We start from the raw sequence: 113,150 nt of genomic DNA, 5'->3' as shown, positions 1-113,150 counted from the left end.
TGGTTTTTATAAAGCTTTAGGTCTTTTAATAAAATAACATTTCTAAGTCTGAAAAAATGCTATTAGAGAGCTACAGATTTTTTGGTTGATTGTGTAGAAACAACACAGGAAGACTTGGTTAACTGACACCGTTGGGTTCCTAAATACAAGCCGGTTGCCAAGTGCCTGAATTTTGGATCCTTTGACCAGGGTGGTGTGGTGATGGTCATAAGTGTGTGAATAAGTTACTTTTTCTAGTATTGTAACTTTCAATGGTCACTAAATGAATGATTGTAAGTCAAGGACTCCCAGAGTGCCATTTTTCAAACAAATGGCTGTCCAATCTCTTCTTTAAAACTTCCAGTGGCAAGTTGTTCCACTTGTTAATTGTTCTCAGTATCAGGAAATTTCTTATTTCTAGGTTGCTTTTCAGGCACTTTGAAGAATAGCTTGACTCCCTCTTCTTTGGGGCAGCCCCTTAGATACTGGAAGATTGCTATCATGTCTCCCCTAGTCCTTCTTTTCATTAAACTAGACATACCCAGTTCCTGCAACTGTTCTTGGTATGTTTTAGCCTTCCAGTCCCCTAATCCTCTTTGTTGCTCTTCTCTGCACTCTTTCCAGAGTCTCAATATCTTTTTTACATCGTGGAGACCAAAACTGGATGCAGGATTCCAAGTGTGGCCTTACCAAGGCCTCATAAAGTGGTATTAACCTTTCACGTGTTCTTGATTCTATCCCTCTGTTTATGCAGCCTCAGAACTGTGTTGACTTTTTTGGCAGCTGCTGCACATGGCTGGCTTTTATTTAAATGGCTGTCCACTAGGACTTCCAAGATCCCTCTCACAGTTACTACTATTGAGCGAGGTACCACCTATCCTGTACCTGTATATTTTGGGGTTTTTTTTGCCTATATGTAAAATCTTGCTTTTTTCACCCTTGAATTTCATTTTGTTAGATAGCGCCCATTGTTCCAGTCTGTCAAGATCCTTCTGTATTTTAAGCCTATCTTCCGGAGCGTTGGCTATTCCTGCCGGTTTGGTGTCATCTGCAAATCTGATGAGTTCCCCATCTATCCCAATCTATGTTGTTGCTGTAGGCAGAAAAAAAATGACTATTCACACAGGCAGGTGTCATAAATTAATGGCTATATTCAGTACAAAACGTAGAAAACCAGGAATGTAGAAAATATGCAGGCTGGTGACTTCTCTCTAATCTATTGATGAAGCCTGATGTGATCCAAAGTTGAGCCCATTGTCGTCTTTCAAATATTCGACATTAAACGTACTTCCTCCGTCGAAAATGTGCAGCTCTTAAAAGAAGACTCCATAGGTATGGAAGCTCTGGCGTTTGTTAAGGCTCTGCAGAATCCGTGTCTTTCATTGGGACGGTTGCATAGAACAGGGGTCTCCAACCTTGGCAACTTTAAGCCTGGAGGACTTCAACTCCCAGCAAAGCTGGCTGGGGAATTCTGGGAGTTGAAGTCCTCCAGGCTTAAAGTTGCCAAGGTTGGAGACCCCTGGCATAGAAGATTGCCATGATGCTCTTGGAAAAAGGCACAGAGCCCTTATGTGCTTTGGGAAATCAGAGGCTGCTGTAGCTGGCAATCACTTGTTCCAAGGTGGTGAAACAGCTCAGGAAGTCATCTTCTTCAATCCCAAATTTTGAATACTGGTGAATGTAAGCCCTGCATGGAACGAACAAAAGGGTTTTGGTGAGCAAGAGCGCCTAGCCCAGTGATGGCGAACCTTATTTCGCACGCTTGTCAGGAAGAGGACCAGGAAGAAGAGCTGCCAAGCGGGCATGTGCGCACCGGATAAGAGACTTCTGCTTTCCAGCATGCGCATGTGCACCAGCCAGCAAGTCAATCAGCCGGCTGGCGCACATGCTCACACCGGAAAATGGAAGACCAGCTCTTCCGGTTTCTGGCACTGCCACACGCACAAAGGCCAGCTGATCATCGTGTGCACATGCGCGCCAGAAACCCAGAAGAGGAACAAGTGACACTGCACATGCCAGGCGACATGGCTCTGCGTGCCTGTTGTGTCTGCGCCCCCCCGAGCCGGGTCCCCTGCCAGAAAATGACTCCGAAAGTGAGGGGGAAGGGCCATCAGGACTTACCTCGGGAGTACCGGCTTCCCTGGTTCAGCTTCAGGAGCCAGAGGCAGGCCAGGTGGAGGAGATAACGAGGCCTCCATCCCCTGACTCTTTCCCCCACCCAAGCCACGCCTCCAGACCCAGCTGATGGCAATCCGGCCTGGCTGGACCCTAGGTTTCGTAGGCAGGAGAGGCGGGAACAACAGAAGCAGGGGTGGGGCAGGCCCAGGAAGTGCTGAGTCATGGAGCCACACCCCACAGGATATAAAAGCAGCAAGGGCTGCTATACCACTTCGTGAAGAGCAAATCAACTGCTTAGAGGGAGAGAACTAGAGCTGAAGTCCTGTTTGTTCCTGGTTTCCTGGCTGACTCATCGGCATTAAGAGAGATAACAGAGACACTTGGCAGACACTCGCTAGTTTGCTGCCAGAGCTGATAGCTGCCAGCTAATTAAGTCATCGCTCGTGTCTCCTGGACTGAGGCGAGGGGGACAAAACAGTGCCACTTCGGGCACACCTGCCATAGGTGGCCATCATGGGCCTATCAACACCATCTTTTAATGACCTCATAATCCCTTGCGGGGTGGAGTCTGAGCAACTGAATGGAGCAAGCAGAGTGTTTCACTGGCCAGATGCCCTTTCCTGTCGCCAATGCGGAGTTTCGCTCAGCAGATATATTCTCATTCATGCCCAGGGAGAGAAATATCTGCCTCTACCTAGGATCGAACTCACAGCCCTCCTGATTGTGAGGCGAGAACTCCACCTCTAGGCTACTGCACCACTTGAGCAAGAGTGCGTATCCCAGTTCAAATTACCCACAGCTACTTGGAGGGAAAGTAACGGGACATGAATTAATTGCAGGCAAAATATGTCGTGCAATATATATGGGTATGTGGTTATATGCATATATTTTTTTATGTATGTTGGAGGTGGTAACTCTGTAAGAGCTGTAGGCAACGAAATTTCATTTTAATGTATGCCGATTAGGGCAAGGGTCTCCAACCTTGGCAACTTTAAGACTTGTGGACTTCAACTCCCAGAATCCCTCAGCCAGCAAAGCTGGCTGAGGGATTCTGGGAGTTGAAGTCCACAAGTCTTAAAGTTGCCAAGGTTGGAGAGCCCTGGATTACGGTGCATGCAAAGTGACAATAAAGTTATTCTAAGTCTAAGTCTAATACAGATAGTCCTTGACTTAGTGACTGTTCAAAGTTAAAACGGCACTGGAAAAGAAGTGACTTATGACCATTTTTCACACTTGTGGCCGTTCCAGCATCCCCTTGGTCGCATGATCGAAATTTAAACGCTTGGCAACTGACTCATGTTTATGATGGTTGCAGCGTCCCGGGGCCACGTGAATCACTGAAAAAAGTAGCTTACGACTGTTTTTCACACATACGACCATTGTAGCATCCCCATGGTCAGCTGATCAAAGTTCGGCCGCTTGGCAACTGGTTCATTTTTATGACGGTTGCAGCATCCCGGGGTCACGTGATCCCCTTTTGCGACCTTCCGACAAGTGAAGCCAATGGAGAAGCCAGATTCATTTAACAACCAGGTTAATAATTTAACAACGGCTGTGATTCACTTAACGCAGTGGTTCTCAACCTTTATAGTGCTGCGACCCCTTTAATACAATTCCCCACGATGTGGCGACCCCAACCATAAAATTATTTTCGTTTTGAATTGATCGCGCCTGAAGCTGTATTGGCTAGCGATCTGAACTGCTTGCGATTGCCTTGAGGACGGAGGCATTAAAGCGGAGACTCCTCCCCTATTAAGTTTATCGCGCCTGAAGCCAGATTAGGCTAGTGATTGGGAGTGATTGCAGCTGGCTTGAGAGGGAGACATCAGAGCAAAGATTTCTCTCTTTTTTAATTCATCGCGCCTGAAGCCGAATTCGGCTAGCGATTTGAAGAGCCTGCAGCTGGCTTGTGGAGTCAACCATTGGAGCGCGATTCTTCGACTCGCAAGTATACTTCCCGTATTTCCGATGGTTTTAGGCGACCCCTGGCAAAGCGTCATTCGACCCCTAACGGGGTCCCGACCCACAGGTTGAGAACCGCTGACTTAACGACTGTGGCAAGGGAAGTTGCAACACGGGGCAAAACTCGCTTAGCCAAGTGTCTCACATAGCAACATAAATCTGGGGCTCAACTATGGTCGTAAGTCAAAGACTACCTATACAATGTGGGTTTGGATTGGTGTTGCGGATTGAAAATAGAATAGAATAGAATAGAATAGAATAGAATAGAATAGAATAGAATTTATTGGTCAAGTGTGATTGGACACACAAGGAATTTGTTTTGGTGCATATGCTCTCAGTGTACATAAAAGAAAAGAAAAAGAAAAAGAAAGAAAAAAAAATACCTTCATCAAAGGTACAACATTTACAACACAAATGATGGTCATAGGTTGAAAAGATCCTAAAGGAAACCAGTCCTGGCTCTTCTTTGGAAGGACCTGATCCTGAAGCTGAATCTCAAATACAGAGATAACCTTCGACATACGACCACAATTCGTCCCCAAGTTTATGATGTTAAGTGAAACACTGGCTAAATGAGTTTTGTCCCGTGTTACGACCTTTCTTGCCACAGTTGTTAAGTGAGTCTGGCTTCCCCGTTGACTTTGTGTGTCAGAAGGTCGCAAAAAGGGGATTGTCAGGCCGTCTCTGATTATATTTAGGAAAGAAAACACCTTGACCTCATTTGGTAATGAAGAAAAGTACTTTTACTAAATACATCTTGACTACAGCCGGGTAAAGTTGGATCTGAGACAAAATATGGCTAACATTCCATATCCCATCGTTAGTCACTCCTCCCCCAAGAGGTCAGGCAGGTCTGGTCCAATGCCAGCTCCTTCTCGGCCCCTCGTGGTAATCTTCTTCCGCAGGTCTCTGGCTGTCAATCATCTCAGGAATGCAATGTCCGTTGAAAGCCTGCGCTCTAAGCCTGCTGAATTCAAACCATCAATCTCCCCTCCCCTTGATCTCATGTCAGACGACACTCTTAAAGGGCCCTCTCTACTTAACCTGAATCCATGAGCTATTTACATTACACATGAAAAACCCCATTGCAATCTAACTACTGAATATAAAGTATACAAAAGGATTGTGAGGATTGGAGTGGAGGCTGACAGGGATCACGTGACTCCGGGACAGTGAAACCGTAATCAATGTGAGTCCATTGCCAAGCATCTGAATTTCGATTGCATGGTTATGGGAATGCTGCAACGGTCATAAGTGCGAAAAAAATGGCCATGAGGCGCTTTTTTCAGTGCCTTTGTTAACTCTGTATGGTCACTAAGCGAACTGTTGAAAGTCGAGGACTACCTGTATTTAATGTGCTTTCCCCAATTCCACTCCTGTCAAAACAACTACAGTAGTGGCCAAAATTGTGGGAACCTTTTGGGAAAAGTGTATTTTCTAAAACTAGCTAATAACACCCCCTTTTTGGGGAGTAGTACCATAAAATTATATATCAATGGAAAGATAATTGAATCAAGAATGTAACGCAATAACTTTTATGAAGGATTTGCTATTAGAATAGCAGTTACAGTATAAAGAAGAAAAGTGAAACACGTAGAAAAAACGAGATACACAAAAATGATCACCATAGAAAAAAATGAGATATAAAAATGATCCCCATGTCAGTTAATCCTTAGTTGGGTAACCTTTTGCATGAATTATGGCCTTCCCGTGGAGTGAACCAAGTCTTTTAGTTCTGCAGTCTGTTATAATTTTTTTATTATTATTTGCATTTATATCCCGCCCTTCTCCGAAGACTCAGGGCGGCTTACACAATGTTAGCAATAGTCTTCATTCTATTTGTATATTTATATACAAAGTCAACTTATTGCCCCCAACAATCTGGGTCCTCATTTTACCTACCTTATAAAGGATGGAAGGCTGAGTCAACCTTAGGCCTGGTGGGACTAGAACCTGCAGTAATTGCAGGCAGCTGCTGTTAATAACAGACTGCCTTAGCAGTCTGAGTCACAGACTCATGTGAAACCAAGATTGAATGATGGCTTCTATTAACTGGGTTTTACTGCTGGGTTGCTTCTGACAAAAGTTTCTTGAGTCAGCTCCATAGATTTTCAATTGGGTGAAGGTCTGGGCTATTCCCAGGCCATTCCAGCAGCGGAATAGGATTCTCTTGAAACTCCACCCCCCCCCCAAAAGTGATGTCATTAGCCACCAAACCTCAAAAAAATACACTTTTCCCAAAAGGCTTCCACGATTTTGGCCACGACTGTAAATGTTGCCCAAAAAGGAAAAGGGAATTTAATTCTTTTCAACTTACTTCGACGCGAACATTTTCCAAGCCTTCCCCACAAGGCTGTTGAGTGGGTTGAGCAGAAACTGGCTATTGCTGACCAGAGAGGCTGACTTCTCATACTTATTGAAGGCTCTGGGTGTTTTCCAGATGCTCAAAGCCTGTGGAGGATGGAGCCAGGGAGTGTACAAGGCAGGATCCTGGAAACCCCCTGCGAAGGACAAGAAAATACCACGTAGATCGCATAGTTTGTCCTCGCTTAGGGATCACAATGGGGACTAGCAACTTGGTTGCTAACTGAGCAGGAAATGATGGAACCGCGAGTGGGCGTATATGACCTTATTTCCCCGTCAAGTCGTTAAGCAAAATGACAGGATCACTAAGTGAAAAAACAACAATAACAACACACAATTGGCACAATTTAAGATTTTGCTTCCTCCTTCTGAATGGTCACAAAGGGAACGGCACACCTGTTGTGAATACACAACCGGCAATCGTGTGACTTCAGGGCCGTGAAACAGGTGTTAAGTGCAAGTGTGTGTTTTTGTTTTTTTTTTAGCAATCTCATAATTTTGGACTGTCCCTGCACCAGGCCGTCAGTAAGAAAGGAATATCTAGAAAGGTATGATCTTGGGACAGAATTTCTGTTGCTAAACAAGGCAGTTGTTAAGGGAGTCACCGCCAATTTTACTTTTCGTCGTGGCCGTTAAGCGAATCACTGCAGCTGTTTAGTGAATCATGTGGTCATTAAGAGAATTCGGCTTCAGTTGCCAGCTGAGGCCACCATGGTGATCACATGACCCCAGGACATCGCAATTGTTAGACATACAACTTGACAACGGCACTTTGTTTGGCAACAGCACTGAAAAAGTGACTTAGGACCAGTCCTCACACTTACGACGTTGCGCTGCAGCATCCCCACGGTCACGTGAACAAAATTTCGGTGCTTGGCAACCCACTTATACGTACGACAGCTGTGGCATCCCTGCGGTCGCACGAGCGCCACTGGTGATTTTCCCAGCCCACCTCCCACAAGCCAAGTCAATGGGGAAAGCTGGCTCCGCTTAACGACCATGTGATTCGCTTAACGGCTGCAACGCTGAACAACCGTGGCAAAAAAAAAAAAGAGAGGTTGCAAAAGTGGCACAATCCGCTTCATCAAGGCGTCTAAATCCTGGATCCTGATTGTAGTCGTATGTTGGGGACTACATGCAGCATCCATTTTGTCTCAGTTCGTTATTTCTAGAGCAGGGGTCTCCAACCTTGGCAACTTTAAGCCTGGCGGACTTCAACTCCCAGAATCCCCCTGGGGATTCAGAATCCCTGGGGGATTCCGGGAGTTGAAGTCCGCCAGGCTTAAAGTTGCCAAGGTTGGAGACCCCCTGCTCTATTTTTTTTTTCTTTTTCTGCAGTTTATTTTTATATTTAATGTTCATTTGTGTAAGATTTCCTCTCATATAAGCTTTACTAGCGTCCCAAATCATCTCTATAGATGTTTCTTTTTTCATATTCATAATAAAACATTCTTTCATTTGCTTTTTACATTCATTTACATTTTGTTCATATTTAAACAAATTCTCATTCAACCTCCATGATCTCCTAGCCTCCTTTTCCCCATCAAATTCAATCCAAACCAGACTATGATCAGATAAGAGTTCTTGAACAAATCTTTGTCTTCTTCACTCTGGAGTACAAATCATTAGAAATCAAAATAAAATCAATCCTCGAAAATGATTGATGCCTGTCAGAAAAGAAGGTAAAATCCCTCTCTTCTGTATTATGTTCTCTCCAAATATCTCTTAATTCCAAGTCCTCCATCATTTCAAAAAAAGCCTTTGGTAGTTTCGCCCAGCTTGAAATCTTCCTTAAACTTTTTTTGCCTGCTCTAGAAAGAGCCAAGGAGAACAGGTGAGCCAGAATGGTAGTCAGCAGCCACAGAGGAAAAGCCACACCTGTTGTCGCTGCGTCTCACAACCACACGCGCTTACCCAGATCTGCACACTGCACGTCCTTCCCTCGCAGAGTGACCAAATTGGCAATGGAAGTATTGAAATTAACCGTCCGGTTCGAAGAGGGTTTCCCAGCTGTAGGAGCTCTGCTGGTTGGAGGCCGCACCTGCCAGTCAATACCTGTGAAGGTAACGTGAACAGGAAGGTCAATGTTGTGGTCTGTCGGCCGCTGGCCCTTAAATCAGAGGAGGAAGCATGGGAGTCAGGGTCAGCATCAAGGCAACCTGAGGGCTCTGAGGGGGAAGAGGGGATGGAGCTGGCAGAGAGAGAGGGTGAGAGAGGCGGAGCCTGGGCCGTCTGTCAGCCCTCAGATGGAGAGTCAACATCCCCCAGGTCTTGAGGTGGCCAATGAGGAAGTGGAGGAACAGCTGGGTCCAGTGCCTGACGCGCGGACGCACAGAAGGCAGAGGAGAGGAGAGCAGTGGAAATCTATGGGCCGGTCCTTGGGATGGAAGAGCCACCGTGGCAGGCAAGTCATCTTCCGGCCAGCCGGACTTGTTAGCCAGCGTTGAGAGAGAAACTTTTAGAGAGCTGGATCAGAAGAGTCAACTCAATTGACTCAACATCAGCCTCTTCAACATCTGGAAACAAGGCAGCTTTGATCTCACCTTCTTCCATTTTGGCGTTGGCAATGAGCATCTGCCGGAGGTGTTTCAGGAGCCCAGGCCAAGCAAAGGTGGTGTAGGCCAGGGAATTCTCGGACATTTGAGGGATATCCCGGAGACCCAGCATCTTAAACTCCGGATGGGGGACTAAAGCTTCCATCAGATCTCCTGGAAAAAGGGAAAGGAAGATTAATAGGGCTGCTTAAACACTTCAATTCTATGAAGAGTTGAGCCCCCATGGGCCTTGAATAAAAAGGTTACAGACATACAGGTAGTCCTCGGCTTACGACCACAATGGGGACCAAAATTTCAGCTGCAAAGCAAGGTAGTGGTTACGTGAAATTTTGACCCCTTTTACAACTTTTCTTGCCACACGGTTGTTAAGGGAATCACTGCAGGTGTTACATTAGTGACACGGTTGTTAAGCGAATCTGGGTTCCCCGTTGACTTTGCTTGTCAGAAGGCCACAAAAGGGGATCAGTCGCGTGATCCCGGGGAGCAAAACACACTTAACAAATATCTCACTTAACAAGAGAAATGTTGGGGTTCAATTATGGTCGCAAGTCAAGGACTACCTGAAATTTACACTAAGAAGAGGACAGTGTCAGTGTTCCAAGTAACATACCCATAGCAAACAAATCTCCAAGGCAGGTAATTTCCTCAAAGAATAGGTTTATTGGATATATCATATTGGCACAGACAGGTGAAAACCGACTCTGAATATTCCTGTGGTTTTCCCTCTAACTAAAAGTAAAAGTTTGTCACTTTCTCAAAACAATCAGTCACCTCGTCCAATCAGGATACTGTTCAGTTGCTAGGTGATTCCAGTCCCCTCCTTCCGAGCACCTGCAGGAATGTCCTTGGTTCCCAAGAGAAAGTATTTTGTTTTGACCACAACACCCCAACTATCTGTATTCCTCCCCACCTTCCTTCTTCTCCAATGTGTCAGCACTGAAGTCTCAAAATGGCCTCAGTCAGGCCAGCTTCAGCGTTGAAAGTCAGAAGATGCCACCAGAAACTGATTTTTGTCTTCCGTTTTATTTTGGGTTTGCACTGAATCAGGATGATTTTGAGGGAAAGTAGTGGCTAAGACGCTGAGCTTGTCGATCGAAAGGTCGGTACGTTCAGCGGTTCGAATCCTTAGTGCTACACAAAGGGGTGAGTTCCTGTGACTTGATCCAGCTTCTGCCAACCTAGCAGTTCGAAAGCACGTAAAAAATGCAAGTAGAAAAATAGGGACCACCTTTGGCGGGAAGGGAGCTGCGTTCCGTGCGCCTTTGGCGTTGAGTCATGCCGGCCACATGACCACGGAGACGTCTTCAGACAGCGCCGGCTCTTCGGCTTTGAAACGGAGATAAGCACCGCCCCCTAGAGTTGGAAACGACTAGCACATGTGCGAAGGCCTTTACCTTAAGGCCAGAGAGTTTTCAGACGGAGCAACTAAATACCTAGAGGTGACCTGCTGTAGTGAGCCGCCTCTTCAGAGGAGTAGGCCGGCTGGAAGACGCTTCCCAACTGATGTGCGATCGCTCGATTGACATCCTGGAAAGACACCTGCTTGATCTTCATCAGCTGCAGGCAGATCTTATGGACGGCATCATTTTCATGCACCAGAAGGGCGTCCGAGGATTGGTATAAGTGGGAGAGCGTCAGGACGGAGTTGTAATTTTGGACAATCACCTTGAAAAGAGGGAGAAGAGAATGGAAGCGGCTTTAGAGATAGGTCCATGATGGCGAACCTGTTGTGCCTCGTCCTCCTCAGCCGGGCCCCTCCCGTCTCCTCCCGGGCCTGTTATCAGACTCCGAGATAATGAAGATGAACGGCCTGTCATGCCTCCAGCCCTGGCCCCATGCCCGGAGAGGAGTCAAGGAGTGAAAACAGAAACCCAATACAGCTCACTCATACAGTGTGTGTTCCTTCGACACAGCCGTCAGAGCAGGAAGTCAGCCAAGTGGTGCAATTACCCGGACCTGCTCCCTCTGACCCATCCCTTTCCCAGATGCCGACAGTAGGGACAGCTGAAGACAATTCAGAGTGGGAGGATCCTCGCTTCCGGAGATCTGAGAGGTGACGCCAGCAGAAGGAAGGGAGGGGCAGGCTTGGATAAATGCTGAATCATGGAGCCACACCCCACAGCCTATATAAAGGACCTGCTTTTGGCATTTCAACCTTGAGTCAAGCAAAGTCTCAGCTAGTTTGCTGAAGTCACAACTTGGATTCCTGCCTACCCTGAGAAACCTCAGAGGAATTTGGCAAAGCTGCAGAGGCTTCATTGCCAAGCTTGATACGGACTTCCTAGATCCGGTTGTCGGAGTGGGAGGGGGACACGACAGAACCTATGGCACGTGTGCCACAGGTGGCCCGCAGAGCCTTCTCGGTGGGCATGCCAGTCGTCGCCCCAAGCCAGCTCTACTGCTTATGCGCGCGGACCTCCCTCCAGCCAGCTGGTCTTCGGGTCTCTGCCGTGCATTATTTTTTTTTTTTTAAGTTTTATTTCCATTTTCCAACAACATATTCAATGTACAATCTCTTATTCAAATTAATCATTAACTTTCATTTGTTACTTATTCGGGCCTGCTCAGCTACCACTTCCTTCCTTAACACAACCTTTCCTCTTTCCTTCTCTACCTTCTTCTACTTTCTCCATCCTTCTTCTCTTTCACTTTTCTCCTTCCTCTCCTCCTTCCCCACTCCTCTCTTCCTCCACCCTTTCTAACCCTCTCTCTTTCCCCTTTCTTCTTCCTCTCCTTTCCCCCTCTTCTACCTCTCTCTTTTCCTACCTACTTTCTCCCTTCACTCTCTCTCCCTTTCCATTCCCTTCTGAAATGGCAGCTGAGCAGCCCCGATTTCATTTCAAATCATTTCCATTTTTTAATTTTTTTTTTTGTTTACATTTATACCCCGCCCTTCTCCGAACACTCAGGGCGGCTTACAATGTATAAGGCAATTACATATAAGGCAATTACATATCTTCAATCATTCCTGTACATTAATAATCCTTCATCTTCCACCCCCTTCCCCTTCCTCCCCCCTTCCCCCCTCCGAGACTTCCCAGAACAAAGTACAGGGTATACAATTAACAATCATAAATTAAAATACAACGTAAGTCCTAATCCATAGTGACTCCTCACCCTTTGTACCCTCAACTCCTCTCCCGATTAAATCTGCCGTGCATTATTGGGCAGTGGGTGATGGGGGGGACATGTGTGCACATGCACAAGGGGGTGGGGCGATGCGCGGAGGGGGTGCAGGTTGATGCAGGAGGCTTTCTAGACCCAAAGTAGGGTGTGTGTGTGGGGGGGGAGCTCAGGCTGCGCCCAGGTGCCCCATTTTGGCTTCCAGGTTGGTGCAGGCGGGTTTCCAGGCCCAAAACTCAAACCCAAAAATCGAATAAATAAAAATAAAATAAATAAAAAAACAGAGTGCAGGGAGGCTAGGGCCCATGCACGGGGGTGGGTGGGTGGGGTGCTCACATTGCATTTTGGGGGTTCGAGCACGCATGTGTGCATCTGCATACCCATGCGCATGCTTTGGGCACTCGGCACCAAAAAGGTTAACCATCGCTGATATAGGTAGTCCTTGTCTTATGACCGCAATCGAGCCCAAAATCCCCCACTGCTAAGCGAGGAAGTTGTTAAATGTCTTGCGTCTCCTTTTATGACACTTTTCCCACGGTTGTGAAGTGAATCACGCCGTTGCAAAGCAAATCTGGCTTCCCCCCTTGACTTTGCTCGTCGGAAGCCGGCTGGGAGTTAGCAGGTAACAGAATAACAGAGTTGGAAGGGACCTTGTAGGTCATCTAGTCCAACCTCACCCACCCCCGCCCAAGCAGGAGAACCTAAACCATTTCAGACAAGTGACTGTCCAGTCTCTTCTTAAAAACCTTCAGTGTTGGAGCATTCACAACTTCTGGAGGCAAGCTGTTCCACTGGTTAATTGTTCTCACTGTCAGGAAATTCCTCCTTAGTTCTCGGTTGCTTCTCTCCTTGATTAGTTTCCATCCATTGTTTCTTGTTCTGCCTTCAGATGCTTTGGAGAATAAATTGACCCCCCTCCTCTTTGTGACAGCCCCTCAAACACTGGAATACTGCTATCTCTTCCCCCCTTTGTCTATAGCAGGGGTGTCCAAACTTGGTCCCTTTAAGACTTGTGGACTTCAACTCCCAGAGTTCCTCAGCCAGCTTTGCTGGCTGAGGGACTCTGGGAGTTGAAGTCCACAAGTCTTAAAGGGACCAAGTTTGGACACCCCTGGTCTATAGACTGGCCACACTCGATTCCTGCAACTGTTCTTCATACGTTTTAGTCTCCAGGCCTTTAATCATCTTAGTTGCTCTTCTCGGCACTTTTTCCAAAGTCTCAACTTCTTGTTTGTAATGTGGTGACCAAAACTGGATGCAGGATTCCAGGTGTGGCCTTAGTAAGGCTTCATAAAGTGGTACTAATCTGTACTTCACGTGATTTTGATTCGATGCCTATGTTTATGCAACCAAAGGATTGTATTAGCTGTTTTGGCTGCTGCCAAAACTGACTAATACTCTTAGTCAGTATCTCTTACTCTCAAGGTCATTCCCACATATCATTACAGGTAGTCCTTGACTTACAACTATTCTTTAGTGACCAAAATTACAATGGCACTATTGTATCTGTGCCCCCCGAGCCAGGCTCCCTGCCAGAAAGTGACTCGGAAAGGGAGGGGGAAGGGCCATCAGGACTTACCTCTGGAACACTGGCTTCCCTGGCTCAGCTCCAGGAGCCAGAGGCAGGTCAGGTGGAGGAGATAACGAGGCCTCCATCCCCTGACCCTTTCCCCCCCCAGGCCACACCTCCAGACCCGGCTGATGGCAATCAGGCCTGGCTGGACCCTAGGTTTCGTAGGCGGGAGAGGACGGAACAACAGAAGCAGGGGTGGGGCAGGCCTGGGAAGTGCTGAGTCATGGAGCCACACCCCACAGGATATACAAGCAGCAGGGCTGCTATACCACTTCGTGGCAAGCAAATCAACTGCTTAACTAGAACTGAAGTGCTGTTTGTTCCTGGTTGACTCATCGGCATCAAGAAAGATAACAGAGACACTTGGCAGACGCTTGCTAGTTTGCTGCCAGAAGCTGATAGTTGCCGGCTAATTAAGTCATCGCTCGGACTGAGGCAAGGGGGACAGAACAGGTACTGAACAAAGTGACTTAACAACCGGACTCCACACAAATGACCATCATAAGCATTCCCATAGATATGTGATCAAAATTCAGGTGCTTGGCAATCGGTATGTATTTACAATCAATTTGAGCATCCCAGGGGCACGTTACCCCCATTTATGACAATTCTAGGTAGATTCTAACAAAGAAAGTTAAGGTGAACGCCGGATTTACTTTACGACTTTGCGATTCACTTAACAACTGATTTGCTTCAGAAACTGTAGCAAAAAGGCTGTGTTAAAGGTTGCAGTTTGTGTAAACAACCTGTTGTGGTCCATTTGCAGCCTACGGAGCTGGCAACGGAGTCGGACAGCGATGAGGCTCAGATGGGGCCAGGGCCATCAGGAAGTGAGGTGCGGACTCCGGAGCCTCCAGAGGCTGACAGTAGTGAGGCAGAGGAACAGGAGGAGCCTGTTCTTAATGCACGCATGAGAAGAGCTGCCAGAAGGCAAGAGCAGCTCAAGCAGAGAGGACAACTCGGGAGTAGGGCCAAGAGATGATTGGCCCCTCCCATAAGGGTTAAAACAGACCAGCACAGGTGTTTGGCCTTTGCCGGAAAACAGCGTTGTACCTGTGTCTTCTGCTTTGTATAGGTCTTTGTTTTTGTGGCTTCTGGACGCTTGCCAGGAAGGGCCTTTGGCAGTTTGCCTAATTGGACTAAAGTTTGTGAGATAATTGAGGAATTTGTGTTGGGAGACATTTGTTTTACTTCGAGTTGAACAAAGCCGGGAATGAAGTAATTCCCAGCTGCTCGAATAAAGTTTGTTTTTCCACGGACTAAGTTTATTACTACCTACTTGGGCCTGGGTCACAACGCAACCCCCTCGCTTAGCCAGAGAAATTTTGCTCCCAATTGTGGTCGTAAGTTGAGATCACATATGTGCATGACTTTTCCCCAAATCTCAGGGAAGTGTCCCCCGTTCCCCTCCCCCCAATATTTCTGGCCTGCCCACCCTGCACCACTTCCTGTCTTAAGTTTCTTTGGACCTAAGATTTGTTTGCTATGGGTATGTTCCTTGGAACCCTGACACTGTCCTCTTCTTAAGTGTAAATTTCATAAGCAAGACAATCCAGCACCCTACAACGAAGACGACCTGGGACACTCACCTCCCCGGTTCCGTATGGCCAGATGACGTGGTTGAGCAGGAAGGAGTTTGGATAGGCTTCTCTTAGGGCTGCTGTCACAAATGCCCCCAGGCCTGACCCCGTCCCACCGGCCATGCTCATGATCATCAAGAAGCCACTTAGCCGGTCACATTTCTCCGCTTCCTTCTGAATGAGGTTCATGATCGCGTCTTCGTGTTTCGGGCCGTGGACGCAGTACCTGGCCAGAATTCAGGAAAGAAAAAGGATGTTCTGACCCAGCTCCCCCGAACACGACAAACTCTCTGTAATTTAATAAATGTTCCCTTTATTAGGAGTGCTTGCAGCCCAGGCAAAAACTTTCTCTCTCACCGCAGGCTAACAGAATCTGTCCGGCAGGGAGATGAATAGTTTATTTATTTATTTATTTATTCATATTTTTATACCGCCCTTCTCCAAAGACTCAGGGCGGTGTACAGCAAATAAAACAACAAAAATCCAAAACAAATTAAAATACTATAACAAGTTTAAACATCTAATTTGACCGCTGTATACTTAAAATAATAGCTAAAATTTTTCAAAAGCTAAAACCCTGTTAAAAACCCACTAAAACCCCAATCAGGCCAGCCCCGCTTGGTGAAAAAAGAAAGTCTTGAGCTCGCGTTTAAACGTCTGGAGATCAGGGAGGAGACGAAGTCCCACCGGCAGCTCATTCCATAGAGCCGGGGTCCCCACAGAGAACGCTCTTCCCCTGGGGGCCGCCAGCCGACATTGGCTAGCCGACGGCACCCTAAGAAGGCCCTCCCTGTGAGAGCGCACTGGACGTACCGGACAATGGGAGGTAACTGGCGGCAGCAGGCGGTCCCGTAAATATCCCGGCCCAATGCCACATCTATTAATCACAGTTGTCTGCCACATCTATTAATCTCCGCCCCCTGTCTTTTATCCCCCGAGCTTGGTGACTCTTCCGTCCCAAGGACCAGCCCACAGATTTCCTCTGCTCTCCTCTCCTTTGCCTTCTGCGCATCCACGCATCAGGCACTGGACCCAGCTGTTCCTCCTCTTCCTCATCAGCCACCTCCAGACCCGGGGGCTTTGTTTCCAGCAGTTGTTAAGGGAATGCCATGGTCACTGAGTGAACATTGTTGAATGGTATAGGGAGTATAGGGTTTCCTGCCTAAGCAGGGGGTTGGACTAGAAGACCTCCAAGGTCCCTTCCAACTCTGTTATTCTATTCTATTCTAATTCCAAAACAGCAGGAGTCCTTCGGCAACTGTGCTGTGAAAAACCATCCGGAGAAATAAATAAAGGGGTTGTTAGTTTGGATGGCAATCCCACATACCCGTGTGCCCAATTGTTTCCCGATCCTTGTTTCTGACAGAAGGCAGACTGGGGGCCGTATCTCCAATTCCCAGTTCTTGAGGCGAAGGATAAAGTTTGGTTGATCACTTTCGGTTCCATGTCGACCAGAACAGCTCGAGCGATCAAACCTAAGTAGGAAAAAGAGAAAAATGGGGGGGGGGGGAACCCACACCTTTTTTACAAAACTGTATTGAAAAAAACAAGATAAATAGAAAATACAGGTAGTCCTCAACTTGCCACCACAATCAAGCTCAAAATTTCTGTTGTTAAGTGAGCTTTGTCCCATTTTACAACCTTCCTTGCTGCAGTTCTCAAGTGAATTAGTGCAGTTGTTGAGTTAGTAACACGGTTGTTAAGTGAATCTGGCTTCTTTTTTTTTTTTTGTTTACATTTATACCCCGCCCTTCTCCGAAGACTCAGGGCGGCTTACAGTGTATAAGGCAATAGTCTCATTCTATTTGTATATTTTTACAAAGTCAACTTATTGCCCCCCCAACAATCTGGGTCCTCATTTTACCTACCTTATAAAGGATGGAAGGCTGAGTCAACCTCGGGCCGGGCTTGAACCTGCAGTAATTGCAGGCTTTGTGTTCTTAATAACAGGCTGTACCAGCCTGAGCTATCAGGCCCCAAAATCAATCTCCGTTGATTTTGCTTATCAGGTCGCGAAAGGGGAGGGGGGGTGTCACATGACACACACACACACACCCTGGGACACTGCAATGGTCATAACTATGAACCACTTGCTAAGCGTCTGAATTCTGATCACATGATTATAGGGACGCTGCAAAGGTCGTAACTTTAAAAAATGGCCCTAAGTCACATTTTCCAGTGGCGTTATAACTTTGAACAGTCACTAAATGAACTGTTGTGAAGTCAAGGACTACCTGTTATTTTATGAACCGATTTCATGACCCTTTTTGCAGTTGGTTGTTTAGTGAACACCACAGTTTTTAAGGAAACCAAGCGTTTGCTAGGGGCACGGTTTTGCCGAAAACCGAAAGTAAATGCCAGTTTTTCAGCAAAACCCGTTTTTAAAACACGGTCATGTGACCATGGGATACTGCAAATGGCCCTAAATGTGCTCAGGCTGCTGAGCGAGCGCCAAAATTTTGGTCATGTGACTGCGAGGGGAGCGGCCTGTTAGAACTTTAACTCTGGATTGTTCTTTATTTTTTATTTATTTACATTTATATCCCGCCCTTCTCCAAAGACTCAGGGCGGCTTACAGTGTGTAAGGCAATAGTCTCATTCTATTTGTATATTTACAAAGTCAACTTATTGCCCCCCCAACAATCTGGGTCCTCATTTTACCTACCTTATAAAGGACAGAAGGCTGAGTCAACCTTGGACCTGGTGGGACTAGAACCTGCAGTAATTGCAGGCAGCTGTGTTTTAATAACAGGCTTCTTACAGCCTGAGCCACACCGCAGTTCTTAAGTAAATCTGGCTTCGTTGACTTTGCTTGTCAGAAGCTGGCTAGGAAAATCGCAAATGATGACTGTGTGACCACGAGACATTGCAACCATTATATTATACATATTGCCAAGTGCCCAAATTTTGATTAGGTGACTATAAGGAAGTTGTGATGGTCTTAATAGCAGCAATAGCACTTAAACTTATATACCGCTTCATAATGCTTTTACAGCCCTCTCTAAGCGGTTTACAGAGTCAGCGTAAGGGCTGTTGTGACCCAGGCCCAAGTAGATAGTAATAAACTTAGTCCGTGGAAAAACAAACTTTATTCGAACAGCTGGGAATTACTTCATTCCCGGCTTCGTTCAACTCAAAAGTAAAACGAATGCCTCCCAACACAAATTCTTCAGTTATCTCACAAACCTTGGTCCAATTAGGCAAACTGCCAAAGGCCCTTCCTGGCAAATGTCCAGAAGCCACAAAAACAAAGACATACACGAAGCAGAGGACAAAGCAGAAGACGAAGCTACCAATGTTGTTTTCCGGCAAAGCCCAAACACCGTTGCTGGTCTGTTTTAAGCCTTATGGGAGGAGCCAATCATCTCTTGGCCCAACTCCCGAGTTGTCCTCTTTGCTTGAGCTGCTCTTGCCTTCTGGCAACTCTTCTCATGCGTGCATTAGAAACAGGCTCCTCCTGTTCCTCTGCCTCACTACTATCAGTCTCTGGAAGCTCTGGAGTCCGCACCTCACTCCCCGATGGCCCTGGCCCCACCTCAGCCACATCGCTGCCGACTCCGTTGCCAGCTCCGCAGGCTGCTGACGGACCATAACAAGGGCAAGGATCGGTGCTAAGTCATTTTTTCAGTGCTGTTATAACTTCAAATGGTCACTAATGGAACGGTTTTAAGTCGAGGACTACCTGTACAGGCAAAGTCCCATGCTCCATCCGTCACGTGAAGTATTAGTACCGCTTTATAAAGCCTTAGTAAGACCGCATCTGGAATACTGAATCCAGTTTTGGTCACCACACAATAAAAAAGATGTTAAGACTCTAGAAAAAATGCAGAGAAGAGCAACCAAGATGATATGAAGAACGATTGCAGGAACGGGGCATGGTTAGTTTAGTGAAGAGAAGGACCAGGGAAGACATGATAGCAATTTTCCAATATTTGAGGGGCTGCCACAGAGAGGTTGGGGTCAAGCTATTCTCCAAAGCACCTGAAGGCCAGACAAGGAACAATGGATGGAAAGTGATCAAGGAGAGATTCAACCTGGAAACAAGGAGAAATTTTCTGACGGTAAGAACAATCAACCAATGGAACAGAAGTTGCCTTCAGAAGTTGTGGGAGTTTCATCACTGGAGGCTTTCAAGAAGAGACTTATCAAGGATTTCCTGACAATGAGAACAATTAATCAATGGAACGAACTTGCTTCTAGAAGTGTCCCAACACCGAAGGTTTTTTAAGAAGAGTTTGGACAGCCACCTGTCAGAAATAGTATGGGGTCTCCTGCTTGAGCAGGAGGTCGAGCAGAAGATCTCCAAGATCTCCTTCCAATCCTGTATTCTTCTCCAACCTGGTTTGTCACAGTCTCAATTTTCCCTCGGGGAGCTTTATTTTATTTATTTATTTATTTATTTTATTTAATTTTTATACCGCCCTTCTCCCGAAGGACTCAGGGCGGTGTACAGGCAAAAGTAAAAACAACACAATATACAAATTAAAATACCTTTTAAAAACTTATTAAATTAGCCTGAAATTAAAATTTTCCATACTAAAAACCCTATTTAAAATTAATAAAATTTCCCCTTAAAACTAATTTAAGCCAGCCCCGCGCGAATAAAAAGATGTGTTTTTAGTTCGCGACGAAATGTCCGGAGGTCAGGTATTTGACGTAAACCCGGGGGAAGCTCATTCCAGAGTGTGGGTGCCCCCACAGAGAAGGCCCTTCCCCTGGGGGCCGCCAGCCGGCATTGTTTGGCGGACGGCACCCTGAGAAGTCCCTCTCTATGGGAGCGTACGGGTCGGTGGGAGGCATGTGGTAGCAGCAGGCGGTCCCGTAAGTACCCAGGTCCTAAGCTTTGCCCCACAACCTTTCAAGAGATCGTTACATTGATCTTACCTTCATCTTTTTCCTCAAAGAAACGTTCTTTACAAGCTGCCTGGTAAGAGTCGTTCTCCTTCTTGGAGCAAAACCCCTGGGAGCTGTGGAGGTCTGTGCAGATGGTATCGAACACCTCGCGCCCAATCTGGTTGCCGCACTGACCCAGTTGAATGGCTACGATGGACATTCTTAGCTGACTTTCCCTGAACAAGAGGAGACCACGTTTTAATCGCCGTCTTGAACCTGGAATCTGGCAGCACCAACTTTATTTATTTATTCACAGGCTAATGTGGAAAACAAATTCTTAAGAGGAACATGTTAGCAAACTGGAAACGGAGAAGGAATTTGTGCTAATTGAGCCCAACATTTCTGTTGTTAAGTGAGGCATTTATTAAGTGAGCTTTTTCCCCGCCCATGCTATAACTTTTCTTTTTCTTTTTTTTTGTTTGAATTTATATCCCGCCCTTCTCCGAAGACTCAGGTCGGCTTACATTGTGTTAAGCAATAGTCTTCATCCATTTGTATATTATATACAAAATCAACTTTTATTGCCCCCAACCATCTGGGTCCTCATTTTATTTACCTTATAAAGGATGTAAGGGCTAAGTCAACTTTGGGCCTGGTGGGACTTGAACTTGCAGTAATTGCAGGCAGCTGTATTAATAACAGACAGACTTAGTCTGCTGAGCCACCAGAGGCCCTCTTGCCACTGTTGTTAAGTGAATCACCACAGTTGGTAAGTTAGTAACCCGGTTGTTAAACGAATCCGGCTTCAACCTTGACTTGGCTTGTGAGAAGGTCGCAAAAGGGGATCGCGTGACCTTGGGACACAGCAACGGTCATAAATATGAACCAGCTGCCAAGCATCTGACTTTTGATCACAAGATCATGGGGATGCTGCAAAGGTCGTAACTGGGAGAAACAGTCCTCAGTCACTTCTTTCCATGCTGCTGTAACTTTCAATGGTCACTAAATAAACTTTTTAAAGTTGAGGACTACCTGTAAATAGCACACTGAGTGTTGATTATTTGTTGGGGGTCCTGTGTTCTGATTCCACACCCACAAATCATTATAGTACGGGTAGTCCTCAACTTCCAACTATTCATTTAGTGACCATTGAAGTTACAAAGGCACTGAAAAAAGCGACTTATGGCTGTTTTTCACACTTACCACCATTGCAGTATTCCCCCATGGTCACATGATCAAAATTCAGAAGCTTGGCAACTGGCATGTACGTATGACAGTTGCACTGTCCCAGGGTCATGTGATCCCCTTTTGTGACCTGCTTGGCAAGCAAAGTCCATGAGGAAGCCAGATTCACTTAACAACCGTGCTACCATACTAATTCAATTGCAATGATTCACTTAACAACCGTGGCAAGAAGTAAGGTTGTAAAAAAAATTTTTTTTTTTACAAAATTTACTTAATGACTGTCTTGCTTAGCAACAAAAAATTTGACTCAACTGTAGTCGTAAATCAAGGACTACCTGTACAGGAACCCATTTCAGAGGGAATGCGAGATGTTTCCCTGGTGGACTGCCAATTCCATACTCCCCAACTCATTTGCTAATTACAATTATTTATTATGCTATGGATATGATAATTGTAATATGGATAGAGTGGTAGCCAAAATTGTGGAAACCTTTTGGGAAAAGTGTATTTTCTAACATTGCCTTTTTTTTTAGTAGTACCATAAAATTATATATCAATGGAAAGGTAATTTAATCAAGAATGTAATGCAATAACTTTTATGAAGGATTTGCTATTAGAATAGCAGTTACAATATAAAGAAGAAAAGTGAAACACGTAGAAAAAAACGAGATATACAAAAATGATCACCATAGAAAAAACAAAATATACCAAAATGATCCCCATGTCAGTTAATCCTTAGTTGGGTAACCTTTAGCATGAATGACGGCCTTTAGCATGAATGATGGCCTTCCCATGGAGTGAACCAAGTCTTTTAGTTCTGCAGCTGTTATAGTGTGAAACCAAGATGGAATGATGGCTTCTATTAACTGGGTTTTATTGCTGGGTCGCTTCTGACTAACAAGTTTCTTGAGTCAGCTCCATAGATTTTCAATTGGGTGAAGGTCTGGGCTATTCCCAGGCCATTCCAGCAGTGGAATAGGATGATCTTGAAACTCCACCAAAAAAAAAAGTGTTATTAACCATCAAACCTCAAAAATACACTTTTCTCAAAAGGTTTCCACAGTTCTGGAGAATCAGTAGTGGAAATTTTGAATAGTTTGGAGAACCGGTAGTAAAAATACTGATTGGCCCTGCCCCCATCTATTCTCTGCCTCCGAAGTTCCAGCTGATCGGTAGGAAATGGGGATTTTGCAGTAATCTTCCCCTGGAGTGGGGTGGGAATGGAGATTTTACAGTATCATTCCTCTGCCACGCCCACCAAGCCACGCCCACCAAGCCACGCCCACAGAACCGGTAGTAAAAAAATTTGAAACCCACCACTAATACACACACGCACACGAATCAGAGCAGACATACAGTATAATTATTATAAATTATTATATATTATTAAATTTAGCATATACATTTAATAAACATTTAGAATTAACTGATAGTCTGACATATACCAAACTTTATAGCTAGCACAGAATAACAGACAACAGACAAATATTTTGTTTTCTTTTAAATTAAATTCTTATAGTATACTGTATACTAAATATATTAAAACAAATATATATGTATTACTTTACTGAGGGAAAGAAACCAACCTCCTGCTGATCGTTACAGAGAAGCAATCTATAAATTATAAGCTATTAGCAAAATACGTTTATGAATTCAAAAATAGCAGAATTTAATTTAATTAGAAAACCGCACCGCGAAAATTCTTAGCTATATTATGAGCAGCTGACATAGTTAGCCACATGTACCTATATATATATATATATATGTATGTATCCACGTGCTACATGTATACCGTATATAAAAATATAAATTATACAACAGCTCCTTTTACCAGTTTCCGTCTTCCTCCCACGGCGCATGCGCCTAGGTTTCTCACACCTCCGCGCTTCCTTCTTCGCGTATCCCCAAGCCACAACCACGGCCCTTTTCGGCTCATTCTGCGCATGCGCTCACCAAGCCCGTCGAGCCGACGCGGGAAAATCAGTCTCGGAAAAAAGTTATTCGAGAAAAGGGCAGGTGGGCTGCCTCAGTCGCGAGCTTGACGCATGCGCCCTACCGACGCCAGCGCATTGGTTTTTTAAAAAAACACGCCTCTCAAGTCATCGAGCAACCGCCGTCCAGGCTGTGCGCGCGCGCGTGTAGAGCCGGAATTATTCCATCCATTGCGCTTGCGCAGATGGAGGCGGCTCCGTCCTCCAGGACGGCCGCGGCGACGTCGGGCGATCCTTTTGAGCGGCAAAGCTCGGCTCGGCGCGCGGCCGCTCCGGCGCATGCGCGTTGGCTCCGGCGAGCCTGAGGAGGCAGGGCCTAACTTAGCCCTGGCGATGGCGGCCGTCATGGCGGCGCTGTGGGTGGGTGCAGCGGGCCCATGAGGCGCCCTCAGTCTTCACCCGGACGCTCCCGGCTCTTGGCAGCGAAGGCGGCTGTCCCGCGCGCGTCGTCCCCGGGGCCATGGCGGGCGTCTTCGACATCGACCTCGACCAGCCCGAAGAGGCGGCCTCGGACGAGGAGCTGGAGGAAGGGGTGAGCGCGGCGGCGTGGCCAGGCCGAGGGCGGCGTGGGGAGAGGCCGGGCCTCAGGGAGTGAGGCGAGGCGAGGACCGGGGCCCGCCTTCCCCCTGCCGAGGATGAGAACTCCTCGGATCCTGCGTCTCCTTTTCCCCGCCGCTGAGGGAGGAGGCTCGTCCCGGCGCTTCTGGCCCTTGGACGACGGGACGTTAAGGGAGGCCCAACTCGGGTCGGGGGTGAGGGGCACAACCCCTAAGCGGCCTCGGAGAACCAAGCGGGGACAGGAGACCACCAGGAAATCTTGTCCTGAGTGGGGGTGGGGCGGTGCATGAGGAGCCTCTCGGAAAAAGATCGTGGCCGTCGGGGTCTCAGGCGTCGCTCTGGCCCCGGGGGGCCCCGGGTTCAAGTCTGTCTTGTCTCCCCAGGGAGATAGATTAGGCCGGTTTCCTCTTCCATACCCAGCCTACCTCGCAGGGAGGTGGTTTACGGGAGCCAAAGAAACGTCCTGTGGATTGCAACGCAGGTCTTTGCTCAGCTGCAAGTGAAAGAAATGCTGAATAAATCAGAGCTGGAAGGGACCTTGAAGGTCTCCTAATCCAACCCCCTGCTCAAGCAGGAGACCCTGTAACATTTCAGACAGGTGGCTGTCCAGTCTTTTCTTAAAAACCTCCGGGGATGAAGCACCCGCTATTTCTGGTGGCAAGTTGTTCCATTGGTTAATTGTCCTCACTGTTAGGAAGTTTCTCCTTAGTTTCAGGTTGCTTCTCTCCTTGATTAGTTTTTATCCATTGTTCCTTGCCTTCGGATGCTTTGGAAAATAAGTTGACCCCCTCTTCTTTGTGGCAGCCCCTCAAATACTGAAATACTACCATGTCGCCCCTAATTTTTTTTTCTCTCTAGACTGGCCAAACCCAAATCCCCCAACCGTTCTTCATATGTTTTAGCCGCCAGGCCTTTAATCATCTTAGTTGCTCTTCTCGGCACTTGAGGAAAAAAGTGGACCTAAACTGTGACTCAAAGGCGCTTTTAATGAACAGAAGAGCCCTATTAATTTGAAGAAAAGGTTAATTCATTCAATTAATTACAGCAGGGCCTTCTCATGAGATGCTGAAGGGAGCAGCCCAGCTAGGTCCCTGAGGGCATCTCCTGCGTCTTGCCCATCTCCTTTGCATCTGTATGGTTTTTTTTTCCTCCTTGAATTTATCCAGTCCCTCTTTAGAGATGCCCCAAAACCATGGTATATAAAAGGACCCCAGGCTTTTGAACCAAAGTAAACATGACACCCAAAACTGTGGCCTTCAAAAGGGACCAGGCTTTTGAACCCAAGCAAACATAGTGACTTTAAAAAAAAAAAAGTGTCACATTGGCAGATTTATTGCCAATGGTCTGTTGGGGCCAGAGCCCAGCGTGTCAGTTGATCATTGTCAGGAGTGTTGACCTCTGTCTGCTACACTGGGATAAAATGGGCTCTCGTCCATGGAAACTGATGCTGCAATAAATTTGGGGCAGCCCAAGCTTGGGCATCTCTTTTTCCTCTTCAGTCAGGCTTACCCTTGAGTAGGTAGAGAGAGTCCTGTTGTTTTCCTCTACAAGTCCTAATGTAGGACCTCCTCTTGGAATGCAATTGTGCCTAATAACACTGTTGTAATAAGTGAACCATTGGTGGCTATTCAAGCTGCTTTAGTAATGTTGCTTCACAGTGGGTAAGGTCAGCTACTCCTTATGTAGCCTATTACTCATATGGGGAGGCTACTTAGGCAAACAGACTGTTTGCCTTTAGGCATTCACCTTGGAGGAGGCAGTTTCAGTAATCCCATTGAACATCACAGACCTTATTCTATAAAAAACACAATACAGCCTTGTGGCTTATGATGGAAAAAGATGTTGCCCTTCATAACTCGAATTAGCCTTCTCTAGTCTAAACTTCCTTACTGTCTTTCAGTGATGTGTCTTTGGATAGAAACAGGACTGTTAACGGAGATATTGGAGAACATTTTTTGACACAGATAGTTACAATAATGTAAGGGGGGAAATTTGAAGAGGATAGGAATGGAAAGGGAGACTGAAGGGTATTTTTGGACAGGTGAAAATTTATACTCGACTTTTTAGAATAATACAGACAAGTGGTATAATATCCCCTTACACAAGTAGTCCTATGACCACAATTGAGCCCAAATTTTCTGTTGCTAAGCAAGACAGCTAAGTGAGTTTTGCCTCATTTTACAAGCTTTCTTGCCACAATTGTTAAGTGAATCACTGCTGTTGTTCATTTAATAACATGGTTGTTAAGTGGCTTCCCTCCCATTGATTTTGCTTGCCAGAAGGTTGCAAAAGGGGATCACATGACTCCAGGACACTTCAACTGTCATAAATATATGCTAGTTGTCAAGCATCCAGATTTTGATCACATGACCTTCGGAATGCTTCAGTGGTCATAAGTGTGAAAACGGTCATAAGTTTCTCTTTTTCAGTGCCATTGTAACTTCATTCACTAAATGAATTGCTATGAATTGGGGATTACCTGTAATCTCAACATTTTGCTTGAAATATCGTAGGTTCATTAGTTTAGGAGATTGTGGAAAGGAAATTAGATAATTTACATGTTTTGTGCCAAGTATCTTTAAAGGGGAATGTTTAATTACATATACTTAGTTTTCTGATAAGGGTTTGGGGTTAGGGCATTATCTGTAAAGGGACAAAGATTAGCAATTACTTAATTGTGCTACCACAGCATGACAGGCAACTTTTGGAGAGCTGCTCTTTTTTTTTTTTTAAAGTAACATTTTCTGGTAGCTAAGACTGCAGTTGTAGGGCCATTGCATGTTAATGTCATGTAAATAGGTTGATATTTATGGTTTGCAGGGAGAATACTTTGGAAAGTGCTTTACTTTAATGATATCCAGACTGCTTATGTGTGCTCTTTTCTTCTTTGGAAACACAGTGGGAAACTGCCTTAGAGATTTTGCAGTTTGTTGCAAATTTCAGTGGAACGCTTTGTAAAAATTTGAGGGGGATGTCTGCAGGTTGGAGGTTGCTGACTTTGGCACTACAGATTCAGCATGTTATTAAAGACTTCTAAACCAGTGGTCCCCAACCTTTACACCATGGCGGCCCAGCAGGGAAGGAGAGAAGGGAACCAGTCCGCACAAGTGCTGACCCACCACTCACTCGTGGACATACACACCAGCCCACTGCTCACACAAGTTGAGCTGCGCATGCAACTGTGCGCCAACCCACCACTTATCCAAGCAGAGCTGTGCACGCCAGCACGCCATTTGTGTGGCCTGGTTTCGAACAAGCCACGGCCCAGGGATTGGGGACCTCTGCTCTAAACACATGCTCTTTACCAGTGGCATGCAAAGGCAATGGTAGAATTGGCTTTTCTCTGCATTGTAGCAGAATTTTTCACACTTGAAAATTTTTCATGAATGAAGGCAGATGTATGTCCCAGCATAATGTTGCAGGATCCAATCGGGGGTCAGTCATCAGGACCAACGGTTTAGTCTTCTGAACTTTCTTCTTCATGCTGGAGCCCATCCTCAGGGAACTTCTCTTTAGCAGAGTGAAAAATTGTCACACTCGGCCATCATAATCTTTTGCTCATGTCAGGATTGTATGATTTTTTTTAACTCTTGATCTGAAAGTTATGTTTAATGACATAAACAATTTGCTGCTTAGTTATCCAGGATTCATGTAGGCATTGTAGTTTCTACCTTGAGTGAATATGTAATCTAAGAGTCATCTAGATGTAAATATAAACCAGGAACACAAATATTTGTGCTGAACTTCAGAGTCTCCACATTCTCCCTAGGAAAGGGTGAGAGATCTATATCCTGCCACTTTTTTTTTTTCTTTTGAACACGTGGATTCCCAGCTTTGTGATTTTGATTTATTTTTAGGAATTACTGGTTTTTTACATTTCTACTAATAGTTTAGTTGCTGGAATGTAAAGGAATGTTGTGGTGCTAATAGTCACACACTAGAATGAACCATGAAACCATTGAATGCAATCTTAAGAATGTGGTTATTATTTCATACACCCCTTTCTGGTTTCTGTGTCTCTAATGAAAAAGTTGCCTAATTTGACTTTTCATGATGCTTGTATTATTTGCTAAATATAGGCTGTGGTGGTCTATGAACTCAGTCTTGTAGTCCAACTATAGCGTATACTAATGAGTTTATAACTGTTGTTGATTTTACTCACACCTTTTGTATGGTGGGCTGTGTGTTCACAGATTGCAGAAATGCTGATCAACTTTTTGGGACTATTTCCAGTACAGTAGCTGTGCTAATCTGTTTTAACAAAAACAGCATATTTCTTACGGCCTAAAGACTAGCCCATATAACGGTATACTTGCATTAAAAAGTTGATTAATTAAAAAAGTTTCCTTTTATGCGGGTCTTTGACTTAAAACCGCAATCGGGAGCAAAATTTCCACTAAATTGTTAAGCAAGGCCATCGCTAAGTGAGTTGCCCCTGATTTTACGACCTTTTTGCCACAGTTGTTAAATGAATCACTGCCGTTGTTAAGAGAATCATGTGTCGTTAAGCAAATCCAGCTCCCCCATTGACCTTGCTTGTCGGAAGCTGTCCGGGAAGGTCACAAATGGTGATCACGTGACTCTGGCCATTCCAACTGTCGAAAATACATGTTGGTTGCCAAGCACCCAATTCTTGATCGCCTGATTGTGGGGATGCTGCAACTAGTCATACATACATGTACTGGTTATAAGTCACTTTTTCCCGTCCTACTGTAACTTTGGTCACTGAACACATGATTTTAAGTTAGGAACAACTTTATTTCCGCACAGTTGTCACAGTCTCTATGACAGGGGTCTCCAACCTTGGTCCCTTTAAGACTTGTGGACTTCAACTCCCAGAGTCCCTCAGCCAGCAAAGCTGGCTGAGGAACTCTGGGAGTTGAAGTCCACAAGTCTTAAAGGGACCAAGGTTGGAGACCCCTGCTCTATGATACAGAAAAAGTTTTTTCTGGGGAGGAATGGATATGAGTGTTTCACTATAAGGGTGAATTGCATAAGCCTAAAATTAAATATTTTATAATAGCAGGCATTCTTCACTCCAGTGTGTTGATAATATCTTTTCTCGAACTTTTTTTCCAACTATTTATAGGATCTGCACACTCTGAGTAATAGGACAGTTGTTTGAAAACTGCTGAATCTGTGCAGTCAATTCCCAGGTTTTGGCTGCTTCTCTCCAGTGTGGTTGCCATAACTTTCTGCTGACAAGGCTTATTATGTAAATTCAGTCTGCAGGCTTGTGGTGGTATCAGCCTTTAAAACTCGAGTTAATGTTTAAACAAATTTTGCTGTGCTTTCTAAATAATTCTTGTTTCCAATGTTGTGGTGACTTTTCTCTCACCGTTTCGTTTTAGGGTCACTTAAGCGAAAGTATGGATCATGGAGGAGTCGGCCCATATGACCTGTAAGTCCTGAAACTTAAACTCAATACTGTCTGGGATGGGGATACAGTTGGCAACGTTCAGAAACATTTTCAATATAAAGAGGAAGTGGTAACAAAACAAGCTTTCTCTCTTGGAGATGCTGCGTTTTCACCCTGGGGTACAGATACAGTGTCTGGATTGATGAAATCCAAGCCTGAAACAATGTTATAACAACAACAACAGAGTTGGAAGGGACCTTGGAGGTCTTCTAGTCCAACTCCCTGTCCAGGCAGGAAATCCTACACCACTTCAGACAAATGGTTATCCAACATTTTCTTAAAAATTTCCAGTGTTGGAGCATTCACAACTTTTGCAGGCAAGTTGTTGCATTGATTAATTGTTCTAACTGTCAGGAAATTTCTCCTTAGTTGCAAGTTGCTTCTCTCCTTGATTAGTTTCCACCCGTTGCTTCTTGTCCTGCCCTCGGGCTTTGGAGAATAGTTTGACTCCCTCTTCTTTGTGGCAGCCCCTGAGATATTGGGAGACTGCTATCATGTCTCCCCTAGTCCTTCTTTTCATTAAATTAGTCATACCGAGTTCTTTGCAACCATTCTTCATATTTTAATCACATTTAATTTATCTGCAAGAAAAAGGAACGGCTTTTTAAAAGTTGTTTAAAAACTTTTAAAACTGTTCCTCTTGTTAAACTACAGACATGTTGAAAGAAATTTACTATTTGTTAAAATTTATTTGTTGCCCATCTTGCTATGGAGCTACTCTAAGCTTACAATCATAAAAGGGAAAAAATGATTTTAAAAAAGTGTAAGCATAACAATAGCAAAGGAATAAAACAATAAAAATAAACAGTGGGAGTACAATAATATCCCAAGGGTGCTTTTTCAAAAGGCAACTGGACTTTATTTTTTTCCTTCACTTCTCATCCAAAGAGCTTCTTCAGTTCTGACTGAATTGTGAGTATGGAAGGATTTATATTCCTTGCAGTCATCTGGTGGTTAGCCCTCTTTCTGAGAGCCATTGAGGCCACAGAGGTTCATCTGTGCCCTCAGGGCCATCTCAGTAGTGCAAATGGGTGTGGAACCTTCTTGGAACTGCTGAAAGGACTGTGTTGTAAACAAGGATACTTATATTGCAAGCAGCTGGAAAAATCATGCTGGAATTTATTTTTCGGTGGGTCTTACTTTGGGGAAACATAGTAGGTGGTGTCCTATCCTTCCCACTCTGTTGAGAGCAGGCTGTTCAGTCTTAACGTAGATGGCCTCTTTGACCCCTCTTTCAAACTTTGTTCAGAATGTGGTCCACATTCTTCTTGGATGAGAAGCAGAACGTCTTCGAGGAAAAACCAAGAAAGTCCAGTTGCCTTTTGGAAAAGCACCGTTGGGGCAACCATGACCTGGATGACTGAAAATCTCCAGAGACAAGAACAATAATATAAAATTAAAAAGTTGGGTGGAGGGGGAGCAAGAAATGCAGGGGGGAAGTGGGGTTAGCTAGTTACTCCAGTAGCCACCTTCAATGTGGTATTCCCCTATTGAGTCCAAGTTAACCAGCAGAGCCACGTCTTCAGGTCCTTGCAGAAACAACAGCACTTAGAATTATATACTGCTTCATAGTGCTTTACACTAAGCGGTTTACAGAGTCAGCTTCACAGCCCCCTCTAAGTGGCTCAGCAGACTAAGTCTGTCTGTTATTAACACAGCTGCTTGCAATTACTGCGAGTTCAAGTCCCACCAGGCCCAAGGTTGACTCAGCCTTCCATCCTTAAGTTTATAAGGTAGGTAAAATGAGGACCCAGATTGTTGGGGGCAATAAAAGTTGACTTTGTATATAATATACAAATGGATGCAGACTATTGCTTAACACAGTGTAAGCCACCCTGAGTCTTCGGAGAAGGGCGGGATATAAATTCAAATTTTAAAAAAAAAGTGGTTTTACAGAGTCAGCATATTGCCCCCAACAATTTGAATCCTCATTTTACCAACCTTGGAAGGATGAGTCAACCTTGAGCCGGTCAGGATCGAACTCCTGGACTGAGCAGAGAGTTGACTTGCTATACTGCATTCTAACCACTGTGCCACCACGGGTCTTGGTGGAGGACAAGAGAGTGGGGGAGACAGGATGTCCCAAAGGGTCTGGCAGTACAGCAGAGAGAGAGAAAACCCTTCTGGACCCTGTCAGTCGGAGGTAGAGTTGCCGTGCTAGCTTTATTTTTGAAATAATGACAATGGCTGGTTCTCTTTTAGTGGCATGGAGCATTGTGAGAAATTCGAGATTTCGGAAACGAGCGTAAACCGAGGTCCTGAGAAGATCCGGCCAGAGTGCTTTGAGCTGCTCCGTGTACTTGGCAAAGGGGGCTATGGAAAGGTAAGGAGCCTTCTGGTGAGCTGGAGCGTCTCTGTGCTTTTCCCGTGTGGCTTTACATCCGTGGGCCCACCCCATGTTTTTCTTTGGAATATTTATTAATTTATTACTAAATTCACGTTTCAAATATAAAATCACCGCATGTAGATTGGGCGGCTGTATAAATTTGTCTAATAAATAAAACACCAAGCTTGGGCATCTTCTGGAACAGAGGGAACCAGGGAATGGTCCTGCCTGGTGCGGTAAGCAAAATGGTCCTATATTTCTGCCCCAGTTTTTTAATCAGAGCATAAGGACTGGAATTTTTATTTGCTGGGTGGGGACTATAGTTCAGGGGGTCCAACATAGCCGTATATCCAGAAAAATATTCAATCATGAGAATCTCAAAATTGGGCCTGAAAGGTTCCCTGTTTAACTGTGTAGATCACTGATCTAAACACTGTAGATCAGTGTGTCTGAACTGTGGACTTCAATAACCAAGAATTCCACAGATTGAGCTTCGCCAATGGGTTTTCTATAAATCAGCTGTAGTTTATGGCCCAGCACCTTGTAGCAATCTCTTCTGTATCTTTTCTGGCTTGTTTATACACTGCTTTATGGCAAAGGGTAACTTAGAAGATAAAAACAAAAACACAGTTGAACTCGGAGCAGGGGTTAGGAGGGTGACTTTTGGCCTGTTGATTTCATAATATGTGCTTGATTGATGGCACTGTGTATGCTTATCCTAACCTCCCTGTTTTCATTATGTTTTCAAAAGTTAGAAGTGGTTTCTTTATTTCAAACAATATTTGCCATTAGTTGCTCTGAGCCTTGTTATTAAAAGACCACTTATAAATTGATATTTTATTATTTCAGAGTGATAGCTTGTACTTGCAACTTGCTGAATGGTGCATGCCCAAGCTTACAGGAAAACTGGGTTGTGCTATCTGTGGCTTGCTTAGTTTCATTCAGGTAGTGTATCCTGATCGCTTGTTATTTACCAAGATATGCCAGATATCGCAGTCACTGGGAATCTTTTTTTGTTTTTTGTTTTTTTTGGGGGGGAAAAGTAATATTGCTTCTTTTTAAAATGTGTTGGCAGGTTTTCCAAGTTCGCAAAGTAACGGGGGCAAACACGAGCAATATTTTTGCCATGAAGGTGCTGAAAAAGGTGAGCTGGCTGTGTAGAAGGATAGGCAACTTTGTGTGGGTGAATGTAGGTTTTGTTTGCTGTGGATCTTGAATCCAAGCTCCATGAAGAGGATCTTGTTGAGACTCCAGAAAATCATTGCTAGGATTGTAAATCATTGTAAATTTACTAAGAAATGTAGGTTGTCCTCAACTTACAACCATTCGTTTAATGACTGTTCAAAATTACAATAGCGCTGAAAAACTGACTTACGACAGTTTCTCACGTTTATCACCGTTGCAGCGTGCCTGTGGTCATTTGATCAAAACTGCCCCATTTGGCAACTGGCATGTATTTATGGTGTTTGCAGTGTCCTGGGATCATGTGATCACCTTTTGTGACCTTCTGACAAGCAAAGTCAATGGGGAAATCAGATTCGCTTAACAACCTAACTTAATACTGATTCACTTAATAATTGAAGCAAACAAAGGTCATAAAATGGGGCAAAATTCACATAATTGTCTTGCTTAGCAACAGAAATTTTGGGCTCAATTGAGGTCATAGGTTGAGGACTATCTGTCATCTTAACTGAAATAAAGAAGTTTTATACAACCAGCCCTGTGTTTCTGCCTAGTGACTTCAGATATCGGAAGTAACTGGAGAATTAATTTTTACTTGCTTGTAAAGTTTTTCATCTGTTATTACGTACTTAAAATTCTTGAACTTTTGCTTAGTTGGTGCACAGATCTGGTACAGATCTTTTTAACAGGCATTGCTGTTATTGCCCCTTGTAAGATAGTGGAACAGGTAGCAGCAGGGCCTACGCTTCTCATTTTGAAATGTCATCCAGTCCATTGAAACTTAAATAACTCTGAATATATTGTAGGTGAACCTACATTTAACAAAGGATTAAATTATATCCTTCTGTGATCTATAGCCTCTTGAAAACAGGGAGGAAGAAGAATGAGGTAAGGAAGAGAAGGCTGGACAAACTAGGCTTGGTACAAGTGGGTTTGGTTGTTTGACGTTCATTGAATTGCATGAAACTGACGCTTACATCAGGGGTGAGATCTACTTACCTTCCCTACCGGTTTGGAAGTGCGCGCACCATCGTCACATCCTATTTTTGACCATCTGCGCATGCGCAGAAGGCTTTGCATGTGCGCAGAGGGTTAAAACCAGGAAGTAACGACATCTGGGCTGCCGCCGCTACCGATTCACCAAACCATGCATCGCTGGCACTACCGGCTTGCACGAGCCGCATAGAACTGGCAGGATTTCACCACTGGCTTATATCTTGTGTGAACCAGATTGGGTGTTACTTGGAACCCTGACACCTTCATTATAAGCCATTGGATGGTTTATACTTGATGACTTTGGACAGTGAAGTTGAGTGGGCGGTGAAAACCAACCCAAATAAATATAAAGAGGCTATTTAGAGTTTATAATGTCTAATTTCCTCTTTAAATCAAGAATCCAAATTATAGTACAAGAATCTAGGTCATTCGTGGATTTCAACTCCCAGAATTCCCCAGGCAGCATGCTTTATCCTTTTTCTACTCTTAACTACAGCTGCTCATGTCTTGATCACCTTGCAACCAGACTATTGCGCCCCCTTCTACTTGGGGCTGTTCTTGACATCTGTTCAGAAACTTCAGTTGGTACAATATGCAGCAACTTTACACACTCCAGTCCCTTTCTTGTTCACAGCAAACCATACTTGATCTTTAAATTGAACAAACCCAGGCTTACACAAAGAAGCATGAGAAAACTCGCTTCAAATCATGGCTGGCTGCTTTACAAACACGCACTATATTTACACTTACTTGGGTCTACAGGTTTTGAGGCAAGGATAGCTTTACCGTCCTCAAAATTAGGAAATGTAGCAGATAAGGAAGAAAACACAATTTGGCTTTTGGGGGATGGATTAGTCCATGGCGTCTAATACGTTTTGCGAACTTCGATAGTGTGGTAGCGCAGTGGTTAGAATGCAGTACTGCAGGCTACTTCTGTTGACTGCTGGCTGCCTGCAATTTGGCAGTTCAAATCTCAACAGGCTCAAAGTTGACTCAGCTTTCTGTCCTTCCGAGGTGGGTAAAATGAGGACCCAAATTGTTGGGGCAGCAATATGCTGATGGTGAAGGTTCATTCTCTGAACTTGTGGATTGGTTTCCAAATGTTTTGTTACCAGGCTAGGTAACCTGTTCAGCAGAGTTTATATGCTGACTCTGTAAACTGATGAGAGACAGCTGTAATGCACTGTGAAGCAGTATACAAGTCTAAGTGCTATTGCTATCAGAATAGAATAGAATAGAATAGAATAGAATAGAATAGAATAGAATAGAACAGAACAGAAAATTTTTTATTGGCCAAGTGTGATTGAACACACAAGGAATTTGTCTTTGTGTGCATTCACTCTCAGTGTACATAAAAGAAAAGATAAATTCGTCAAGAATTCTAAGGTACAACACTTAATGATAGTCATAGGGTACAAATAAGCAATCTGGAAATAATATCAGTATAAATCGTAAGGATACAAGCAACAAAGTTAGTCATACAGTCATAAGTGGAAGGAGATTGGTGATGGGAACGATGAGAAGATTAATAGTAGTGCAGACATAGTAAATAGTTTGACAGTATTGAGGGAATTATTTGTTTAGCAGAGTCATGGCATTCGGGAAAAAACTGTTCTTGTGTTTAGTTGTTCTGGTGTGCAGTGCTCTGTAGTGTCATTTTGAGGATAGGAGTTGAAACAGTTTATGTCCAGGATGCGATGGGTCTGTAAATATTTTCACAGCCCTCTTTTTGACTTGTGCAGTATACAGGTCCTCCATGGAAGGCAGGTTGGTAGCCATTGTTTTTTCTGCAGTTCTGATTATCCTCTGAAGTCTGTGTCTTGTTGGGTTGCAGTGGCTTCAGTTTGGGGGAGGGTCACATATGTAACGGACTTTTGATATAATTATACTGTATTTTTGTCAGGCAGGAAAGATCAGGTCCACATGTTAAGTCCAATTAAATTGATTTATTGCCAAATGCCTATGGCACAAGAATCTTCTCAGCTAACGATGTTTGGAGTTAGACAAAGATCAGTGGAATTCAAGGGAGGTTCAACTTAGTCTACTTGTGGCTATGTAGGGATTGTAGGCTGGTCCCTCTTAACTCCACCCCCACATTCTATCATTCCCTCTACCTATTTTTTAGAATACAAATGCTATTATTGTTTCATCTTCTTTAGGCGATGATTGTGAGGAACGCAAAAGACACCGCTCACACCAAAGCCGAGCGGAATATCTTGGAGGAGGTCAAGCATCCGTTTATCGTCGACTTGATTTATGCCTTTCAGACTGGCGGGAAACTCTACCTCATCCTCGAGTATCTCAGCGGTAAGTGTGAGGGGAGAATCAAAATGTGGATTTTGAGTTCACCAACAGCGTGGGATACATTTCATTGCTTGCATTTCCCTCATAAAATTGATAAGAAAGGTCGTAAAATGAGGCAAAACTTGATTTAACAAGCGTCTCGCTTAGCAAGAGACATTTTGGGCTCAATTGTGGTCGTAAGTCGAGGACTGCCTGTACTATACATAGGTGTCCAATGGACCCAATGTCCGTTCATGGCATGGGTCCAGGCTACTTGAAGGACTGTCTCATCCAATGGGATTGCCCTCCCCACCCATGCTGGCAAAGGAGGCATGGCACGGGCCCTGTTGGCCTGAGTATTCTGACTGATGGGGCCCAGGAGAAGGACCTTCTCTGCCATTGCCCCGTCCTTTGGAACATCTCGTCCCCCAGAGCAGGGGTCTTCAACCTCGGCAACTTTAAGAGTTGTGGACTTCAACGCCCAGAATTCCTCAGCCAGCAAAGCTGCTCCACAAGTCCACAAATCTTAAAGCTGCCGAGGTTGGAGACCCCTGCTCCAGAATGAGGGCAGCTCCAACCATCCGGACTTTCTATAACAGCCTAAAGATTGTTGGCTCTGCCAATTAGCCATCTTTGAATTAGGCTGCAATGTTTAGAATAGAATAACAAGAGTTGGAAGGGACCTTGGAGGTCTTCTAGTCCAACCCCCTGCTCAGGCAGAAAACTTTATAGACCTATACCATTTTAGACAAATTGTTATCCAATCTCTTCTTTAAAACTTCCAGTGTTGGAGCATTTACAACTGGAGGCAAGTCATTCCACTGATTAATTGTTCTAAACTGTCAAGAAATTTCTCCTTAGTTCCAGGTTGCTTCTCTTCTTGATTAGTTTCCATCCGTTGCTTCTTTTCCTGCCTTTAGGTGCTTTGGAGAATAGTTTGACTCCTCCTTTGTGGCAGCCTCTGAGATATTGGAACGCTGCTATCATTTGGCTTTGTCTAATGTCATGTTTCTTTTTAGCTTTGTACAGTTTTTATTTTTTATGATTGTAAGCCAGAGTTACCTTGAGATTGGATGGGAGGCCAATAAAAATTTACAAATAAATAAATAAATAAATAAATAAATTACAAGGCAGTTTGTGAATCTAATCTGAGTGTGGTCAATTCTCTAAACCAGGGGTCTCCAACCTTGGCAACTTTAAGACATGTGGGCTTCCTTCTGAGAGTTGCCAAGGTTGGAGACCCCTGCTCTAAACAAAAGTTATCTAGAATGCCCACGTGGACTTGGAAATAAAGCAACCACCATATTTTTCGGAGTATAAGACACACCGGAGTATAAGACACACCTTAGTTTTTGGGGAAGAAAATAAGAAAAAAGCTGATTGGCAGGTGGATTGGTCTCCTGGAATACCCCCAATCATATGTCCCCAGAGGTGAATTTTAGCAACAGGTTCCTTGGTTGTGAGCTCTGTGCCTTGCTTTTTTTGGCTTTTTTTTCCTGCGTCTGAAACACAGTTTCAGAAAAAAACTTTTTTCTGCCTCTGAAAGTCTCCAAAACAGAACTTCAGAAAAAAAGCCTCTGAAGCTCTGTTTGGGGGCTTCTTTTCTGAAGCTTCTTTCAGCCTGTGAAACCTCCGTTTGAGAAGCTGGGTGGGGCTACATTCAGAGTATAAGACGCACCCAGATTTTCACCCTCTTTTTGGGGGGAAAAAGGTGCGTCTTATACTCCAAAAAAATACGGTAGCTTTCTGCCACACATCCCTCTGCATCCCCCTTGTCTGGTGTGCTCTGTCTCATACTACTTTCCTAGTGGTGGAGCCGGAATTTTTACTGGGCTTTTCTCACATTTCGATTTTAGGAGGAGAACTCTTCATGCAGTTGGAACGAGAGGGGATATTTATGGAAGACACCGCTTGGTAAGTGACAAAAAGATTCTTCAGCTCCAGCAGGGTAGACTTAAGGCAAGAGCTGAGTGAAGAACATATGAAGCCAGTTATGGGGCAGAATTGGGGTGGCATATCACAGCTTCCTGCCGAGCTGCGTTTTCACTTCCCATGTTTCAAAGAGAAGGCCATTTGGGGAGCTGGATATTGAGCTATGCCTGGGAGTGCCTGAAGGCTGATCTTACGACATGTCACAAATATGAACGTAAATGTAGATAATGTGTTTCATTTAAATGGTTATATAAATACCACTAAATATAGCCATGAAGCCAGAATGGGCCTAAAATAGCTCCTGTTGAAACAAACCTCTGTACAGAAGTTTGCTAAAGGCAGATGCGGACAGTTTTTGACCAATAACATAAAGGCTGCGTATATTACCCAGAATTAAATATGATGTTGCATTCCAGCAGCTTCATTCAGTTTTGTGCTAAAAACAAACTTGAGGGGGCTTAACATTTCATCTGTGTTGAGCTTGTGGTTTTTATCGTGGGGGGAAAAAATTGGATATGGCTGAAGTCTGTGCTTTGGGCTGTCCCAACATTTGATCAATCATTAACAGGTTAGATGTTTCTAACGTTTCTAAAGAAGAAATGTGATTTTGGAGCTGTGGGTCAGAAGCCACCCATGAATTTTTCTGGCTCCTTAGCAGAAGGAAATGCCATTAAAGAGCACATGACTCCCATCTCAGTGCTACAGTCAACAGCATCTACTGTTGATTGGCACTTTGTATCGGGGTCTCCAACCTTGGCCACTTTAAGACTTGTGGACTTCAACTCCCAGAGTTCCTCAGCCAGCAAAGCTGGCTGAGGAATTCTGGGAGTTGAAGTCCACAAGTCTTAAAGTGACCAAGGTTGGAGATCCCTGCTCTGTATTGGCTGCCATCCTCTGTCACATTAAGAGCTGAGCTGAAGGAGAAAAGAAGGTCTGGATGACAGGTAGTCCTCGACTTATGACTGGCTTCCTAGTGGCCAATCAAACTTATGATGTACTTACAATCCAGAGTTCTGATGGTCAACTCACCCACCCTGTGCAGTCACATGGCTGCATTTTGCGTGCTCAGCAATGGATCAAATTTACGACTTTTTTTTTTGGCAGCATCTTGCAGACATATGGCTTTAATTAATGCCATTTTTCCCCCTCAAATTGCTGTTTAATTCCAGTTTCTGGTGAAAAATGCCTGTAGTCCACAAAGGGATCACTTGGTGACCGAACTGTTGAGTTAAACTGCTGCAAATAAAGTTCGTAAGATTGGGCGTGTCACAAGATCACCTGCTTAATGACCACAATTTATTACAGTTGTAAGTCGAGTACTACCTATATCATCATCATCATCATCATTGTTTAATGACCCCATAAACCCTTGCGGGATGGAGTCTGAGCAACTGAATGGAGCAAGCAGAGTGTTTTACTGGCCTGATGACCTTCCTGTCGCCAATGCGGATTTTTGTTCAGCAGTTATATTCTCATTGTGCCCAGAGAGCGAAATATCTGCCTCTACCTTGGATCGAACTCACAGCCTCCTGATTGTGAGGCAAGAGCTCCACCTCTAGGCCACCGCACCATTCCACGCCGCTACCTATATATTGATCCTTATTCTAAGGGGGAGGTGGAAGAACACCAGTTGTACTTAATTTGGTGTGGCTTAATAAACTGAACAAGAATGACCATCTTAATGGAAGATGGAAAGCATTGTTTTTCACCCCACATCACATGGGAGGTTGAAAAACAATGTCATTGCCCTTGTTTGGGAAGAAGGAAGCTTTTGGATCCAACAGGAGGGTTGTGCAACTTTGAATATATTTTTCCCCCGTTCATTCAGTTTTCTATTCATTCAGCCAGAATGAAAAGTTGCTGCAGAGGAACTGAATTTCAGGATCTGTTGAGACAGCATACTAAGGGGCTGCAGTGGCCAGCAGGGCAGCATGAAAAATAATACAGGCAGTCCTTGACTTACAACCATTTGTTTTAGTGACCATTCAAACTTAACCACAGCCTTGAAAAAAGTGACCTGCGACCATTCCTCAGACTGACAACCAACACAGCATCCCCGTGGTCACGTGATTAAAATCCGGGCACTTGGCAAACCAGCATTTATTTACTTTATGACAGTTTATTTATTTATTTAATTAATTAATTAAATTTCTATACCGCCCTTCTCCCGAAGGACTCAGGGGGTTTACAGCCAATGTAAAACAATATTAATAAATAAAGTTAAAAGACGCTATAAAAATCTAATTCAATTTTGGCTAATGTTAAAACTAATTAAAATAATAATAAAACCCTGACTAAAAACCATTAACACGTTAGGCCAGCCCTGCGCGGTGAAACAAAAGAGTCTTGAGCTCGCGTCGGAAGGTCCGGAGGTCGGGAAGTGATTGTAACCCCGGAGGAAGCTCATTCCAGAGGGTAGGTGCCCCCACAGAGAAGGCTCTCCCCCTGGGGGTCGCCAGCCGACATTGTTTGGCTGACGGCACCCTGAGGAGACCCTCCCTGTGGGAGCGCACAGGTCAGTGGGAGGTTATCGGTGGCAGCAGGCGGTCCCGTAAATAACCCGGTCCTAAGCCATGGAGCGCTTTAAAGGTGGTTACCAACACCTTGAATTGCACCCGGAAGACCACCGGCAACCAGTGCAGCCTGCGCAGGAGAGGTGTTACGTGGGAGCCACGAGTGGCTCCCTCTATCACCCGCGCAGCCACATTCTGGACCAGTTGGAGCCTTCGGGTGCTCTTCAAGGGGAGCCCCATGTAGAGAGCGTTACAGTAGTCCAGGCGGGAAGTGACAAGGGCATGAGTGACTGTGCACAAAGAATCCCGGTCTATGAAGGGGCGCAACTGGCGGATCAGGCGTACCTGATAAAAGGCTCCCCTGGCGACGGCCGTCATATGTTCCTCGAACGACAGCTGAGCATCCAGGAGAACACCCAAGTTGCGGACCCTCTCCATAGGGGCTAATGATTCGGCTCCAATAGTCAGCGATGGAACCAGCTGACTGTACCGGGACGCTGGTATCCACAGCCACTCAGTCTTGGAGGGATTGAGTCTGAGCCCGTTCCTCCCCATCCAGACCCGTACGGCTTCCAAACACCGGGACATCACTTTGACAGCCTCATTGGGGTGGTCAGGGGTGGAAATGCACAGCTGCGTGTCATCAGCATACTGATGATATTGCACCCCAAAACCACGGATGATCTCCCCCAGCGGCTTCATATAGATGTTGAACAGGAGAGGCGAGAGAACCGACCCCTTCGGCACCCCACATGTGAGGCACCTTGCGGTCGACCTCTGCCCCCCTGCCAACACCGTCTGTGATCGGTCAGAGAGATAGGAGGAGAACCATCGAAAAACGGTGCCCCCCATTCCCAATCTCTCCAATTGTCGCAGCAGGATACCATGGTCGATGGTATTGAAAGCTGCTGAGAGGTCTAATAGGACCAGGATAGAGGAGCAGCCCCTATCCCGAGCCCTCCAGAGATCATCCACCAACGCGACCAAAGCCGTCTCCGTGCTGTACCCAGGTCGGAAGCCGGACTGGAACGGGTCTAAATAGACAGTTTCCTCCAGGTACTGAGGAAGCTGTCGTGCGACCACACTCTCAACAACCTTCGCCAAAAAACGAAGGTTGGAGACAGGATGTTAGTTTGATAAAACAGCTGGATCCAGGGAAGGCTTCTTGAGGAGGGGCCTCACCACCGCCTCCTTCAAGTACCAACCAGGAGGGACACGGGTCCAATAAACATGTGGTCGCATTCAGCCTCCCCAGTATCCTGTTCATGTTGCCGCACCCCAGGGTCGGAGTGTCGCCATTTATGACCTTCGCAGCCAACTTTCCACAGGCAGTGTCAACAGGGGAAGTCGGATTTGTTTAATGACTGCATGGTTCCCTTAACTCCAAGCGATTTGCTTAACAGCCGTGACAAAAATAGAACTGGGCACGACTCGCTTTAAAAAAAACCCACCTCATTTAGCATCGGAAATTCCGAGCTACCACCTGTAGCCATTCCAATTCCTGTGGAAATTCCAAGCTACCACGTGTAGCTTGAAATGGAATTATGGACTGTGATTTATCCATGTAGCTTCACGACTAAAATTATGGTTATTCTTTTTTCCTTTGGGGCTATTGCCCCCAAAGCATGGATGGGGCAACCGAGCCTCTAGGAGCTGGAATAGTGAGCAAGGGTAAAACTAAGCCAAACAAACAACTATTAAACTTGGAAGCCGAGTCCTCCCGTTGTGCCACACCTGAGGTTTTGCGCTGCTTTGTCCCGTCGTCCCCCCCCCCCGCGGTTTATTTCTTAAATCTAATTTATTTGGTTGCTGGTTGAGATTGATCGACATATTAAAGTCATACGTGACGCATAGCCACCCAAGTTTCTTTCCTAATTGGGGTTTTTTGCATTGCAGTTTCTACTTGGCTGAAATTTCGATGGCTTTGGGACACCTGCATCAGAAAGGCATCATCTACCGTGACTTAAAGCCAGAAAACATCATGCTGAATCACCAAGGTTAGAAAGAGACAGGGACCAAGCCTGTTTTAGGTTTTTTCCAACTGTTTTTCAGAATTATTGGAATCTGGGCATGATTCAGTTAGAATAGATTTCCCCGCCTGAGAGCCAACACATCGGTTGGGATTGCAGTTTTCTGCATTTCCAGATGGTTTAAGGCGGGGTCTCCAACCACGGCAACTATAAGACTCGTGGACTTCAACTCCCAGAATTCCCCAGCCAGCCACCTGGCTGGCTGGGGAATTCTGGGCGTTAAAGTCCACGAGTCTTAAAGTTGCCAAGATTGGAGACCTCTTGTGTAAGGACAAACTGTCTCAACATCTGCATGGACACTAGATTACTGAATGCACAGTTCAATTTTGAATCCTTGTGAACGTGTCTAGTGAATTTAAAGCATGAGTTTTACTAGGGGATGTCTGAAAGCTTTGGTGATTTTTTTCTCAGTCTTGGCACCCATGAAATGAGATGCTGACATCTCCCATTATAGTAACTTTTGACTTAAACCATTCCTCCAGCGAGCATTCAAAATTACAATGGCCCTGAATGAAGGGACCTGCCTGAAGTTATGGCCACTGCAGCGCTTGTTGTCATCCCCTCCCCCATCACATGAACAAAATTTGGGCACTTAGCAAATCTGTCCACCCTGACAACTGATCGTAGCACTGCACCCCCCAATGCCCCCACTCCTGCGCTGCTGGGTCCCCCAGGCCTTGGGCTTGCTTTCTCACTCCATTAGATCCCAACAGGTCTTGGGTCCGCTTCCCACATAGCTTGCTTGAACCCTCTCCTTCCCTCCCCACTAGATTTCCCAGATCCTCCCCACCTCTGAGCTTTGTGTACTGATCATTTGACATTTAATGACCATAATAGGGTTATTCTCCCTACTATGGTCATTAAATGTTAAATTTAACGTTTAAATTTAAATGGATTAAGGAGGTGATTTTGATTTGATTGGATTTGGATTGGATTTCTATAGCCGCCTATCTCAGTGAATGACTGGGCAGCTGACAATTCAAAATATATTACAATTCAAATGTAAATTTAAAAAAGCAGTAAAAAGTATTAAAAACAGTAAAAAACAACAACATTGAATGGTGATCATGTGGGTCCATCACTTAACAAGCATCATGTGCAGACCAGGGGTGGGTTCTACTTACTTTTACTACCAGTTCGCATCGTGCCCCCACGTGCTCGCTCCGCTTGCGCATGCACAGATCACTTTCGATGACGTTTGGGTCAGTGGGCGGAGCCTCCCACTGGTTTTACTACCGGTTCTATAGAACCAGTCCGAACCGGGGACAACCCACCACTGGTACAGACTCCATTACGGTTGTAAGTCAAGGACTACCTGTATTTTAGCTGCCTAAAAAAAGCAGGAAGTGAAAGAAGACGCAGAGCTTGGCCTGCTAGCAGCAGGTCTTTTCAGGGGTGGCCCCCTATTTTGCAGGATATTTGTCCTCGAGACACCTGCTAGGCTACACTTGTGTCAGGGTTTAGAAAGCCAAGCAATTTCCCGGTCATAGGCATTTTGTATGTGTTACTGTTTGTGTGTCAAAAATGTAATTTAATTATATATTAGCTTTCTGTGGTCCTCTCACTTCTTTATTCTCCTTTTTCTCCTCCCCCCCCTTCTTTTTTCTCCAGGTCACGTTAAACTGACTGATTTTGGACTGTGTAAAGAATCTATTCATGATGGAACAGTCACACATACGTTCTGTGGAACAATAGAATACATGTGAGTCCAGCTGATAACGATAGAAAAATGGTGCTCAAGGAGAAGTATTTATTCTCTCCCCCCCCCACCCCCAATCAATCTGCCTAGTGGTCAAAACAAACCATGAAGAATGTTTTCAGTTTAAATTAGGAGACAGGACAGTCCCACCCACCCACTCCCAGGATTTCTTGACAAGGAGAAAATGATCTCTTTCAATTTAGTGTCCTTCAGATCAGGGGTCTTCAACCTTGGCAACTTTAAGACTTGTGGACTTCAACTCCCAGAATTCCTCAGCCAGCTTTGCTAGGAATTCTGGGAGTTGAAGTCCACACGTCTTAAAGTTGCCAAGTTGGAGACCCCTGCTTCAGATGGACCTAAATTACCATAATCTCCAGCCAAAATGACCAAGCACCAGGCTGATGAAACTGATTTTTTTTTTTTTTAAGCAAACAGGACTCTTGTCAATTTAATCTGTTGTTTTTTCTCTCTCAAAAAAGACTTTCTCTTTTTATAAGTTCCAACAGGATCCTTTATTTTTTTATTTAGCTATCTGGATTTATATTTAGGAGATCAAGACAGCATACGGTTTAAAGGTAGTTCTCGACAGGACAATAACAGGGCCTGCCCATTTTGGTTGCGGGTCACCAGTTGTTAAATGAAGTGTCAAACCTAACGCTTCCCATCTCTGCTCTCCCTAGTGAATCATTAAACAAATACACAGATTTTTTTTTTAAGTGGAGCACTGGGTGACTCAGGAGGGGTAGGCCTAGCACAGTGCTCCGCTCCCTATCCTGGCAAGATATGGGGGAGATAGGTGGTGGGGTATCTATGCACTTCTTCCTTCACCTTTTCCCCTGAGTGACCCTATGAGATAGAGGTTAGAGTCACTTAGTGCTTTTTCATGCTGAATAGTGAGCTTGAAATAGGATTTAGCACTCTTTAATTACTGGAGTTCACATTGCTTGATGCTTTTGAGACGATGCTGGTTTTGATAGGATGACTGGCTTTTAAGATTTGGACGCTTGTCTCTTGTTTGGCATCCTGAATTTTGGAGAGCAAAGCGGTGGTCACTATGCGTGTACCACTCAGATCTCATCAGTGTCACAATGTCATGTTTTTCACGCACTGTCAATTGAAAGAGATATAGTACATTTTAGTACAAATGAGCCACAACTGGCAACTGCGCAAACGTTCAGAGGTACAGCTTACTGGTAAAAGGGAGTTAATGACTCAGATCAGCAATTCCAATCTTACACACACACATACACACCCATTTTTGGATGCTCAGCAACACAGCTGCATTTATGGTGGTTTGCAGTGTCCTGCAGTCATGTGACCGTACTTTATGGTGATTTTGCCAAAAACCAGAAATTGCTTCCGGTATTCAGCAAAACTCTGCCATATTACAAACTGGGCTTGTTTAATGACCACTGTGCTTGCGTATTCCCATACAAAAATGTAAAATAAACTCAAATTATTGACCTATTTTTATGGCCATCACAACTGTTAGGGTCATAGGTCAAAGCCTCCCGTATCTGCGAAAGCAAGATGCTGTTTAATTTGGTAGGTGATTAAGTGCTATGAAACTGATCCTTCCCATGAAAACACATACATTGTATCCACATTATAAGCATATGTGCCTATCTGGTGACTCTAAATTACTCATTTGAAAAATCTTCATCTTGAGTTGATGTCACTGAGATGACCTTTGCTGCAGAATATGTTAAACAAAGGTCACAGAATCATAGTGCTGGAAGGGACCTCGGAGGTCTTCTAGTCTAGGGGTGTCAAACTCGATTTCATTGAGGGCCACATTAGGGTTGTGTTCGACCTTGGGGAAGCCAGGGTGAGTGTGGCCAGCTCGACGTCACTCATGTCGGTGGCGTCTGTGGTGGCCTGAGCACTCCCTGCCAGCGAAAAGGGAGCCCAGGAGGGCTGTGGGCCAGTCCGCTGTTTCCAGGATGGCCCCATGGGCCAGATCTAAGCACCCCATGGACTGGATCCAGTCGGTGGGCCTTGAGTTTGAGACCTCTGTTCTAGTCCAGTCCCTTGTCCAAAGCAGAGACCTTATTCCATCCTGGACAGATGGAATCTTTTCTTGAAAACCACCAATGATGGAGGCACACAGTGCTTCAGGAAGTATTATTAGTATTTAGTATTTATTAAATTTCTATACCGCCCTTCTCCCGAAGGACTCAGAGCGGTTTACAGCCAACATAAAAACAATATTTATAAACAGAATTAAAAGACAATATAAAAATCTAATTCAATTTGGCTAGTACCTATTAAAAATTATTCAAAGAACAATGATAAAACCCCACTTAAAACCATAGTATCTTAGGCCAACCCTGCGCGGTGAAATAAAAAAGTTGAGCTCGCGTTGGAAGGTCCAGACGTCGGGGAGTAATCGTAACCCCAGAGGAAGCTCATTCCAGAGGGTGGGTGCCCCCACAGAGAAGGTGCCCCCACAGACCCCCTGGGGGTCGCCAGCCGGCATTGTTTGGCTGACGGAGGTGACTGTTACATTGATTAAATGTTCTCATTGATTAAATGTTCTCACTGTCAGGAAATTCTTCCTTAGTTCTAGGTTGGATCTTCCTGTGGCAAGCTTCCTCCCATTGCTGCTTCTCCTGTCCTCAGGTGCTTTGGACAATAAGTCGATCCCCTCTTCTCTGTGACAACCCCTTAAGTAGTGGAAGACAGTTATTATGTCTCCCCCCCCATCCTTCTCTTTGATAGGCTAGATGTACCTAGTTCCATTAGATGTTCATGATAGGATTTACTGTATTTTTTTGAGTATAAGACATACCTTTCCCCCCCACAAAATAGGGTGAAAATCTGGGTGCATCTTATACTCAGAATGTAGCACTGCCCAGCTTCTCAAACAGGCTGAAAAAAACATCAGAAAAGAAGCTTCAGAAAAGAAGCCCCCAAACAGAGCTTCAGAAGCTTTTTTTCTGAAGCTCTTTCAGAGGCAGAAAAAAGTTTTTTTCTGAAACAGTGTTTCAGAAGTTTCAGAGGCAGAAAAAAAAGCAAAAAAAGGCAAGGCACAGAGCTCACAACCAAGGAACCTGTTGCTAAAATTCATCTCTGAAACAGCTGATTGGGGTATTCTGGGAGGCTGATCCACCTGCCAATCAGCTTTTTTCTTATTTTCCTCCCCAAAAAATAAGGTGAATCTTATACTCTGAAAAATACAGTACCCTCCAGACCCCTTATCTGTTGCTAAAGAGTTGGAATTGGTTTAATGTCATGGTTCCGGCTAATGAACCCAACCAATTCAGAACTTTTGAGACTGGAATCCTTCTCAAAGAACTTCTTTATTGGGTACAACATATTGGCACGAATAAAAGCAAAACCAACTCTGTTTCCCGCAGTTTCAGTATAATTAAAAGAGTACACGATTCCCTCCCCGCCCCCAGGGTGTCACAGGTCATATTGTCCAATTAGGTTATTTGGCAGGTTACTTGGTCACTCCTCTCCGGCACCTGTGCAGATGACCTTGGTTCCCACGGGATGATAGTGTGTTGTTGTCTGGTCTGGCATTCCTATCCCCCCAACCCTTCCCTTATTGTGTGGCAGCTGAGAAACGGAAAAATGACTACAGTGAGCCAGGTCCGTTTTGAAGTTGACATGCACTCTTTCTAGGGCCTCGGCATCTTTTTTTAATATTGTGGTGACCAGAACTGGGCGCAGTATTTCAAGTGTGGCCTTACTAATGCAGTCTATCACTTCTCGTGATCTTGATTCTATTCCTTTGTCGATGCAGCCTAGGATTGGATTGGGTTTTTTTGTGGGGGGGGGGGGGACAGCTGCAGCACACTTGCTGGCTCATAATTTAAGTGATGGTCCACCAGGACACCTAGATCCCCTTCAGAGAGACAGGCACTACTGTTGAGCCTTATGCTGTACCTTTGCATCTGGTTTTTAACCTTTTCACACTGTCACCAGCTCAGCTTGACGCTTAACAACAGACGTGAGTTGGAACGATGGCCCCTTTATGACTTGTGGACTTCAACTCCCAGAATTCCTGAGCCAGCCATGGCTCAGGAATTCTGGGAGTTGAAGTCCACAAGTCATAAAGGGGCCCATCCCTGTTTTATAAGAAGCTGATGCTACCCATGAGTCTTTACAGTACGCATAGCGAGTTGGCAAAGCTAGTCACCTAGAAGCAGTGGTTATTCCTCACAGGTGAGCGGCTGTAGCCAAAACTACTCGACTGACTTACGACTACCACAACCGGTGCTGTTGGTGCTGGGCACAGGGTCTTTAATTGTAACGGATGCTGTGCTCTGCTGTGCTGATCCTTGCTCTTTGCGTTTGATGTCTTTTTAGGGCCCCTGAAATTCTGATGAGGAGTGGGCACAACCGTGCCGTGGACTGGTGGAGTTTGGGGGCACTAATGTATGACATGCTGACTGGAGCAGTAGGTGCACAATTACAAGCTGCATGTTTTGTTTGTTGTTTTGGAACACGCTCCCTGCCTTTAAAGAATTTGCCATGTGGTGTTGTGTTGTTGTTTTTTAACCTGCCTATTGCTAAGCATGCAGGGTTAGATTTCCTGGTTTTGAAAGAAATCTCATTTATGGTCTGGTTTATTCAGAAAACGATGGTGAACCTGCCGGTACAGGTAGTCCTTGACTTACAACCACAGTGGAGCCTGGTATATCGATTGTAAGTCGCTGCGTCATAAGTCGAGGCACCACGTGACCTGATTCTATTTTAAGACTTATTTTTTTTACGATGGCAGTAAAACATGTCACTGCAATCAGTAAGCAAATCACATGGTCTTTAGTGAATCCTTTCATCCAAAGGGTTGGAGGTGGTTTTTTATTTTTTATTTTTTTTTTATTATTTTTTTTGCCAAAAACTGGCAAAAACAGATCAAGGTCACAGACCCTGGGATGCTCCAACCAGTCATAAAGGTGAGCTGGTTCGCCGTGCCCTGAAATGCAATCATGTCAGGGAGTGTCTTTGTGTGTCACAGTTGTAACTTTGAGGACAGATCAGAGATAGCTATTCTTTAAGTCCATCATAACTTCGAATGTGTTCTGACCTAGGCTTCCGCAAACCACAAAAAACTCTTTTTATTAAGTTACTATGAATTCTTATTCACATCCAGCGAAGTCTTTCAAGGGAGAATTTACAGGCACAGGCCTTATCTGGCTTGGCAAGCTGCCAGGCCGATATCTTCAAAACTTGGCAAGAAGTCTCCGAGAGTCATGAACTAATTGTCTCCTGCAAACTCCCCTCCCCTTTCATTCCTCTTTATTCCCTCTGGGAGGGGCCATTCACCGTCCACCTGGGGCTTTACTCCTGAGTTGACCCTTGTTCCTTAGCTGTTCCCTTCGCCTGGCAGCTCTGCGCATGCGCACAGTGGGAACAGGCTCCAGCTGTTCGTCTGCCTCACTGATGTCTGATTCCGAAGGCAGCTGACAACTGTCAGAAGGCCCTGGCCCTATCTCTGCCTCCGACGCAGAGCCCTCATCAGAGCCTTCCCCAGACTCCAGGACTGGCCCATGTTCCTCCCCAACCTCCTCACTGTCCAAATCTGGCAGGCCACAACAGAATTGCTCATTAAATAACCAATCATAAGTCAAGGACTACCTGTATTTCACTCTGCTTCTTGGAATGACATAGCAGTTCCATTTATGTTGATTCACAATACTTACTGATGTCCACAACAAGTTTGTTGGGAGGGAAATTTCTTTCCACTGGCTGGGCTGAATTTCTCACCCGAATCACGTGAACTTTGAGGTTGTAGCAAGCTTGGAAATTGAATCCCTGAATTCGGTGCTTTTCCTGTTGGGTTTGCAATTCAGGTATGATACTGATTCCTCATGCGCCTATTACTGGCGTTGTAGTCAGCGGGTCCAGTGTATGCGTATCAAAAAGTCAAGGCGATGGTTGTGATTGTGTGATCGAATCTCTGCCTTTTCTCATGTGATCGCATCCATCCATTGTCTCTGGAGATTCTCAGTCATCAAAGTCATGGGTTGAAAAAGGTGCTTTTTCAAAAGGCAACCGGACTTTCTTTTCTTTGTTTTTCCTTGGAAGACATTTTGCTTCTCGTCCAAGAAGCTTCATCGGTTCTGGAAGGATGACGAGGGAGATGGAAGGATGGGCAGAACTAAGCCTTCCATCACCCCACCAACAACAACATCCTGCCAGAACTGATGAAGCTTCTTGCATGAGAAGTGAAACGTCTTCAATGAAAAATTAAGAAAGTCCAGTTGCCTTTTGAAAAAGACCCTCATCCATGCTATTTTGATTTCTTAGACAGCCCTGGTTGTACATCAAACTCACTTTTTAATAGCCAGGTTTGGAAATCAGTTTTTACAGGCCTGCTTAAAAGCCAGGAAGCACAAGCAGAATTTTGTTTTGATAGCGGACATTATATGATGATGTACATTTTTCTCACAGTTTCTCTTTCCTCCTCTCTTTTTCAGCCCCCTTTTACTGGGGAGAACCGAAAGAAAACAATCGATAAAATTCTCAAGTGTAAACTCAATTTGCCTCCCTACCTCACACAAGAAGCCAGAGATCTGCTTAAAAAGGTGAGACTCTTACAGGGTAATCCCAGACATTGGCTCAAGTATAAATTCATAGCAATTTTTTGAATTTGCTACTCTTCTATAGCTTCTGAGCTCAGTTACAGGTAGTCCTAGACTTACGACCACAATTTTCTGTTATTAGGCAATATAGCAATAGCACTTAGACTTATATACCGCTTTACAGTGTTTTACAGACCTCTCGTAAGTGGTTTACAGAGTCAGCACATTGCCCCCAACAATCTGGGTCCTCATTTGACCCACCTAGGAAGGATGGAAGGCTGAGTCAACCTTGAGCCTGGTGTGATTTGAATTACCAAATTGCAGGCAGCCGGCACTCAGCAGAAGGAGCCTGCAGTGCTGCACTCTAACCACTGCACCACCGAAGTTCTATGATATATGGCTGTCAATATGGCTGTCGAATGAGTAGTGTCCAATTTTACGGCCTCTTTTGCCATGGTTGTTAAGTGAATCATGTATTTGTTAAGCGAATCTGGCTTCCCCCATTGACTTTGCTTGTCGGAAGCTGGCTAGGAAGGTTACAAATGATGATCGCATGACTACAGATAAGCTGCAAAAGTCGTAAGTATGAAAACCGGTCGTGGGTCACTTTTTTCAGTGCCGTTGTAACTTTGAACGGTCACTAAACGAATGGTTTTAGGTCGAGAGCTATCTGCATGAGTTTAGAGGGAACCCAAAAGTTATTTCATCCGAACTGTTCTTTGATCTGAATTGCAAACTTGTGTTTTCCCAGTTAATAACTACTAAATTTTCATTAAGCCTTTTAAAAATACAAAATGTCTCCAGCATCTATTTGTACACAGTTGGCGATCTTGGTAAATACAAACCTGGAAATTAGTTGGTGAATCCTATGGACGTTTGTCCAGAATGTTTCAGTACAGGTAATTCTCAACCTACATCCATCTATTTAGCAACCAAAGTTCTAACGACCCTGAATGAGGGACTTATGACTGGTCCTCACACTTATGACCATTTCATTATCCCTGTGATCAAATGATCCAAAATTCAGATGCTTGGCAACATGCATTTACAATGGTTGCCGCATCCCGGCTTTGTTGTGGTCCGTGAGCAGCCAACGGAGCTGGCAACGGAGTCGGACAGCGATGAGGCTGAGGTGAGGCCAGGGCCATCGGGAAGTGAGGTACGGACTCCAGAGGCTGACAGTAGTGAGGCAGAGGAACAGGAGGAGCCCGTTCGTAATGCACGCATGAGAAGAGCTGCCAGAAGGCAAGAGCAGCTCAAGCAGAGAGAACAACTTGGGAGTAGGGCCAAGAGATGATTGGCCCCTCCCACAAGGCTTAATAATAATCAGCCCCGGTGTTTCAGCTTGCCGGAAAACAACATTGTAGCTGTGTCCTCTGCTTTGTGTTTTGGTGACTTCTGGACATTTATCAGGGAGGGCCTTTGGCAGTTTGCCTAATTGGACTCAGGTTTGTGATAACTGAAGCATTTGTGTTTGGGAGGCCTTTGTTTCCTTTGAGTTGAATGACGCTGGGAATGAAGTAATTCTCAGTTGTTGGAATAAAGTTTATTTTATCACGGTCTGAGTTTGTTGCTACCTATTTGGGTCTGGGTCACAACAGGCTTTTTGTGATCACCATTTGTGACATTCCCCAAGCAGCTTCCGGCAAGCAAAGTCAATGGGGGAAGCCAGATTTGCTTAACAACCGCATGATTCACTTAACAATGGGTGTGATTCATTTAACAACTGTGATTTCAAAAGGCATAAAATTGGGGGTGACTCACTTAACCATCTAACTTAACAACAGAAAATCTGGTTTCAATTCTGGTTGTAACTCGAGGGCGATCTCTAGCTGTAATTCCCATATCACCCAGTGTGTTTAAAAGTTGGAGACATGTTTACCAGTTTTATCATTAACAATAAGGCTATTGTCAGAACTGCCATCTCACGCATGGGCCTTGCGTTCACTAGCAGCCAGTCTGCTGTGCACTTTGCCAGGAGGGAGCTGGTTGGGAGGAAGGAAGGCTACTGACTAGTCATACATACCTTCTAGACTAGAAAAACGACTTCAAGGTCAGACAACTGGGAAAAACATACAGATCCGCACCGCCCATTCTACAGTTGAAAAGACCGTTCCCAAAACATTCTATTCGAATATGATTGGACAATGTACCACCAACGGTGGGAAGGGACTAGGGAAAAGTTAACCGGGAATTTTGCCACGCGAACATCAGTTCTGGCTTTGCTATATTGTAATTCAGTAGAGGGGATGCGATGGCTCAGTGGCTAAGACGCTGAGCTTGTCGATCAAAAGGTCGGCAGTTCAGCGGTTCGAATCCCTAGTGCTGCATAACGGGGTGAGCTCCCGTTACTAGTCCCAGCTTCTGCCAACCTAGCAGTTTGAAAGCACGTAAAAAATGCAAGTAGAAAAATAGGGACTACCTTTGGTGGGAAGGTAACAGTGTTCCGTGTGCCTTTGGCATTGAGTCATGCCGGCCACACGACCACGGAGATGTCTTCGGACAGCGCTGGCTCTTCGGCTTTGAAACGGAGATGAGCACCGCCCCCTAGAGTCGGGAATAATTAGCACATATGTGCGAGGGGATCCTTTACCTTTACCTAATCCACTTTGCCTTCAGTTAAGTATACCTTTCACAACAAATGGAGTTGAGGGTCTTCCTTGCTTAAAGGACCAAGCTGGGGCAGGTCTGACAACTATAATGTAACTTTTTTCTATAAGAAAGTCCATTTGGTTTTAAACATCTATTTCCTCTCTTCAGCTGCTAAAGAGAAATGCTGCCTCTCGTCTAGGAGCTGGTCCTGGAGACGCTGGAGAAGTTCAGGTATGCAATTTTGTGATTTTGCTGGAAAATGTCCTCCTTTCTCTTCCAGCCAGTAAAATAATTTTCATAAAGGATTATTTGGTGAGCTAGAATGTCTTTTTTTTTTTATTTGAATTTATATCCCGCCCTTCTCCGAAGACTCAGGGCGGCTTACATTGTGTAAGGCAATAGTCTCATCCTATTTGTATATTTATATACAAAGTCAACTTATTGCCCCCAACAATCTGGGTCCTCATTTTATCTACTTTATAAAGGATGGAAGGCTGAGTCAACCTTGGGCCTGGTGGGACATGAGCCTGCAGTAATTGTAATTGCAGGCAGCTGTGTGTTAATAACAGGCTGCATTAGCCTGGTGAGCCACTTCCCAGTCTTGGATGTAAGCAAGGGTTTGGTGATTCTTTCGGAGAGATGTCAAGCCGTACTCCTCTGCAACTCAAGCTGATATATTTTTTAAAAAAATTGGGAAACTGCAGAGCTGTCTGTTCTTCTTTCTCTCTTGCCTTTCCTTGCACAAGGAGGATGGCTGGGAAATGGGTAGAAAGGGTGCCAATTGGCCTGGTCCCAAATGTCAAATATGTTGGTGAACGCAGACGTGTCAACTAAAACGTCATGGCATGTCACCTTTGACATGTGTGTCATACGTTCACTACCGCTGTCCTACCACTTATAGAATAGAATAACAGTTGGAAGGGACCTTGGAGGCCTTCTAGTCCAACCCCCTGCTTAGGCAGGAAACCCTACACCACTTCAAACAAATGGTTATCCAGTCTCTTCTTAAAAACTTCCAGTGTTGGAGCATTCACAACTTCTGGAGGCAAGTTGTTCCACTGATTAATTGTTCTAACTGTCAGGAAATTTCTCCTTAGTTCTAAGTTGATTCTCTCCTTGATCAGTTTCCACCCATTGCTTCTTTTCCTGCATTCAGGTGCTTTGGAGAATAGCTTGACTCCCTCTTCTTTGTGGCAGCCCCTGAGATATTGGAACACTGCTATCATGTCTCCCCTTGTCCTTCTTTTCATCAAACTAGACTTCGAAACAAACATTTTTGAAGCAACATTTTAGACCAATGTTTCTTCATCTCAGCAACTCTTTTCAGGTGTGTGGATTTCCGCTCCTAGAATTCCCCAGCCAGCCATGCTGGCTGTGGAATTCTGGGAGTTGAAGTTCACACATCTGAAAGGGGTTGCCGAGGTTGAGAAACACAGCCTTAGTTCATTTTATGGAAGAACTATCACTTTGCCCAGTTTTTATTTGATGCTCTCTCTCTTCCAGTTCCTATTCGAATGAGCGCTGGTAGACTTGTGTGCTTCAGTTTGTATTCTGGTCAAAACTAAGGACCTCTCATTTGGCATGTTCTGCTCTCTTTGATGGACACTGACTGATAACCCCTGTTTTTTTGGTGTTTTTTTAGGGTCATCCATTCTTCAGACACATCAGTTGGGAAGAACTGCTAGCTCGGAAGGTGGAGCCACCTTTTAAACCCTTATTGGTATGTAATTTGGATACGTGCTTGCGATCTTCAGGCGCAACCCAGCCAGATAAGCCAAATTTTGGAATTGGGGCATGCAATTCCCAACCCAGATGGGGCTTTTGGCCCCATTTTTCCCAGAGTTGTCTGAATCAATGCTTAGAGCTGCATCTTACTTCCTCCACAAGGCGGTTCATCTCTGTTTCTTCCTCAGTTTTAAATTTCGGGCTGAAATGCGTCCCCCAATTTTAAAGTGGTTCATGCACTTCAAAGGAAGGTGGAAGATTGGCACTGCTAGCCAAATCTGGGCTTCCCATAAACCATTGGGTTGCAAAACGGATAATTCGTTGATCCGTTTCCATAAATTGGAGCTCAGAGATGCATCTGGCTGTTATAGGTAGTCCTCGCCTTACAACTATTGGTTTAGTGACTGTTCGAAGTTAAACGGCCGTGAAAAAAAAATGACTTATGATCGGTTTTCACACTTATGATCGTTGCAGCCATCCCCAGGGTCACGTGACCAAAATTTGGACACTTGGTAACTGGTTCATATTTATGACCCTTGCAGTATCCTGATGTCATGTGATTCCCCTTTTGTGACCTTTTGACAAGCAAAGTCCACGTGGAAGCCATATTCCCTTAACAACTGTGGCAAGACACATCATAAAATGACGCAAAACTCACTTAACCGTCTCCCTTAGCAACAGAAATGTTGGGCTCAATTGTGGTCATAAGTCAAGGACTACCTGTACCGCCTTCTTCATCTTGGGTATCTTCCAGAAGCATTGGGATTGCAACGAATTCTTCGGTCCCATTGGCTAGGAATTCCTAAATTGCAGACACATTGAGCAGAATTGGGAAGGCTGGTGAATGATATCAAAAATGGAACTGTTCAGGTAGTCTTCGGCTTAACAACCATTCACTTACGACAGTCACATCACCCCCATGATCTCATGTTCAAAATTTGGGCGCTAGGCAGCCTGCAAGTATTTACAACAATTGCAGCATCCCTGAGTCAGGTGATGATCATTCACAACTTCCCGGCCAGCTTTCAATAAGCAGAGTCCATGAGAGAAGATTCCCTTAATGAGCACATGGTTTTTCAATAGTGATTTGCTTAACAACCGTGGCCAGAAAGGTCTTAAAATTGGGCATGGCTCACTTAGCAACTGCCTTGCTTAGCAAGAACTGAACTGTCGAGTCACTAATTTCGAGCCACAAGTCAAGGATCACCTGTACGTGCTTTATAATTGCAGTAACTCAGATTTCATAGAGCTCTGGAGTCCAGCTAATGGTGGTGCTCGGGAGGGGAGGTCTCCTTGATGCCTTTGCCTTGAAGGCATCTCTTCTCAATCCTCCTTTTCTTTGATCCGTGACTCCCTTCCCCCTTCCCCTTGCCTTCGTTTCTCAGCCCAGTTGTCCAAAAAAGGGACCCTCCAGTGGCGGCGGCGGCAGGACTCCAGCAGGACTTCCCAGGTGGTACATCTACGGAACGCTTCCTCCGTCCAGAAGTTTTATCTTCCGCTAAGGCTGTTGTGCTTGTCTGTTAAACTATAAAAAAACAAAAACAAAAAAATACCCTTCCTCAACTTTTGTTTTTTGCAAAGCAATCCGAAGAAGACGTGAGCCAATTTGATGCAAAATTTACACGTCAGACTCCTGTCGATAGCCCGGATGACTCGACCCTCAGCGAAAGTGCCAACCAAGTTTTCTTGGTAAGTAAGTTTGAGGATGAATATCTACGGAGATTCTCAATCATCCAGGTCATGATTGTCCCAAAGCAGGGGTCTGCAAACTTGGCTCTTTTAAGACTTGTGGACTTCAATTCCCAGAGTTGAAGTCCACAAGTCTTAAAAGAGCCAAGTTTGCAGACCCCTGTCCAAAAGGTTCTTTTCCCGAAAGGCAACTAGACTTTCTTGGAGTTGTTGTTTTTTTCCCTTGAAAACATTTCACTTTTTATCCAAGAAGCTTCTTCAAACTGGATGAGAAGCAAAACGTTTTCAAAGGGAAAAAACCCCCAGGAAAGTCCAATTGCCTTTGGAAAAAGAATCTTTGCAATATTTCAGGATGAATCCTAACACATCCAAAGCAACCAGGTCTGTTTGTTCCCTGACTCAAATTCTCAAAAGGTAGGTGAATAATCTCAAAAGCGAGATTATTCAACTACCTCAAGATCCTCACTCTTTATTTCCCTCCTCCTTGCTGCTGGCAATGTATTTAAATAACAAAACTTCCTTTGTTTTTAATTCCCCCCCCCCCCCAATCTTGTAGGGCGTCTCTGGAGATTCTCAGCCATCCAGGTCATGGTTGTCCCAAAGGTGCTGTCTTTTCAAGAGGCAACTGGACTTCCCTGTTTTTCTTTGAAAACGTTTCCCTTCTCATCCAAGAAGCTTCTTCAGCTCTGACTGGATGATTGGGAATGGCAAGATTTATGTTCCTTGCAGACAACTGGTCATTTGCGTTCTTTTAGAATTTAGTTGAGGCCGCTTGGAGGTTTGTCTATGGTATAGGAGAACAGACCCATCAGGACAAGATTCAGCCGTCCGTCTGCATTTAAAAGACAAAGGCCATTCTTTTGGAGACAGCAAAGCCCACATTTTGGACAGAGAGGACCGCTGGTTTAAAAGGGGCCAAAGGGGCCATCTATGTCAAAATTGAACAGTCCTCTGTCAATTGGGGAGAGGGGGGAATACGACATCATCTATCTCCAGTCCACAACACAGTCCTTTCAACAGTTCCAAGAAGCCTCCGCAGCCATTTGTACTGCTCAGGTGACCCTGAGGATGCAGATAAACTTCCAACTGGCCTCAGTGACTCCCTAAAAGAACGCAAATGACCAGCTGCCTGCAAGAAACAGAAATCCTTCCATTCCCCACCATCCAGTCAGAGCTGAAGAAGCTTCTTGGAGGAGAAGCGAGATGTCTTCAAAGAAAAACAAGAAACCAATAAAGGAAAATATTTGTAGCTCAGGGTTGACATGAGGGCTCCTTGGTGCTCTCTGAGCTTGCTTGTTTTCTTGCGGACATTTTATTACCCAAACTATATAACATCCTCAGTGCTAGTAAGGAGTGCCGTTTGCTGTTAGTTTGTAAACTGCACTCTTCATCAGCACTGATGATGTTAGCTAGTTTGGGTAATGAAATGTCTCCAAGAAAACAAGCACAGAGAGCACCAAGGATCCCTCAAAAACAAAGAAAGTCCAGTTCCCCCTTGAAAAGAAGCGCTAATGGGCAGCTCTGGACTGGGACAGGCTTCACCTGAGTTGGAAGGACACTGCTGTGCTATGCAGAACCACCCTGAAAGCCTCAGGTCCCTCTCCTGGCCCAGCAGTGGTTATAAACCTGGGGATGCAATTCTCCTCACCTGTCTATCTCCCCCTCTTCCAATCCATGCCCTTTTGGCTGCCCTGCACAGTGGCACTCGTCAACATAAATTACGGAAGAGACAGGTGGGTGGGAGAGTTGCAGTACAGCTGTCAATCACCTGAGCTTTAATTGCCTGACCACGAGGCCCTGCAAGGGGTTTAACTTCAGGCATAGCAAGTCCCATTTTTTTCCCCCAGCACCGCTGTAATTTCAAGCGGTTGCTAAACGAATTGTCGTAAGTTGAGGACTATCTGTAGGACCAGTAAGGACACATGGTCTTGTTTCACAGAGGATGGGACTCAGTCACAGTTCAGTGGGAAGGCACACTCTTTGCAGCTGGATAGACTAAATGGCAAGTATTGGAAAAGAGACAGTGACTCGGCTTCTGTTCTGAGCTAGGCTTCCCAAAAGCACGAAGCCGACTCCTCGTCCTGAAAAAAAAACCCTTTTATTTAGTTTTGTTTGTTTAGTTTAAACAACTAAATTCCTCTTCCGCAAAGTCCTGGCCAACAGTCTTTCAAGAGATTTCACAACTACAGATCTTTATCGGGCTTGGAGAGCTGCCAGGCCAATATCTTCCAAACGCCACCCTGTAGCAGACAATACTTGGCAAGAAGTCAGGGACAAACCTTCACTCTAATGAATTGAACTAATTGTCCCCTGCAAAAACTCCCTTCCCCTTTTGCTCCTCTTTATTCCCTATGGGAGGGCCCATTCACCGTCCCCCTGGGGCTTTACTCCTGAGTCGACCCTTGTTCCTTAGCTGCTCCCTTTTCCTGGCAACTCTGCGCATGCGCACACTGGGAACAGGCTCCAGCTGTTCTTCTGCCCCACTGATGTCCGACTTCGAAGGCAGCTGACAACTTGTCAAGACGGCCCTGGCCCTATCTCTGCCTCCGACGCAGAGCCCTCATCAGAGCCTTCCCCAGAGAGTCCAGGACTGGCCCATGTTCCTCCCCAACCTCCTCATTGTCCAAGTCTGCCAGCAGCTCTGCTGGTGGGCCAAAAGAGGTTCTAGTTTGCAAATTAATAAATGGTGGGCACTATATATATATATATCTCTTTTAAATACATTTTTCTGTAGTGTTGCTTGGGTATAAGGAGAGTCCAAAGGCAACTGACAGGGAAGGAGTTTTCTCTCCAGAGCTGACCCAACAGATCAGCCTGAGTTAGATCCATCTTGGTTGCTCCTGTATGTTGGTTCTCTTTGCAACGTTGATGGGGGTTGGTTCTTCATGGCTTGTTTTGATTTCATCACAATGCGGTGCCCTCATTCGAGTTCTTTTTTTCTTTTTCTTTTGGTGGGGATGGTCGCCGGCCACCCTCATTTCCCCTCCCCCCCCCTTGCAGGGTTTCACGTATGTGGCTCCCTCCGTACTTGAAAGTGTAAAAGAGAAGTTTTCCTTTGAACCAAAAATCCGGTCACCGCGCAGATTCATTGGCAGTCCTCGGACCCCCATCAGGTATTTGTCTCTTCCCATTGCTGGATGTTAGCGTGTGGTAGCGTGTGTCTGCTCTTCATGAAAGCTTGAAAATGTCGGTTGCGTGGGAATGTCGGGTTTTCCATCCCAAAGATTTTTAAACAGGATTCCATACAATCCTGTCAGTGCCATAACATATCAATAATTCAGTAGGTAGAAAGGCCGCCTTTGTAGTTGATGGTCCTGCCGTGATCTCCAGATTGGAAAATAGGTGCATGTAAATGCAGAACTTCTAAATCGTCGGCCTCACGGTTAAGTTACACCTAGTTGGCATATTTTGGCTTAAGTTGCCTTTATTGGGCTGATGTACAAAATGGTTTGACCTTTTGTCTCTGAAATACTTGGCTTAGCACAGGAGTCTCTGACCTTGGCGACTTGTGGACCTCAGCTGCCAGAATTCCCCATCCAACATGGCTGGCTGAGGAATTCTGGGAGTTGCACAAGATGATGAGAGGGAGGGAGAGGGAGATGATAGATGGATGGGTGGATAGATGGATAGATTAGATAGATAGGAGAGAGGAGAGATGATGGCTAGATAGATGGATATAGATTAAAAAAAACCTATTTTTTGATAAAAAAAAATTAACGGCTGCTTCTTCTCTTCCAAAGCCCTGTCAAATTCTCTCCGGGCGACTTTTGGGGACGAGGCGGTTCTTCCGGCGTGGCCAATCCTCAGCCGCCCGTGGACTACCCGATGGAGACGGGTGGGATCGAACAGATGGATGTAACAGTCTGCGGAGAAGCCTCAGCTCCGCTTCCGATCCGGCAGCCCAACACGGGGCCGTACAAAAAACAGGCCTTCCCCATCATTTCCAAACGACCAGAGCACTTGCGCATGAACCTATGACATCACCGATCGCAGTCCTTTCCCCGAAACCCGGCTTGAGCGACGGCAGAAGAGAAGGACAGCTCTTTGCAAGGGCAACCGTGCCTCACCGCCCACCCTCCTGCCAAAAGACGAGACCTCGCGTGGCTCCCCCACCCCCCTTTCTCAGTGATGGTATCAAGTTAGTCATTGCACAGAATAACGGAAAAAGAAGAATGAAAAAAATGGATTCCCCTTCCTTCCATCCTTCCCTCCCTCCTCCTTTCTCTTTCTCCCCACCTCCTCACTCCCTCCTTTGAATCAATGGTGCATAAAGACAGGACGTGAGCCAAAAAAAAAAAATGGTATTACACAACTTAGGCACAGCAGCTAACCGATACGCAGCGTGGTATCTTTCCCGCTCTATCAAGATTTTTTTCCCCCCAAGTCAAATCGCTTGAAGCTAACAGGGTGGAGATTCTGGCTCATCCTGCATGGTTGTGCCCCCAAAGAAAGTCCATGCCCCCGGGGCAAATGTGCAGAACGCCAGCCTGGCCCTTTCCTGCCTGAGGAATTAATCCCACCCAAAGTTCCTTCAGGTGGCTTCCTGCAGTTTTAAGGAACGATCAGAGGTCCGAGGCTTAACTCCAACCATTAGGATTCCACGTGCAAAAACAATCTAAACGAATCTTTTTTTAAAAAAGAAAATTATATATAGATATATATATACATATATATAAATCTCTATATTTTTCAACTAGTTTCCCCGCCCCCACTCCTCTCCCTTTCAGAAGGGGCTCATTATGAAAAGTCTCCCGCAGTTGGAACATTACGGAATGATTGATTTCCCACAGCAAAGAGAGAGAGAACAAGCTAGCAAGACTTAACATTTCTTATTATATTTGAAATAATGCTTTTGTAAAAAAAAAAAAAAGATAATAATAATAAATCACTGTTAATTACGTTGCCAAGATTGATAGGGTAAGAATTTTACCCTCTTCATCTGGATTAAATGCTTTTTCCCCCCTTCCCCCACCCCCCCTTTTTTTTTTTTGGTCTTGTTTCGTTTTAAAAAGGATCCCCTCAGGCTGTTGGCTGCGCTAAAACCATGGCTAGTGTGCGGACGTCCCGTGTTTTAATCCGAGGTCTTTGTGACGTTTTTCCCTGCTCCCCCTCCCCCCTTTCCAAGCTCAAGTTTTGCCCTGCTGGCCTGGAGTTCTGTGGGTGTATTGAATTCCAGGTGTCTTATCTTATAGTCTCATCATCCTGAACAAAAATCTGGCTATCGGGAACTTCGTCTCTTTTTTTATGCTGGTTATATAGTTTGCTCAAGACCCTGGCACGTGCCAAGGAGGGCTTAAACCTATCGCAAAAGGGGCACAAACTTTAGCAGATGGCTATCATTCTTTTTTTTTAAAATAAAAAATAAAAACCTGCACATTTCTATTGGTGTTGCAGCCGATTGGTAATGCTCAGAAAAGATGGCTTTTACCCCGTAATTGTTCTGTGGCTCATCGGTGATGGACGACTGTATAACTTCTCTATTGGGGCAAGCCCATCCTTTGATTGTATTGAGGGGATAAAAGGGGAAAAGGAAAAAGAAAAACACACAAGTATTACGATGGCCTTCGACGAATGTCTTCCAGAGAACTTTTTGCAATTTAATTTTTAGGAAACGTTCAGAAGAATTCGCTATTTATGTTTCTGTGAGTGTTGTTGAAGAAGAAGAAAGAAAAGAAAGAAAAAAGAAAGAAAACCTGTACACAAATGACTATATCGTCACAGGTACAAAGAATTAAATAAAGGTAACTTTACCTTAACTTAAATACTTCCTGCCTTAAAGAAAGCATTTCCATGGCTACAGCTGGTGAAAGGGTGAATTGTGGTCCACAGAGCTTTACTCGAGGGTCGAGTGTGGGTGAGTGTGAATTGTTGGGACAGGGTGGGCATCCTTTTGCTTGGTTCCCCCCCCCCTTTGTTACACCTGATCAGTCTGCAATCGTGGCTACTTAGAGGGTTTTTGTGATGCTCTGTTGTGCTTCTCTCCTTGAGCCATAGGATCTGAGCCATAATTATATTTTTATTTCAATCTAGCCAGAACCTCTTCTGTGGATTTTTCTCGCCAACTGGACTTTCGCACCTCGGATCCAAGCCGTTCGAGAAGGCAGGGGTGGGGGCTCACCTCTGTTGAGTGTAGAGCTGTCTACCTTGGCTTCCCCCTCCAGGTGCAAAATTAAAAAGACACAATCCTGGAAAACGAAAGACCCACTGAAAAGGGGGCGGTGATTCTCCTTTAGGTAGAATTCAGGTTCTAGAACAGGGTCTCCAACCTTGGCAACTTTAAGACTTGTGGACTTCAACTCCCAACTTTGCTGGCTGAGGAATTCTGGGAGTTGAAGTCCAGAAGTCTTAAAGTTGCCAAGATTGGAGATCCCTATTCTAGAACAAGGATCTCTCCAGACTTGGCCACTTTAAGACATAGGGACTTCACCTCTCAGAATTCCCCAGCCATCCTGACTGGCTGGTGAATTCTGGGACTTGAAGTCCACAAGCCTTAAAAGTGGCCAAGTCTGGAGACACCCCTCCCAACCACCACCCCATCTTAAAGTCTGCTGGCTGGGGAATTCTGGGAATTGAAGTCCACATGTCTTTTAAAGTGACCAAGCTTGGGGACTCCTTTTCTAGAACATGAGATTTAATTCCTGTGGACCAGCAAATCTAAATTTTGCATGAGCCACTCCAAAATGAGACCCTTTCCCCATGCCCCCAAGCATCAATCAATGTCATGTGAATAGCGAGACACTTCTGGATGAGGGTAGGATCTGGGTGTGAGCTGTTGCTGTACCACGGGCACCTGCTTCGGGATTTAGTGTACGGTGTCATATCCACTAACTAATCACGGCATTGTTTCCTTTTTCAGAGGAATAGTAGCACAATTGAGGAAGAGTCTGAAAGGGGAGGGGAGGGGAGGGAGACTCCGGTTTGTGGTCCTCAAGTCACACGAAGACCGCCATTGTCTGAGCGAGGCTCTTGACAGGCCCAGGAAAAAGGGGCTTGCTTATTTTCTCCTGTGTCATTTGGAAAACCCAGCTGTTAGCCAGCCCTGTGGCTCTAGAAAACAGCTTTTCCCAATCTTGCTCATTTCCAGGTGTGTGAACTTCAACTCCCAGAATTCCACAGCCAGCCGAGAAGAATTCTCGGGGTGGAAAGTCCATATATACCTGGAAATAGCCGAGCCTTCCAAAGGCATCCAGTGGGACAGGTAGAACTTTTTTCCTTGTCTGAACCATGAAAAAGGTAGCCCTTCCTATGGAGGCGTGCACGCGCGCACCCCCCCCCCCCGTGAAAACTGGATTTGGAGCCGTGCAAGATGCTCACCTTTCGGTGTTTGGCGGGTTCCTTCTCTGTGGCTGGCTACAATCATCTTGCTTATGTTGTGTGCTCTAGCTTAAGTAGACCTCTCTCTTAGCTGAGGGATTAGCAGAGAAAAACCTAGCAGTGTGTTTGATGGAATTGTGTCATTGACTAGCCAACTTTGTGCAACTTTTAAGATCAGTGGACTTCAATTCCCAGAATTCCGGGAATTGAAGTCCACCAATCTTTAAAAGTTGCCAAAGTTGGGAAAGATAGATATTTCACGTGCCCCTTTTGGTCTTTTTAAACTGTGAAAAACTTTTGGAATTGCGATTTGGGACAGTTAAGTGCACACACTATGCAATTTGGGTGGTCTTGTATTTATTTGTATAAAGACCTGGATTCCTGCCCTTCTTGTAGATAATAGCTATTGTGTCAACTTCATGAAAAAACCCGCAACCATCTATGGAAATGTCTATTGGAGAAATTAAGTGCTTTCTTTAACAATGTCTTAAGAAAACAAAAAGAGGTTTCCATTGGGGTATAGTAATTAAGATTTATTTTATACAATCTGTGCTTTTTTAATTATAATCTTGGGGTTTTTTGCTATCGTTTGATTTTTTTATAGATTTTTGTATCCTTATATAAAGAAGAAATAACTGGGGTTAATACCTGCTGAAGCTAACAACACATATATATATATATATATATAAAGTATTAAATATTGATGACTTGAACCATGTTTTCATTCGGCTAAGAATCAATGCTGATTGTATACTAGCGTTTGCTTTGAGGAAATAATAAGAAATCATTCGAAGGGTTGGCTTGCCTGACATGTTAGGGGGCAGAGCAGAAGAAGCGAGGAATTGGATCGCTTGGTTGTCCATCTGTGGGCATGGATGCTTCTGGCGTGCCAAGTTGGTTTTGCTGCCATCAGCTGTTAAGCTTCCTGCAGGCATTGTGGGTCCCAGTTTCCCTTTGTGTTCTAACCAAGTTAAGACGAACATGTTCAAGTCTGTAGTGTTAATCTTGTTCCTGTGATCCTGGGAGAAAGTATCCATGTGTTAAGAGTAGGGGGTCCCCAATCCCCTGCGCCTGGGCCCGGTAACTTGGTCACGGCCTGTTCAGGATGGGCTGCACAAGTGGCAGACAGTTCCGTGTATGCAAGCGGCAGGCACTTGCACAAACGGAACGTCACGCACGCATGTGAGTGCCAGCCGCTAGCAGACATGGAGGTGCAGTTGCGCGAGCCTGCTACTTTCATAGGACCATTTCTTCTCCTGCCAGTCCGCCAAGCTGGTAAGGTTGGAGACCACTGTGTTAGAGGAATGGTTGGGGGGCGACCACCATCACTGCCCTGGAAGCTCTGTAGATTAGGGGTCCCACAACCTTGGCAACTTTAAGCCTGGAGGACTTTCAACTCCCAGAATACCCCAGCCAGCAAAGCTGGCTGGGGAATTCTGGGAGTTGAAGTCTACCAGGCTTAAAGTTGCCAAGGTTGGGGACCCCTGCTGTAGATGACCCCTGCTGTAGATGCTCTATCCTCAGGGAGGATAGAGGTGAACTCCTTCCCCAGCCTGAGGCCACCTGCCCTGATCTGGTTTACCCAGGAAGACTGCAGAAGCCTGTTCTTACGATCCAAGGGACAGGATGTCACAGGACTGGCCTCCCAAGCAGCCAGAAGTAGACTAGTGAGGGGTCTGTGGGTGTCTACTGCTTTCCCTACCATGTTGGCCCAAGGTGTGCTTACGTTTTGTTTTGGATAATCTAGGACAGTGGTGGCGAACCTTTTCGGCACCGAGCGCCCAAACTGGAATGTGGGCAGGCACGCCAGAGCTCAGACACCTGAAGACCATCTGGCTGGTACGTGCCGGCCACCTGGTCTTGGGTTTCCGGCGCTCACATACACACTGGCCAGATGGTCTTTGTGTGCACTGGAACCCCAAAGACCAGGTGGCCGGCACGCACCAGCCAGATGGGTTTCCGGGTTTCTGGCGCTCCGGTACATGCGCAGACCAGCAGGCCGGCACGCTTGTGGGCGCCGGAAACCAGAAAAGCAGCTGGTGATGGCACACATGACCACAGAGAGGGCTTTGCATGCCACATCTGGCACACGTGTCATAGGTTCACCATCACGGATCTAGGGACTGTTGGGGTCCCTTGGTGCTCTCCGAGCTTGGCGATTTTCTTGCAGACGTTTCATGACCAAACTAGGTGACCGCATCAGTGCAAAAACCCAACTCCCCTTCTTTCGCTGATGAGATTACCTAGCTGGGTCATGAAACGTCTGCAAGAAAACCGCCAAGCTCGGAGAGCACCTAGGGACTCCGCGGTCCAGCCCTGAGCTACAAATATTCTCTTCTGCTGGCAACCTAGGACTGCTGTGTATGCAGGTCGGAAGGGCAGCAGCTGCGTGTAAAACTGTAGTTCAGATTTGTGTTTTCTCTGTCCTTTCTGGCTGTAAGGTGCAAGTTTGTCTAGCCACACCAGCCATCTGGAAGGAAGAGCCAAGGCTTGTTAAACACCCCCCCCCCCATTGAAATAGAAGCTGTGTACTGGATGTGTTGATGACAAAAATGCGAGTGCGGCTTTCACTGTCTAAGCAATGAAAGGATGGACTTTTTAAGCTTTTCGGAAGGATGAAACGATGCAGGGTTCATTTTAGCTTATCTTACCCGGTGTATCTTCAGTAATTAAAATGTCTGCACCCTGGTACATTTAAAGGAAGGGAGGAGGGGATGGGAAGAGCTCAACAAAGTGATGCACAATGACAACTTTTCACCTTGTACCCTTTTTAAAAACCATATGTTCTTTCTGCAACACTTTAGCTGGCTGTGTTAACCATCCATTACGAATCCGACTACAGCTGCCTTACAAGGAATGGTATGAGGGTTCTTACCTCATTCTGTACTATTTACTGTAATAAAATATACTTGATTTCAAAACAGATGGGTGTAAATAGCAATTAAATGCAACTTTGGACAAATGATCGAATGGTGATTTCTTTTATTTCTTGCCCTCGAAGGGAGAAACTTGGGTTTCCAAGCCAATCTGAGCGGCTGGGCACCAACAGGTGAAACGTTAGGGCTCTGAAGGCAAATTTTTGCCATGTGCAACTAAATAAGGAAAGATAAAGAGCACCAAATGCTCAAGAAATAGACCGGTTATTGACGCATGCGGCATCTGACTGTTGGTTTTGTGGTCAAAGCCGACATTGGTTTAATTTCGGCTTCCTGGATTTTGACGAATTATTAAAGCTAATGAACCCAAGTCAATGATTTGTTGTAAGTATACCGCAGACCGTACAATCCATCCATTCAGAATCCAGTCCGTCTACAGCTGTCCAGAGTCACCTTATAGGGCAGGGGTCCCCAGCAATTCCCCCCCCCCCCGTCCCCGCTGTTTGGGCAAACGGAGCTGTGTGTCCTTGCCACTCACAGGAAACCATCCCCCCCCTCCCCCCCCGGACCGGTCTGCCAAGCCAGAAAGCTTGGGGACCACTGTTATCGGGAAGATGAGCGGCATAAAAATTTAATAAATGAATAAGGTTTCCTGCTTGGGCAAGGGGTTAGACTAGAAGACCTCAAAATTCTGTTGTTCTGAATAAATAAAAACACAGGTAGTCCTCAACTTAAAACAGTTCATTTAGTGACTGTTAAAAGTTACAACAGCCCTGAAAAAAGTGACACATGACTCATTTTCCACACCGTTGCAACATCCCCGTGGTCACGTGATCAAAATTCAGACGCTTGGCAACTAGTTCCTATTTATGATGGTGGTTGTCCCAGGGTCACGTGACCACCAAAGCCAGATTCACTTAACAACCGTGAGATTAATTTAGCCACGGCAGTGATTCACTTAACTCTGGCAAGAAAGGTCGTAAAATGGGGCAGAATTTTACTCCCTCACTTAACAAGAACTTCAGGCTCATTTGTTGTCGTAAGTAGAGGACCACCTGTAAATTAGATTGCTGCAGTGTGAACCAATGTATGGATCAGACGTCTTTCGAATCCAGATGTTAAGGTCCGCTTTGAGCCTCAGCATTTGGACCAACAGCTGCTCTAGTCTGGTAGTCCGAACAGCTGGAATTTGAATACAATTTGTGTGAAGAATTGTCACCATCTTTTAGGGTGCCTTTAATTTCTCTTAGTGGGAGGCTTCAAGTCATCAACTAGGTCAGTGATGGTGAATCTTTTTTCCCCTCGGGTACCAAAAGTGCATGCGCGTGTGTGCCGACGCCCATAATGCAATGCCCACCCGCAGGCCCCGCGCACGCATGCGCAACTCCCACCCCACCTCCCACGCATGTACGCGCATCTCCCGGCAGAGACCCAAAAATCAGCTGGCCAGCAGGAAGCGCACGGGCATGTGTGGTGGAGCTAACCTGGGCGTCAGCACACGTGCTATACGTTCCCCAGCACGGAACTAGGTGCTCTGATATACCAATAGCACTTTATATGATTTATATACCACTTTACAGCCCCCTCTCAGCAGTTTACAGACTCAGTATTCCTCCCCCCCCCCTCAAATCTGGGTCCTCATTTTATTGACCTCGGAAGGACGGAAGAATGAGTCAGCCTTGAACTGGTCAGGATCAAACTCCTGGCAGTGAGCAGTTAGCATGCAATACAGCATTCTACACCACTGTGCCACCAGAGCTCCTATTAGATATTAGTTATATGATCATTGCTTCAGTCTTGAACTAACTGCTTAATATTAAAACAAGCCTATAACTCTACATTTGATGTTGTAAGCCACCCTCCTCCCACCAGAATCTTTTGGAGTGGCTGGCCATAACATCATCATCAAAGAATAGCAATAGCACTTAGACTTACATACCACTTCGCAATGCTTTACAGCCCTCTACAGAGTCAGCCTACGGCCCTCAACAATCTGGCTCCTCACTTTACCAACCTCGGAAGGATGGAAGGCTGAGTCAACCTTGAGCCGGTCAGGATCGAACTCCTGGCAGTGGGCAGAGTCAGCCTGCAATACTGTGTTCTAACCACTGCGCCACCATATATTAACTCAGTGTGTTCACCTATTCTTCGGTCACAAGTAAATTCATGTCGTCGTACATATAAATGCAGAAAAAAATGAGAATAAACATGTAAAAAGGTTGTAACACAAAAAATCGCAGGCTGACAAATTCAAACTGCATTTATTTTCATCAACCATAGGCTACATTTTTTTTTAAGTATCGCTAAAATACAGCTTTTTTCTCTTTAGTAAAAATCTAGCTGCTTATGACAAAATAGAGGCCAAAACCTTTGTTCTTTTAAAATTCAGACTTAGAAAAAGTAGAAAATTTTCATCCACGTTTGCATAATTGAAATTTGAGATTTACAGACATGGAAAGCAGAAATGATTCCATGATTCTCGCCAGGTACAATGGTTAGAAGCATCCCGAGAACGCCAAATCTGACAAGGTGGATTTTGTACCTCGGAATCTAAAGTTTGCACGCACCAGATGTTAACACTGGAGGCAGTAAAGGTATCCCACTGCTGATTTGGTAGACTAGTGACTGTAAAAAATAATCTTTTGATACTCAGAAATTTGAGAATTCCCCGGCAGCAGCCATTGAACGGGGTTAATTCCATATGAAAAATTAAGTAGGATGCGCGCTGTGATAATCTGAACGAATTCCAATACAGTCAGTGGAGAGGAGAAGGCATTATTCCTTCTGTAGCCCTCTCTCCTTCCAGCCATGTCCTCTACAACGCGCACGCCTGGCGTTCAAATGAGTCCATACTGTGTGAAGCACACGGCCACTTTATTATTAGTTTTGTTTTAATAGAGTTGCAATTGTGCAGAGGTTGCACCATCGTACCACTTGTTGACGTGAGTGGAAAGGACAGTTCGGCAGAGGGGACACGTCTTCTCCCGGTTCAGCCACAGAGCGATGCAGTCGTCACAAAATACGTGCTGGGAAAAGAAGGGATTGCTTGGGTTAGAGGAGTGTGTAGGTGTTAGAGAAACAACCCAAAGGTGCTTTTTTGAAGACGTTTCGCTTCTCATCCAAGAAGCTTTTTTTAAAAAAATTGAAAAATTTTATTGGATTTAAAAACAAACAAAAACAATGGACCTTGCTCCACGTCTCTGGTTTCTAACATTTACGTCAAGTTCAAGTTACTATATCATATATTCCTCAGTCTATATACAAATTTACATATCTCCTAATTCCTTGTATATCAAGTATATACTATATTACTACTACCCCTGCAACTATAAACATATTTAATAAATCTATTATACCCTCACAAGTACAATATACGTTGATACATACATTTCCAGATATTCATTATCTCTTGTTTTTGGCATTCTTCCTCCTATCAAGCCAGTCGTAGAATTTACTCCAGACCTCATAGGACCTTGATTCGCTTTTGTCTTTGAGTTCTAAAGTAAGTCTGTCCATCTTTGCACAGTTGTAAATTTTGCTTATTACTTCTTTCTCTGAGGGTATTTCTTTAAACTTCCATTTTTGAGCAAATGTTAATCTTGCCACGGCTAATATATGCAATATTAAGTAGGTAACATTTTTAATCGTATTTGCTATCCATCATGCCCAATAAGAAAAATTCTGGTTTGACTTTTTTTTTTTGTTAATTTGAATTTATATCCCGCCCTTCTCCGAAGACTCACGGCGGCTTACATTGTGTTAAGCAATAGTCTTCATCCATTTGTATATTATATACAAAGTCAACTTTTATTGCCCCCAACAATCTGGGTCCTCATTTTACCTACGTTATAAAGGATGGAAGGCTGAGTCAACCTTGGGCCTGGTGGGACTTGAACTTGCAGTAATTGCAAGCAGCTGTGTTAATAACAGACAGACTTAGTCTGCTGAGCCACCAGAGGCCCTGGTAGAGACTTCTATTTTGACTGTTAACATCTCTTCTAACCAGCTTATTTGCTGCCAGAACTTTTTTTTGCTTTTTGGCACTCCCACCACATGTGATAGTATGGTCCTAACTCGATTTTACATTTTCCAACCAATTGGAGAGTATTTTTTACTAATTTTTACCAATCTTGTGGACTTTCTGGCTGTTTTTTTACTTCAAAGACGTTTCGCTTCTCACCCAAGAAGCTTCTTGACGCCCCCTACCGAACAATCACAGCATTCACTGAACAACCATGGTGATTCACTTAACAGCCGTCATAAAAAAAAAAGTGCTGTAAAATCAGCCTGGTCACGTGATGACCCGCTTTACGACTGTCATGTCTTATAACCATAACGAACAGGCTCCATTAGGGTTGCAAGTCAAGGATTACCTTTAACGGGATCCAAAAAGCTGTCAGATATTTCACATCGTCTTAAAACACAGATTTCAGATCTGGTAATTCTCATTCACCAGTTACAAGACTTGAAGCATTGTCAAACCTGCAGACTTGAGAGCAGCTCCCAATATTAGCAAGATCGATTAAATAACCAAGGGGCTGATTTTCCCAAAGGAGCATTTTTCAGGAGGCAACTGGACTTTCTGGTTTTTCTTTGAAGATGTTTCCCTTCTCATCCAAGAAGCTTCATCAGCTCTGGTTGGATGGTGGAGGAATGGAAGGATTTATATTCCTTGCAGACAGCTGGTCATTTGCAGGGTTGGTTTTTTTTGAGGAAGTTTTATTCCCCCCCCCCATAAACGTGCCTCTTGAAAAAAAAACACCTTTGGGACAACTATGACCTGGACGATTGAGACTCTCCGTGATTGAGACTCTCCATAGGCATTAAAGGGGGTGAAGATTTCACTTATTATGGAAGTGCTGTTGCAATGAAAACGGTGCAGGTGCCAGGTGTACAAGGCGTGGCTTACAAGGGTTGGACTGCTGAGTGTTACCTGGCAGAGGAGGACAACCGGCTTCTGAAACTCAGCTTGACAAATGGCACAAAGCTCATCTGCTTCGGCACGCTGTCTCTTGCTGGCCACCACGCCGTAGCTCTGCAAAGCAAGGAGGAGGAGAAAGAGGGTGAAATAACGTCAGAGGCGCCGGAGAATAGAGAGAGTATTTAAGGGTCCTTGGTGGTCTCCGAGCCTGGTTGTTTTCTTCCAGACGTTTCACTACCAAACTAGGTTACATCATCAGTGCAAAACCCCACTCCCTTTCAGCACTGATATTGTTACTGTACCAAGTTTGGGTAATGAGACATCTGCAAGAAAACCACCATTGCCAAAGTCCCCTCATTTCAACCCTGAGCTACAGATAATTTGTTGTGACCCAGGCCCAAGTAGGTAGTAGGAAACTCAGTCAAACTTTATTCGAACAGCTGAGAATTACTTCATTCCCAGCATAGTTCAACTAAATTAAAACAAATTCCTCCCAACACAAATTCCTCAGCCCTATCGCAAACCTTGGTCCAATTAGGCAAACTACCAAAGGCCTTTCTTGGCAAACGTTCATATGTCACAAAAATAAATGCAAGATGCAGACGAAAGCAGAAGATGAAGCTACCGACATTGTTTTCCGGCAAAGCCCAAACACTGTTGCTGGTCTGTTTTAAGCCTAATGGGAGGGGCCAATCATCTCTTGGCCTTACTCCTGAGTCGCCCTCTCTGCTTGAGCTGCTCTTGCCTTCTGGCATTTCTTCTCATGCATGCATTAGGAACAGGCTCCTCCTATTCCTCTACCTCACTACTATCAGTTTCTGGAGGCTCTGGAGTCCACACCCTGATGGCCCTGGCCCCACCTCAGCCTCATCGCTGTCTGACTCCGTTGCCAGCTCCGCAGGCTGCTGACGGACCACAACATAATTCTCCTTTAGAGGGTTTTTAGTTCGCAGTTCTGACCCAGAGCACTCTTGCTCTTTTGCTGACCTTAAACCCAGGTTTATTTTTGGATCGTTTTGCAGCCTCTATTAAAAAAAATTACAGAGCGGATCTTCCTGGACAAAGATCAGAAAAGGCTCCAAGGATTTGGCTCGTACATTTCTGGATTTTTCCAAAGCAACTGTGTGGATATGATTAATTTTATTGATATAAAAAGATAAATCTTTCAGTTGCCAGCTACTAGCACTGATGACATTAGCTAGTTTGATAATGAAACGTCTGCAAGAAAATCACCAAGCTCAGAGAGCACCAACTATCCCAACAGTTGCCAGCTTCTTTGTTAACACAGGGCTCTTGTGTTCACAGGGGAGAGTGGAAAAACAGTATGCATCTCTGTGCAATACTCAGAATTTTAATTGTTTGCCATTATAGTTACTTCTGTGAGATGGGCAGCTATAGCAATGCAATGAGTAAATCAATCAATTAATCAGAAAGCTATACAACAAAGCTCAGATGGAACAAGTCCTTCCTTCCAACAACTGCTTTCACGCCCCTTTAAACGTCGCCCACTGGGTACATTTTGAGCAACAGGCACACAGTATCTATAACCATGATAAAAAAAATCAAAAATTCTGTCTCAAAAATAATAGATACCAACTATTGTATTAGTATTATCATCCTATAAAATATGGCACAAAGAACCGCAAACTATTGGGACAGAATTAATGTCAGTTCTTGTGGCGTTCTCGTGGCTCTGAGCTTGGTTGTTTGCTTGCAGACATTTCATTACCCAACTAGATAGCATCATCAGCGCAAGGGAGTGTGGGGTTTGTAGCCTGTTTAGAGTAGCTTAACCTGATAGTTTTGCTGGACGTGAAGTTTTCCCCTTGGCGATTCCTTGGTTAGGGTATTGGGTTTTCTCTTGATTGTTTGTCTGGTGTTAATCCCTGCTTATCTGAACATTGGCTGGAAAGGTGTTCCAATCCTTTGGGTTTTTTCCTAGGTTTTGTCTTTTGAATGGTGTGTAAATGTGGGTTACCTCTATGGGTCTGTTGATGACCGATACCTTCTTCTGTCAGTTCTAGTGTTATTCTGGAGCTACCCCACTTATTCAAGACTAGGAAGTCATTTTATCCTGCTTCCAATATCAAAGATGTTTACTGGGGTAAATTGATATTCTAAGGTCAGAGATCTCACACTCTGCCCCAGGGAAAAAGACACCCCCTTTCTTTGGGTCTCCTGAATGTCTGTCCAGCGATGTCTTCCAAAACAGAGAATCAATGTGATATGAATGGCTTGGGGCCTGGGTACTTACGGGACCGCCTGCTGTTACCTTATGCCTCCCACCGACCTGTACGCTCACACAGAGAGGGACTTCTCAGGGTGCCGTCCGCCAAACAATGTCCCCCGGGGGAAGATCCTTCTCTGTGGGGGCTCCTACTCTCTGGAATGAACTTCCCCCCGGGTTTACGCCAAATATCTGACCTTCGGACCTTTCGCCGCGAACTGAAAACATATTTGTTCGTTCGCGCGGGGCTTTCTTAAATTGTTTAGATTTTAAATTTAAATGTTATTTAAGTTTTTAAATTGGGTTTTTTAAGATTTTATATATTTTAATCTATCGACCAAACTGTATAATAAGTTTTTTAATTTGTTTTTAATTGTACATTGTTTATTTTTATCTCGGTTGTACACCGCCCTGAGTCCTTCGGGAGAAGGGCGGTCTAGAAATCTAAATAAATAAATAAATAAATGAATGAATGAATGAATGGCTCACTGAATTAACTCTTTAATCTGCTATTGAAATAAACATGGATTCATTTCTGAATTCCTATTACGCTTGAGACTCATTCTCTTGGAGATCATACAGGTTGTCCTCAACTTAACAACCATTTGTTTAGTGACCACTGAGAGTTACAACAGCACTGAAAAATGTGACTTGTGACCGTTTTTTCACCCATATGACCGCATGCAGTGTGGTCACATGACCAAAATCCAATGCTTGGCATCTGACATGTATTTATAACAGTGTCCCACAATCGTACGATATTTTGCGACCGTCTGACAAGCAAAGTCAATGGGGAAAGCAGATTCACTTAACAACCATGTTATTCTAAACTGTGGCAAGAAATGGTCGTAAAATGGGGCAAAGCTCACTTCACAACTGTCTTAGCAAAAAACAAATTAGGCTCAATTGCGGTCATAAGTCAAGGACTATCTGTAATTCTTTTTAGAGCATACTCACCGGTCGTGTAAAAAATATCCGTAAGACCCTTCTGAAGTTTTTCAGTTGTGTAAAAAAACTCAAAAGCTGAAAAGCAAACAAGAGAGAAAAGAATTATGATATGGCCCGTAAAAATAGTTCACTTGGTTTTTCAGACTTAAAAGCATTTTTCGGAAAAACTGAAGTTCTTAATCATGCAACTATTATTAAATTTAATGAGCACGCCCCTAAATCGCATACAATCAATAAGGAATGGCTGAAGGTTTTGGGTCTGGCTAATCTAAAGAAAAGAAGAATTAGGGCTGACGGGATAGCAGTATTTCAGTATTTGAGGGGCTGCCACAAAGAAGAGGGGATCAAATTATTCTCCAAAGCACCTGAAGGCAGGACAAGAAACAATGGTTGGAAATTAACCAAAAAGAGAAGCAACCTGGAATTAAGGAGAAATTTCCTAACAGTGAGGATAATTAACCAGTGGAACAGCTTGCCACCAGAAATCGTGGGCACTTCATCACTGGAAGTTTTTAAGAAAAGACTGGACAAGCATCTGTCTGAAATGATATAGGTTCTCCTGCTTGAGCAGGGGGCTGGACTAGAAGACCTCCAAGGTTCTGCTCTGTTCTGTTCTGTGCTACTCTACGCTACTCTACTTCTATTCATGTGCTTTTCTTAGCATGCCAGATACTAAACCTGGCCAGCCCCACAGGGCTTGAAAACTAAGCAAGGTATTCTGGGATGGGACACCACCATGAAATTCTAGTACACATAGTCCTTGGTATACAACAGTTCATTTAGTGACTTTTCAAAGTTACAATGGCATTGAAAAAAGTAACTTCCTGCAAGAACGGTTGCAAGAACTGGGTATGTCTAGTTTAAGGAAAAGAAGGATTAGGGGTGACATGATAGCAGTCTTCCAATCTCTCAGGGGCTGCCCCAAAGAAGAGGGAGTCAAGCTATTCTCCAAAGCACCTGAGGGTAGAACAAGAAGCAACAGGTGGAAACTAATCAAGGAGAGAAGCAACTTAGAACTAAGGAGAAATTTCCTGACAGTTAGAACAATCAATAAGTGGAACGACTTGCCTGCAGAAGCTGTGAATGCTCCAACACTGGAAATTTTAAAGAAAATGTTGGATAACCATTTGTCTGAAATCGTGTAGGGTTTCCTGCCTGGGCAGGGGGTTGGACTAGAAGACCTCCAAGGTCCCTTCCAACACTGTTATTCTGTTATGTTATGTTGTGTTGTGTTGTGTTGTGTTGTGTTGTGTTGTGTTGTGTTGTGTTGTGTTGTGATGTGTTGTGTTGTGTTGTGATGTGATGTGATGTGATGTGATGTGATGTGATGTGATGTTATGTTATGTTATGTTATGTTATGTTATGTTATGTTATGTTCTGTTCTGTTCTGTTCTGTTCTGTTCTGTTCTGTTATGTTATGTTATGTTATGTTATGTTATGTCAACTTAGGACCATTTCTCAAATTTCTGACCTATGCAGCAACCCCATGGTCACGTGATCAAAATTCAGATGCCTGGCAACCGATACATATTTCTGACGGTTGCAGGGTCACGTGATCACCTTTTACGATATTCTCACCAGCGAAGTCAATGGCCAGATTCACTTAACAATGGTGTTAACTAACTTAACAACTACAACGATTCACTTAGCAACCCTGGCAAGAAAGGTCGTCCAATGGGGCAAGATTCATTTAACAACCGCCTCCCTTAGCAAGAGACATTTTGGGCTCAATTGTGGTCGTGACTTGAGGACTACCTGTTACAGGCCAGACTGGGAAGTTAACCTTATTTAGAAAATGGAGAACAACTCCCAGCTCAGTGCAGGAATCGAAAATCCTACGATGGGTGTAACTTTATCCTTTATAGGTAGTCCTCGACTTATGACCACAACTGAGCCAAAAATTTCTGTTGTTAAGGGAGCCACTTGTTCAGTGAGTTTTTGCCCCACTTTATGACCTTTCTTGCCACAGTTGTTAAGTGAATCATTGCAGTTGGGAAGTTAGTAACATGGTTAAGCGAATGTAGCTTCTCCGTTGACTTTGTTCGTCAGGAGGTCGCAAGAGGGGATCACGTGACCTTGGGACACAGCGACGGTCATAAATATGAACCAGTTGCCCGGCATCTGAATTTTGATCACGTGACCGTGGGGATGTTGCAAAGGTCGTAACTATGAAAAACGGTCCTAAGTCCCCTTTTTCACTGCCGTTGTGACTTTGAACGGTCACTAAACGAAGTGTTCTGATGACCGCTTTCCTGTGGTCGTGTGACCACATTTTGAGTGCTGAGCAACTGACCTGCATTTATTTATTTATTATTTATTTATTTATTTATTTAAATTTTTATACCGCCCTTCTCCCGAAGGACTCAGGGCGGTGTACAGCCAGGATAAAAAACAGTAAATATACAAAGTTAAAAATATCAATTTAAAATACCTATTCAATAGTGGCCGAATTAAAACCGTCAGATTGACCAACCTAAAATACCCCATATAAAATTACAAAAGATTAAAAAATTTAAAATTTAAAATTTAAAAATTTAAAAATTTAAAAATCAGTCCAGTCCTGCTTGAACAAATAAATGAGTTTTTAATTCCCGGCGGAAGGTCCAAAGGTCAGATATTAAACGCAAACCGGGGGGAAGGTCGTTCCAGAGAGTAGGTGCTCCAACAGAGAAGACCCTTCCCCTGGGGGCCGCCAGCCGGCATTGCTTGGCGGACGGCACCCTGAGGAGACCCTCTCTGTGAGAGCGTATGGACTGTTTGCTGTGCCCTGTCATACCTGACCCTGGTTTACGAAGCTGTTGCCAGCAACCGGTGTTAATACGCAGATTCTGAGAATAACAGGCCCATAGCGAACAATGGGTTTGCCTAATGACAGCCACCAAAAGGGTTGTAAAATCAGATGGGGTCACCATTTACGACTATCATGGCTCACAACCAAAATTGTGGGTTCAAGTATCAGTTTAGAATTTAGAATAACGGAGTTGGAAGGGACCTTGGAGGTCTTCTAGTCCAACCCGATTAGGCAGGAAGCCCTACACCACTTCAGACAAACGGTTATCCAACATCTTCTTAAAAACTTCCAGTGTTGGAGCATTCGCAACTTCTGGAGGCAAGTTGTTCCACTTGTTAATTGTTCTCTCAGGAAATTTCTCCTTAGTTCTAAGTTGCGTCTTTCCTTGATTAGTTTCCACCCTTCGCTTCTTGTTCTACCCTCAGGTGCTTTCGAGAACAGCCCGACTCCCTCTTCTTTGTGGCAGCCCCTGAGATATTGGAACACAGCTATCATGTCTCCCCTGGTCCTTCTTTTCATTAAACTAAACATACCCAGTTCCTGCAACCGTTCTTCATATGTTTTAGCCTCCAGTCCCCTAATCATCTTTGTTGCTCTTCTCTGCACTCTTTCTAGAGTCTCAACATCTTTTTTACATCGTGGCGACCAAAACTGGATGCAATATTCCAAGTGTGGCCTTACCAAGGCATTATAAAGTGGCACTAACACTTCACGTGATCTTGATTCTATCCCTCTGTTTATGCAGCCCAGAACTGTGTTGGCTTTTTTAACAGCTGCTGCACACTGCTGGCTCATATCTAAATGGTTGTCCACTTGGACTACAAGATCCCTCTCAAGGACTACTTATAACACTGAAAACTCTGCTCCCACTCTGACGTCATTCTTTTTAGGATAAGACACCGAGAAGACAACCTTTAGGATAAGACCTGTTTACCTTTAGGATAAGATACAGCAAAGCCAACAAGATGCCAAAACTCCACCCGATGGTGCTGTCTGATTCCCTGAAGCCAACCAAATATCGAAACCAGACAGGGGCAGGGACCACTTTACAATAGCTCTGGCAAAGCTCTTCCAACAGCATATACCAGTAACCCTGTGTAAAACAAGGGAAATGCAACAAAAATGAACATTAGAAGACGCATTCGCGCAATGCAGGTAGTCCTCGACTTAACGACGGTTCATTTAGAGACTGTTCAAAGTTACAACGGCACTTTAAAAAGGGACTTATGACAGATTTTCACTCTTAAAACTATTGAGGCATCCCCATGGTCGCACGATCAGAATTCGGGCGCTTGGTAACTGATTCATACTTATGAGGGCTGTAATGTCCTGTAGTTACGTGATCAAAATTCGGGGGCATGGTAACTGACTCATACTTACGACGGCCGCAGTGTCCCATGGTCACGTGATCACCATCTGTAATATTCCCAGCTGGCTTTTGACACGTTAACTCCATGGGGAAAACCAGATTGGCTTAACAAACATATGATTCACTTAGTAGCTGCAGTGATTCGCTTAACGGCTGTAGCAAAGGAGGTCGTAAAACGGGGCAAAACTCACTTAGCCGCCTGAACAAGGAAAATTTGGGGCTCAGTCGTGCCCCCCTGTTTTTACAGCAGGTTGCTAAGTATTTTCAAGACACACAGGTTTAGCTCTGCCTGGTAAGGCCTGTTATTAAGAACACAAAGCCTGCAATTACTGCAGGTTCGAGCCCGGCCCAAGGTTGACTCAGCCTTCCATCCTTTATAAGGTAGGTAAAATGAGGACCCAGATTGTTGGGGGGGCAATAAGTTGACTTTGTAAATATATACAAATAGAATGAGACTATTGCTCTATACATTGTAAGCCGCCCTGAGTCTTCGGAGAAGGGCGGGGTATAAATGTAAACAAAAAAAAAAAAAAAAAGTCCAGAAGCCACGTCGACGCGATCTTTTCTGGGATCACAATTTAAGTCACCAATGGGGGGAACCACTGTAAAAGTTTTATCCCCTTTCCAGTACAAAGAACATAGACCGTTCAAAAGTTACAATAGCACTGAAAACAATGACTTAGGACCGTTTTTCACACTTACGACCGTTGCAGTATCCCAACGGTTGTGTGATCAAAATTCAGATGCTTGGCAACTGGCTCGTATTTTTGATGGTCGCAACGTCTTGGAGGGAGGAGGGGGGTCACGTGATTGACTTTTGCGGCCTTCTGGTGAGCAGCGAAGAAGCCAGGTTCATTTAATGACTACAACAAAAGCATGTTCCACTTAACAGTCGTGTCAAGGACAGTCATAAAATGGGGCAAAACTCCCTTAAAAAACTTTCTCGCTTAGCAAGAGAGATCCTGGCCTCAATATCGGTTGTAAGTCAATGGAGTCACCTGTATGGCCCCTCACTTCCAGGTCTATATCTGCACCCTTGGCAATGAGTTAAGGCAGCAAAACCTGCTTTATTTATTTATTTATTTATTTATTTATTTTATTTTATTCGATTTTTATACCGCCCTTCTCCCGAAGGACTCAGGGCGGTAAAAATCAACAATATACACTTTAAAACAAAAGTTTAAAAGCTTTGACCAAAAGCAGCACGACAGCTAAATTAAAAGCAAATTAAAAACGGCACCGTCTTTACCTTGGATTTAAGAGACATGATAAAACAAGGCAGAAGGAGAACGGCGCACTTCAAGCTCATGAAGACAAACTTCAAAACGAAATCTGTGATTCCCACAATCCAGAGCACCTCCCAGAAGTTCCCAAAATCCACCGTAGGACTTAAGAGGATCAAGCTTTGAAGAGAAATCATAAAAACAGCAGAGGATTAGGGTAAAACTGGGATCCAAAAAAAAACCAAAAACAACCCACCCTGAAAACATTAGAAGGGACACAACTGGAAAAATATGGGGAGCGGCGGAATCCAAATGGAGGAAAAAATAATATTTTTAAAAATTATTATTACCTGTAAAATTATACTGTAAAAAATAATTTTTACAGGTAGTCCTTGACTTGCAATAGTTCATTTCGTGACTGTCGGAAAATTGTGTTGTGTTTCCCGCCCCCGCAAAAAAGCCATTTTGTTGGCTTCATCTCATACAGGAAATCCTCAACTTATAACAGAGGCCTCTGTGGCTCAGACTGGTAAGTCTGTCTGTTATTAAAACAGCTGCCTGCAATTACTGCAGGTTCTAGCCCAACCAGGCCCAAGGTTGAGTCAGCCTTCCATCCTTTATAAGGTAGGTAAAATGAGGACCCAGATTGTTGGGGGCAATAAGTTGACTTTGTATATAATATACAAATAGGATGAAGACTATTGCTTGACATAGTGTAAGCCGCCCTGAGTCTTCGGAGAAAGGCGGGATATAAATGCAAATAAATAAATAAAAAGAACAGTTCATTTAGTGACCATTCAATGTTACACCACCACTGAAAAAAAGTGACTTATGATCATTTGTAATTTGCACTTGCAATTGCCAGTTGCCAAGCATCTAATTTGCACTTGCAATTCTCACAGCATCCCTGCGGTCCCGGGATCAAAATTCAGACGCTTGGCAACTGACTCGTATTTATGACGGTTGCAGGGTCACGTGCCCCTCCCACTTTTGCAACCCGCTGACAAGCAATGCCATTGGGGAAGCCAGGTTCACTTTACAACTGTGTTACTAACGTAACAACGGCAGGGATTCACTGAACAACGGCAGCAAGGAAGGTTGTAAAACGGGGTCAAACTCGCTTAACAACGGTCTTGCTTAGCGAGAGAAATTTTGGGGCTCAATTATGGTAGTTGGCAAACGTCTCTAAGATGTGATCCCATAACTTCAGATGGGACGGAAGGAAATTCAGATCTGAATCGTAAGTACCCTTTTTTTTTGTGGGGGGGTCCCTCATAAGTTAAGAGAAGACTCCTGCGAGTTCCTTGGACTGCAAGGTGATCAAACTGGTCAGTCCTAGAGGAGATCAACCCTGACTACTCTTTATTTATTTATTTTTTGGGGGGTAAAGTTTTTTTATTTTTAAAACATACATCCATATTCTTGCATGGACAGTACGGCGTCTGAGTGTCATTCATTTTGATACAAAACCAATATTAATACAAGTAAATATGACTACATTGCTCAAACTTACATGGCCTGTTATTATACATATTTATATCAGCACCTATTTTTTCATTTTTCAATTAATCAATAGTAGGTACATCCTTCTAATAGTCATAACATTATTCTTGAACATATCTGATAACATCCTTTTTCAAAAATCTAATCTTAATCTAATCTAATCTCTAATATTCACTTTAAATGTGTTATGCAAATAAATGTATAACAATATTCCCCATTTCTAATTTCTTAATGTATTCTAATTCTCAATACAGTTCAATCTTATTATTTTTTAAAAAAATCTTTTCTATCCAACATCTCTCACGCTCTTGGAAGTTTCACTTCTCTTTTTAACTTGCCTCCAGTACTTCTTCCTAACTGCTCTTTAGAAGGCCAGATCAAGAGGAAACTCAAATCCTTTGGCCACCTAATGAGAAGGAAGGACTCACTGGAGAAGAGCCTAATGCTGGGAACGATTGAGGGCAAAAAAGAAAGAGACGACAGAGAATGAGGTGGTTGGATGAAGTCACTGAAGCAGTTGGCGTGAGCTTAAATGGACTCCAGAGGGTGGTAGAGGACAGAAAGGCCTGGAGGAACATTGTCCATGGCAGGGGTCTCCAACCTTGGCAACTTCAAGCCTTGTGGACTTCAACCCCCAGAGTTCCTCATCCAGCTTTGCTGGCTGAGGAACTCTGGGAGTTGAAGTCCACAAGGCTTAAAGTTACCAAGGTTGGAGACCCCTGGTCCACATGGTCACAATGGGTCAGACACGACTTTGCAACTAACAACAACGTAAGTTAAGGATGACCTGCGCATTGGGACTAGGACAACTTGCCACGGCCAGCTTGTCAAGGCCAACTCGTTGTGGGACAACTGAACAATTCTATTTAATTATTTTAAATAAAGAAACATTATTTTAATTTTTGCCATTCACGTTCCATTCTGTCCCTCCTTTTGCATCCTTTCTTTTAATGATTCTCTTCCACCATTTCTTTGATATTAGTGTAACTCTGGTCCCGCAGCAAGGTGGCCATGGCGAATTGTCATAGATCCCTGTACCAGTGGTGAAATCTGAACCGGTTTACTACCAGTTCGCTGGCTGCGCATGCGCGCAGTGAACGGCAAAAGGAGGCATGCGGTAAGTAGAAAAGTACACGGAGGGGCGGTGATCAGCTGTGGTGCGCGATCTTTTTTTTTACTTTTAAAAGCATTTTTTTACAACCTATTCGGCCAAAGAGGTTGTAGAAAAAATGCTTTTAAAAGGAAGAAAAAGAGGCTCTGACGATCGTGTGGCTCAGCTGGGCATGGGTAGGAGGGATTTTTGTTACCGGTTCTCCGAACCAGCCGCTGCCATCGCTATTGAATCGGTCGATCCGGTCTGAACCGAGAGCATTTCACCCCTGCCCTGTACGTTTCGGTGGGGTGGGGAGTCCATCGTAAGTCGAGGGCTTCCTGTACCAATACGGGGAATCAAGTCTGGGTTGAATTACCTGTAATGAAGTGACTGAGTGTAGAAGGTATAATAGATGAAAAGAGATGAACCTGTCAGGAACAGTAGCAGCCACGTACACTGTAGCCTGGAGCACCTTTCCTGCAAGAGAAGAATTTTAGAAAGTGTCGGTCAATCGGTAGCTTCACAGGGCTAAACAACGATGTAAAGGGAGTCACGTGATTCCATTTGACCGGGATGGTATAAGGACCCCTGCCTTCAGCAGGGGGTTGGACTAGAAGACCTCCAAGGTCCCTTCCAATTCTGTTATTCGGTTATCGTTTTTCAAAATAAATCATTTCAATAATATTCTGAGCTCTATAAAAATAATAATATTGTACTTCACGCTATATAGGTGGTCTCGACTTATGGCCACAACTGAGCCCAAAATTTTCCGCTGCTCAGCAAGGCAGTTATAAAAGTGAATTTTGTCCTATTTTATAACCTTTTTTTTTGTTGCCAGAGTCATTAAGAGGATCAGTATACACTTGTTAAATGAATCGCTGCGGTTGTTAAGTGAAACGGATTGACTTTGCTTGTCGGAAGCCAGCTGGGAAGTTTACAAATGGTGATCACGTGACACACACACACCCCCCCCAGATTAATGCAACGGTCATAAGTACATGCCAGTTTCCAAGTATCTGAATTTTGATCACGTGACCATGGGGGAATGTTGCGACGGTCATAAGTGTGAAAACCATCCGGTGCAACATTCACGCGATCCCCTTTTGCAACCTTTGGACAAACAAAGTCAATGAGGAACCCAGATTCACTTAACAATCATGTTAGTAATTTAACAACTGCAGTAATGCACTTAACAACTGTGGCAAGTAGGATCGTAAAAAAAGGAGAAACTCAGTTAAACCACTGTCTTGTTTAGCCACGCAAATATTGGGCTGAATTGTGGCTGCAAATCGATGACCACCAGTGTTAGGTATTTACAGTGAAACTGACACACACATACACAAATAAATACACACACGCACATATATATATAAACTGAAAGATATAATAGCTTATAATATTTTAAAATGCTGTAGACCATGCCATTAAGATGCTTTTGGTTATTCCGCTGATATTATTTGTATTTATTGATTTTTCTATCCTGGGCCGCTCAGAATGTTGAAACAGCATAAACAACAGGTTCGAGTGAAATTTAAGTGGCTTTCTCACTGACCAGTGTTCCTTTTCTTTTATGTACACCGAGAGCATATGCACCAAGACAAATTCCTTGTGTATCCACTCACACTTGGCCAATAAAAAAATCGATTCGATTCTATTCTATTCTATTCTATTCTATTCTATTCTATTCTATTCTATTCTATTCTATTCTATTCTATTCTATTCTTCAAATAAGTAATATATTTGGATATATTTAAATCTCCTACTCGGCTTTGGTAAATAAAAGGAAGATCAATTTGCATTAACACGTCCTGTCATATTTATAGGCCATGTTATGCTCTGTAGATGTGCCAGAAGCTGCTGGCTTGTCAGAATGCACTGAAATTTGTATCCGTTTTTTTTCTTTTTTTTTACAAATAGCTCAAGGCAGCAAGCCTATCTGACACACCTTCCTCCTCAGGTATTCCCCACAACAACCACCCTGTGAGGTGGGCTGGACGAGAGAGTGTTACTGACCCAACTTCACCCAGCCAACTTTCACGCCTAAGGCAGGACTAGAACTCATGGCCTCCCACTTTCTAAGCCTGTTAGCTTAACCATTAGAACAATCTGACTGTCTCGCTATAGTTCATATCAGGGGTCTCCAACCTTGATCCCTTTAAGACTTGTGGACTTCAACTCCCAGAGTTCCTCACCCAGCTTTGCTGGCTGAGGGACTCTGGGAGTTGAAGTCCACAAGTCTTGAAGGGACCAAGGTTGGAAACCCCTGATCTAAGATGTCCCAGGTCAGTATTTAAAAAATAATAATAACATCATCTTTAAAAGGAAGCCTTTTTTAAAAAAAAATAATGCTATTTTATAGCCTGGTAGAACAAAAGTTAAAACCACATCTCTATATCAGGGGTCTCCAAACTTGGCAGCTTTAAGACTTGTGGATTTCAACTCCCAGAATTCCTCTGCCAGCCTGAGGAATTCTGGGAGTTGAAGTCCACAAGTCTTAAAGTTGCCAAGTCTGGAGACCCATGCTCTATATTTCTGTCCAGAAATTTGTATCGATCTCCGGAGTAAAATGAAGCTTTAAAAATACTTACAAACCGTGCTGGAGGAATCGATACTTACTCTTAGGAAAACCTGATTTACAATGGCTTTGTTTGCATACATAAAAGTTGTGAGCAGCCCAATTCCCAGAGAAATGCCTGTTAGGAAAAAAGGGTCAATTATACAAACCAAAAAAAGGAAAACGAAAAAGAACAAAAGAGGAAAAAAAACAAAAAAAACAAAAACAAAAACAAAAAGAAGGCACCGAACCCAAGTTTCTTTCAAACAAATGGCAAAATTAAGTAAGAATTACATAATGCTCTTTTAAAACAAGGAGACAAATACGGCTGGCCTTTTTATACACAGGGGCACTGCAGCCCTAAAGTTCAACAAGGTCCTACACAAATTGATTTATTTGTGAGAATCCCAATGATGAATTGTTGTCGCTCTCACAACAAGATGGGGAGACCCATAAAAGGAGGATATTTGTAGCTCAGGGTTAAAATGAGAGGTCCCGAGTGCTCTCTATGCTTGGTTGTTTTCTTGCAAGCATTTCTTTACCCAACTAGGTAACATCACCAGTGCTAGAGGGAAGTGGGGTCTGCGAGGAAGAGGAGGGGGGGAGGAGGAGAAGGAGGAAGGGGGAGGAGGAGAAGGAGGGGGGGAGGAGGAGAAGGAGCGGGGGGAGGACTGTGGGATCCTTGGTGCTCCCTGTGCTTGGTTGTTTTCTTGCAGGCGTTTCTTTACCCAACTAGGTAACATCACCAGTGCTAGAGCGGAATGAGATTTGCAGAGAGGAGGAGGAAGAGGAGGAGGAGGACTGTGGGGACCTTGGTGCTCCCTGTGCTTGGTTGTTTTCTTGCAGATGTTTCTTTACCCAACTAGGTAAATTCATCAGTGATAGTAAGGAGTGGGGTTTTCTCTCTGTATGATAACAAACCCCCCTCTCTAGTAGCACTGATGATGTTACCTAGTTGGGTAATGAAACGTCTGTAAGAAAACAGCCAAACAGCTCAGAATGGGAAGAGTCCAACATTTGGGGGGAAATACTTGGTAAAGGGCTGACTTGGAAATGCCGTGTTTTGACTGCTATCTAACCAGTTCTCCATCTTATTCCTCCCTGTCCCGACACCATTTATACAATTATACCATAGTACAAAATGCAGGAGACGGGGCAGAAATTCACATTAAGCTGACTTGACCTTCCAGAGTTTGACATCCAGTAAAATGAGGACCCAGATTGTTGGGGTGGGTGGGGGGCAAGAGGCTGACTCTGTTAACCGCTTAGAGAAGGCTTTAAAAGCACTATGAAGCGGTATATAAGTAAGTGCTATTGCTATTGCTATTAGAAAAATCCAAGCAGTATAATTAGAGCAAAAGTATCGGTGAAATGATTTTCATATAGTTTAAATAATGTAGCTGCATTCATTCTGACAGCAGGACCTCTTTTGTGTAGGACCTCTTTCCTACGCAGCTTCATCTGGTTTAAAAAAAAAAAAGATTTGGGTATTTATTTGCCCGCCTTGGATGTTTATTTTGAAACAAAATCTCTCTCCGCACTCAGGGTAGCATCGCAGGTACTCGAAAAGGGTATTTTATAGCAGTGTCAATTCAACGGTGGGAACTGTTAAGATGTGTGGACTCCCAAACTCCCAGAATTCTTTAGCCAGCTAGTTGGAGAATTCTGGGAGTTGAAGTCCACACATCTTAATAGTTCCTGCCATTGGAAAAAAAAATTGTCCTTTAGTGTTTTCCTTGAAGGAAATTGGAGTATTTTGACACAGCAGGCAAAGGGAGGTCAAACTCAAGGCCCATGGGCCAGAGTTGGCCCGTGGGGTGCTTAAATCTGGCCCGTGAGGCCAGCCTGGAAGTATCAAAGGACTGGCCCGCGGTGCCTCTGCTGGCCAAAACAGGCTGCATGTGGCTCCTGCACGGCCCGTTTTCAATCTCCCCGGCCTCCACCAGCACTCTTGTTGGCCAAAAACAGGTCGCGCAGGGACCGTGGGAGGCCATTTTTGGCCGGCAGAGTGTTGCAGGAGGCATCTGTCTCGTTGTGGTCCGCCAGCAGCCTGCGGAGCTGGCAACGGAGTCGGACAGCGATGAGGCTGAGGTGAGGCCAAGGCCATCGGGGAGTGAGGTGCGGACTCCAGAGGCTCCAGAGGCTGATAGTAGTGAGGCAGAGGAACAGGAGGAGCCTGTTCCTAATGCACGCATGAGAAGAGCTGCCAGAAGGCAAGAGCAGTTCTTCTCATGCGTGTATTAGGAACAGGCTCCTCCTGTTCCTCTGCCTCACTACTATCAGTCTCTGGAGGCTCTGGAGTCCGCACCTCACTCCCCGATGGCCTGGCCCCACCTCTGCCTCATCGCTGTCCGACTCGGTTGCCAGCTCTGCAGGCTGCTGGCGGACCACAACACTTGTATTGCCCCACCCACCGGGCCACAGAGAACTACAATGCTGATCCAGCCCTTGAAGAAATCCAGTTTGACCCCCCCCCCGATCTACACCCTAACTTTGAGCTAAGAGCCCCTGTGTATACGGCAACAAAAGGACAAATTAAAAAAAAAATCCTAGATGCTCATTAGCAATTTTTTTTTCTACTGGAGGCACAGAACATAAAACAGAGGGGAAAAGGGCAGGCATAGCATTAAAAGGATGGATCCCCCGTTCCCTTTATAATGGGGAAACTGAACTTCAAGATGAAGATAAGAATCCAAAAATCCAGATGTGGGAAGCTATGTCCCAAACAGGGACTGGAAACCTTCTGTTCCTCTTTTTGCTGGGGGAACTGAAAAGAGAAAATACAGGTAGTCCTCAACTTATGACCGCAATTGAGCCCAGAATTTATGTTGCTTGAGTAAGAAATCTGTCAAGTGAGTTTGCTTCATTTGGTGACTTTTCTCTCCACATTTGAATTAGTAACACGGTTAAGTGACTCAAGTGAATTTTACGATCTTTCTTGCCACAGTCGTTAAGTAAATCACTGCCGTGGATAAATTGGTAACACGGTTGTTAAGCAAACCTGGCTTCGCCATTGACTTTGCTTGTCGGAAGGTCACAAAAGGGGATACAGGACCACAGGACGCTGCAGCCGTCATAAATATGAGTCAGTTGCCAAGCGAATGAGTTTTGATCACGTGACCATGGAGGGAGACTGCAATGGTCATGTGAAAAAAACAGTCGTCACTTTTTTTCAGTGCTGTTAACTTGGAACGGTCACTAAGTGAACGGTTGCAAGTCGAGGACTACCTTTACATAAAATCAAAGGTAATTCTTTTTCTTACTACAGTCCTCGACTTACATTTGTTTAGTGACCGTTCAAAGTTACAATGTCACTGAACAAAGTGACTTATGACGACGTCACATTTACGTTCGTTGCCGTTATCCCCAAGATCATGTGATCAAAATTCAGGTGCTTGGCAACTGGCATGTGTTTATGACTGTTGCAGAGTCCCGGGGGTGTGTGTGTGTCATGTGATCACCATTCGTAACCTTCCCAGAAGGCTTCCGACAAAGTCAATGGGGCAGGGGTGAAATGTAAAATTTGTTACTACCGGTTCTGTGGGCGTGGCTTGGTGGGGGGGTTAATGTGACTGGGGGGGCGTGGCCAACTTTTTTTTTTTTACTTTTAAAAGCCTTTTTTCTACAACCTCTTTCACTGAAGAGGTTGTAAAAAAAATATTTTTAAAAGCCTCTGATGATCAGGCAACTCCTCTGGGATCGCCAGAGGAGCCTTTTAAAAGCTTTTAAAGGGCTCTGACGATCCCAGCTGAGTTGCCTGATCACCAGAACCTTTTAAAAGCATTTTTTTTAACAACCTCTTCGGCCGAAGTGATTGTAGAAAAAATTCTTTTAAAAGGCTCCTCTGATGATCCCAGCTGAGCCGCGCGATCATCAGAGGGTTTTTTTTTTTAACTTTTAAAAGCATTTTTTCGGCCGAAGAAAAAATGCTTTTAAAAGTTAAAAAAAAAAACCCTCTGATGATCGCGCGGCTCAGCTGGGCATGGGTGGGGAGAGGGGACAGGGATTTTTGCTACTGGTTCTCTGAACCATCTGCCACCATCGCTACCGGATCAGGCGATCCGGACCGAACCGGGAGGATTTCACCCCTGCAGTGGGGGAAGCCGAACTTCCCTTAACGACTGTATGATTGTGACTTAACAACTGCAGCGATTCACTTGACAACTGTGGCAAAACAGGTGATAAAATGACGCGCAATTGAAGTCCTTGACTTACAACCACTGAATCTGGAATTGTGCCAATCCTTATATAGGTCACCACTTCTCCACCCGATTTTATGATTTTTTTTTTCCCATGGTGTTTGTTAAGCAATCCCTGGTCGTCAAAGGGCATTTTTTTTTTTTTGCTGGAAACCAGAAGGAAATACTGGTTTTTCTAGGGAAAAGAAATCTCAATTGTGGTCACCCGATTGCGGGATCCTGCGAACAGGGGATGGGCCTCAAGCACCCAAAATGCAAACAAAGCCCATGAATCTGGGGAGGTCCATCGTTAACTTCAAATGGTCACTGAGCAATCGGTTATAAGTCAAGGACTACCTAGAATGAGGATCTTTCAAAGGGTAAAAAAAACATTTCAGTCCATGTCTAATTTTTAAAGCGAGTTAAACGGGCCTTTTGGCCTTCAAACAACACGATTTGAAGCGCTTGGGGGAGGTCTCAAAATCCCCAAATCATATATCAAAATTATGAAAATCAAGGGGGGAGAAAAGATGGAAATTAAATTGGCGTCCTTCCTTTATACAGGATGTCGAATTTAGCTGAGTTTCCCACTGGATATTTTTTTAAAGGGTCCAAAACCTCCGGTCTTGAAGTCCAGACTAATCTACACCCAACTCATTCATCACTTTCAAATAACACTTTAAAAAAACAAAAAAAAACCTTGACGTTTCCAAAACACCCAACGGTTGATACGCTACCGATGATATGTTGCACGAGAATTTTGAGGGACAAAATCAAGATGTACGGGAGGCTCTTGTGCAGCCACTGGAGGAGGTATTTAAATTCCGAGAGCGAGCTGTCTCTTTGTTCCTCCGTGGCTGAACCACCGGAGTGACCGCTCCTGGTTTCGCCGGGTGTTTGGCCATGCGGCCGACTCTGAGTCCCCAACCGCAAATGTTGCCGGGAGCCAGCATTGGCCTCTGACTCCCCGACCGCCGAGGTCATTTGAATGTGAATGTCCCCTCCGTGCGGGCAGGATTCCTCTCCTGGAGACCTCGTGGCGTGAGCGCCCTGGCAGGTGGGGCTGTGATTATGGCCGTTGTTGAGTCCGCTGTGCCGAATGATGGAGTTGGACTGCATGGTACGGAATGGGTGGTGACCGGCTTCCAAGATTTGGCTTGGGGTGTGATGATTCCTAAAAGGAAGAAAGGAACAAGCAGTCAGAAGAGAACCAGTATCGATTACGACCGGAAGGTCTACCACCGTGCTTCCCCGAAAATAAGCCCTAGCGTGTTTTTCCCATGTGCGCATGATTGTTGTGACCCAGGCCCAAGTAGGTAGTAGTAGACGCAATCTGTTCAAAAACAGACTTTATTAGAACAACTCATTCTCAGCGTCATCCAAACTAAATCAAAGCAAATTCTTCATAACACAATTCTTCAGTCTTATCACCAACCTTGGTCTAATTAGGCAAACTACCAAAGGCTTTTCTTGGCAAACGTTCAAAAGCAGAAGACGCCGACAAGAAATAAATGCAGCAAGACAAGGAGCAAGGCTATCAATGTTGTTTTCCGGCAAAGATCCCGAATGCCGTTACTGGTCTTTTAAGCCTTATGGGAAGGGCCAATCATCTCTTAGCCCTACTCCCGAATCGTCCTCTTAGCTTTAGCTGCTCTTGCCTTCTGGCAGCTCTTCTCATGCGGGCATTAGGAACAGGCTCCTCCTGTTACCCTGCCTCACTACTGTCAGCCTCTGGAGGCTCCGGAGTCCGCACATCACTCCCCAATGGCCCTGGCCCCACCTCTGCCTCTGATCCCGGCCTCCAGGACTGGCCCATGTTCTTCCTCAGCCTCATCGCTGTCCGACTCTCTGCCAGCTCCACAGGCTGCTGGCGGACCACAACAATGATATAAGCCAGGGGTGTCAAGCTCAAGGCCTGCGGGCAGGATCCAGCCTGCGGGATACTTAGATCTGGCCCATGGGGCCACCCTGGGAACAGCAAAGGACTGGCCTGCAGCACCTCTTGTCAGTAAAAACAAAGTGTGGCCCTCCAGGGCTCTATTTTCAGCCGCGACAGCCTCCTGCAGCCCTCTGTCCCACCTCTAATCTAGATGTTTTGGACTACAACTGCCATGATTTTGAGACAAATGGCAAAGGACTTTCCCCCAAATCTACATTTTAAATTACTGAAAAAAAATTGCATTTCATAAGTTGGGAAGTGGCCAGCCACTGGCTTCTTTACCCTCTCCCCCAAATGAGGGGGCGAGGACATTGACCTCACCACCTATTTTAGGAAGGCAGCTGGTACAGATAGTCCTCAATTTATGACCACAATTGAGCCAAAAATTTCCACTGCTAAGCAAGACGGTTATGATGTGAATTTTGCCCCGTTTTACTGGCTGAGGAATTCTGCAAGTTAAAGTCCACAAGTCTTAAAGTTGCTAAGGTTGGAAAGCCCTGACTTAGATGACTGAGAATCTCCATGGACAGTCATGAAGTCCCTCTTTTCAGGGCCATCGTAATTTCAAACATTCACTTAAACAAATGGTTGTAAAGCTGAGAACTTCCTGCATTCAACCCAGTTGTACACAATTAAGTCCTTTTTGGAGAAAGGGATTAATCGCTGCTCCCATTGTGACAAACAGAAGACCTAATAATAGTAATTCTCTGTATTCCCTTCAGCGCTTAGGACTCAGTCCCCAATCCTGTTTGAAAGGCAGGGCATGACTGGCGCAACCAGAGCGGCAGGAACTACAGTATCCCTAAGCAAGGGCAGAGCCAAAGCAGGTCCCAGCCACAAAAATCCCTCTTCCCAAAACATAATGACGCTTCTCTTCCAGTCTTCTGAGGCAAGTTCAGATTTAACACATTAACAGAGTTGGAAGGGGCCTTTGCAGGTCATCTAGTCTGCAGACTAAAACATATGAAGAACGGTTGCAGGAACTGGGCATATCTAGTTTAATGAAAAGAAGGACCAGGAGAGACATGATAGCAGTGTTCCGATATCTCAGGGGTTGCCCCAAAGAAGAGGGAGTCAAGCTATTCTCCAAAGCACCTGAGGGCAGGACAAGAAGCAATGGGTGGAAATTAATCAAGGAAAGAAGCAACTTAGAACTAAGGAGAAATTTCCTGACAGTTAGAACAATCAGTAAGTGGAACAACTTGCCTGCAAAAGTTGTGAATGCTCCAACACTGGAAATTTTTAAGAAAATGTTGGATAGCCATTTTTATTTTATTTGCATTTATATCCCGCCCTTCTCCGAAGACTCAGGGCAGCTTACACTATGTCAAGCAATAGTCTTCATCCTATTTGTATATTTATATACAAAGTCAATTTATTGCCCCCAACAATCTGGGTCCTCATTTTACCTACCTTATAAAGGATGGAAGGCTGAGTCAACCTTGGGCCTGGTGGGGCTTGAACCTGCAGTAATTGCAAGCAGCTGCTGTTAATAACAGACTGTCGTACAGTCTGAGCCATTCAAGGACCCTGAAATGGTGTAGGGTTTCCTGCTTGGGCAGGGGGTTGGACTAGAAGACCTCCAAGGTCCCTTCCAATTCTGTTATTATGTTATGTTATGTTAGTCCAGGGGTCTCCACCTTAGCAACTTTAAGACTTGTGGACTTCAAGTCCCAGAATTCCTGGCTGAGGGATTCTGGGAATTGAAGTCCACAAGTCTTAAAGTTGCCAAGGTTGGAGAGCCCTGATCTCTAGTCAAACCCCCTCTGCCCCAGCAGGAGACCCTACATCTGCCTCTACCTAGGATCGAACTCACAACCTCCTGATTGTGAGGCAAGTGCTTCATCCCTAGGCCACAGCAGCTGGGCATTAGTTCATTAAAATACCAAGTCAAATAAAAAGTCAGGCCTCATAGAGGCCACTTCCTGGTCATTTCAAGGACACGGCTGGACACATTAATGAATGATGGGTGGGTGATGACTTCCATGAGGACTAGTTGATTTCCCAGTTTAAACCAGTGTTTCCCAGTGCTCCTTGGCCTCTTTTTAAGAAAAGGGGAGTTCAACTCTCAGGATCCCTGGGGAGGCATGGCTTTAAGGAAGGTGGACTTCGACTCCCAGAGTTCCCCAGCCAGCGAGCTTTAAGATGGGTGGGCTGGGGAATTCTGGGAGTTGAAGTCGGCGCCCGTCTTAAAGGGGCCGAGATGGGAAAACCCAGCTTTAGATCAGGGGTCTCCAACCTTGGCCGCTTTAAGACTTGTGGACTTCAACTCCCAGAATTCCTCAGCCAGCGAAGCTTTAAGGCTTGTGGACTTCAACTCCCAGAATTCCTCAGCCAGCGAAGCTTTAAGACTTGTGGACTTCAACTCCCAGAATTCCTCAGCCAGCGAAGCTTTAAGACTTGTGGACTTCAACTCCCAGAATTCCTCAGCCAGCGAAGCTTTAAGACTTGTGGACTTCAACTCCCAGAATCCCTCAGCCAGCAAAGCTTTAAGACTTGTGGACTTCAACTCCCAGAATTCCTCAGCCAGCGAAGCTTTAAGACTTGTGGACTTCAACTCCCAGAATTCCTCAGCCAGCGAAGCTTTAAGGCTTGTGGACTTCAACTCCCAGAATTCCTCAGCCAGCGAAGCTTTAAGACTTGTGGACTTCAACTCCCAGAATTCCTCAGCCAGCGAAGCTTTAAGACTTGTGGACTTCAACTCCCAGAATTCCTCAGCCAGCGAAGCTTTAAGACTTGTGGACTTCAACTCCCAGAATTCCTCAGCCAGCGAAGCTTTAAGACTTGTGGACTTCAACTCCCAGAATTCCTCAGCCAGCGAAGCTTTAAGACTTGTGGACTTCAACTCCCAGAATTCCTCAGCCAGCGAGCTTTAAGACTTGTGGACTTAACTCCCAGAATCCCTCAGCCAGCAAAGCTGGCTGAGGAATTCGGGGAGTTGAAGTCCACAAGTCTTAAAGCGCCCAAGGTTGGAAACCTTGGGCGCTTTAGACCTCTAAACCTCTGGTTTAGATTACAGTGGGATTACCTGGTGGCCTCCCATCCGCCCATTTTTTCCTCAGCTTCCGCCATATCAACCCAGGCTCAGCTCTGTCTCCCTTCCAACCCCCCCAAGCAGGACCCCCGCTCCCCCGCCTAGGGGATGATGGGAGTTGTAGTCTCCAAGGGATGCGGGGGAGGTAGAAATCGCTTATTTCCCGCTGGCGACTCTTCCCTCCCGGCAAGTCCCTCACCCACACACCCACACACCTACCTCTCATAGCGGGCCGGAGTTTCATGGCGAGGCCTGTCCGGGAGGCCCGGGCCTCGCCTCCACCGCCATGGCAGCCGCGAGGGCGGCGGACCAAGCGCCAGTCTCCGAGCGAGCGAGCGAGCGAGCGAGCGACGACCAGCTGCCTCCGACTACCGGCTCCGTGGAGGAAGAGGAGTGGCCACGCCGGCCGGAGGAGGAGGAGGAGGAGGAGGAGGAGGAAAGCAGGCCTAGAAAAGTGGTCGCCACGGCAACAGGGGCGGTGTTGCGCAGGGGGCGGGGCCTGAGACGCCGATGCGAGGGGCGGAGCTAAGAACGTCGACGCGGAAAGAGGCGGTGCTGGGCGTGGTGTTGCCAAAGGGGGCGGAGCTAGGGACGTTGCTGCGGGAGGAGGAGTTAGGGACGTCAACGCGGAGGGGCGGGGCGAGGGCGGTGCCGCGGAAGGGCGGGGCTTCAGTCCTGCTGACCTGTGTCTTTTTTATGTTGGTGAAATTAATGAATGAATGAAGTAATTAATGATCCCCAGAGACTGTATATAAGTTCATCAATACAGGTGGTCCTTGGCTTGCAATACTTTCGTTTAGTGACTGTTCACACTTAACCACATTACTGAAAACAAGCGACCCCAAATCATGCACGGTAAAGTGGTGACCTGCTTAAGGACGGACACGACACATGACCATCATTCCAGGTTTAATTGTCATAAGTCAAGGACTTATCTGAATCTTATTCTATAGTATGGTGGGCCTGAGGCCTAATGCAAACTACAAATAGTCCTTGACTTACAACCGTTCATTTAGTGACCATTCAAAATGACAACAGCATTAAAAAAAAAAGTGACTTGTGTACCATTTTTCACACTTATGACCATTGCAGCATTCCTCCGTGGTCAGGTGATCAAAATTCAGACGGCTCATATTTATGACGGTTGCAGGGTCCAGGAGTCATGTGCGATCATCCCCTTTTGCGACCTTCTGACAAGCAAAGTCAATGGGGAAGCCCGATTCACTTAGCGACCGTGTTACTAACTGAACAAATGCAGTGATTCACTTAACAACTATGGCAAGAAAGGTCATAAAATGGGGCAAAACTCACTTAACTGCCTTAGAATGGAAACGTTGGGCTGAATTGTGCTGGTACGTCAAGGATCACCTGTATTTCTTCTTGCTATTTTCCCCCACAGCAACACAGGTTTTTCACTGAGACAGTTAAACCAGGTGGATCTACTAGATTCTGGATCCTTTGTCCCATCTCTGACATTACAATTTTTTTTTAAGAAGGATGGATATAAATCTGCAAGACTTGGGATTTCCTTGCCATGTGTGTTCTGCAGTAATTAAAATTTGCATTTGAGGATCTGCTTAACAACAGTAGCAAGGAAGGTCTTAAAGTGGGGTAAAATTCACTTGTCTCACTTAAGAGCATAAATTTTGGGCTCAGTTGTGGTTGTACGTCGAGGACTTCCTGTTCTATATAAAAGCATATTTTACTTTATATCTTGGTTTATATTTTCTTTACTAAATTGTTTCACTCGTTTTTTAGGCACTTGTTATGTTTGTTTGTTTTTCAACCCTCCTTATGTGATGTTCCCTGGATAGCTTCCACTTGTTCTCTGTTTCTTCTGTTGATGCTTGTTTTGTTCTTTCACTTGTTCCTTCTAACTCCAGCCAGTTTTCCTACAATCTGTGTTTACTCCAGAACGGAAATCTTTGGCTTCCTGTTCAAAATATTTACAATGCCCCGGAGGCAAACAGTTCCCAAGTTTGAGAAGAATGACTACAACACAAACCAGCCAAATTGAATTTTGGAAAAATGCTACATATGCCACAGGAATTAAGAGAAGCTCACACAACACTTAAGTTGTTGTGCTCCCTGATTCTATTATGCAAAATGCTCTACAATAAAGAATACTTCGCAGCCACAAACTGTTGAATTCTTGTCAATGGTTTCACTTATGATTTTTAGAGCGAGATAACAGAGTTGGAAGGGACCTTGGAGGTCTTCTAGTCCAACCCCATGCTCAAGCAGGAAACCCTATACCATTAGAATGGAAATGGAAATATGGAAATGGAAATGGAATGAGAATGGAATAGGAATAGGAATGGAATGGAATAATGGAATAGAATAAGAATAGAGTTGAAGGGAAGAGAAGAAAAGAGAAGGGGAGAGGAGAGGATTGGAGGAGGCTATTTTAAATGTTGGGCTTTCCGCAGGGATTCCTGTTGTAACAGTAACAGGAACCTGCCAACCTTTCTCATATTTTCTACTGCCTCCTCTTATTGGTATCATTATTAGGATGATTATTCTGTTGTTTTGTTTCTACATTGAGAGCTTCTACACCAGGGGTGGGTTCTACTTACCTTTATTACGGGTTCACATTTGTACCATTCTATTCTATTCTATTTTATTCTATTCTATTCTATTCTATTCTATTCTACTCTACTCTACTCTACTCTACTCTACTCTACTCTACTCTACTCTACTCAATATTCTATTCTATTCTATTCTATTCTATTCTATTCTATTCTATTCTATTCTATTCTATTTTACTCTACTCTATTCTATTCTATTCTATTCTGAACATATCTTTTCTTTTATGTAACACTGAGAGCATCTGCACCAAGACAAATTCCTTGTGTGTCCAATCACACTTGGCCAATAAAAATATTCTATTCTATTCTATTCTATTCTATTCTATTCTATTCTATTCAATATTGTATTCTGTTCTTGATGTTTCCCCATTTTTTTTCTGAAATAGACCTGCAGGAGCAGCTCATAAACACAAGGGGGAGCACCTGTACCTCAGACTGCCACAATCACCCTTTTGATGGATGACGTGAATTTCGAACCCACCCACCCACCTCCGAACTGCTATAACAGGAGAAATTTTTGTTTGTCTGTTTGTTTGTTCAGAGACATTTTTCATCAGCACTTAGCGATCCTTGGCTGATCTCAGAAAGCAGGCTGGTATATCTTTGGATGGGGGACCACTCAGAGATCCTACAGCTATATAGACTGGGAAGAATATCGTCTCAAAAAAACAACAACCCAGAGATAGTCCACCTACGTGGAGATGTAAAATTGTGAACAAAGGTAGAAATGATCTTGGGGAGGGGAGAAGACAAGAAAGAGATATTAAGAAGAGACTTTGGAAAAGATTATTTTGCCCCAAGAGAAGAGAAGAATGTGAGATAGAGACTCAAAATAACACTGCCTTGCTGTCTATGGAGATTCTCAGTCCTCCAGGTCATAGTTGAGCCTCTGGTGGCTCAACAGACTAATGCAGTCTGTTATTAACAGCAGCTGCCTGCAATTACTGCAGGTTCAAGCCCCACCAGGCCCAAGGTTGACTCAGCCTTCCATCCTTTATAAGGTAGGTAAAATGAGGACCCAGATTGTTGGGGGCAATAAGTTTTTTTTTTTTGTTTACATTTATACCCCGCCCTTCTCCGAAGACTCAGGGCGGCTTACAGTGTATAAGGCAATAGTCTCATTCTATTTTATATTTTTACAAAGTCAACTTATTGCCCCCCCAACAATCTGGGTCCTCAAAGTTGACTTTGTGTATAAACATACAAATGGATGAAGACTATTGCTTAACACAATGTAAGCCGCCCTGAGTCTTCGGAGAAGGGCGGGATATAAATGCAAAATAAAATAAAAAAAATGGTTGTCCCAAAGGTGCTTTTTTGCAAAAGGCCACTGGACTATCTTTCTTTTTCCTTGAAGACGTTTCACTTCTCATCCAAGAAGCTTCTTCGGTTCTGACTGAATGGCGGGGGAACGGAAGAAGAAGAAGAACTGAGGACACTTCTTGGATGAGAAGCGAAACGACTTCAAGGAAAAACCAAGAAAGACCAGTTGCCTTTTGCAAAAAAAAAAAAAAAAACCCAGCATCTTTGGAGACTCCGCCTTGGCCAGAGGAAACTTGAGCAGTTTTTCAAGATGTTGTTGTTTTTATTGTTGTTGTTTTCAACAGTTGCATTGCTGAAATCCCAGTTGCCTTCCTGACGGGCTCGTGGGGGGGTGGTATCTGTTTTTTGACTTGGCCATCCTTGAAGGTCTAACATAAAAGAATGGGCCGCGGTGTGGGTCAGGCTGTAAGAAGCCTGTTATTAAAACACAGCTACATGCAATTACTGCAGGTTCTAGTCCCACCAGGCCCAAGGTTGACTCAGCCTTCCATCCTTTATAAGGTAGGTAAAATGAGGACCCAGATTGTTGGGGGGGCAATAAGTTGACTTTGTAAATATACAAATAGAATGAGACTATTGCCTTACACATTGTAAGCCTCCCTGAGTCTTCGGAGAAGGGCGGGATATAAATGTAAATTAAAAAAAACAAACATGAACTCATCAAAAAGGAGACTAGAATCAGAGGGCTGGAAGGGACCTTGGAGGTCTTCTAGTCCAGCCCTCTGCTCATGCAGGAGATCCTATACCATTTCAGACAAGTGACTGTCCAGTGAGGAAGCACCAGGGGTAGGTCCTACTTACCTTTACTACCGGTTCGCGAACGGGATCGCGCACGATCGTCTATGACGACATCCGGGTGGGTGGGCAGAGCCTCCCACCTGTTTTACTACTGGTTCGCGAGAACCGGACCGAACCGGGGGCAACCCACCACTGGGAAGCACCCACAACTTCTGGTGGCAAGCTGTTCCATTGGTTCATTGTCCTCATGGTTAGGAAGTTTCTCCTTAATTCCAGGTTGCTTCTCTCTTTGATTCGTTTCCAACCATTGTTTCTTCTTCCAACCATTGCCCTCTGGAGCTTTGGAGAATAATTTGACACACACACCCTCTTCTTTGTGGCAGCGCCTTACACACTGGAAGACTGTTATCATGTGTCCCCCCCCCCCGATTTATATTGATATTGATATTGTTTCCTGATTGCTTATTTCTTAGAACAATCAATAAGTGGAACAACTTGCCTGCAGAAGTTGTGAATGCTCCAACACTGGAAATTTTTAAGAAAATGTTGGATAGCTATTTGTCTGAAATGGTGGAGGGTTTCCTGCTTCGGCAGCGGGTTGGACTAGAAGACCTCCAATGTCCCTTCCAACTCTGTTATTATGTTATGTTACCCTATGACTATCATTAAGTGTTGTACTTTATGATTCTTGATGAACGTATCTTTTCTTTTATGTACACTGAGAGCGTATGCACCAAGACAAATTTCTTTTCCAATCACACTTGGCCAATAAAGAATTCTATTCTATTCTATTCTATTCTATTCTATTCTATTCTATTCTATTCTATTCTATTCTGGGGTTCTTGATGCTCTCTGAGCTTGGTTATTTTTTTGCAGATGTTTCATTACCCAACTAAGTAATAACAGTAGGGCTTGAAGGAAGTGACGAGTATATATAAAAAAAGATCAAATCCCATTCACTTCTAGCGGTGATGACATTACTTAGTTGAGTTTGAAGGAAACCACCAAGCTCAGAGAGCACCAAGGAACCTACAATTCAACCCTGAGCTACAAATATTCTCCTCTATTAGTGCTTCTTATGTCTCTTTTAAATACCGTCCAGCTGTGTTGTTTGAACCCAGAGACCTACCTAAATAGCAGCATCAGACCTGGTTGTTATGTGGATGGGATACCCACAGGAAATCCCAAAGCTGTAGGCTACACAGGGTAGTCAGAAAACAACTTAAAAAGTACTAATTAAGTTCCTTCTCTCTATATATATATTCCAAAAAACCATCATTGGTGGATGATGGCACGTCAGAGGTTTTTCCTTGAAGATGTTTCGCTTCTCGTCCAAGAAGCTTCCTCGGTCCTTCTTCGGTTCCATTCTCCACCATTCAGTCAGAACCGAGGAAGCTCCTTGGACGAGAAGCGAAAGGTCTTCAAGGAAAAACAAAGAAAGCCCAGTTGCCTCTTGGGGAAAAAAAAAAAGCACTTTTGGGATTTCAGCGTAGATGAATATTTTATGTTGGGAAATTAAATAGTCTTCCTTTGTGCTGCCTGCCGAAAAAGGGCTTTCTCCCCCTCCCGTAACGGAAATTCCTGACTCTGTTACTTCTGCTGTTATTTGTTTGTGTATTTGTTTCCTGGTTTTCTTTTTTTCATGCAAGATAACTTTAATGAGCAATAGTAATTAAAATGAGGATTTTGCCCCAATGGTTGCTACGATTCTCCCCGCTCTCCTCCAAGCACCGAGGAAGAGAAGAACTACATCATGAAAAACCGCTAATTAGTGTAATTTGCATACGCAGACCACTTGGAAGGTAGAGAGCACGTTTTCTCTTGATCGATGTGAATATAAAGAAAACATTAAGAAGAAAGCGGAGCTGTTCGCTGGTTTTACGGAGCGGAGCTGGCATTTTTTTTAAAGAGAGGCTTCAAAGGAGCATGGTGGTTGCGGGAACTGGGTATGTCTAGTTTAATGAAAAGAAGGACTAGGGGAGACATGATAGCAGTCTTCCAACATCTCAGGGGCTGCCCCAAAGAAGAGGGAGTCAAGCTATTCTCCAAAGCACCTGAAGGCAGGACAAGAAGCAATGGGTGGAAACTACCGTATTTTTCAGAGTATAAGAAGCACCAAAGTATAAGACATACCTTAATTTTTGGGGAGGAAAATAAGAAAAAAGTTGATTGGCAGGGGGATCGGCCTCTCGGAATATCCCTGATCAGCTGTTCCCAGAGGTGAATTTTAGCAATAGGTTCCTTGGTTGTGAGCTCTGTGCCTTGCTTTTTTTTTTGCTTTTTTTCCTGCCTCTGAAAACGTTTGAAACAGAGCTTCAGAAAAAAAGCCTTTGAAGCTCTGTTTCTGAGGCTTTTTTTCTGAAGCTCTGTTTGGAGGCTTTTTTTCTGAAGCTCTGTTTGGAGGCTTTTTTTTTTTTGGAAGCTCTGTTTGGAGGCTTTTTTTCTGAAGCTCTGTTTCTGAGGCTTTTTTGAAGCTCTGTTTCTGAGGCTTTTTTTTCTGAAGCTTTGTTTGGAGGCTTTTTTTCTAAAGCTCTGTTTGGAGGCTTTTTTTCTGAAGCTTCATTTCTGATGCTTTTTTCAGCCTCTGAACCTCTGTTTGAGAAGCTGGGCAAGGCTACATTCAGAGTATAAGACGCACCCAGATTTTCACCCTTGTTTTTTGGAGGAAAAGGTGCATCTTATGCTCTGAAAAATATGGGTAATCAAGGAGAGAAGCAACTTAGAACTAAGGAGAAATTTCCTGACAGTTAGAACAATTAATCAGTGGAGCAATTGCCTTCAGAAGTTATGAATGCTCCAACACTGGAAGTTTTAAAGAAGATGTTGGATAACCATTTGTCTGAAGGAAGGACTGGGAAGTGCTGGGAAGTGGCTCACCAGGCTAATGCAGCCTCTTATTAACACACAGCTGCCTGCAATTACAATTACTGCAGGCTCGAGTCCCACCAGGCCCAAGGTTGAATCAGCCTTCCATCCTTTATAAGGTAGGTAAAATGAGGACCCAGACTGTTGGGGGGACAATAAGTTGACTTTGTATATAAATATACAAATAGAATGAGACTATTGCCTTACACAATGTAAGCCGCCCTGAGTCTTCGGAGAAGGACGGGATATAAATTCAAAAAAAAAAAGTGGTGTAAGGTGTTGTGACCCAGGTTCCTGGACCCGGACTCCTGGACTTGGATGATTCAGAAAGTGAGGGAGAAGATCTGGCAAGCCCTGCTTCTCTTGGGCCCTCTCCCCCCATGGCACCCACTCAAAGGGAGGAGGAGGGGCCGGCAAGGCCTGATTCTCTCGAGCCTTCTTCTGATTTGGCAACGCCCCAAGAACAGTTTTGGACTGATGCAAGACTGCGCAGACATGACCGGTGCGCGCAGCAGAGGAAGCGTTGGGACAAAGCCAAGGAATGATGGTCATGCAGTGACATCTGCAAAGACTATAAATAGAAGGCGGGACTTCCTGGTTTTTTGTCTTGGACAAAGCAATGAATTTGCGCGGGCAAACTGTATCAATGGAGGGAAGAATATATTCGTGAGTAATTCTGGCCTTATCTATAATTTCCTTGTTATCTCCAGAAACTTGGCAGGCCCGTGGGTAGACGTGGCCAGGACATTTATCTATGTAAATAAAGTAGAAGAGAAGGCCTTTGACTGACTCTTTGTTGGGAGTATTGGGGGAGGGAAACAGAACATAAGGTTTCCTGTCTAAGCAGGGGGTTGGACTAGAAGACCTCCAAGGTCCCTTCCAGTTCTTTTTCTTGGGGGGCCGGTTTCTTCCTTCCCCCCTACCTTCTGTCTCACCTTAAATCTCTGACTCATTTTTAAAAATATCTTTAAGCTGCCTCCTTAACCATTTTTCTTCTTCTTCTACCTAGCTGGAGCTTCTAAGTTTGGTCTCTTTGGGTCAAGCTTAGTTGGCGCCTTGTCTAATGATCTAGATTTCTCTCACCCTTCAACTCCATAGCTTTCATTCCTCGAAATGTCCTTTTTTCCTTCCGTTATTCCTGGCAGATGCTCTTGTTCCTATGCAAAGTCCCCAATTCCATTTCCCTTACAGGCAGCACTTCATGGGCTAAGCCGTCCCATCTCTCCCTGCTGTGATCTAATTATCTTATTTCCCCCTGTTTACATTTGCATCTTATTAATGGCGAGCCCTAGGCTCCAGATCCCTAGCATCCGAGTTGCCATACATCTTCTAAACAAACCCCTGCCGGTTTGCACCGCCTTCATTTCTTTTCTCCAACCCCTTAACAGGGTGTCCACGACTTACAACCATTTGAAGTTACAACGACTCTGAAACAAGGCACAACCATTCCTTGCAATTACGGCCATCACAGTACAGGTACATCCAGTGGTGAAATCTGAACCGGTTTATTACCGGTTTGCTGGCTGCGCATGCGCAGTGCGTACCACGCACCAAATGCGAGGTGCGCGTGTGCGTAGTGCATTCCAAAAGGAGGCAGGGGGTAAGTAGAAAAGCGTGTGTGTGTGGGGAGGGTGATCAGCTGTGGCGCGCGATCTTTTTTGTTACTTTTAAAAGCATTTTTTTTACAACCTATTTGGCCGAAGAGGTTGTAGAAAAAATGCTTTTTTTTAAAAAAAAAAAAGCCTCTGATGATCAGGCAGCTCAGCTGGGATCGTCAGAGCCTTTTTTTACCTTTTAAAAGCATTTTTTTACAACCTATTCGGTGGAAGAGGTTGTAAAAAAAATTGCTTTTAAAAGTAAAAAAAAAAGGATCTAACGATAGCGTGGCTCATCTGGGCATGGGTGGGGGGGGCAGGGATTTTTGCTACCGGTTCTTCGAACCACCCTGTTGTGACTGCGGCCCCAAGACTGTCCTCATGGAGGAGGATGACTCTGAGAGTGATGGGGAGGAGCCGACAAGGCCTCCCTCTCCAGGACCCTCCTCTCTGGCACCGCCCCAGGTTCCAGCTGCAGGCCAGGAGGAGGAGCTGACAAGGCCTCTGTCTCCTGGACCATCCTCCTTCCTGGCAACGCCTCAGGCTCCAGCTGCTGAGGATCAATCTTGGATTGACCCGAGGCAGTGACGAAAAGGTAAGCGCGCAGAGCAAAGGAAGAGGTGTGGCAGGCTCAGAGATTGCTGAGTCACTGAGCCACAACCCACAGGGGATAAAAGCGGATGGAGTTGCCATCTGGCCCTTGTGACGGAAAAAAGCTACCAAGTGCGAACTGCAGATCGGTCGTTTGGGAGTTAAAGGCCTGGACTGTACAAAGGCTTTTTTCTATGAGCTCTTGGCAACGGATCTTGGACACGTGGGTTTCTGTCTCCTTAAGAGATAAAGAACTCGGTACTTGGCAGGCCTTTGCACTGTAGCTGCCAAGGCTTTCATTCACTACCGAAAATCAGGTCTGTTGCAAATATAAAGGACTGTGGGACACGTGTCTCTGCATCTTCTCTGTGAAGTGGGGAGGGGGACAGAACACACCCGCCGCCATCGCTACCGGATCAGGCAATCCGGTCCGAACCGGGAGCATTTCACCTTTGGGTACATCCCTCGCCTTACGACCAGAATTGACCCCAAAATTTCTGATGCTCCGCAAGTAATTTGTTAAGTGAGTTTTGCGGCCCCATTTTACGACTTTTTCTGCCACTTTTGTTAAGCGAATCACCACAGTTATTACATTATTAACCCAGTTGCTAAGTGAATCCGGCTTCCCCATTGACTTTGCTTGTCAGAAGGGTGCAAAAATTAATCACATGACCCCAAGGATACTGCAACCATCGTAAATATGAGTCAGATGCCAAGGGTCTGAATTTTGATCACGCGACCACAGGGAATGCTGCAACGGTCATAAGTGTGAACAACAGTCATAAGTCACTTTTTGCAGTGGTGTTATATCTTTGAAAGATCACTAAATAAACTCTTGTAAGTCAAGGACTACCTGTATTCCCACAACCGTGTGATCAAAGTTTGGGTGCTTGGCTGGAAGAACCAAAATTTGAAGGTTGTCCTGCAAGAGAGGCAGAATCGCGTCTGTATGGACCTTGGAGGCATTGCTGCTCCAGAGAGCAAGTACTGTGGTCACTTTCATTGTTATTCAGTCCCTTTTGAACAGGTCAGCTATGGCCTGTTTACAACCTGTGGACTTCAATTCCCAGAATTCCTGAGCCAGCCAACTCCTAGAATAGAATAGAATAGAATAGAATAGAATAGAATAGAATAGAATAGAATAGAATAGAATAGAATAGAATAGAACAGAACAGAATAGAATAGAATAAAACAGGAAAGAATAGAATAGGATAGGATAGGATAGGATAGGATAGGATAGGATAGGATAGGATAGGATAGGATAGGATAGAATAGAAATTTTTTATTGGTCAAATGTGATTGGACACACAAGGAATTTGTCTTGGTGCAGATGCTCTCAGTGTACATAAAGGAAAAGATACCTTCATCAAGAATCATAAGGTACAACACTTAATAATAGTCATAGGGTACAAATAAGCAACCAGGAAACAATCAATATCAATATAAATGATAAGGATATAAGCAACAAAGTTACAGTCATACAGTCGTAAGTGGAAGGAGATGGGTGATAGGAACGATGAAAAGACTAATAGTAATAGTAATGCAGATATAGTGAATAGTTTGACAGTGTTGAGGGAATTATTTGTTTAGCAGAGTGATGGCCTTCGGGAAAAAACTGTTCTTGAGTCTAGTTGTTCTGGTGTGCAGTGCTCTATAGCGTCGTTTTGAGGGTAGAAGTTGAAACAGTTTATGTCCAGGATATGAGGGGTCTGTAGATATTTTCACAGCCCTCTTTTTGACTCGTGCATTATACAGAATAGAGGTTGTAAAGTCCACAAGTTGTAAATGGGCCATAGTAACCCAACTCCGCTCTTGACTGTTCATTTGGGACAACCATGATTTTGGAGTCCTAGTGGACAACCATTTAAATAGGAGCCAGCCGTGTGCTGCAGCTGCCAAAAAAGCCAACACAGTATTTAGTATTAGTATTAGTATTTATTAGATTTTTATACCGCCCTTCTCCCGAAGGACTCAGGGCGGTTCAAAGCCACTATAAAACAATGACAATTTACAGATAAAAACAGAAATTAAAAAACTTATTATATGTTGGCTAAAAATTTAAAACATTTATACCGTTAAAAACCCCTTAAAATTTGTATTGAATCTAAATTAAAATTCAAACCCTTTAAAATATTGAAATTTAAAATTCCTAAGCCAGTCCCGCGCGAATAAACAAATACGTCTTCAGCTCACGGCGAAAGGTCCGAAGGTCAGGCAGTTGACGCAAGCCAGGGGGAAGTTCGTTCCAGAGGGTAGGAGCCCCCACAGAGAAGGACCTTCCCCTGGGGGCCGCCAGCCGACATTGCTTGGCGGACGGCACCCTGAGAAGTCCCTCTCTGTGTGAGCGTACGGGTCGGTGGGAGGCGTTTGTAGCAGTAGGCGGTCCCGTAAGTACCCGGGCCCTAAGCCATGGAGCGCTTTAAAGGTAGTAACCAAAACCTTAAAGTGCACCCGAAAGACCACAGGCAGCCAGTGCAGCCTGCGCAGGAGTGGTGTTACATGGGAGCCGCGTGCGGCTCCCTCTATCACCCGCGCAGCTGCATTCTGAACTAACTGGAGCCTTCGAGTGCACTTCAAGGGGAGCCCCATGTAGAGAGCATTGCAATAATCCAAGCGAGAGGTAACAAGAGCATGAGTGACCGTGCATGGGGCATCCCGGTCAAGGAAGGAGCGCAACTGGCGGACCAGGCGAACCTGGTAAAAAGCTCTCCTGGAGACAGCCGCCAAGTGATCTTCAAACAACAGCTGTCCATCCAGGAGAACACCCAAGTTGCGCACCTTTTCCATTGGGGCCAATGATTCGCCCCCAACAGTCAGCTGCGGCTGCAGCTGACTGTACCGGGGTGCCGGCATCCACAACCACTCCATCTTGGAGGGATTGAGCTTGAGCCTGTTTCTCCCCATCCAGACCCGTACGGCTTCCAGGCACCGGGACAGTACTTCAATAGCTTCGTTGGGGTGACCTGGGGTGGAAAAGTACAGCTGCGTATCGTCAGCATACAGTTGGTACCTCATCCCAAAGCCACTGATGATCTCACCCAGTGGCTTCATATAGATGTTGAACAGGAAAGGCGAGAGAATCGACCCCTGCGGCACCCCACAAGTGAGGTGCCTCGCAGTCAATCTCTGCCCCCCTGTCAACACCGTCTGCGACCGGTCAGAGAGATAGGAGGAGAACCACCGATAAACGGTGCCTCCCACTCCCAAACTCCCCAACCGGTGCAGCAAGATACCATGGTCGATGGTATTAAAAGCCGCTGAGAGATCTAATAGGACCAGGACAGAGGAACAATCCCTGTCCCTGTCCCTCCAGAGATCATCCACCAACGCGACCAAAGCCGTCTCCGTACTATATCCGGGCCGGAAGCCGGACTGGAACGGGTCTAGATAGACAGGTTCATCCAGGAATTGGGGTAGCTGACATGCCACCACCTTCTCTACAATCTTCGCAACAAAGCGAAGGTTGGAGACCGGATGATAATTTCCCAAAACAGCTGGGTCCAGGGAAGGCTTCTTGAAGAGGGGTCTCACCACCGCCTATTTCAAGGCTGCAGGGAAAACCCTTCCAACAAGGAAGCATTAATGATCCCCCCGGAGCCAGCCTCGTGTCACCTCCTGTGTGGCCAGCATCAACCAGGAGGGGCGTGGGTCCAGTAAGCATGTGGTGGCATGCAGCCTCCCCAACAACCTGTCCACGTCCTCGAGAGCCACAGGGTCAAACTCATCCCAAACAATCTCAACAAGACGAGTCTCCGCCCTCTCACCTGGATCATCCCAATTTTGATCCAGACCATCCCGGAGCTGAAAGATTTTATTGTATAGATTTTATTTTTTATTTTTTATTTATTAAATTTTTATACCGCCCTTCTCCCGAAGGACTCAGGGCGGTGTACAGCCAGAATAAAAACAAAATATATACAATTTAAAACAACATTTTAAAAGAGCAAATTTTAAAGGCTGATTATTAAAATTTAGATTTAAAAATTTAAAAATATTAAGAATACCCAATTAAAATTCAACACTAATTATGCCAATCCCGCTTTAATAAATAAATATGTTTTGAGCTCACGACGGAAGGTCCGAAGATCAGGCACTTGACGCAGGCCAGGGGGAAGTTCGTTCCAGAGCGTCACTGCCCCCACAGAGAAGGCCCTACTCCTGGGGGCCGCCAGCCGACACTGTTTGGCGGACGGCACCCTGAGGAGACCCTCTCTGTGAGAGCGTACAGGTCGGTGGGAGGCAAAGGGTAACAGCAGGCGGTCTCGTAAGTACCCGGGTCCTAAGCCATGGAGCGCTTTAAAGATAGTTACCAAAATCTTGAAGCGCACCCGAAAGACCACAGGAAGCCACTGCAAGCTACGGAGCAGCGATGTCACGTGGGAGCCACGAGCAGCTCCGTTACTACTCGCGCAGCCGCATTCTGGACTAACTGCAGCCTCTGGGTGCACCTCAAGGGCAGCCCCATGTAGAGAGCATTGCAATAATCCAGCCTAGACGTAACCAGAGCGTGAGTGACCGTGCATAAGGCATCCCGGTCAAGGAAGGGCGAACCAAGGAAGGGCGAACCAAGCGAACTTGGTAAAAGGCCCTCCTGGCGACGGCCGCCAGGTGTTCATCAAAAGACAGCCGTCCATCCAGGAGGACGCCCAAGTTGCGAACCACCTCCTTTGGGGCCACTAACTCGCCCCCAACAGTCAGCTGCGGATGCAGCTGACTGTACCGGGGTGCCGGCATCCACAGCCACTCCGTCTTGGAGGGATTGAGCTTGAGTCTGTTTCTCCCCATCCAGACCCGTACAGCTTCCAGGCACCGGGACAGCACTTTGACCGCTTCGTTGGGGTGGTCCGGGGTGGAAAAGTACAGCTGAGTATCATCAGCGTACAGATGATAACTCACCCCGAAACCACTGATGACCTCACCCAGCAGCTTCATATAGATGTTGAACAGGGTAGGCGAGAGAATCGACCCCTGAGGCACCCCACAAGTGAGGCGCCTCGAGGACGACCTCTGCCCCCCTGTCAACACCGTCTGCGACCGGTCAGAGAGATAGGAGGAGAACCACCGATAAACGGTGCCCCCCACTCCCAATCCCTCCAACCAGCGCAGCAGGATACCATGGTCGATGGTATCGAAAGCCGCTGAGAGATCTAATAGGACCAAGGCAGAGGAGCAACCCCTGTCCCTGGCCCTCCAGAGGTCATCCACCAACGCGACCAAAGCCGTCTCCGTGCTATAACCGGGTCAGAAGCCGGACTGGAACGGGTCTAGATAGACAGTTTCCTCCAGGTGCCGGGGGAGCTGCCATGCAACCACACTCTCTACAACCTTCGCCACAAAGCGAAGGTTGGAGACTGGACGATAATTACCCAAAATAGCTGGGTCCAGGGAAGGCTTCTTGAGGAGAGGTCTCACCACCGCCTCCTTCAAGGCGGCGGGGAAAACCCCTTCCATCAAAGAAGCATTTATAATCCCCGGGAGCCAGCCTCGTGTCACTTCCTGAGCAGCCAGCACTAACCAGGAAGGGCACGTGTCCAGTAAACATGTAGTTGCATGTAACCTCCCCAGCAACCTGTCCATGTCCTCGGGAGCCACAGAATCGAACTCATCCCAAATAACCTCAACAAGACGTGTCTCTGTCATCTCAGCTGGATCCTCGCAATCTTGGTCCAAACTATCCCGAAGTTGAACGATTTTATCGTATAGATAACCGTTAAACTCCTCAGCTCGTCCCTTTAAGGGGTCATCCCGTCCCTCTTGATGGAGGAGGGAACGGGTCACCCGAAACAGTGTGGCCGGGCGGTTATCTGCCGATGCAATGAGGGTGGAAACGTAGGAACGCTTCGCCTCCCTCATTGCCACTAGGTAGGTCCTAGTAAAGGACCTCACTAGTGTCCGATCAGCCTCGGAACAGCTAGACCTCCAAGTACTCTCTAGGCGTCTTCTCCGGCATTTCATCTCTCTCAGCTCCTCGGAAAACCAGGGAGCCAATTGAGATCTACGCTGGGTCAGAGGCCGCAAAGGCACGACACGGTCCAAAGCCCCAGCCGCGGCCCGTTCCCAGGCCGCAACCAGTTCTTCAGTCGATAACCACTAAACTCCTCAGCACGTCCCTGTAAGGGGTCATCCCGCATTTCCTGATGAAGAAGAGAGCGGGTCACCCGAAACAGGGCGGCCGGGCGGTTAAGTGCCGATGCAATGAGGGAGGAAACGTAAGAACGCTTCGCTTCCCTCAATGCCACTAGGTAGGTCTTAGAATAAGACCTAACTAGTGTCCGGTCAGCTTCGGAACGGCTGGATCTCCAGGTGCTCTCTAGACGTCTTCTCCAGTGTTTCATCTCCCTCAGCCCCTCGGAGAACCAAGGGGCTGGTGGAGAACCAAGGGGCTGGTCAGAGGCCGCAAAGGCACGACACGGTCTAAAGCCCCAGTTGCGACCTGTTCCCAGGCCGCAACTAGTTCTTCAGCCGTGTTATGGGCCAGATCCTCAGGAAACGGCCCAAGCTCCGTCAGGAACCTCTCCGGGTCCATCAGGCGCCTGGGACGGAACTACCGTATTGGTCCCGTCTCCCTGCGGTGGTGGGTAGCGGTCCGAAAGTCCAAGCGAAGGAGAAAATGATCTGACCATGACAGAGGCTCTGTTACTAAATCTCCTAAATCCAGATCATTTAACCACTGTCCAGAGATATAAATCAGGTCCAGTGTGCCTCCCCCAATGTGCGTAGGGCCATCAACAGTTCTAGGCTGCATAAACAGAGGGAATAGAATCAAGATCGCCTTAAGTGTTAAGACCACTTTATAAGGCCTTATGAGGCCACACTTGGAATATGGCATCCAGTTTGGTCTCCACAATGTAAAAAAGATGCTGAGACTCTAGAAAGAGTTCAAAGAAGAGCAACAAAGATGATGAGGGGACTGGAGGCTGAAACATATGAAGAACAGTTGCAGGAACTGGATATGTCTAGTTCAGGGGTAGTCAACCTTTTTATACCTACCGCCCACTTTTGTATCTCTGTTAGTAGTAAAATTTTCTAACTGCCCACAGGTTCCACAGTAATGCATTGTCTGCGCATGCCTCTCGCGCATCGTGGATTGGGTTTGGGGGGGCGCCGGCTACCAGTTCTGCTTGTCTATTACAGCTGGGTGATGTGGGGGGAGATGCACAAACTATTCTGGGACGAGGCTCTTTTGTTTGCGGTCGCACTATAGCACCATTTAGTTTCACTTACGTAACATGAACTAAACTTATGCGTGGGCGATACAAATAGTATATTTTCAGAAATGTAAATTGTCACAGGGAATTTTATGAAAACCTAATGAAAATGTTTTTAAATAATGCTAGGAAATTCTTTTTAAAAAGTTAATTAAATTAAAAAACAGGAAAGTGCTTCGGTATGGGACAAAACCCTGCTGCCCACCATGAAAGCTGGAATGCCCACTAGTGGGCAGTAGGGACCAGTTTGACTACCACTGGTCTAGTTTAATGAAAAGAAGGGCTAGGGGAGACATGATAGCAGTGTTCCAATATCTCAGGGGTTGCCACAAAGAAGAGGGAGCCAAGCTATTCTCCAAAGCACATGAGGATAGAACAAGAAGCAATGGGTGGAAACTAATCAAGGAGAGAAGCAACTTAGAACTAAGGAGAAATTTCCTGACAGTTAGAACAATTAATCAATGCAACAACTTGCCTCCAGAACTTGCGAATGCTCCAACACTGGAAGTTTTGAAGAAGATGTTGGATAACCATTTGTCCGGAATGGAATAAGATCTCCTACTTGAGCAGCGGGTTGGACTAGAAGACCTCCAGTGTCTCTTCCAACTCTGTTATTCTATTCTATTCTACGTTCTTCAAGTTCGCAACAAACTTCTCCAGTCCCAAAATTCAGAGCCTCCATTTTTCCTCTTTTCAGATCATCCAGTTTTCTCAGCCAGATTTGACAAGTCGAAACAAAACCCACAACATACACCTCGATTGATTCATTTGGCCAACTTTTTATGCCACCTGGGTTAAACTGTCTCTTTGTGGTCGGTTCAACGTCTTCAAAACTTCATCGATGTTGTTACCGAATGCTAATTTTTAAACCTGAACGGAAAGGAGATGATTTTGAAAGACAGGGCAGCAGGGTAATCCTGTTAACTCCATTTTAATTAAATCTACATGTTCATGGCATCAAATCAGCATTCGGGTTTTGCCCTAGGTTCACACGCTACATTTTGGAGCGTGGTTCACAGCATGCGATGGAAAACACCAGTGGGAAAAAGTCACAGACTCCTTGGCCTAAAATAAACCTTGGAGGGTTTTTTTTTTGGGTTAGGCAAACCGCCAAGTGTCCTCGGCAGCCACTCGCTAAGCCCTGGCCAATTTCTCATGTACAGAAGAGCAGTTGTTTGGTGTAATTTTCTTAATTGATCTTTTTGCGGCTGGATGCTATTTAAATCTAAGCGAGTGGTGCTCAAGAGTGAATAGGGCTTCACCCCGTCGTAATTCCTGCCCGTGTGAAGTAGACATTTTCTCTCTGTGTTTTACGATTTGGGGAGAAAAAAAAAGAAAAAGAAATACAGACGTGTTGGCTAGCAATTAAAAACCCCTTTTTTCAAATTTTCCTGAAGGTCGTTGGACCGTCCGGCAGATGGTACACAGAGTCCTCGACTTACGACCACAACGGAGCCCATAATTTCTGATTCTAAGGGAGACGTTTGTTAAGCGAGTTGTCAGGGTTCCGACGGACGCCCTAATTAAAT

At 44.9% G+C, this 113,150-nt stretch overlaps 3 protein-coding genes across 5 annotated transcripts; 1 reads left to right on the top strand and 2 right to left on the bottom strand.

The window, feature by feature from the left end:
- Positions 1–1,470: 1,470 nt before the first annotated feature.
- On the bottom strand, positions 1,471–23,420 carry TUBD1 (tubulin delta 1). Of its 3 annotated transcripts, XM_058164132.1 has the most exons (9): positions 23,104–23,420; positions 20,139–20,323; positions 16,582–16,729; positions 15,264–15,480; positions 10,412–10,643; positions 8,967–9,131; positions 8,338–8,478; positions 6,377–6,560; positions 1,471–1,666 (listed from the first exon to the last, which is right to left on the bottom strand). In XM_058164132.1, the coding sequence occupies exons 2-9, from the start codon at positions 20,305–20,307 to the stop codon at positions 1,564–1,566; spliced, it is 1,359 nt and encodes a 452-aa protein (XP_058020115.1). In that variant the 5' UTR covers positions 20,308–20,323; positions 23,104–23,420; the 3' UTR covers positions 1,471–1,563. The 3 variants fall into 3 exon arrangements, with proteins under 3 accessions (XP_058020115.1, XP_058020116.1, XP_058020118.1); XM_058164133.1 differs by lacking the exon at positions 20,139–20,323 and having other exon boundaries at positions 23,104–23,414; XM_058164135.1 differs by lacking the exon at positions 6,377–6,560 and having other exon boundaries at positions 1,477–1,666; positions 23,104–23,242.
- A 156-nt stretch (positions 23,421–23,576) lies between these two features.
- On the top strand, positions 23,577–67,022 carry RPS6KB1 (ribosomal protein S6 kinase B1). Its single transcript, XM_058164131.1, has 15 exons — positions 23,577–23,795; positions 29,173–29,222; positions 31,443–31,563; positions 32,642–32,710; positions 35,904–36,051; positions 37,884–37,941; positions 42,369–42,469; positions 44,114–44,204; positions 48,519–48,609; positions 50,633–50,740; positions 53,498–53,560; positions 54,972–55,049; positions 56,636–56,743; positions 59,744–59,856; positions 60,484–67,022. The coding sequence occupies exons 1-15, from the start codon at positions 23,724–23,726 to the stop codon at positions 60,719–60,721; spliced, it is 1,509 nt and encodes a 502-aa protein (XP_058020114.1). The 5' UTR covers positions 23,577–23,723; the 3' UTR covers positions 60,722–67,022.
- A 2,153-nt stretch (positions 67,023–69,175) lies between these two features.
- Positions 69,176–95,173, bottom strand: RNFT1 (ring finger protein, transmembrane 1). Its single transcript, XM_058164137.1, has 9 exons — positions 94,933–95,173; positions 90,478–90,914; positions 85,625–85,701; positions 83,385–83,485; positions 80,439–80,592; positions 78,755–78,913; positions 75,039–75,104; positions 71,867–71,968; positions 69,176–69,959 (listed from the first exon to the last, which is right to left on the bottom strand). Exons 2-9 carry the CDS (start codon positions 90,857–90,859, stop codon positions 69,825–69,827), a joined length of 1,176 nt encoding a protein of 391 aa, XP_058020120.1. The 5' UTR covers positions 90,860–90,914; positions 94,933–95,173; the 3' UTR covers positions 69,176–69,824.
- Positions 95,174–113,150: the final 17,977 nt, after the last annotated feature.

The sequence above is a fragment of the Ahaetulla prasina genome, chromosome 1 (assembly GCF_028640845.1).
Source record: "Ahaetulla prasina isolate Xishuangbanna chromosome 1, ASM2864084v1, whole genome shotgun sequence".
NCBI classification, from domain to species: Eukaryota; Metazoa; Chordata; class Lepidosauria; order Squamata; family Colubridae; genus Ahaetulla; species Ahaetulla prasina.
Note: the sequence above shows the minus strand (reverse complement) of the source record. Positions and strands in the feature narration are given on the sequence as shown.

Coding starts and splice junctions, on each gene's coding strand:
- TUBD1 (XM_058164132.1), bottom strand. CDS start 20,307: ATGTCCATCGTAGCCATTCAACTGGGTCAGTGCGGCAACCAGATTGGG. Junction 10,644..15,263: donor GGCCATACGGAACCGGGGAG/GTGAGTGTCCCA, acceptor CCTCTTTTCAAG/GTGATTGTCCAAAATTACAA. Junction 9,132..10,411: donor CTACAGCAGGTCACCTCTAG/GTATTTAGTTGC, acceptor CCCTTTTTCCAG/GAGATCTGATGGAAGCTTTA.
- RPS6KB1 (XM_058164131.1), top strand. CDS start 23,724: ATGGCGGGCGTCTTCGACATCGACCTCGACCAGCCCGAAGAGGCGGCC. Junction 23,796..29,172: donor ACGAGGAGCTGGAGGAAGGG/GTGAGCGCGGCG, acceptor GTTTCGTTTTAG/GGTCACTTAAGCGAAAGTAT. Junction 48,610..50,632: donor ATGACATGCTGACTGGAGCA/GTAGGTGCACAA, acceptor TCTCTTTTTCAG/CCCCCTTTTACTGGGGAGAA.
- RNFT1 (XM_058164137.1), bottom strand. CDS start 90,859: ATGCAGTCCAACTCCATCATTCGGCACAGCGGACTCAACAACGGCCAT. Junction 83,486..85,624: donor TAAATCAGGTTTTCCTAAGA/GTAAGTATCGAT, acceptor CTTCTCTTGCAG/GAAAGGTGCTCCAGGCTACA. Junction 78,914..80,438: donor TCATGTCTCTTAAATCCAAG/GTAAAGACGGTG, acceptor TGTTTTACACAG/GGTTACTGGTATATGCTGTT.